At 44.3% G+C, this 143544-nt stretch overlaps 3 protein-coding genes, 1 non-coding gene and 1 pseudogene across 12 annotated transcripts in view; 1 reads left to right on the forward strand and 4 right to left on the reverse strand.

The window, feature by feature from the left end:
* The first annotated feature begins 10084 nt into the window (after nt 1-10084).
* Abl2 (ABL proto-oncogene 2, non-receptor tyrosine kinase) lies at nt 10085-90313 on the forward strand. Of its 9 annotated transcripts, none has more exons than XM_032914942.1 (13): nt 10085-10544; nt 67623-67685; nt 69186-69356; nt 72597-72892; nt 76597-76869; nt 78245-78329; nt 79928-80105; nt 80636-80820; nt 81816-81968; nt 83696-83785; nt 87063-87236; nt 87653-87889; nt 88202-90313. In XM_032914942.1, exons 1-13 carry the CDS (start codon nt 10388-10390, stop codon nt 89374-89376), a joined length of 3237 nt encoding a protein of 1078 aa, XP_032770833.1. In that variant the 5' UTR covers nt 10085-10387; the 3' UTR covers nt 89377-90313. The 9 variants fall into 9 exon arrangements, with proteins under 9 accessions (XP_032770833.1, XP_032770828.1, XP_032770829.1 ...); XM_032914943.1 differs by having other exon boundaries at nt 10086-10544; nt 87656-87889; XM_032914946.1 differs by lacking the exon at nt 10085-10544 and adding an exon at nt 61991-63030 and having other exon boundaries at nt 87656-87889.
* Nucleotides 24447-24553, reverse strand: LOC116911876. The gene has a single exon (XR_004389390.1). It is a non-coding gene; the product is annotated as a U6 spliceosomal RNA (small nuclear RNA).
* LOC116911528 lies at nt 54418-55490 on the reverse strand (annotated as a pseudogene).
* Nucleotides 90314-100441: 10128 nt separating the features above from the next.
* Tor3a (torsin family 3 member A) lies at nt 100442-126229 on the reverse strand. Its single transcript, XM_032914948.1, has 6 exons — nt 125482-126229; nt 124935-125048; nt 119231-119496; nt 116952-117130; nt 101789-101913; nt 100442-101297 (listed from the first exon to the last, which is right to left on the reverse strand). Exons 1-6 carry the CDS (start codon nt 125732-125734, stop codon nt 101047-101049), a joined length of 1188 nt encoding a protein of 395 aa, XP_032770839.1. The 5' UTR covers nt 125735-126229; the 3' UTR covers nt 100442-101046.
* Nucleotides 126230-132007: 5778 nt separating this feature from the next.
* The window catches only part of Fam20b (FAM20B glycosaminoglycan xylosylkinase), a 23467-nt gene continuing 11930 nt past the window's right edge, over nt 132008-143544 (reverse strand). Inside the window, exons 4-7 of the mRNA XM_032914947.1 lie at nt 140804-140975; nt 137446-137637; nt 136265-136324; nt 132008-132615 (exon numbers count right to left, since the gene is read on the reverse strand). Coding sequence (XP_032770838.1) covers nt 132384-132615; nt 136265-136324; nt 137446-137637; nt 140804-140975 — 656 coding nt within the window. The 3' untranslated portion in view covers nt 132008-132383. The remainder of the gene's footprint in view (nt 132616-136264; nt 136325-137445; nt 137638-140803; nt 140976-143544) is intronic.

A 143544-nucleotide genomic window follows, 5' to 3' on the forward strand; every position in this document is an offset into this window, starting at 1 on the left:
CATTGGTTATCAGACGTGAATGAGGCCATCGTGTCCCTTCCTGCTCAGCTGACCCTTCAGTAAAATTGTCCAGAAATAACCAAGGTTAGATTACCAGAGTTGTCTAGTCAATGTATAGGACAACACAAAGCAGTAAGTCAGTGGTCCGTCTGTTGTTTGTTTATTTGCAGGATTTTATGTATTTTTGGCTGGCTTTGAACTTTCTGGCTGACTCCTGGTCCTCCTATCTCTACTTCCCAAGTGCTGGATTTTGTATGTGGGACCATTCCCAGAGAATCGTGGTTGTAAGCCGTTCTTCACGGATGGCTTGCTATGTAACGACAGGTTACTGAAACAACCTCACTTCCCATAATTTCCAGTTCAGGCCTGAGCCTATTACCCTGCACTTGATGATGGGTTACATGTAAAATGGATCGGTTAGTCAGCTCTTTCATTATTACCATGGAAAGGAAAGGAAGTACTAATTTATTAATTTAAAATGAATAGACAGTGCTACTGGTAACATCTATGTAGCACATTGCCAATTGTTTGAAACAGTCTCTTAATAATTTATAGGGTTTTTTAATCAAAGAAATATTGAATGCTGGACTCCTGGGGCTAAAAGGAACAACAGGAGGTCACTTACACCATCTCTTCACCCTCAAAGAGAATGACTTATTTTATCTCAGCCAGATAAAATCCCTCATCTCTTCCCCTCTCTGCTTCCCCCTTGTTTCTGTCAAAACAACTTTTAAAGTATTGATCCTTAAGCAGAACTGCATTTGGCAGTCTATAGGCCTTTAAAGATTTAATACAACAACGCAGAGACGAAGCAGTTCAAATCCAAAGTACCGCATGCTCAGACCGCTTCAGAGAAACGTTATTCTTATGACAGCAGCGTTTTCCCCCTTCCATTTGTCTACACAAACGTTTCCAGAGCAGGTAGATGAATAAGCAGAGGCTGTAGAGATGGCTCAGCAGTTAAAAGTGCAAACTACTGTTCCAGGGGATGGGTGTTCACTTCCCAGCACCCACATCAGGCGGCTCACTCTGCCTGTAATTCCATCTTCTGGGGATCTGAAGCTCTCTTCTGGCTTCTCCAGGAACCTATTCTAATGTACAGGTACCCACACAGATACACAACTACACATAAACAAATGCAAAAAAGACAATGTTACTTTTTTAAAGAAGAAACACACAGAGAACATATAACAGACACCTAAACATACTCGCATATGCATATATGCAATGAAAAAGCTATTTGGAGATTCAGGATGGCTTCCCAGTGTTTCAAGGACTGTCGTGTGGAAGAAAGACCAAGATTTGCTCTGTGGGTAAGAACCAGGATCGGGAATGAACAGGTAGAAGCTGCAAGTGGGCTCTCCTCTCCTCTCTTCTCATGTAGCAGCCCATGCTGTTTTTGAACTCATTATGCAAACTCCGTATTCTTCTTCCTCTACTTCCTTAGTGCTGGGGTTACAGGTGCACACAACTACACTTGGTTTATGTGATACGAGGGATCGAACCCAGGGCCTTGTCTACACCAGGCAAGCACTCTACCAGCTGGGTTCCATCCGTAGACCTCGAGGGAGTACGCTTTATTTTATCTTTAGGATTGCATTAGATAACCATTGCCCTTTACAATAAGTGGGTCCCCTCACTGGAATTACTACAGGAGAGTTTCCAGACTAACCTAAATGACCTCCAACACTCTCTCCAATTCTATGACACTGAACTGTACACTAAAGATTAAACATATTGGGGGATCGATTTGACCAAAACACATAGTATACAGATATGGAAAAATAATGAATCATATTTGGAAGATGTAGATGAAAGCAAGTTAATTTTATAGGCAAAGGATCCTTGTAGTTATATTTCCCAGGAGACCTCTGGGAGGTGCCTATTGAAGTCCGAGGTGCTCTCATGGTGGAGAAAGGATCTGAGTATTCTCCTGAGTTCTGTAAGGGGGAGGGACATGCAGGAGCACACTGGGGAGAACACAAGTATTACAAAGTCAGTACAGAGGAGACGTGCCAGAATTAGGTTTGTATGTGCTTGGCCCAGGGAGTAGCACTATTAAGGGGTATGCCCTTGGGGCTGGAGAGATGGCTCAGCAGTTAAGAGCACTGACTGCTCTTCCAGAGGTCCTGAGTTCAAGTCCCAGCAACCACATGGTGGCTCACAACCATCTGTAATGGGGTCTGGTGCCCTCTTCTGGTGCATCTGAAGACAGCTACAGTGTACTGATATATAATAAAGGGAAAAAAAAAAAGAGGTGTGGCCTTGTTGGAGTAGGTGTGTCACTGTGGGTGAGGGCTGTAAGACCCTCACCCTAGCTGCCTGGAAGCCAGTCTTCCACTAGCAGCCTTCAGATGAAGATGGAGAACTCTCACCTCCTCCTGCACCACGCCTGCCTGGACACTGCCATGCTCCCACCTTGATGATACTGGATTGAACCTCTGAACCTGTAAGCCAGCCCCAATCAAATGTTGTCCTTAGAAGAGTTGTCTTGGTCATGGTGTTTGTTCACAGCAGTAAAACCCTAACTAAGACACTTGCTAAAGCATGTGTGCTTACTGTAGGTAGGAGGACTAGGACCTGAAGGCCATTAGGAGACTATAACCCAAAGGTATCTTTGAAAAACAACTTCCAACCAGTATATACAATTTTAGCTTTTCTATATAACAAAGGAGAAGAGTAGTATAGGCTAAAGAGTGAGAAATGAAGTTTATTTAAAGCTTTTTGTATTTATTTGTGCGTGTGTAAGAATGTGTGTGTATATGAGCGATCAAGCCATGTGTGACAATCAGAGGTTAACTTTTATTTTTTTTTTCTGGAGCTGGGAACCGAACCCAGGGCCTTGCACTTGCTAGGCAAGCGCTCTACCACTGAGCTAAATCCCCAACCCCAGAGGATAACTTTTTGAGAGTTGGTTCTCTTCTACCACGTGAGTCCTGGGATCAAATTCAGCAAGTGCTTTTGCACACTGAGCCCTCCTGCTGGCCAGTAAATAGTTTCAGTTTAGTGAACTGGGTAGTGCTAAAGCTTGGGCATGGGTGGGCAGGGCAGGAAGAGGCTAAGTAGTAGCAAAATTAAACAGAGAGATCACCTGAGCCTAAATAGCAGTGTCCCACATAACAATGTGAATTAAAATTCCCAGAAAATGGACACTTCTACATTAAAGGTTTTGCAAGGCTGATTGGCTGCCTGGAACTAAATGACTATAGAAGGTTGGAACGTCATAGATCCCCAGCCGGGTTACCTTGTGCTAATTTTACTCAATAGCCATTCATTGCCCACCTGTGTGTCTGACCTTACATCTTTTTTTAAAACAACATTTTCAATGTGTATGAGTATTTTGTGTGCATGTATACTGTGCATTGCTTGGGTGCTTGGAGCCCAAAAAAGTAAGAAGAGGGTATTGGATACCCTGGGTCTGGAGTTACAGAAGGTTGTGAGCCACTCTGTGGGTGCTGGGAATTGAACTCAGGACCTCTGGAAGAGCAGTCGATGCTCTTAACCGCTGAGTTCTCTCTGCAGTCCTGCGGGCCTACATCTTTGTGACTATCAGGAAAAACCTTTCGGAATGGACTAACTTAGCTGACTAGTCCTGTGTCACAACTCTCCTCGCCCCATGTGGTGCGATACTCTGCTTCCCTTACAGCTAGGAATGTCATCTGTAGCAGAGATTTTCCCACTTCGCTATTACCTGCCTACATAATGTTCTGTCAATATACTCTAATGCCTTGAACTATTGTTTTCTGCATTTGGGAACTACTAAAACTTCGCAAAACCACTTACACATCAAACATGTTATTTGGGGGCAACCTGAATCTGTTACTGGACCACAGCCACTCACCACTGGCTTCCTCTTGGTGTGGAGCTGTGATTTGCAACACTGTCTGTCTGTCTGTCCATCTAGATGTAGAGAAAGAGGGAGATGTGGGAGTTCCTGTGAAAGCTGTAAATATGACAAGAGCTTGGACTGTAGACCACCCAGGCAAGGGGTCAGGGAGGTGTTGCTCAGCAGTTCCCTTCTTTTGCTAAGGTGGTAAGGCTTTGTGATGCAGATGGCAAGGGTTTTAGGCAGCAAGTCTCTCAGTTAAGGCTGTTCTGGGCCTCCGGGTACCATGTCTGCCTCCCTCTCCTCTTCTATTTTCTCGTTTTTTTTTTTTTTTTTTTTTTTTTTTTTTCTATTTTTTTGGAGCTGGGGACCGAACCTAGGGCCTTGTGCTTGCTAGGGCAAGCGCTCTACCACTGAGCCAAATCCCCAACCCCTCTCGCTTCTCTTTTCTTCTCCTCTTCTTGCCCCCTGCACCTCTCCTGCGAGTATATCCAAGGCGAACATGTAATAGGCCAGCACCCTACCACTGGACAATAGGCTATGTGCACCTCCACTCTCCATTACTTTCTTTACCTGGTTACAGCCTAAAGCTGCCAGCCACTTTCACCTTCAGTTCAGGTAGAGATGGTACTAGGAATTGTTTTAAATGTGGGACGCTGCTGTATCCACTGATTAGTACAATGAACGGGGTGAGATTTTAATATATATATATATATGTATATATATGTATATGTATATTATATATTTGTACATATGTATGCATATAAGTATGCTTAATATATATGAAACATATATGTCATATCTATGTATATCTGAAACCAGTCCCTCCCTAGTCTATTCTCTGCTTTCTATTGTGAATTCTCAAAGCTCTCCCTTCTGAAAACAGAAGTGTAGAAAACGCTGCAAGATCATGGACGTGTCCTAAGTCTCCACTTACGGAGTATTCGCATTGGTCCCAATCGGTTCTTAGAGATCAATGGAGGCAGGCATGGCAGCACCCATCTATGAATCCCGGCACCTGGGAGGGGAGGCAGGCCAGAGGACGGAGAGAGCCAAGACAACCAGAGTTTCATACAGGGCAGTAGTAACCTAGGACTGCAGTCATAGCACTTAGCACTGAGGCATGAGGAGTGCTGTGAGTCTGAGGCCAGCCTGGGTTACAGAAAGAGACGTGTCTCAAACAGGAAGCCAGGAAGAGCCCACGAGAGAGGAGAGAGGAAGCAGCCTTGATAGGGGAGGGTGGGAAAGAACACAGGATATGAAAGAAGTGCGTGTGTGGGGGACTCCTGGAAAGTAAAGGGGTGAGGGTGCAGGGGAGAAGAGGAAGAGGAGGTGGGTTAAAAAGCTGAAGATGGATGAGAAACCCTTACGGGAACCCACTGCTTTGTGAGCCAATTAGCGAACAAAATAAAGCTGGGTGTAGGCTGCATGCCCTTAATCTCAGCACTTAGGAGGCAGAGGCCAAACTCTGTTTGGGTCCAGCCTGTCCTAGCAAATCCCAGGACAGTCAAGGCTACATTGTGAAAGCATGTCCCAAGTAAATAAAAGGAAAATGAAATAAGAGTTTGAACAAGATAATGGGTGGACATCCCTCCCCCCATAAGACATGGCCTAGTAGATAAAAATCTCAGTACCAGGTATTGACACACTTCCTTACAAGTTATTGGTCTTGAAGCCCCCTTGAAAGTCCCCAGAGGGGTTGGGGATTTAGCTCAGTGGTAGAGCGCTTGCCTAGCAAGCGCAAGGCCCTGGGTTCGGCCCCCAGCTCTGAAAAAAAAAAGTCCCCAGACAACAGGTGAGGGCTACTTATTTTTGGTCTTGTCTTAATTAGCTTTCTTGAGCAGGAATTTTTTTTTGATATTTATTTATTTACTGAGTGTGTGTGATCATGGCATGGGCAAATTTGAGGCATGGGCAGAGGACAATTTGAGGGTGTTGTCTCTTTTCCCATGTGAGTCCCATTTGATCATGTGATCAAATTTAGATTATCAGGCTTGTTGGCAACGGCCTTTACCTCATGGGCCATTTCACCAAGTCCTGCTATTGCTCTTAATTACCCACCATAACTAGACAGTATAATCCCATTGCTGTGCACTGTGCCCTGTGGTTGTAGGACATTCAGAATTCAATCTGGAATTGGCTGGGAAACTTCCTCCCTGCAGTCTAGCTTTCATAATACTAAAAAGTGCTATGTAGGCCATCGGGTAAGGCGTCAATGGTCCAGTACTGGGTAAAACATCAACCGTGAAAGTCATAACACTGACTTGTCAGGCGGGGTGTGCCCACAGGTGCAGTAGTGGCATAACCGTTAGGGGTTATCCACATGATCTTTTAAAAACTAAATCTTGTTCCTCGGGAGGGAATTCATGCCTGGCTCTGTTAATCTTGTCAAAAGCCCATGGTTGAGAAGTTCACAGGCCCTGGTGGGAACTTACTATTGCTTTGCTTAACTTTGTCAAATCACCTTCTAAATATTTATACTTATACCCACAGATTCAGGCTGCTCCTAACTTTGGTCACATCTGGATGTGACATGGCCATTACACTGAGGAACTCATAGAAACTTTACTTATCACCAAAAGTCCTGCAGAGGATCAAGCCAGTCCCATCGTGAGACTCATCCTATGGAGAGAACCGACACCTGACACTCTTAAATGATACTGTGCTATGCTTGCAGACAGGAGCCTGGTGTAACTGTCTCCTGAGAGGTTTCATCCAGTAGCTGATGGAGGCAGATGCAGAGACCTACAGCCAAACATCAGGCAGAACCCGGGGAGTCTTGTGGAAGAGTGAGGGAAAAGGACTGAGTGAACAGGAGGGGTCAAGAACACCACAAGAAGACCCACATAGTCAAATACCCTCGGCTCCTGGGGGCTCAACAGAGACTGAACCACCAATCAAAGAGCACACGGGGCTGGACCTAGGTCTTCTACACATTTGTAGCAGATGGCAGCTTGGTCTTCATGCGGGGCCCCTAACAACTAAGAGGCTGCCTCTGACTCTGTTGCCTGCCATTGGTTCCCTTTATCCTAACAGGACTGCCTGGTTGGTTGTCTCTGAGGAGAAGGGGCTGGGTAATGGACAGAGGGATTTATAAGGGTTAGACTGGGAGGAGAAGAGGGGGGAGATTGGGATGTAAAGCGAATAAATTACACACACACACACACACACACACACACACACACACACACACACACACCAAAAAAATCAAGGAAGTGAAAATACCAACATGGATCAAGGAGGTGCTTATGAGGCCCACTTCTAGTTGAGAAGTTATTAATAATTGGTAGCTGCTGGGGAGGGAGAGTACTTTCTCTCTGGGTATGTGCCCTTCCGTAGGTTGGTTGTCTACACTCAGGGACAAGGGCAGAGGAAGGGCTGAGAAGTGGGAGGATATATCAAAATACATGTGTACACATATGAAATTCTTGGTAATAAAAACCTCTATTAAAATGTAACCAGAAAGGAGAAAACAGAATTGAAGAATCTAATGTCATTAGAGAATCTATATGTAAACAGACTTTGTTGTTGCTTTTGCATTATTGATTTTTGTTTATGTGAGACAAGGTTGGCTTCTCCTGAATCTTCTTCCTCTGCTTCTTTTTTTTTTTTTTTTTTTTTTTTTTGGTAAACCAATAGCATATATTTACAGGAGACTTTTTTTGTTTTGTTTTGTTTTGTTTTGTTTTTAAGACAAGATCTTTCGGGCTAGAGAGATGGCTCAGTTGTTAAGAGCACTGACTGTTTTTCCAGAGGTTCTGAGTTGAAATCCCAGGAACCACATGGTGGCTCACAACCATCTGTAATGAGATCTGACGCCCTCTTCTGGTGTGTTTGAAGACAGTGTACTTATATATAATAAATAAATCTTTAAGAAAAAAAAAAAGACAGGATCTTTCTATATATCTCTGACTATCTCAGAACTCACTATGTAGACCAGGCTGGCCTTGAACTCACAGTGCTCTGCCACAGATTTTTTTTTTTTACACCAAATACTCTTTTCCTCCAGTCCTCTCTCTCTCACTCCCTCTTTGTTTTCTTTTTACTTTCATGCTTGGTTTTACAAAAGGTTTTGCTATCTAGCCTGGGATGGCTTGATTTCTGGTCTCAGTCTTAGAGTTTCTGGGGTTACAGGCATATAACTATCCCTGTTTTGCCAGAGCTAAATTTTGAGTCTAAGCCTTCTAATTTCAGAGTCCCTGCCCTTAACCACAGCACTGTTCTACATGGCAATTACTGTCCATCTTTACGAATTAGCAGAGAAACCAAACTGTTGTCACCAAATTGAAATTCCACGGGTAAATAAAAACCAAACAATAAAAACAAATTCTACTTCTATGATCATCTTTATGCTTTGTGAATTAATCTTTTCAGTAGCTGCAACCACTTTGTGAATGAAAAGAAAATAAATAGTATTTTGAGGCAGCATCTTGCTATGTCGCACAGGCTGGTCTCACTCAGATTCTTGACCTCAAGCGGTCTCCTTGTTTCAGCTTTCTTAGCAGTTGGGAATACAAATATATACCACAACTCAGAGGTATGTGGTCATTTTTTGTTTGTTAATTTTCAGACATGGTCTTACTATGCAGTCAGTCTAGCCTTGAACTTGTGATCCGACTGCCTCTGGATCTATAATTTAGTACAATATGACACCCAGGAACAAGAGGTATTTTAAATCCAGGCAAACTTTGATATAAATGAAAATTCATATTCTATCCAGTGCTAAAGTGAAGTGCTTCTTTTCTGTGGGAACTAAACTCAGTTGCATTTGGCTGTACCCTGGGTGGCAATGGAATAACAGAGTGTTCTTTGTGTGGGCGCATGCATGTGCATGTGTATGTGTGTGGGTCACAGGACAACTTTTACTGTCAGTTCTAGCCTTGTTTAAGACAGGGTTCCTTAGCCGTTGCACATGTAAGCCAGGCCTGCTGGCTTTTGGAGACTCTCCCATCTCTGCCTTCCCCTTTCTTGTAGACCAGCTAGGATCATAGAGCTTGGGTTAGTGCTTCTGGCTTTTCAATGTGACTAGTATCTTGTGTGGGCCCTGGAACTCCAAGTTCAGGTGGTCAGGCTTGCAGTGCAAGTATTTTTTTTTTTGTCATTAACCCATCTTTCCCCAGCCCCTAAGGCTCTTTAATAGTGAATATCTGTATCAAAATCAGCTGGAATTTGGGCAGTAGCAAGTGGTAGAGCATTTGCCCGGAACTCAAGGTCCTGAGTTCGAATCTCACCAACACACGCTTGTGATCTTACACGGTTCTACAAAACACACGTAAAGGGAACTACATCGATTTTTGCTAACTCTTCTCTTCCTTAGGGCTGTTTCCCTCTATTTAAGCAATGGCTCCAGTCCTCATTCGAAAGCAAAAGTTCAAGTGCCAAGTCTAGTAACTGATCCTTTTAAAGAACAAAACAAACAAGGAAGAAAAAGGAATAGCGAGAAATAAGCGTCATCGAGTCTTTGAGAATTGAAAAAACTGGCTAAACATTAAGTTAATAGAACTCGTAGTGGGTTGGGATGGGGAGACAACTGCACACAGGGTGCACGCCTATAAAAAAAACTTCTCTTCTGCCCGTTTCTCTATTTAGATACTAGAAGGTAAAGATGAGTAAGTTCTGACTCAGGTCAAAGTGATTACGTTTTCCTGGTCAACAAAGGAGTGCCTGACATCCTGCACGGCACGTCTGTGGGAAGATTAGCTTTACTGTTAGGCGTTTTAAAGTAAACAGAAACACATGCGGTTAGGGAGATGTTGGAAGAGTTCAAGAGAAATCTAAGGTAGTATGAGGAATTGGGCTACAACGGCTTTGCCAAGAAGTCTGCAAAGTGCACATCAAGAAATAATTCACCAAATTAAGTTAACCCCGCACTTTACCATCTCCCCGTGAATTTTGTACTATTTCAAACTTCACCCTAGACCTGATGCTGAGTGTGTGTGAAGGGCTTCTCAGTTGAATGGCAGCTAAGCACAGGGATTCACGAGCCTCAGCTGCCTGCTGCTGAGCTGCGCACGTGGTGGGTTCAGAACCTCCTCTGACTTGACAGGTGGGGGTGGGACAAGAAAGGCTGGGCGCCCACACCCCTCCAAGTGAGGCAGTATGTGGAGCCGAATGTAGATAAAGGTGGCGGTGAAGCCTTGGAGGGCCCTCGAAAGCTTCGGTGGAACGGTGGGCCTCGACTTCCACCCAGCGGGGCGCGGGGCGGGGCGGGGCCACGCGGAGCTCCGCCCACCGAGTAGCGGAGGTGCCTGGGCGAGAGGGGGGCGGGAGACGCTCTGTCCCACGCTCGCCCTGTGCTCGGTGGTTTAAAGATGGCGGCGGCGGCTGGGGCGAGGAGCCGCCGGAGGGGGAGGGAGAAGGGTAGTCTGTGAGTCGCTGGGAGGCAGCACGGCGCGCGGCAGCGGCTCTGAGGAGTCTGCGTGAGGAGCCGCCGGCAACTCCAGCCCAGAGGGCCTGGGTTTGGGCCGGAGAGGCGGGAGCGGTGCCGGGAGCTCCGAGGCCGGAGCAGAGGAGGAATGTGAGCAGGGGTCGGCGGGGGCGCGGGAGTACGCGAGCGGCGGGATGGGGCAGCAGGTGGGCCGCGTCGGGGAGGCTCCGGGGCTCCAGCAGCCACAGCCGCGCGGGATCCGGGGCAGCAGCGCAGCCAGGCCCTCGGGCCGCAGGCGGGACCCGGTGGGGCGTACCGCAGATGCCGGCTTCAACGTCTTCACCCAGCACGGTGAGTGTGTCCTAAGCCGCCTGAGGGCGTGAGGGAGGCCAGGGGTGGGGTGGGGTCGGGACGAGGTGCGAGGCGGACGGGCAGCCTTCGGGGGGCGAGGGCTGGAGGGGTGCCCGAGAGTGGGGGCGGAATCGGCTGCCATCTGGGCCAGTCACGGGAGGCGAGGCACACCCCTCCCCCCGCCCGGCTAGGCTCTCCAGCCTGGCTGGCAGTGTCTGGGGGCGGCGGCGGCGGCGGCGAGAAGGAATAGGGGTCTTAGGGACCCAGGCTTGACTGTCTTGCTGTCCTGGGACAGGACAGGGCGAATGTGGAACAGTGGATGGTATCCCCAGGAAGGGAAGGATGAAGGCAGGTATGAGCTCAGGTTCAGGTGGTGGGAGGATAAACCGGTTGTTAACGACGGGAACGAGTCGTGCCCCGAGGAATTGGGAAATAGGAACTGAATCTTTAAGAGATTGTGGCATATTCGGTATGTGTTTTATTAATCAGGCGGTGAGCAGTGTCAGAATGGTGAACAGTGAAACCCTTTTCAGTATCTCTTTACTTTCAACAGAGTATTTTCTCCAAACTAAAAATGAAGGGCTTTGCCAAACCACCCTGTTCTGCCTATCAGAGTAGGACACAGGATTCTGAGATGGCTGGCGGAGCTCTAGATGGGTGGGCATGGTTAGGGCTTCCATGTGGATATGAACATGAGTTTTTCTTTGAGCCCCATTGGTGTATACATATATGCATACGTGCTCCATGTAATTTGGGACTTACTCGGCCTCATATTCTTCAGAAAAGCTGTTTCTAAACTATTTAAAATTATATTTATTTTTCATATGTATGTCTGTGTGTGCGCACACACACCCATGTATGTAGAGGTCAGGAGTCAACTTGGGAATCATTTCTTTCCTACCATGTGGATCCCAGGTATTAAACTCTTCATCAGGCTTGGGGGCAAGTGCCTAAACTCTTAAAAAAAGACAAACTTTGAGCACATATTAATTAATTTATATGTCTTTATTAATATACACAAGCTAATAAAAATGAACAAATAATGTAATTGGCGGTCAGAAATAGAGTACTAGAAAGGGTGCAATGAGGAAAATTAAGAATACAGCACTGTAAAGTAGTGACAATGTACACAGCCTGTCTGAGGCCTGAGTTCAAGCCCCAGCAGCCAGGGGAGAGAGAGAGAGAGAGAGAGAGAGAGAGAGAGAGAGAGAGAGAGAGAGAGAGAGAGAAGAAGAAGAAGGAGGAGGAGGAGGAGGAAGAAGAGGAAGAGGAAGAAGAGAAGAGAGAATGAATGAGAATGAATGAGAATGAATGAATATTATATTATAAGAGCATTGTTCTAGGAGCAGAATACCAGAAGCCATCCAAGACCTGAGAGGCTGGTGATGGAGATGTGCTATCCGTAGACAGGACCGGCTAGTAGACTGGACGGGAGGTAGCAAGCTAGCTTCAGTGATAATACATACAGGAGCAAAGTGAAGGAGAAACTGTCCCACTGCACGTAGCTTGGGGAATGGGAAGGAGGAGAAGTGTAGACTAGTCATGGGAAAGGGGAGGAAGTGACGATAGCATGCAAAGAGATGATTCCAGGACTTGTAGCTTGGGTGTCCAGGTTCTGCATCTGGACTTCTGAATAACCAGAGGGCCTGGGTTTGGGTTGTTTTTCCTTTTTTTTTTTTCTTTTTTTCGGAGCTGGGGACCGAACGCAGGGCCTTGCGCTTGCTAGGCAAATGCTCTACCACTGAGCTAAATCCCCAACCCCTTCCTTTTTTAATTTAATATGTATGTGCATTTAATTTAATTTTATGTGTATGTGTGTTTTGCTGCCTGTACGTCTGTGTACCATATGCCTACCTGACCCACAGAGGCAAGAAGGAGGGCATCAGGTCTCTTCCTGTAACTTGAAGGTTGTGAGGTGCTGTGTGGCTGCTGGTGACTGAACCCAGGCTCTGAGGAAGAACACTAGTTAAGAGTACTCTTGCATATATGAGTTCAGTTTGGGCCAAGTATACTTTACACAACTTTAATATCAGTACCTGGGAGCCAGAGACAGAAGGATCTCTTTGAGTTCAGGGCCAACCTGGTCTTACCTGTTTTCACCAGTCTTATTCTTATATAAAATGAGGATGTGTTAAAGGTAACATGAAGGTTTTCAACCTGGGTAACTGGGATAATAACAATTTTATTGACAAAGTTGAAAGTTAAAAGATGATGGATAGAATGTGAATATGGCAGCCAAGGACTGGTATAAAATGGATTAATAAATACTGAAAGAAATAAATCCTTTTTACTTTGAGGGGCTGGGTGGTCCAAGGGATTAAACTGAGGGCCTCATATAAGCTAGTCAGGTACTGTCCCACTGAGCCAAGGTATCTAGCACAAGGAGGAACTTTTGAATTTAGTTAATATATCCATTCAATTCAAAATCCACCACGCTTCTAGCAGTAGTAACCCACAAAGGATGACCTGGCTTTCCTGGGGAGGCTGGGGCTAGTCATGTGAAGACATTTTTGCTTGTTCCTAAGGAGACAAACTAGTGGGCAGGGGAGGTGGCTCCATGGTCAGTGGGTGCCTGCCACATCTAAAGCCCTGCCTTTAGCCTCCTGTACTGTTTTCAAAATGCTCTCTGAGTTTGAGGCCAGCCTGGTCTACATAGGAAGTACACACTTGCCAGGATTGTGAAAAATAGTCTACCTCATGGAGCTAGCACATAAATCACTATCCTTTTCCGGCTGCATCCTGTAATCCCAGCCTGGGAAAGCTGAGGCAGATGGATTACTGTGTGTATTTGAGATTAGCCTAGGGGTATGTAGTGAGTAACTGACCAACAAGGCCTGTGTAGCAAGGCCCTGTCTCAAAAACGGGGAAAAAGTGTATTGAATTATTAGCTAGCATATACGTTCATTACTAAAAGGTGTGGTGTGGAACTGGGGAGTTGACTGAGTAGTTGAGAACTTGCTGCTCTTGTAGAGGACCTGAGTTTGGTTACTAAAACCCATTCTTGGTGTCTCATGAGTGCTTGTTAATTCCAGCTCCAGGGCATCTGATGCCTTCTGACTTTCTCCAGTGTCTTCTAACACAGACCTGCGCAAACACACACACACACTAAATAAAAATACATCTTAAAAGTGTGATAGGTTCTTGAGTGAGTTTATGTGTAGATTTATATTTTAAATTTTATTATTATTGTGTATATATATATTTACATTTGTGGGGGCAGTGTATGTGTGAGCACATGTGTTTGAGTAGTGCAGGTGTGCATGGAGATCAGGGAACAGTTTTGGGGAGCTCTCTCTTTTGTCATGGGTTCCTGGAGTTGAACTCATGTCTCCAGGCTTGCATAGCCGTTGCTTTTGCTCGTTGAATTGTCTTATTGGCTCTACATATAGATTTTAATGTAAGTTACATATTTTATGTATCTTAGAAAGTTTATCAGAGTTCATGATTTTTTCTTTAGCCAAGAATGACAATTTTTCATTGTTAATATGAGTAAGCAGTGACAATAATTTGCTTTGCCAGAAATGTAATTAGAAGGAATGAAATAGACCTTTTTTTAGGTACGAAGGAATGAGGTGCTGTATGTTTTGCTAGTTTTTTAGTTGATGCTTTACTGGTGAGCCGATGTTTTGTGCTAGTAATGTAGTGTTGAATGTATACTTGTCTTTTTGTTGTTGGTTTTGAGACAGAGTATTGTTGTGTGTCCTTGGCTGGCCTTGACCTTCTGGTAGTCTTAGAGGTGTGTGCCACGCCTAACTGCTTCATCTGCCATTGGCATCCAGCTTACTTTTCAACAGTTAAAACGAATTTCAAGTCCGGGTTGCTTTTCTATCTTTTTTTTTTTTTTGAAAATTATATTAAAAATTAATTGACAGGGGTTGGGATTGCTCAGTGGAGCGCTTGCCAGGAAGGCAAGGCCCTGGGTTCGGTCCCCAGCTCTGAAAAAGAACAAAAAAAAAAAAAAAAAAATTAACCACAAATCATGAAGTTCTTTCTTTTTCTTTCTTTCTTTTTTTTTTTCTTTTTTTTTTCGGAGCTGGGGACCGAACCCAGGGCCTTTCGCTTGCTAGGCAAGCGCCCTACCACTGGGCTAAATCCCCAACCCCAATAAAATCTTTCTTTAAACTCACTATTTGAAATAATTGGAATTTTTCTCTCCTGTGTCTGTAGTGCATTTTTAAGTCTTTACCGAGTAAGTTGTGGATACTGCCAAGTGAAGTGATATTCCAGAAAGATACTGTGATCTGATAAAGCCACCACTTACGGTTCTTTGTTCATTGAAACAGTTTCTGTGTAGCTCAGGCTGGTATTATTTATTTAAGATCGAGTCTTGTAGCCCAGGGTGGTCTGAAACGGTAACTGAAGAGAGCTTCGAGTTCCCAGTTTCCCTGCCTTCATTTCCCAAATACTGAGATTATAGATGTGCACCACACATGGGACTTGTAGGCTGGTCTTGAACTCTATAGTGTACCTCCACTTCTAAATTGTAGGTGCTGTCATGTCTGGTAGTGGTCACTAATTGTTATTAGAATCAAACTTCTGTTATTTTTAGATAAATCCTCACTCTATATCACTAGCAGGCCGGCCATGTAGGCCAGAAAAAATTTTTCTTATTTCTATCTCTACATCTACATATATGTTTTGCTGACCACAGTAGAATGTGCCTGTAATCCAGCACTTAGGTGGTTCATTGAAAGCTATGAGTGTAGAGGAGTGTGAAATACTCACTATTCAGACCCTCCATTAGCAGTAGACCATATTGGGTAAATGGTTCAGAACGACTGAGCAGAAGAGACAGCTGAGAGCTCACATCGCCATCCACAACCATCACGCAGAGAGAGACATTGGAAATGGCTCTAGTTGCTTCCAGTGACATACCTTCTTAAAGAAGACCACACCTCTTCTAATCCTTCCCAGTTTCACCAACTGGGACCAAAGATTCAAATATATGAGTGCATAGGGGCCATTCTCATTCAGACCACCACACTTTGCATTCCTTATTAGAACCTGAACTGGGTAGGTGTTCTTGGGTGGCTACAGTGTTCATTTAAATCACATACATATTCTTCCTTTTATATATTTCTATAATAGTTTAAAAGATTTTAAAATGAAAGTAACAAGTTTACTTGATACAAGTAAAAGTAGGGGAGGGCTGGGGAAATGGCTAGTATAGTTGAATCTCACTGACTGGAACGGTAAGCTTCTAGTTCATTGAAAGACACTGTCTCAGAAAATAAGGTGGAAGAAGATTGAAAAAGGCACCCTCATGTCAATCTCTGACCTCCACGCGCATACACACACACACACACAAAAGAAAACCAGAGCAAATATAAGAAGACCGTAGGTAGTTATTTTTTCCTTGATAACAGAATATCCAGATACTGAAGGTCATTTTTTCTTGAACATAAATGTAAATAGGTGGAGAGGGGTATCATCTTATAACATTTGAATATATAATTGAAGTACTCCAATGATCTTGCATTAGAATTTATAATATCTGCCTAAGGTATTCCATCTAGTTTATTACTAGATGGAATTATTATGTGTAATTTATAGGAACCTTTTTATTTCTAGATAGCCTATCAGGCCTGTGCTGCAAGAACTTTCAGCCGTGGAGCCATCCCGACAGCCCAGAGCATTTCCTCTCTCCATAGAAGGATGGACGAGACTTACTAGTTGACATGTTAATGGCTCAAGTTGTTAGTGAGCAGCTTCATTTCAGAAGTTATCCTGCCCTGGCCTGGCCTCCACCTGAGAGGATCCTCTTGTCCCTGTCTCTGAGTGTTGGAGTTAGAGGAAGGTGCCACCATGCCCAGCGAGAAGATTTATGTCTATCGTTTTTAATTGTGTGTTGCATATGAATGTGCATGGTAGTACAGGTGTCTGTAGAGGTCAGGGGCTTTGGACCCCTTGGAGTTGGAGCTACAGGTAACACAGGCCGTCAGGTGGAAGCCAAACTCAGGTGTTCTTCAGAGCAGCACCTGTTCTTGGCCACCTATTTTGTCATCTCTCTAGCCCCAACCACCAATCTTTACATTGTTTTAATTTTTAAATGTTAAAAACTTTTGTGTGCAAAAGTAAGATATTTTGTGCAACAATTCCTTTTTAGCAACCACTGCCTTTTGGGGTTATATGCATACTCTGAGACTACCATACAAATTAGAACACTGCTTTCAGTCAAACATCCAATCACATAAAAGCATGGATGAGTACACACTCAATAGAATAGTATCTCAGATTTAGTCTGGATTCCTTGAAGAAGCAGTAACTACACTGGGCTGTCATTCATGGTGCTTCTGTAAGTGTGCTGAGTGAGTGGTGACGCTCTGGCTTTCCACAGTGAGCGCTGCCAGTGCTGGGTTTTGATGAGCACAGAGCCCGCTCAGCAGGCTCAGGCCATTTGTATTCTCTGGTTTGCTGTCTAGGAGAGGACTGGCTCAGAAATCTTTGAATTGATGTGGACAAGTCAGAGGTATCACTCTTTTTTTTTTTTTTCCTTTCCTTTTCTTTTTTTTGGAGCTGGGGACCGAACCCAGGGCCTTGCGCTTGCTAGGCAAGCGCTCTACCACTGAGCTAAATCCCCAACCCCGAGAGGTATCACTCTTAATAAATAGTGCATACACATATTTTCATAATCTGCACTTTGTTTGTGTTAATTATAGCAAACTGAAAAGATATACTGAGTTAAAACCCAAGATTGTCACTTAGTATTGTGTAATTCCAGGTAATTACTAAGAAAATATTCTATGAAAACTAACAATATATTGCTAGTGTCCTCCGTGTGTTCTTTATTTGTAAAAAGGCTGATGCCTGAAGCTTTTTGTTATAGTAGCTCCTTGATTGATTTAAAGATTGCATTTACTGTGCAAAGACACCTCAATGCAGAAAACAAATGTACCATGGAGGAGAGCTTATATAGTAGTAAATAGTTGGGCCTGGTGGCAACATCTTTAATCTCAATACCAGGGAGGCAGAGGCCTGCTTGGTCTACATAGGGAGTTCCAGGACAGCCAGAGCTATATAGAGAGACCCCATTAAAAAAAGTTTTAAGGTTTATTTGAATCTTTTAAAAAAGATTTAATTAGTTTTATGTGTATGGGTATTTTGCTGCATGTATGTCTGTACCACATATGTGCAGTGCCCACAGTGGCCAAAAGAGGGCACTGGAGGGGTTGGGGATTTGGCTCAGTGGTAGAGTGCTTGCCAAAGGGTCCCCACAAAAAAAGAAAAAAAAAAAAAAAAAAAAAAAAAAAAAAAAAAGAGGGCACTGGAGTAGCAGACAGGTGTGAGCCATCAGGGTATTGAACTAAGTCTTCTGGATGGTCCTCTTAACCTCTCCAGCCCAGTTTGTGGGCACACAACAGAAACCACTTTTGTTCCTCTAGTGTTTTAGTTAGCATACAAATAAATGGTTTGCATTCTGACATTTTTGTATGTATGTATGTACTTTCGTTGTACAGATAGTTGAATGAAAAAAAAAAAAGAAATAAAAAGGAGAGGCCATGACTGCTTCTAGATATAGTGAAGGAGGTTTATTATAGGTATGTGGGAGAGCACAGCCAGAGGCAGAGGCGAGAGTCCAGAGTGGACATTACCCTGAGCTGGGCCATGTGGGGAAAGGGGGACCAAGTGCAGCAGCCCAAAGGGCAAAGGTACAAAAAGGGTGGGTATTCAAAATCTGTATTATATAGGGGAGAGCCTCTGGGGGAAGAGTAGTAGCCCAGCTCCTGGGATGGAAAGTTCAGGGTAGAAACCCTCTAACAGGTAGGGACTGGGGTGCTGGGAGAACCTAGAGGCCAGGTCTGCTTTGATGTGTTAAACAGGCACCTCAGCCATTTGCCTGGGATTCTATGATATCTGTCATATTATAGTACATAATTTATAGTCAGTGGAGGTGCTTTGAACAAACCTGAGTGTTCTTTGTAGTTGTTGGTGGGTTTAAAAAAGTTTAAATCTGCCTTTATTTTCTTACTATGCTCTCCCCCGATTGGCCTATTTTTAGCTTAACTGTATTTTACCACCTATATTTGAGACAGTCCTACCTTGTAGCCCTCACTGGCCTGGAACTCATTATGTAGTCCAGGGTGGCCTTGAACTCCAGCCAACCCTCCTACCTTGGCTTTCAGAGCAAGCAACCATGCTTGCCTTTTAAGTCTTCAAGAAAAACTTCACAAAAGTCTATCTTTATCATCTGTTTCATTAAAGTTTTTATTATGTTCTATAATTAGCCTTGTTATTTAGAAAAGTTCTAATGCTTTTATAAGTTCTTTGACCTAATTATTTCAAGGCTTTTCTTGAAATTGTTAACTGTGTTCGAAAGAAGTGTCATCTTAGTGAGGGCTGTGGTTGCCAAGGTGTTTTCAGCTCCGAGCGAGTCTCAGGAGGTCACACACTCAGTTTACTTTAGCGTAGTTTGGCTTTGTTTGGTTGGTTGCCTTGTTTTTGTTTTTGTTTTGTTTCTTGAGACAAGGTCTCACTGAGTAGCCCAGGCTGGTGGTGAACTTGGAGCAATCCTCCTGCTTCTGTCCTGGGACTGTAGGCATGAGCCAACATCCCCTGCGTCGTTCTTGTTCCTTTTGGCAGTGTGTGGAATTCACTTGGTTCTGGAAGTGAACCCAGTGCCTCATGCATGCTAGGCAGTGCACTACCACTCACTTGGAATTTTGTCCCATCTTTTCATTTTTATTTTTTCAAGTTCTTTGTCTTAAATTGTAAAGGTTTGATAACGGTCGGTGTGGGAAGAGTTTGTCGTAAGAAGGAACCTTTACACATACCAGTTTTGGAGTTCATTGTCTTTCAAGTTTAGGACATTTTGATCATTTCTCTGCTTTCCACAACACTTGCTTTTTCTCTTCTTATGACTTTATAGTATAAATTTATTCGCGTTGATGTCTTCACGATTGGTTTTTCAATTAGTAAATGTTCTCGAATTCTTTGCCGATTTGCTTGCACTTGTTTCTTCCGTACTCCGTGTACTTGAGCAGTTGCTGGTGGTGTGTGTCGGCAGGACTCAGGTATAGAAACAGAGTGGGCTTAAGCAGTCCATAGAGAGCTCACTGGCCAGATAGAGAAAGAACTCAAGGACAGGAATGCAGCAAGGCCTGTCCAGGAACAGGAAGTGGAGGGCTGCTAAACGCTCACCAGTATGTATGTATGTATGTATGTATGTATGTATGTATGTATTTATTTTGTTTCCTGTTTTGGGTTCTGTTTGCTCGTTTTATTCTCCTTTCTAATTCAGTCCATATTACACTTAACTAATTTTTAACTTTCTGCTCTGATGAATAGGACAGGCCATATAATGTTAATATCTTGGTCTCAGTTTTTAAGTTTCCGGGACTGTCACTGTGATGACTGTAGCTGTTAAGAGTCTTTCACCATCTATAATATCTTGAGCTAAAGGATAGATTGTAATGGAGACTGAAGTGATATATAGGATGTATAGCCTCCTTTTCTCTACTAAATGTCAGTAGCACTCTGCTTACAATTGTGGCATTTGAAATGTGTCTAGATATTGCTGGATGTCTCTGGATATGCAGTCTTCTGTTGCTGAGAACCACTAACCAAAAATGTCTTTGGCTGCTGTCAGCCTACCACTGTGAGCATATCAGGATGCCTTTGCAAGTTGGGGAGGTCTTTGCCACCTTTTGTAGCAACTTTCAAATTGTTTTTTTTCAAACTTATTGTCCCCTACCCCCAACCCCCGTCCCCCAATTCCCCCAACAGGGTTCTCTTTGTAGTTCCAGCTATGCTGGAGCTCCCCTCTGTAAACCAAACTCTGTCCTCAAACCTACAGATTCACCTGCTTTTGCCTCCTGAGTTCTAGGATTAAAGGTGTGTGGCACCACGCCTTTTTAAAATTTGGGATACCAGTAGTCAGCCAACATTTATTATTCTTATGCTGATTTGTTTATGTTGGGGTTAGCATATGCTGCACGATTCCTGTGTGTAGGTCAGAGGACTACTGCTCTTTGATCCCAGGCACTGAAGCAGGTTGTGAGACTTGGTAGCAAGCACCTTCACCTACTGAGCTGTCTTACCAGCCCTAACATGCTTTCTTAAACGCTTTGATTAGAGTTAGAGAGCTTGTCATTTGGATCATTGTTTTACATCTCTGGATTTCTCCACATTTCCCTCTGGTTTGTTTTTCTTTTTCCTATGAGCAAGTATATATATGAAGGTTATTGGTTGTTTTTAAGAAAAAAAATTGTGATTTGGGTTCTTAGAGGTGTAATGATTTAGAAGTGGAAGAAACCTTAAGAATTGTGATTTTGATAAAGTTGATTTACAGACAGGCAGACTGATGCCTGGAGAGCTGACAGCCTGTAACTGGATGCAGAGGACTGGAGGAAGGAAGTCCCTCTTCTTACTCTTTATCATTGTAACAAAAGGCAGACCCATAAGAGAAACTCTGGGAGGTGTACATCCTCTGGTTTTACACAGGGATGTTTCACTTAGAGATTGTTTCCGGCCATTGGCTTGACTCCCCACCCCACATCCCCTCTTTAGACAGACTTTCCGGTAGCCCAGGCCAGCCTAGAACTCAGTGTATTGCTGAGTGGCCTTGAACTCCTCCTCCTCGCAGTGTCCAAGCACACCTGGCTTTGTGAGGTCGGTGCAGGAGAGCTCCTAGCAGCTGCACGTGCTCTGTCAGCTGAGCTGCATTCCCAGCCCCCAGCAGCCATCCTACATTTTTCTCTGTGTTCCAAAGCCTTTATCATAATACAGAAGGGGGTGTGTGGCATACCATTTATTAAAGGTAAATGGATTAGTTAATTTGATACTAGATAGTTTGTAGAAATTGTGTTTAATGATTTTAGTCTCATGTTTTTAGACTTAAAATAACTTAATAAAACAAGCATATATAATTACTATCAGGAGATAATGTTTCTTTTAAATAGTTTGGGATAAAAATAGGTGGTAGAGACCTGTAATCCCCTCAGCTCTGGAGGCTTAGGCAGAAGAAGCCAGAGTTTAAGGCCTGTCTGGACTAGAGTGAGTTTCTAAGCAGCGTGGGCACTGAGGCCTTTGGACTGATGGCAGAGCTCTTGCTTAGCAGTGCCACATTCAGTCCCCAGTGGTGGCAAGCGACAGGCTTAACAACGTGGCTTTTCTAACTTTAAACAGATTTTTTTTTTTTTAAGTTTTCTTCATTGTTGTCTGCTTTTGCATGCATTTATCTAGTTTTTGGTGTGTGTGTGTGTGTGTGTGTGTGTGTGTGTGTGTGTGTGTGTTCCCATGCCCACATGCATATGTGTGCTTTCTAGGCAAGTGTTGTAGCATTGGGCCAAACCCCCACTCCTCATTATTTTTTGAGACAAAGTTTCTTACTAAACCTGGAGTTGACTAGACTTGCAGGACAGCAAATCCCAGAAATCTTTCTGTTTCTGCCTTTCTGGTGCTTGATTGCTGGTATGTGTTACCTGGTCTGACATTTTATATGGATGCTGGAGTCAGAACTCATATCTCTCTGCTTGCTTAGCAAGCTCTCGGTTGACTTAAGATCTTCCCAGGCCTCACTGTTCACCCAGAGCTGGCCTTGAACTCCTAAGCCACCTCCTATGCCTCTTGAGTGCAGCACTCTGTCCAGTTCATACTTGTGCTCCTGAGGCTTTGGGTTGTCTTGGTGGATCCTTGCAGTTATACCATAAAGCTGTAAGTGTTTGTTTGTTTGTTTTTTAAGACAGAGTCTCACTGTGTTGTTCTGGCTGGCCTGGAGCTTGCTATATAGCTCAGGCTAGTCTCAAACTCAGAGACATGCCTTTACCGCCTCCCAAGTGTCAGTCTTAAAGGCATGCGCCACCACACCTGGCTGTGCCATTTGTAAAACGTGCTGTTAATAGCACAGGCTTTGTGTTAGACCAGGTGAGTTTAAGATCCTCAAATTAATGATTTTGGTAGCTTGATTAAGTATAAACAGATTTAGAACTAGACACCTTAGAAGTCATTTGTTTGTAGGCAATTTTTCTTTTTTGATTACTTTCCAATGATTTTTTTATTGGATATTTTTAATTTACATTTCAAATGTTATTCCCTTTCCTGGTTTTCTGTCCCTAAGTCCCCTATCCCATCTCCCTCCCCTTCTATAAGGGTGTTCCACCTCCCAAACCACCCTTATTTTTCTCTATGTGTTTTTTTTCCCCTCATCAATAAAATGATAGTGTTGGGAGTACCTACCTGACAGAGTTGTAAGAAATAAATCATTGTTATGTGTAAAATTCCTGGAGCGCGTGGTACATAAGTACTCAGAAGACAGTAGTTGCTAGTACTTAAAACTTTTTTTTTCCTTTTTCTTTTTTTCGGAGCTGGGGACTGAACCCAGGGCCTTGCGTTTGCTAGGCAAGCGCTCTACCACTGAGCTAAATCCCCAACCCCCCAGTACTTAAAACTTTTAACAAATTACAGTTAATTTTATTTGTGGGCATGTAGCACTGGGATCGAATCGAGGGCCTCTCACATACCAGGCAAGTGTTCTACCTGAGTTGTATATAATTCTGCTTTTCCTGTTTCTTTTCTATTGTTTTATGTTTGTTTGGTTTTGGTTTTTTGGTTGAAGCACTTCAGATAGCTCCAAATGCATTTTTAAAAAGTCTGAAAAATGTTAAAACCAAGATGATTTTGAGATATTAACATATGGTATCATATTTAGGTATTCTATGCTTTGGCTTAATTTCCATGTTTCTGAATGTATACATAAGCGCATGCGCACACACACCCCAACTTTCTGATTGGATGTCTTTGTTCAGCACTTAGGGGAATCACTTATTCCTCTCTTAGAAGGAATTGGGTACCACACTTTTGAGGTAGAGGCAGGATGATCAAGAGTTTAAGGTTATCCTTAGATATGTAGTGAATGCAAGGCCATCCTTGGCTATAGGAGACCCTTCCTCCCTCCTCACTCCCTCCCTAAAGGGACAAAGCATATTTTAAAATGATCCTAAAAATACTTCTCTCAAGTAGCTCTGCTAGAAAAGGAACGGAGAGCTAGTGGAGCTCAGTTCAGAGGTGCTGGTGAGTCATGGCACGTAGAGGGCGGGATCACCACAGCGGAGCATGGTGGAGCCCCTGGAGCTGACATGCTATGAGAAACCAAGTCTGCGCGCTGGCCTTTCCATTGTGTGTTGCAGGGTTCTGGTGTCTTTGCTCTGTGCATCTGTCTGGTGTACTTTTCTTCCAGCTGGCTTCTCAGTTTTGGCTTGTCTGTGGGGTGTAATGGCTGCTTGGCTCTTCTTTATCATAGCTCTTAAAATATTCTTTGGCATTTATTCCTACTGCTGAAGGGCTTGGTTTTTCTTTTAAGCTGTAAATGATTTATTTATTGAAAGGCTAGTGATTTCAACCATTTGAACTCAGAAGGTGTGGCAGGTCTTGGTGTCTGAGTTCTTGCAGCCATGTTACTGTGGCAGCACAGTATATTCACACCCACACATCTATTCATTTATAGTCACACACACACACCTCTTTATGCATATGTAGCACCTACCCTTCTCTGTTCTATTAGTTATTTGTAGGAGCTTTTTTCTTTTTTTAAAAAAAAATTTTATTAGATATATTTCTTTATTTACATTTCAAATGTTATTCCCTTTTCTGGTTTCCTGTCCATAAGCCCCCACATCCTTCCCCCTCCCCCATATGGGTGTTTCCCCACCCCACCCCCCCTTTTTACCATCACCCCCCCCCACACACACACACACACATTCCCTGCATTAGGGGTCCAACTTTGGCAGGACCAAGGGCTTCCCTTTCACTGGTGCCCAACAAGACTATTCTCTGCTACATATGCAGTTGGAGCCCAGGGTCAGTCCATGTATAGTCTTTGGGTAGTGGCTTAGTCCCTGGAAGCTCTGGTTGGTTGGCATTGTTGTTCTTATGGGGTTGCAAACCCCTTCAGTTCTTTCAATCCTTAAAAATAGGGACCGCTTCACGAATTTGCATGTCATCCTTGTGCAGGGGCCATGCTAGTCTTCTCTGTATTGTTCCAGTTTTAGTATAGGTGCTGCTGAAAGGAGCACAGGACTTTTCTATTTATTTACTTGTTGTGTAAGTAAATATATAAATGTGCCGGTATGTGTGTTCCATGGTGGAGGTCAGAGTCTTAATAACTTGAGGGGGTGGGTTCTCCCCGTCTAAGAGGATTCCAGAGCTCAAACACAGATTATCAGGCTTCGTAGCAAGTGCCTTCCTGCAGAGAGATCTCACTTGTGTTGTGTCCCTTCCCCTCCCACTTTACACTATCGGGAGCATATACACTGGTTTTCAATTTGTCTCTTACACACTGCCCTTCATTTGTATTGGCTGATTCTTCCACATCAGCAGTTTATTATTCGTGTGTGCGTGATGCGTTTGTCAGTGAGTGTGGAGTTCGCTGTCTTCTTCCTTTATGTGGTGTTCTAGTTTTCTTTCTGTTGTGATGAAACACTAACCAAAGACAACTTGGGGAGGGAAAGGATGTTTGCCTTAGAGGCTTCTGCCATTATCAGGGAAGCCAGGGCAGAACTTGAGACAGGAACTGGAACAGAGACCATGGAGGGATGCTGTTTACTTACTGGCTTGCTTCCTAATTTCATTCAGCTCCCTTCTTATACAGTACCGACCCACCTGCCTAGGGATGGTACCACCCACAGTGGGCTGGAACCTGTTTCATCAATTAGTAATCAAGAAAATGCCTCACGGACATGCCTACAGGCCAATCCCAGGGAAGCAGTTCCTCAGTAGGGTGTGCTGAATTGACAGCTAAAGCTAACTGTTGACTCAAGTTGCCAGGCCTGTGGCAGCAAACACTTTCTTGCTTTTTCTTTTCTGAGACAGGATCTCTCACTGTATCCTAATCTGACCTCAAACCTGTGATGATACTCTACCTCAGCCTCTCAATTGACTCCTTTTATGTGTGGAGCTTGAAGTCAGCCTTGGTGGTGGTCTTCAGGAAACAGGTCTCATTGGGACCTGAGGCTTGTCTGTTAGGTTGGGCTGACTAGCCACTGACACCCCCCCCCAATCTGCTTTTACCAACTGAACTATTTCCTAAGTAACACCTCCTTTTTAAGGGATTTGTGTCATCTCATTGTATGGGTGAATTTCATTATTTACTAGGTTGTATATACAGTGCTACAGTGAAAAATGTGAACTATCAGTTTAGACAATGATACTACCACTGTCGAATACTTTTTATCTGCCATTTTGTGAATACAGTGAACATCCTTATCCCACAACATACCTGGCGTTATTAGAAGTGTTTCAGATTTGGGAGCTTTTAGACTCTGCATAGAGTCTGTAGATTCTGCAGGTTGAGTACCCCTAACTTAAAATTCTGAAGTCTGAGATGGTCCCAAATCTAAAACTTGTTTTTTGTTTTGTTTTGTTTTGTTTTTTTTTTTAATTTTTTTAATTTTTTTTTTTTAATTTTTTTTCGGAGCTGGGGACCTAACCCAGGCCTTGCGCCTCCTAGGCAAGCACTCTACCACTGAGCCAAATCCCCAACCCCTTGTTTTTTTTTTTTTTTAAAGAAGCATTTGGGATATTGAGTCATTTCGAATTTAGGAACATTTGTTTTGGAGTAAGCATGCACAACCTGTACAACATTCTTTGTGCTTTGAGTCTATTTCTGGTCTTTCTGTTCTTGTTATGTTGATTTGCCTGTTTAACTGTGTACCAGGATCTCACTGTTTTATTGTACTTTTGCAATATGTAGCATAACATGATGGTCAGGATCTAGATGAGCTAAATTGCACAGCTAAATTGAGACAGGGTTCTCTAGGTAGCCCTGGCTGTCATGGAACTCCTCTTTATAGACCAGGCTGACCTTGAATTTAGAGGGTCACCTGCCTCTTGAGTGCTGGGATTAAAGGCATGTGCTACCACTGCCTGGCCATTTGTATTTATTTCTAATTACTGAATTTAAAGGGATAGAGTTAACAGAAGAATGAAAACATTTTCTTGGATTTTTCAAAAATAAAATTCAGGTATTTTGGGGTTAGGGGTTTAGTTCAATAGTAGAACTTGCTAAGCCTTGGGTTTGGTCCTCAGCTCTGAAGGTAGGAAGAGCAGAGAGATCTTGCTTTGTCTCCAAACTTGGGAAAAACCCCACAGGCGTTTGCTACCCTTTCTCTAGTAAAGTGCATTTCAGTACATCAGAGAGAGAATGTAAACAAAAACTGAAGCAAGCCCCTTAGCACAAAGAGTAAGTTTAATTTCTGGATAAATGTTTTATTCATTTCGTTAATTCTGAACCTTCTAAACTAGAGTTCTTAAGTGAAGGAGAAAGAGTTCATTGACCTGTTTTGAGACAGCCTCTTAATGTCGTCAGGCTGGCCTTGTACTTGAGCCTGCATTCTCTTTGTTCTGTTTCAGGTTCAGAACTGTTGGGGTCACAGGCTTGAGCCAACATAGTCATCTTAGAACCCCTCCACACTTACCATCCTCACACTAGCATTAATACTTTACATTTTTTTATTTTTTCTGTTTCCCCTTAGGTTGCATATTTCTTGAAGGCTGCGTCCTCTGTTCTGCTGAGTGCAGTTTATTAAGGAGCAGAGAACAGTAACAGAAGTGATTACAAAGCACTGAACATTTCAGCAGTCATTTCAGAATACAGCTCAGTGACTGACGTACTGGGAGTCAGCCACTTGATTTGATAGAATAACCAAAGCTGCCTGCTTGCTGGTTATTGTTGTTACATCATCATCATCATCATTATTATCATCATCATCATCATCATCATCATTATTATTATTGAGACAGAGTCTCATGGAAACCAGGCTGGCTTTGATTTTGAACTTGCTATGTAGCCAAAAGTGACCTTGAAGTTCTGATGGTCCAGCTTCCATCTCCCAGGTCCAGCTCTCTTCTCACCCTGTAGCTTAGGCTGGGCTGAAAGTAACTGTAACTCAGGTTGGCCTGGAATTTGTGGGGATCTTTCTTCCTCACTTTCCCAAGTGCTGGGATTATAAACTTTGCACTCAGATCTTGTAGCTCAGCTCTGCTCCCCTTTTAGATTCATCTGTGCGTGTGCCTGCCTGCCTGCCTGTGTATATGCTGTGTGTGCCCTTAGAGGTCTGGAGAATGTATCGGATCCCCTGGAACTGGACTTACAAGCAATTGTAAGCCACCCATCCAAGTGCTGGGAACTGAACTCAGGCCGTCAAGTGCTGTTAACTGCTAGGTCATCTTCCACAGTCCCCTCAGATCTTTTTATTCAAATGAAGAATCTTGTGACTCTTCAAATAGAACATACTTAGTCCAAGTAAGGCATTAGTAACTATTAAAAACAATGTAGAGGAAGACTGCAAGGTAATATTCTATTCCTTAAAAATGTCATAAGTTTAATTTCCATTCCTTGAAAATGTCATGATTTTAATTTTCTTCAAGAAGGAAGCGTGGGCTTTCTGTCTCGTTCTTAGGTGATGATTTATAAAGGACTAGCACTCCCACAATGTTAGTCTGTAGTTTATAATGTACACGTCAACTGGCAAGAAGTAGAAATCTGGAAATAAGGCACACTTTTTTATTCTTTAAGAAGTACAATCAGGGGGTTGGGGATTTAGCTCAGTGGTAGAGCACTTGCCTAGCGAGCGCAAGGCCCTGGGTTTGGTCCCCAGCTCCGAAAAAAAGAAAAAAGAAAAAAAAAAAAGTACAATCAGTAACCTTTACTTTTTTGATGTAGATATTTACTAAATTGTATCAAATGATGTCTCTCCTAATAAGTGAAGATTAAATTATTAAAGATTTCCTGCTTTGTTATAATTTCATATTGTATCTAGTACATTTGTAGTTTGTAAGTTGTACGACCATTAATAGATATTATGAAAATCTCAGTAAAGGAAATTGTAGTTTAAAATGTCGATAGTGATAAGTTTTGCATTTTGTTTTGTGGTGGTGCTGGGGATTGAACTCAGGACCTCATGTACACTAAGCAAGCATTCTATCACTGTGCTTGTTAATTCTTTTTGGGCAGAAAATAAAGATCACTAAAACCAGGAAGACCTCAGTTGGACCAAAAATAAGAGTCACATAGACAAACAACCTTAGAAAAAGCTGCTTGCAAGGTTGGCACTTGGGGCTCTCTGGGAACTTGGGTTTTTGGAAGTTTCCCTCCTTTCTCAGGTCTGAAAAGAATTAATCACTCTATTACAGTCTACAAAGTGGTTGATAGTGGACATCTGCATTCTTCCTGGGAGTCTGAATTTTTGATAGAGAATAGGAAGAGAGTGTGTATGGTCCTACCCCCAGAAGAAATACAGAAGCGGTGGTGGTGGTGTGGGTGGTGTGGGTGGTGTGTTTAGAATCCCTGTGAGTAAGAAGACACACCTGGACCAGCTTCGGGGAGGCAGATAACTGTACTTGGGGTAATTCAAGCCTTATACAATTTTGGAAGGTGAGGGTGGTAGAAACAACCAGGATGGGCAAAGACCATTGGCTGAAGGCTTAGGGTACCAAAATGCCTCATTAAGCATGAGGAAGCATTTTAGAAATCTCAAGTGCTAGCTGAACAGGTTCTTATCAGAAGAAAGTTAGTTGAACCTGATAATCTGTAAGTAGAGGTTTTTAACCCCTGACAAGGTCAGAGAAGCACTGCCAGTGAAGGGAGTCCTCCATATTGCGCCAGCCCAGAAAGCTGTCTGGACAATGATAGACTTCCACTTCAATTAGCAGTTTTCCTACACTAGCTCTCCATAGTAGAGCTAGTCATGAAACCAGGAGGTGGTATTGGGGACGCTGACACAACAGTGGGTGGGTACATTTATAACTGGAGCCTAAAGTGATTCTATGAAGCCTGGTGGTGGCAGCATCCAAAGAATAGTTGTCATTTGTTTTCATTTATCCCCAAATGTGGTTACCTGTAGGTAAGTAAGTAAGCTAAAAGTTAGTTCAGGGCAGAGAGATTGAGGGGACAAAAACAAGCAAAACCCCCACAGATACTCCCTTTGATTTGTGGATATGAAATTTCTTTTAAAGGGCCAACATTTGCTTTTCCTTTTTGAAATAGGATCCTCTCTAGTCCAGGTCTCTTTAGAACTCACATGTAAGCTGGGCTTGAGAGGCAGAGGCAGGTGAATCTCTGGGTTCGAGGCCAGGCTGGTTTATGTGCTGAGTTCAGGAGCCAGAGCCGCACAGTGAGACTCTACCTCCTTAGAGACTCAAGCTCTCCTTAGAGGACAAGCTAGCCTCACACTCAAGCGGTCCTCGTGCTTCAGCCCGAGTATTGAGGTTACAGGAGTGAGTAAAGGGTCTCAGAATCGTGGTGTCTGCCAAGGTTCTGTGATTCATAGAAATATAAAGCTGTAGAAGGAGAACTGGGAGCCGCTGAGTGACTCTAGCATGGGTTGATGGGTGTTAGCGAATCTCAGTGACTGAAGAGTATAGAAAACCTATAAGAACAGCCCAGACTCCCAGTTGTTGCTCTTTTGTTTTATATTCCTTCTCTGCTTTCTTTCCTTCTTTAATTAGAATGTATCAAAGTCACCTAGAAAACACTTTTTAAAAAGAATTGAAAAAACAGGTGTACTCTTGATGAAAAATACTTCTCCCTGGTGATTTAGGTATAACATGCCCAGTTAAGACTTCATCATAGGAAGCTGGGCATTAATGTGCACACCTTTAATCCTAGTACTTGGGAGGCAGAGGCAGGTGGAGCTTTGTGAGTTTGAGGCCAGCCTGGGCTACACAGTGAGACTCAATCGAAGTCAGATAATGAGGACTGAAGTCCAGTCTGCTGCAAGAGCACCAAGTGGTCTTAATCACTTGAGTCTCTCCAGCCCTGTGCAAATGTTTTAAGAAGGCTTCTTGCTATATTGCCCAGACTGCTCTTGAGTTCCCACGCTTAGGTAATTTTCTCTCCGTTGTCTCCAGAGTGCCAGGGTTACAGGAGTGCACCACCATATCCAGCGAGTTTATATTTTGATGGGGATGAGAGACTCTCAAAATTGTAGTGGACTTAGTTGACTGACCTAGAAGTATATTTAGTTTTGTCTTTAGCTGAATGTTTTACTATCTCCTGGGTCCTATTGTTGCTGTAGAGAAAGAAACTGTCAGTTTAATTGACTTGCTGAATACAAATGTCATATTTTTGTTGTGGTAAAATTCTGTACAGATCACATAAAATGCATTTTTAACAACTTTTAAGTGTACAGATCAATGGTGTTGAGTAATTTTAGTTGTATGGCAATCACTACCATTTTTTTCTGAACTCTTTTGTTTTATTTTGTTTTGTTTTTCAAGACAGGGTTTCTCTGTGTAGCCCTGGCTATCTGGCAACTCACTCTGTAGACCAGGCTGGCCTCAACTCAGAGGGACGTCTACCTCTGCTTCCTGAGTGCTGGGATTAAAGCCATGGGTCACCACCTAGGCATCTCCAGATCCCTTTATCTTCCCAGACCCAAACTTGACTCTATTAAACATTAACTCCTTATTGCCCCAGCAACCACTTTTTTTTCTTCCTGTCTCTATGAATTAGACTATTCCAGGTATCATTTCAGATTTTTTAAACTACATTTTATTTATTTTGTGTGTATGTAGGTGCCTGCTCATAGCATGGCAAACACGTGGAGGTAAGAGGACACCTGGAGGAGTTGGTTCTCTTTTTACCCTGTCAGTCCCAGGGGTTGAGTTTGGGTTGTTAGGCTTGGTGGCAGTCACCTTTACCCACTGAGCATCTTGCTGACCCTGCAAGGGTCTTACATTTAAGCTGAGCATTTCATTGTAAGTTGTTGATATACTACACTCTGTCCAGCCCTCTATCTGTGGACCACTTGAGTTGCCGTCACCTTTTGAGTATTCTTTTTTCTCTTTCTCCTGAGATAGTGTCTCTTCTAGCTCAGTCCTGCTTGAACTCACTAAGTAGCTGAGAACGACCTTGAGTTTCTTCTTCTCCTGTCTGTCTCTCAGTGCATCCATATACCCAGCCACAGGTGCCTCTAAACCTTTAGTTTATTGTTTATGTTATGTCATGGTAATTCTGTATTTGAAGAACCTCTAAGTACCTTTAGTTTATTGGGCTTGTGTCCAGATGTGAGATGTTACATCATGGTAATTCTGTATTTGAAGAACCTCCATAGTGGTTACACCTTTTTACATTCGCAGTGTGGGGTGCAGTGAATGAGAATGTGCCTCATAGATTGGGTGTTTGAGCCCCAGGTGGTGGTGCTGTTTGGAGAATTGGTACAGCCTTGTTGAAGGAAGTATGTTACTAGAAGGAAGTATGTACAAGAGTTTAGAGACTGCCTTCTTCCAGCTCTCTCTGTGTTTGTGGTTCAAGATGTGAGTTCTCATGTAACCATGCCTTCTGCTTCCTTGTTATGCCATGACGGTCTCTTATCGCTCTGGAAATGTAAGCACAAGTAAATCCTTCCATCTAGAAGTTGCCTGGTCATGGTGTTTATCATAGTAACCGAAAACTAAAAGGAACTGTAAGCCAGAATAAACCCTTTCCTCTCCAGATTGCTTTGGGGCAGACTGCTTTACCAGAATAGAAAGGAAATTAACACGCTGTCTTAATTACTGTTGTGTGACTGCAATTAGGGCACCATGACCAGAAGGCTTATGGAAGACAGTTTCTTCTAACTTCTAGTCCCAGGGAGATAAGAGTCTGCCGTGGCAGGGAGGTCTGGCTGCAGGTGGCAGGGTCAGAGAGCTGAGCAGTCACATTCTCAGCCACCAGCATGAGAAGAAAAAGTGCAAGTAGGGTAAGGGTATGAACATCATGACTTTCTCCAGCAGGGCTGCATGACCCCCTCTCCCCCAAACAATAGCACCATGAGCTGGGGACCAGGTGTTCAAATACACGATTCTCTGGAGGACATTTCTTGTTTAAATCACTACCCCTTCAGCTGTCCGCACACAAAGATTTTAATTTCTTCATGAATTCTTTTATTACGCTTATAATTAAAAAAAAAAAAAAAAGTAACCGCGGCTCATGGCAGAGAGTCTCAGTGTGTTGTGATGTTCTTTTCCCTAATGACCAGTGATGTGGACTATTTGCCTGCTTTCTTGGGGAGGTTTCCAAGTCCTTTGCTTGTTTGGGTTACGCTGTTCACTTTTGTTGTTGGGTCGTCGCACCCGGCTGCTGGTGTCTTTGGTTTACTTCACCAACATTCTTTTCCCCTTGAGCACATTAAATATAATGTGCTATGTTCATTTTTGACTATCCAATTGCCCCAAATGTATCTGCCTGTTAAAACAACCAACAGTAATTATTCAGAGTGTCAGAGATGTGAGAGCAACTTAGCTTGGCTGTTTTGCTGTTACACTGCTAGCTGGAGCGCCAGTCATCTGAAGGCTTGTCTGGGATTGCAGCATCTATTCTAAGATGTCTCACACGTCACCACCAGTGGGAAGCTGGCTCTTGTTGCATGGGTTTCTCTGGTTGTCCTTACACTGATGGCAGCTTTCTCCAGTATTCCCCTTACTCTGTGGGTTAGGAACAAATCTAATTCTACCCAGAGAGGGAACTAACCGTCCCTTCTTGAAAGAAGTATCAAAGAGTTTGACTGGGGTGGGGGTTGGATGTAGTTCTGTGGTAAGTGCCTGCTCATCTGATGTGTGTGAAGCCACAGGTTAGATGGTCAGTACTGAAAAGAAACAAACAAACAAACAAACAAACAACCCACGTATTTCTTTTTGAGTTAAAAATCTTAAGTAATCCAGTCTGGTTTCAAACTTACTGAGTAGCTGAGGGTGACCTTTTCTCAGGAGCTGGGATTGATGGGTGAGTCCACCACCATACCCTGCTAAGGTGCTTCTTTATCTAAAACAAAACAGAACCAAAAAACAGGACACAGAAGCACACTTTATGATTTGATAGACTTGGTGGAGCTAATACTAATAATGTGTCTGACATTACTCTAGACCAGATGGCTTACACAGTCCATTTTACCTTTATCATAACATGGAAGATAATGGAGCCATCTTCAGTAGTCCAGTAACATACAAGTAAGAGAAGACAAGAGGCTGCATAGCAGCGTGAACCACAGTAGCACGGGGCTTTCACTGTTGATTTTAGTTAAGATCTGAAGGCAACTTAGTTAGACTGCAGGGAGAGAGTGGAAGTGCTTCAGACGGAAGGAGCAGAATGTGGATGTGGAAAGGCAACGTTTCCCATCTCCTGAGTGGAAAGCTTGGTACTCTGTGTGTTTAGCACACTGTTTATCTTCATTTTCTAGGGAAACAGAACTGGTAGAATAAATCTATATGTACATAACGCAGATTTGTTAGAGTGGCTTACAGGCTGAGGTCTAGCTAGTCAACAATGGCTATCTTCCAGTGGGAATCCCATATTCCAGTAGTGTTTCAGTCCACGAGGCTGAACGTCTCAGCTGGTCTTCAGTATGTGTTGGGATCAAGAAGAAGTAGGCTCTGATGCTTGTGAAGCAGGGTTTAGTACTGCAGTGGCAGGACAGACGAACTGGCCAGTGAGAGTGAAGGTGAGCAGGCAAAAAGCAAAAGCTTCTCTCTTCCATGTCTTTTATGTTGACTGCCACGAGAAGGCATGGCCCAGAGTGAGGATGGGTCTTCTCACCTCAAATAATCAGATTAAGAGAAACCCCTTAGATATGCCAGCCGCTTTGGTTTTTACTTAATTCCAGATGTAGTCAAGACTACCTATCATAAGTAGGTTTTGTTTTTCAGTAAAGACATTAACAATACATTAAAACTGTTTTCCTCCATGGTCATGGTGGTTGGTGTGGACTTGCAATCCTAGGATTGAAGGGGCAGAGAGAGGAGGGAGGGTCATCGTAAATTTGAAGCAGCATAGGGAGACCTTGTCTCAGCAAAAACAGTTTTTCAGTTATTTCTTTTTATTCTCCATTAGCAGAACCAATACGGTGTGTGAACAATTTCTAAGCTCTTTACAGGTAGTTTTGTCAAATACTGGCTTTTTGAAAATATCCTGTTAGGTTGTTGACTGTTAGAACAATGAAGTATTTTAACTTTCATAATAAATTCCCTTGTTTAAATTGTGTTACTAAGAAAATAATAAGTAAAATTAGTTTTAATTTTAAAATTTATTTTTATATAAAAGTCCTTTGGCCTGGTGGTGATGGCACATATCTTTAATCCCAGCACTCAAGATTAATAAACACACAGGCAGATAACTAATTTTGAGGCCAGCCTTGTCTACAGAGATAGGTCTAGGACATCCTAGGCTACTCAGAGAAATCGTGTCTTGGAAAAAAAAAAAATAGGACCTTTGAAGGGATTTTATTAGAAACAATATTTTAGGAATAAACAGGTTTCTGTTTCATAGGAATTTTATTGATCTCAAAATTATGTCATTTACAAAAACCAGCTAGTGTTAGTACTGTTTTCACTGTGTAAAGGGGATAGTGTCTTGTAAGTGAATTTATTATCAATTTACTAAATTAAAACATTGTTCCTTTCCAGGCCACTAGGGGCTACTCCTGTATTTAGGCAGAAGATACAGTTACCATCACAGCTTAAAACTCATCTCCCTTTTAGTGTAATTAGCACTATCCCATTTGTGTGCATGAACAAAGTGGACTTTTAAGGCTGGTTTGAGCTATTAGTTTTGATAATAATATGACTTTTGGTAAGGATTTGCTGTAATTTTACTATTTACACTTACTCACTGATTTGATGTATGTGAGGAGTTCAGAAGACAACCTGTAGGAGTCTGTTTTCTTTCTACCATGTAGGTTCCAGTACTGGAACTTAGGTCATCAGACTTGGCAGAAGGCCCCTTATTCACCGACCCATCTTGCTGGCCCTGCTTTGTGTTTAAAATGTAAAAATTCATTGGCCACTTTTTCTAATGGTATTGCCTCAAACTGACTACTTTGATCACTTGGGGAAAAGTTACAGTTTTCATTTTTGGTTCAGAACATGTTTCTTACTTGTTTTGTTTACATTATACAAGTCTTTATAAACTCAGAAAAGCTGGTATCTGGTTACCATATTTTTCCAAAATCATGTGCGCTTTAGAGACAGGATATTCATGTTACTTTGAAGAGTATTTAACAAGTGGAACGGTGGTGCGTGTGCCTGTGGTCCCAGCATTGCTACCCTGGAGGGAGACAAGTAGGAGGCTCCTCATTGCAGGACTAGCTGGGGCTATGTGATAAGGCCCTGTTACCAAAACCAAGCACATGGACAGCTAGTCAAGGTATTTAACAGTTGTTTATTGTCCACATTTCTTTCTGGTTACATAGGAAAATATAATGCAGTGTAGTTTATAGAAAAGTATGATTTAAAGAAAAATGTATGAAGCAGAGTGAGAGAGTGCCCTTGCTCTTTTTCTGTTTCTACTCCTCCGGTGTGTCATGTCATCCAGGTTGGTCTTAAATTTAGTATATAGCTGAGAATGGCCTTGAACTTAGTTCCATATTTAATATGGCAAATTTGCAAGAGAATAATTTAGGCATATATGCATTAAGAAAAGTGTGTGTGTGTGTGTGTGTGTGTGTGTGTGTGTTCATCCATGTGTCTGTCCTGGCTTCTACACCTTTTTCCATGCCACTAGGGTTCAATCACGGAAGCCCCATCTCTTATTTAATCCTACTTAGTTTCTAAAGTACTCGCCTCTAGACATCATAGAGTGAATTCCTGACTTCATCATGGAGATTAAGTATCAGTGCATGAACCATTGGGGTATACACCCAAATCCCATCTGGATCACAGCATGTACCTTACAGTTAATGCAGCCCGTACTTTCCCACTTGAAACAAACTTCACGTTTTGTGACACCCCCACCCCCAAAGACTTAATGTTTCAGAAAATATTTTGCTCAGCCAAATTGTATTTATTGAGACATTCCTTCCAAAAGACTAGTTTTGTTATGTTGCACAGGCTGGTCCCCAAATACTGTGGCCTAAGCTGTCCTCTTTCCTTAGACTTCTTGGTACTTGGGACTACATCTAGTTTAAACTTTTCTTTATTCGTATGTAGTGCTGGGGATTGAAGTCAAGTCTCTACACATGCTTGACTCTACCACTAAGCTACATCCTTAACCTATTAAAGAATCTTCCTTTTTTTTTTTTTTTTTTTTTTTTTTTTTTTTCGAGCTGGGGACCAAACCCAGGGCCTTGTGCTTGCTAGGCAAGCGCTCTACCACTGAGCTAAATCCCCAACCCCAGTATCTTACTTTTTATGTGCCTTTTAAAAAGAGTTTTAGTGTGTATGCAACCTTTGGAAGTCCGTTCTCTCCTTTTCCCGTTTGAGTCCTAGGATAGAACTCAGGTCATCAGGCTTGGTGGCAGGCACCTTGACCCAGCTGAGCTTTCTTGATTATTTGTAGTAAAGTGTATTTTTCTCAGACTACTACAGCAAGGAAAAAAAAAGCAGTTTTACAGCTTGTGTTTAGAGTAGTTTGTGTTCTCATCTTCATGGGATCACACACCAGCATTGCATGTTAGGCAGAGGGTTTACCATTGGGCGATAGCCTCAGACCCAAACTTTTAATTTCTGTGGCCATTTCCAGTCGATGTTCAAATTTTTAAATTTTAGTTTTGTTTTTTTTTAATTTCCTTCCTTTTTTTTTAAAGATTTATTTATTTATTTTGTATATGAGTACACTGTCACTGACTTCAGACACACCAGAAGAGGGCATCAGATCCCATTACAGATGGCTGTGAGCCACCATGTGGTTGCTGGGATTTGAACTCAGGACCTCTGGAAGAGCAGTCAGTACTCAACCACTGAGTCATCTCTCCAGCCCTAAATTTTAGTTTTGTATGTTTTTTCATATATCACTGTATAGATTATTGGTTACTAGTGGGGGGAAGTCTTGACTTTAAAAATCTGAACTTGGGGAGAGGACTAAAGGGGGCATCTCCTATAACCAGGTCAAACTTCCAGTGGAGGGGCCGGGACACCAACCTAGACATAAAACCTCCTACCTACAATTTGTCCTCCTACAAGATGTGCCGGAGTAAACGTGGAACGGAGATGAGGGACGGCCAGCCAGGGACTAGGCAAGCTTGAGATCCATGCCATGCCAGGGAGTCTGCCCCTGACACTATTGATATCCTGCCATACTTGGAGATAGGAACCTAGTATAATTGCCATCAGAAAGGTTTACCCAGCAACTGATGGAAACAGATGCAGAGACCCACAGCCAAACATTAGATGGAGCTTGGAAGAGGGGAATAAGGGATTGTAGGAGCCAGAGGGGTGGACACCACAAGAAAACCTATAGAATCCACTAACCTGGGCTCGTAGAGGTTCATAGAACCCGAACTGTCAACCAAGGAGCACACATGGGACTGACGAGGCTCTTTGTACCTGTGTAACAGTTACACAGCTTGATCTTCCTGTGGGACTCAGTGGGAGCAGGGGCTGTCTCTAACTCTGTTACCTGCTCTTGGGACCCGTATTCCTCTACTGGGCTGCTCTTCTAGCCTCAATAGGAGAAGGTGCATCTAGTCCTACTACAGTTTGATATGCCAAGGCTGGTTGAGATCTATAAGAGGCCTCCCTTTCTCTGAAAAGAAAGTGGGAGGAGGGCTGGGAGGAGAGGAGGGAGGGGAAGCTACTGTCCAATGTAAAGTAAATTAATTAAAAAATCTGAATTGAGTATAGGTTAGTGGCAATCTTCAACCTAAATTAGAACAATACAGAATATGTGATAAGAGAATATTTATGTATAAAATAATTTCATAAAGGGAGAATACTATAGTTACTATAGAGTATCATACCATAGTTAATTATTTAATTTTGAAGAAATGGACAGGTATATAACATCAGCGTTTAAATTTAAGGCTTTAGGTCTTTTTTTTTCTTTTTTCTTTTTTTTCGGAGCTGGGGCCCAAACCCAGGGCCTTGCGCTTGCTAGGCAAGCGCTCTACCACTGAGCTAAATCCCCAACCCCAAGGCTTTAGGTCTTAAATTCAGTATCTTATAGCCTGTTGCCCCTTAGTAATCCCCACCACTCAAATAAAAGGAAGAAAGAAAAGAAAAAAGAAAATTAAGTACAATAGTCTTTTTTGTTGAAATTGGCAGAATCGGTACTTGCTTTTTAAATTATGATTTATAGGGGTTGGGGATTTAGCTCAGTGGTAGAGCGCTTGCCTAGCAAGTGCAAGGCCCTGGAGTCGGTCCCCAACTCCAAAAAAAAGAAAATAGAAAAAAAAAATTATGATTTATAATTTTCACCTATCGTCATTTGAGGGTCTCCTCTTCTGATAGTGTCATCTACACTGTGGCTTTCATGTCAGCTGACAGACGTGTTGTTCACAAGAAAGTTGAGTACCTTTAATAATCTATATTAACATAGTCACGGAAAAGTGGATTTCTACTTGCTTTCCTTTTTCAACTCCTTTCCTGCCCTGTTCAGGTCATTACCAGACCTATAACTTTAACGTTTGCATAGTCTACATGTATTCTGGAATATTCTTTGTTGTATGCCTTTGGCAATGTAGTTTCTGATAACAGTGCTACCTTTTATAAATGAGTTTTTAAATTTGAGCTCTATCCCAATCTTTGGGGAGGGAAGAAGAGGTGAAGGATGAGTCTATGGTCAGTAGCTAATATCAATGACCTACATAACGTACCCTCCATGAGCCCACAGGACTGCGTTCCTGCAGATTTCTGATAGCTGAGTGTAGAAAGGGAGTGGGTCCTGCAGGACTGGAGGTTTTATGTCCTTTGTCTCATCCTTCATTTGTTGATGTATATTCCTGTGATAGTCTGTATTTTAAAAACAGGACACATAGACACAAAATGTTTCTCTAGATAGTCTTAGCAAGTTAGACAAACACCAGAGGAAATGTTACAAGAACCCTGATGTACCAGCATCAGAAGTGGGCAATAGTTACATGGAACTGAGCCCTCACCAGTAGGCTCCGATGCCATCTGTGGATTAAAGTGTCAGAACTGATTTGATTTAGAGGATGGATGCCCCGTGTGTCACAGCTGTTTGCTCCTGTTGTCAGGCTTTATAACCAGTGGAACTGTTTGGATGACTGCTTTCCTCTCCCTGGATGAGCTAATGAGTGGAACTTCCTAGTGACAGTGTAGTTGCTAGTTAAGATAGGACACAAGGGAGTAAGAATGACATCCTAAAATGTTACTATGCTCCGAGAATTTGTTTAAAACCATAACCGAACACCTTAGAATAAGAAATATGTAATGTTTTTGTCGTTAGTGTTGTACAACCTTTAAATTCTTTACTCTTCCCTTGCTGAGGCGCTTACCTGGAGCCTTCCCTGTGGAGTCAGTGAGCTGCGTCCCCAGAACATGTTCTGCATCTTAAGAATGCAGAGTGAACTGGAAAATTTAATTTAATTCAGGCATTGTTACTACTGTTCAAATTTTAAATTTCATTTAGTTTTGAAAAGTTAACATATTACTAATTGAAGATTTCAGAAGTATACATTTAGTCCTGTCACTTCTTTCTGTTCCCTAAGAAGCAATTGATACTCTTAGATTAAATACAACATTTATGTTTAAAGGATGCCTTCATATGATAAGTAGTTAGAGCTGACAGCATGGGTCTGAAGTCAGATGCCTTAAGCTTGTCTACTCAGCACTTGCTGAGCATCTAACAGGACATAATGGTGCTGGGAATAAGCAGTGATGTTTTCACAGCCCTGCCTTGGTGGCACTTGCATTGGTGGTGGTCTGGAGACGCACTCTTAATTTATTTGCTGTATCATGTGGTAGTGAGTTCTGAAGAGAATAAAGTTGAGTAAGAAGACAGGGTAATGGTGACACTGTTTTGGATAGGCTACTGATAGGGTGACATTTGAGTAGAGAATTATGTTGTAAAGGACTTTGACTAGTGTTTTGGCAGAGAAAGGCATTGCAGGGAAAGGACTAGGACAAGATTCTGGAGGGAATGTTTAAAGCAGAGAGGCATCCTGTTTGAAAATGGCAAAGGAAACTAGAACTGACTGTGTGGAAAATGTAAGGAGTCATACATAAACAGAAAAAATGAGGCACTTAAAGATGGGTAATCTGAATTGCTGATAACTTGGTCATATGAGACTTACAGACCTTTGTGCGAAATCAGAAGAGGAATCTTTTGGAGGGTTTAGGATGAAAAAGTTCAATCGAGCTGCTTTGTAAAAACTAAATTCTTGGGATAAAGATAAGAACAGAGAGGCGGTTATGAGGCCAAAATAATGGTAGACTAGACAATACTGATCATTACAAGAAATGTTTTTAAATTTAGCTACATTCTAGTTTTTCTCAAGCTCTACATTTGAAGAATGGGAATAAAAATAATAAACTCATAATAATATTTTTATAATATATTTTGATTCTATGTACCTTCCTATCTTAAACTTTCCCAGGATGCCCTAACATGTCTCTTTCAGTATCCTGAACCCAGTTAGTACTGCCCGTATATGTACTGAAGGTGGGGTCATTTTTAAAGTATGAACAACCTACAGTGACTACACCCCTAAGGAAGAATGCCTCGCTCTCCAGCAGCCACCAACTGTCTGTAGCTCTGGAGTAGCTCAGGCCTTGGGAGCCCCTGCCCCACTAATGCTGTAGTTTTGGCTGGAGTAACTTTGTACAAGTAACATGGCTGCCTTATTCACAACAGAAGAAAATAAAGAAGCCAAACATCCACGAAAATGTAGTGCATATAGACAATGAAATTTTATTTAATCATAGAGAAAAATTAAATTATGAGATTTGCAGGCAAGTGAATGGAACTGGAAAAAATTATACTGAGGTAACCCCAGGCTCAGGAAGACAAATGCCAAAAATTCTCTTACATATGGATCCTATCCCTGAGTGTTTAGTTTGGTATATTTAATTTGGAGTGCCTATGAAAGCCAGGAAACCAGAAGAAGCCATGGCAGCACAACCAGTGGGATAGTAAAGAGTAGAGCATAGGTAAAAGAAAAAGATATTTTAGGTACATTAAAAAAAAAAATTAGGGGGTTGGGGACTTAGCGGTCCCCAGCTCCGAAAAAAAGAAAAAAGAAAAAAAAGAAAAAAAAATTAAGGTACATTTAAAAGTGTATGTTTGTATATGTGTGTGCTTGCATTTGTGTTTTTGTATAGTTATGTACATGTGTGTGCAGCGGGTGCCCCTAAGAGCCAGAAGGAAAAATAGGTTCTGGAGTTGTAGTTTGTGATCCACCCAAGTGCTTTGCCATCTTTCCAGCCCCACATAGAGTTGTTTGTTTGGTTTGGTTTTTTAAGACAGTGTATTTCTGGCTACCCTGAAAGCCTATGGAGATCAGGCTGGCCTTAAACACACAGAGATCCTCCTGCCTCTGCCTCTACATGTATATAAACACATGCACATGCACATGTGTGAAATAAATTTTTTTTAAAAAAACCCTGAAGAGGAAAGTTATTTTGCTCCTGACTATTTTTCAGTCTGGCTTGGGGGTTGCAACTCAGAGACACAGCACTTGTGTAGTTTGTACAAAGCCTGGGTTCAGTCCCTAGTGTGTGCGCTGCCACACCCAGCTCTGGTTTCTTCTTTCAGATTTATTTACTTTTATGTGTATGGGTATTTTTTTTTTTCTTTTTTTCGGAGCTGGGGACCGAACCCAGGGCCTTGTGCTTGCTAGGCAAGCGCTCTACCACTGAGCTAAATCCCCAACCCTGTGTATGGGTATTTTATCTGCATGTATGTAAGTCCAGTGGGTATTTGACCACAGATGTCAGAGGAGGGTGCTAGATCCCTTGGAACTAGAGTTGGAAATGGTTGTAAACCACCAGATGAGTGCTTGAAACTAAACCCAGGTCCTCTGTAAAACAAGAGCTCTGAATCCCTGAGCCGCTTCTTAGCCCCACAGAAAGGGTCTTGATTGTCGCAGCAGTCTTCAAATGCCATAAGAGAGAGAGAGAGTGTGTGTGTGTGTGTGTGTGTGTGTGTGTGTGTGTGTGTGTGTGTGTGTGAGAGAGAGAGAGAGAGAGAGAGAGAGAGAGAGAGAGAGAGAGAGAGAGAGAGAGAATGAATGAATATATGTGTATATGCATGCGTATAGTTTCGAAGGCAGATTGAGGGATTTTCGTCTTCCATGTGGGTCTAGGATTGAGCCTGTCAGCCTTGACAGCACAGCAGGCACCTTTACCTGCTGAGCCCAGTTGCCAGCCCAGCTTCTTGGCTTCGAAGGGTGATGGAGGGGTTGACTACAAGTGCTGACCTAGCTTGACCTTCTTGTGAATCTACACATGCCAGAGGCTCACATAGGACTATTTTCTTTAATCTCCCTTTTAGGCTGGTGGAAGACAGACCAAGTAAGAATGTAGTAGTCTTTGAGCAGCATGCCTGGGCAGGCAGCTGTACTGTTAGAATGTGTCTGACAAATGCATGTGCATTCTTTGTGCTGTCAGCTTGCACCATTACAAGTTGCAAAGATGGTTAGGTATTGAATTGTCTATTTGATGCATGATTTTCCCCCATTGCCAAATGAGATAATACCATACTTTTTAATTGTGTTTTTATACTTTTGTTGTTGTAGAGAGAAGACCTAGAAGAGTTTTGTAACTTTGAAAGAAGAATAAGAGATTGTTAAATATAATGTGAACCGACATTTATCATTTTAAATGTTTGCTGAAATAGAAAATTAGTATTCCTACATTTCAGATAATTTTTATTTATATTAAATTTTACATTTTTATTTTAAAATACATTTTAAGTTATAGTAAGATATGTGTGATGTACAAGTTACCATCTTACCAGATGTTTTACTAGGCTCTGGTTTTATCTTTATGGTGTTGTTACAGCCCCTGAAAATAATGTACCACCACCCCCCACGGTGGCACTTAGAGAATAGGAGCTCCTCTTTCTTTCCTCTGGCCCCCGTCTCCCACCTGCTGCTGGTCCCGAGACTACAGTTCTCCTAGAATAGTCCTGTGAGGGGACAGAGGGGAAGAGAGATGGCAGGCTGTAGACACTGCCTCTGTAGCGCTGAAGCTGTGAAGCATTAGGCGGCAGCTCTGCTTTCCTTCCTTCAGTCTTCCTGACAGCTCCTCCGAGCTGGGTGTGGTAAAGTGGGAATGTATCGCTTTCCTTTTTCTTTTCCCTATTTCTTCTTACCTAGTAGCTTTCATTGACTCAAGCCAGGAGTGCTCGTGTGCACGTTTGTGTGCGTGTGTGTGTGTGTGTAGGCCAGAGTTTGGGGATTTAAGGGGCTGTCTTTCTTGGTATTTATCTACCTTATTTTTTGTGTCAAGGTCTCTCTCTGTGACTCAGCTAGCCTGGCTGGTTGGTATGCCCCAGGGATCCTTCTGTCTTTGCTTTTCTGGTCAGAAGTTACAGGAGTAGGGTGCCTCGTCTGCCTGATTTTTGCATGGTCCTTCAGCTTCTCACTCCTCATGTTCATGCATCAAGCATTAGACCAGTTGAACCCTCTCCCCAGCTTTAAGAGTTCTCTCAAGAGCCCTTTGCTTTTGTCTGTACTAGTAGACATACTTCTTTTTTCTTTATTTTTTGGTTTTTGTTTTGTGATAGCATATCATTTCATCCAGACTGACCCCAACTTGATGTACAGTTGATACTGGGCTTGAATTCCTGCCCTTTGCGTCTCCATTTCCCAAGTGCTAGGACCATATTCACAGGCTATCACATCTGGCTTAACTGCAGTTATTCTTGCTCTGTGATCCCAAAAGTATTTGGTTATATTATAATGGCTGGTTTGTTTTTGTGTTTCTCCTATTAGTATGTAAGGGTTTTTAAAATCTTTTAAAAACATTTATTTCATATGTGTGTGTGTACTCTAGTGTGCATGTTGCCTGTGCCAGAGTATGTGTATGTCCAGCATGTGCAAGAACTCACTGAGGTCAGAAGAGGGTACTGAATCCGCTAGAACTGGAGTTTGCTTGAACTGTGCTTGCTCCTCTGCGGAGAGCAGTAAGTTCTCATAACTACTGAGCATTCTCCTTAGCCTCATGAGGCTATTTAAAAAAGTTTAAAACTACATTTTTTTTTTTTTCGGGGCTGGGGATCGAACCCAGGACCTTGCACTTCCTAGGCAAGCGCTCTACCACTGAGCCAAATCCCCAACCCCTAAAACTACATTTTTAAAATTTATTTGTATGTGTATATGTGTATGGGCACTAGGATGGCACAGTACATGTATGTGGGTTGGAGGGTAACTTGTGGGAGTTGGATCTCTCCTTATTTTAGATATGGGCCCCAGGGGTCAAACTCGGTATCAATACCTGCTGGACCAATGGCAGTGGCTTATTATTACCTTAGTCTCCCCTAGCTCTGTCCCACACTTTTATTTATTTGTCTTTGTGTGAATGTGTGTGTGGCATTTTCACATCAGAGTGTGGAGGTCGGAGGACAGCTTGAGAAGTTGGTTCTCTCCTTCTGCCATGCATGTCCTGAGGATTGAACTCAGGCTGTCAGGCTTGGGGGCAACTTCCTTTACTCACAGAGTCATCTTGACAGTCAGATGCTTTGCTTTAAAAAAAAAAAACATTTAACTGAAACTGTTTCTTGAATTATCTAGTATTTATAACATGTGCTGTGATAGAATATCCTGGAAATTAAAAACTTATTCCCTTGGCCCTTTTGTCTTCTGTGGTGCTAGAGATTGACCTGCTGAGGCATTGGCCTGCGAGGCAGTGCTCTACCTTGGAACTAGCCCCTCCTTGCCCTTTCAAGGTGAAAATTGCTTAGACACGTGACTTGTGAAATAATCAGTTATAAATAATTCCAATGAGTAGTTATTGTAACAGTCATAATTAGTGTAATGTGGTTGCTTATTACAGGATTGGGATTTGAGATAGGAAGCTCAGAATTACAGACTTGGCCTTCGTGTGGAGGAGTTATCTGTGTACTCTAAATAATTGTACTGAGTGATGTAAGCCATAGCTTCTAGATAAGTATAGCTGAGCTCTGTGCATTCACCCTGGTGACTCACTGAGGTGTCCTCCTGCCTAGATGTGATTGTGAACTGCAGTTGTTTCCCAGTTTCCCCTTCCCATCAGCGCTGCTTTTCTTCTGTATCCTGACGTCAGTTGGCACCATGTATTTTCCTTAGAATTATGACTCAATAAGTTGTTCCCACGGAAAGCTTTTAAAAGCTGTTCTTCCATTTGGAAGTACGTAATCTTAATCATTTTACCATACAGTTTTATGCTTCCTATGTGCTCCCTAATTGTGAGAGCAGTTAGGTAAGACAGTAGTCAAGGAACTTGCAAGCATGTTAAAAATTGCTTTTTTCCCCCCTTTTGGCTTGAATTTTTTTTTTTTTTCGGAGCTGGAGACCGAACCCAGGGCCTTGCACTTGCTAGGCAAGCGCTCTACCACTGAGCTAAATCCCCAACCCCTTGAATTTTTTTTAATACAGAATCAAGGATTTAACCTGGTGGTGGAGGGCTTGCTGAACATGTATGGACCCTGAGTGTGAATGGAGGGGGAAGAGGAAAGTGTAACATGCAAATAATAGTTTGAAAAGTCAAATGTATTTGTTTATTTAGCTAAACATTTCAAGTGAACAGATTAAGCCAGATATGGTGCACACTCCTTTAGTCCTAGAACTCAGGAGGACCCAGAGCAGGCAGATCTCTTGAGTTCGAAGTCAGCTTGGTCTGGAGAGTGAGTTCCAGGACAGGCAGAACTACACAGAGAAACCCTGTCAAACAAACAAGCAAAACAAAAGCCAAAAACATGACTACTTTTTTCCTTGGTCCCTTGGGCCAATTCTTTTGTGCTAGTTATTTGCCTGTAGAAGATTGACTTTGTATTTTTTAATTATTTTGTTTTTTTGAGACTGGGTTTCTCTGCGTAGCTTTGGAATTCACTCTGTAGAGCAGACTGGCCTTAAACTCATGGAGATCCAGCTGTGTCTGCCTCCTGAGTGCTGGGAGTAAAGGCATGGACCAGTACTCCCTGTGATTGATTCTTTTTAGAATCAGTTTTAAAATTTTTAGAAAATTATTGTAAAATGTATATACTATTGTTTTCCATCTCACATATTTTATGTATACAGTTTGTCTTAGGGTTTTTTTATTTTTGTTTTCTGTAAAGAGGCACCATGACCACAGCAGCTTCTGCAAAGGAAAACATTTAATTGGGGCTGGTTTATAGTTTCAAAGGGTTTATTGTCATGGTAGGAAGCATGGCAGCATGCAGGCAGACGTGGTGCTGGAGGACCTGAGAGCTCTACGTCTGGATTGCAGGCAGCAGAAGAGACTGTCCCACTGAATGTGGCTTGAGCATCTGAGACCTCAAAGCCTGCCCTGAATGTCACACCTACTTTTACAAGGTCCCATCTCCTAACTTGTGTCTCTCTCTGTGGTCCTATGGGGCCATTTCCTTTAAAACCACTACATAGTTCCATGCCATTAATTAAATTTATAGTGTGTATATGACCATTATTGTTGTCTATTTATACATTTTTTTCACCAACCACTGTGGAGAGTCTTGTGTCCAGCAAAGAATGCCTTCTCATTCTTCCTCACTATAGATATTTTGTGTAAGTGTAATATTTGTTGTTCAGAGTTTAGTGCATGTTAGTGTATTGTCAAGGTCTAACACATTGCAGCATGTTTCAGAACCTTGTTCATTTTTCCTGTTTATCTATTTTTGTGTACCACATTTTGTCTATTAATCTGTCGGTGGACACTTAGGTTCTTTCCACTTTCTGCCTATTATTAAGCATGCTTTCTGAGCATCAGCACCTGGCAGTATCTGTCTAGTCCTTGGTTTCAGTTTTTAAAAGTGTATACCTAGGAAAGGAATATGCTAATTCTGTGTTCATGTAGTGGTCACTCCATTTTTATATTCCTACCTACAATTTGCAGGGATTCATTCTACAGAAATAATTTTACTTACATGTTCCTAATTCAAGGACCTTAAATGACTCTCAGTCTATTATTTATCACTTTACCTTTAAAAAACAGAGGGTGAGCTGACTCTGTGGATAAAGCACTTGCTGGGCAGGCCTGACAACCTGAGTTCATCTCTGGAACCCACATAAAGTTGGAAGGAAATAATAGAATCTACAGTTTACCTCCACACATACACCATGGCAGCCATGCCTCCCTACATACAGTAATGATGATATGATGATGATGATGATGATGATGATGATGACGACGACGACGACGACGACGACGACGACGACAACAACAACAACACAGTAATAATAGTAATGACAACAGCAACAACAATAATAGGCACAAAGCTTTGATTACCTGTCAGTGTTCTGTCTCTAAAGTTCCGGCTGGCGTTTCACTTGATGGTAGCTACAAGGCTGAACTGTGATGACTGGCACCACAGCGGATTGGCACGAAGTTCATATTTGCAGTATATTTATCCCTCTCTTCCTTTTATTTTGTTTTATTCACTTTTGCTGTTTTAAGACAAGTTTTCATGTATTCCAGGCTAGCCTTGAACTTCTGATCCTCCTGTTTGCATATTGTTCTGTATGTAATGCTATCCCTACAGATGCAGTAGGATACTTGTTTAGGGGCAAGTACATGCAGAACATAGTACATCTGTAATAAGTAGGGTCCCTGGTTCATGGGTCCATAGCATGGACATTGTATGAGAAAGCTGTTTTACCCTAGTATACCTTTTTCTTCTTGTTTTTTTTTCCCTTTCTTTCTTTTTTTTAGAATTATTTATTTATTTTATTTATATGAATACACTGTAGCAGTCTTCAGACACCAGAAGAGGGCATCAGATCCCATTACAGATGGTTGTGAGCCACCTGTGGTTGCTGGGATTTGAACTCAGGACCTCTGGAAAGAGCAGTCTGTGCTCTTAACCACTGAGCCATCCCTCCAGACCTTGTTTTTTTTTTTTTTTTTTTCTTTACCATTAATTTATTTATTCACTTTACATCTGTTCTCCGCTCATTCAAACTCCATCACCCGTCTCTCCTCCATTTCTCTTCTGAGAAGGGGGAGAACCCCCCTCTGGGTACCAACCCACCCTGGTATATCAAGTTCTGCAGGACTAGGCACATCTTCTATTGAGCCAGACAAGGCAGCCAATTAGTACTCCAGTATTCCTTTAAGTACTTAGGAAAAAAAATTTTTTTTTCTTTTTTTCGGAGCTGGGGACTGAACCCAGGGCCTTGCGCTTGCTAGGCAAGCGCTCTACCACTGAGCTAAATCCCCAACCCCAGGAAAAATATTTTTAGTAGCAGTTTTTCCTTGACTATTGATGTCTGAGAGGACTGTGACCAGTTGTTATAAAATGCATGACCAAAATGCTACTTTTCAACTTGTTACATAATCTTTTAATGTGTGTCAGTTTTCAGGGGAAAGGTTTCCATTTTTAAAATCAAAACTTCAAAAGTTCCCTAGGAGCTACCAAGATGGCTTAACTGGTAAAAGTATTTGCTACCAAGCATGGTGATGACCTGTATTCATTCAGTCCTAACGTGGTTGAAGGAGAGAATTGAAATTTGACTCTTGCAAATTGTCCTTTGACCTGCATTCAGAAAACACACACGCACACACACACACACACACACACACACACACACACACACAGAGAGAGAGAGAGAGAGAGAGAGAGAGAGAGAGAGAGAGAGAATGAGAGAATGAGAATATAAAGGTTTCTTTCAATACTTGATTTTTTTAATATGACTTGAGTGAGATAACGAAGTGACCTTAGCTCTTCTCCACAATTAAATGAAGTCAAGTCATTGCTTAAGTCCCACATTCTTTACCTAATGTTTATTGGGATCTTTGTGCATATAGTGGAAAATGGCAGCAATGCCTGACTACTGTTGTGACCTGGAGCAGGGTACTCTTTCGCATCCTGTTTAAGGATCCTGTAGTTGGGAAGGGTCTTCCAGTACTATTCTTGGAGCTTGACTTGTGCCATTTTGGCAGAAGCCTCAAGGGTTGGGCTAGATCTCACTGGATCTTTGAAATAATTGGGATGTTTAGTGTAGCAACCAGGGCTCAGGGCTCCAAGAGTAATTTTTATTTGTGTGGTTTTGTTTACCTTTTATAGAGGTTTTTATTTAGTGATTTTCTTCAAGTGTGTGTGTGTGTGTGTGTGTGTGTGTGTGCGCGCGTGCGTGCATGCATGCATGCATGCATGTGTTCCATGGTATAAGCGTGACCACGTTCTCCCCCTTCTCAGAAGAGAAACGGAGGAGGGGATGGTATAAGAAGACAACTGTACCCATGACACATTTGTATGGGTTCTGGTGATTGAACTCAAGTCACCAGATATGGCAAGTACTTTATTCATTTTTGGGTTTGTGATGGAGTCAGGGTGTCATTTATCTCAGGCTGGCCCTCCAACTTGCTGTGTAACCAAGGATGACCTTGAACTTAATGATTTTCTCCTGCCTCTCCCTCCATCACACTCAGTGTTTTTATTCTTTGCTTGCTCACTAGAAATAGGGACTCTTTTTTCTTATTTGTCTCCAACATGTCTAGTGCATGCCAAGATCCCTGAAGCCTGGTGTTCAGTCCCTGGCTCTACATAAAAGGAGATGTGTATGCCAAGCAACCAGAGCTTCCAGGGACTAAGCCACTACCTAAAGACTATACATGGACTGACCCTGGACTCTGACCTCATAGGTAGCAATGAATATCCTAGTAAGAGCACCAGTGGAAGGGGAAGCCCTGGGTCCTGCTAAGACTGAACCCCCAGTGAACTAGACTGTGGGGGGGAGGGCGGCAATGGGGGGAGGGTGGGGAGGGGAACACCCATAAGGAAGTGGGGGAGGGAAGGGGATGTTTGCCCAGATACCGGGAAAGGGAATAACACTCGAAATGTATATAAGAAATATTCAAGTTAATAAAGAAAAAAAAAAAAAAAAAAAAAAAAAAAAGGAGATGTGTAGAGCATGACTGATCCCAGCACTGATGAGGTCGTAGCAGAAGACTCACAGTTCAAGGTCACCCTCATCTACATAGTAAATTCAGGTTGGCCTAGGCTGGTTTAAAGCAAAAATAAAACTATTGATTCATTCCCTCCTAAGGTCTGTACATCAAAAGTAGAATTTTGTTCCTAAGTGAACTAAACTACTTGAATTTTCTTAAGCTAGGTGTGTTGGGTATTCTTGGTTGTCAACTTGACTACAGCTGGAATTAACTAAAACCCAAGTGGTGGGTACACCAGTGAGGGAAGGAATGTCTGTCTGTCTTCCTTCTTTTCTTTTCTCTTCCTTCCTTCCTTCCTTCCTTCCTTCCTTCCTTCCTTCCTTCCTTCCTTCCTTCCTTCCTTTCTTTCTTTCTTTCTTTCTTTCTTTCTTTCTTTCTTTCTTTCTTTCTTTCTTTCTTTCTTTCTTTCTTTCTTTCTTTCTTTCATGTGAGTATGCTGTCTTCAGACACACCAGAAGAGGGCATCAGATTCCATTACAGATGGTTGTGAGCCACCATGTGGTTGCTGGGAATTGAACTCAGGACCTCTGGAAGAGCAGTTGGTGCTCTTAACCTCTGAGCCATCTCTCCAGCCCAAGGGAATGTTTTTAATTAAATAATTTGAAGTGTGAAAACCCACCTTCAATCTAGATGTTTGGAGATGGGAAGGTCCACCTCTAATCTGGGCCACACCTTCTGGTGGCAGGCTATATCAAAGAAGGAAAACACACACACACACACACACACACACACACACACACACACACAATGTATAAAATATCCATTTTATCAGTTCTGTTTTTCAAGAGAATCCTGACTAGGCTCAGGGAAAATATAGCAACACTAAAAACTAAAATGATTGCTGCCAGTGAAAGCCTTTTATTTGTGTTTTCTTATGCTACCTTAATATGCTAGACCTTTGCCTTCATCTCCCAAAGTGAGATAACAAATGGAACATTTAGGAAAATTTTAACTGCTTAAAATTTATATGTTAAGAATGGATGATAATTGATTTTCATCAAGTTTTTAAGTCTTCCTTTCAACTCTAGAGGCTATGGCAAGAATTTATTTTGTATGCATTCTAGTTTTCTGTCACTGTTCCTTTTTGTTAGCCTGGTGGCCTAGGGCCTGAGTTCGTGTTCTCATCATTTATTAGACTCACGAAGCACCACATGGCAAGCGCAGAGCTTCCCGGGAGGTTTGCCAGGCCACACTAGACCAGTACAAGTGTGTGTGTAGCCTTCCTGATGTGGGCAAGACAGGGACAGAAAGCCTGCACAGTGGAGGGTGGGAGGGGCTAGGAGTCAAGGTGGAACTCGCTGGGTATCATCTGTCTGTCTGCAGCCTTGGCAGCCTATTGCTACTGTGCCATGTATGCCTCTGCTTTACCAGTGACTAAGAATAAATTCCAAACAACAATTTGGAGACAAAAAAGCCTCCCCAAAAATCTCTCTGTTTTTTTGTTTGTTTGTTTGGTTGGTTGGTTTTTGTTTTGGTTTTTTTTTTTTTTGGTTTTTTTTCTTTTTCCCTGAAAAAAAATTCCAGGGCTGGAGAGATGGCTCATAAGTTAAGAGTATTGGCTGCGGGGGTTGGAGAGATGGCTCAGTGGTTAAGAGCACTGACTGGGGGTTGGGGATTTAGCTGGGGTTGGGGATTTAGCTCAGTGGTAGAGCGCTTGCGCAAGCCCTGGGTTCAAGGCCCTGGGTTTGGTCCCCAGCTCCAAAAAACAAAAAAAAACAAAAAAAAAAACACTGACTGCTCTTCTAGAGGTCCTGAGTTCAATTCCTAACAACCACATGGTGGCTCACAACCATCTATAATGTGATCTGATACCCTCTTCTGGTGTGTCTGAAGACAGCAATAGTGTACTCATACAAATAAAATAAATCTTTAAAAAAAAAAAAAAAAGTACTGGCTGCTCCTCCAGAGGTCCTGAGTTCAATTCCCAGCAACCATATGGTGGCTCACAACCATCTGTAATGGGATCTGATGCCCTCTTCTAGTGTGTCTGAAGTCAGTGACAGTGTACTAGCATACACAAAATAAATACAATCTTAAAAACAAAAAACAAAACCAAAAAACTCCTCTAAGAGATTTCACAGAAAAGCAAGGGGAAAAACATTGCAAGAGGAATAAACCCCTCTCACCACATTCTGTTTTCTGCTTAGAGCCAATAGGAAAATTGCGACTATTAAAAAGATATAGAAACTATGGATAATATGAGTGGGCTGATTAATTTTAGGTATATAGATAGGTACAGGGGATATTAGTGGAGAGCACCAAATAGTATCAGGAACAGTTTATCTACACAATGAAGGTAGGGGAATGTTCTTAGTTCCTTGATCCTAAAGACAAAGAGGCAGGCATTGGAAGTTTAGTTAGCCCAGGGCACCCAGACTGTGTATCCACTTTGAACAAGGGTCAGAAAAATTTGGGGTTTAAACAACGACATCTATGCCAAACATGATTCCCCCTGTCATTTCATAGTCATTACAGTAGATTTACATATTATTGAGCATTGTAATATGGGCAGAAAGATTGCCCAGTTTTAGGGCAGCCTGGGCTACATGTGACCTTGTCTCAAAAACAAAAAAAAGTACACGGGAGAAAATGATTAGCCTTGCGTCGTCAAGGCTTGCTTCACAGTCTTCCTTGGTAGGAGATTTGATAAAAAGTCTTCATTTTATTTTACTTAAACAATTTTAAATTATTTTAATTTTACCTTATGTGTGAGTGTTGTGCCTGTCTGTCTCTATGTGTACCACGAGAATGCTTGGTGTCCACAGAAGGCAGAAGATAGATCAGATCCCAGGACTGGAGTCACAGTTGGTTTTAAGCCGTCATGTGGGTAGCAGTCATTAAACCTCTTACTCTGGAAGAGAGGCAGAGCTCTTAGCCGCAGAGCTCTTTCTCCAGCCCCTGTGGCTTTCATTTTCTTGTTTGTTTTTGACACAGGGTCTTCCTATGTTGCCCTGCCTGGCCTGAAATATGTTTTCTAAACCAGGGCCTTCAACTCAACACATTTATCAGTCTCTGCAGACATTTAAGGCATGAGCCATGATGTGTGGTCTTTCTATAAACTTTTAATTGTAGTCTTTGCTTTTTAAAAATATTAATAATCTATTATGGTTTTGTGTAGTTTTTTTTTTTTTAAAGAAAGCCGATTTGTAACTTATTTCAGAATTGTTTTAGACATTAATTCAATTAATTGTAGTAGATTAAACTTGTTTATTAGTGTATTAGAGTTTTGGCCCCTCCTGTTTTTCCCCCTCTGAATTGTTTTTCTTTTTTTTCTTCCCTTTTTTTTTTTTGATTCAGACTCTATTTTTTTCCACTCAAACAAAAAAATAAACAAAGAAACCAAAATAAACGTGTGGCATGTTGATAAAAGTTGGAGAAAAACTGGATTAAACCAAGTTGAACTTCTAAGAACTTTTCATGTGTTTATGAACACTGAATCGTTTATAATGAAAATTGTTTCTTAAGTATAATAAAACTTACATAAACAATACAATGTGCTATAGAACTAAGGGTTTCGTAGGCACCAGGACTTGATAAAAAGCTTCAGGAGAGCTGCTCAGGGTGAGCCACAGGCTTCTGTGAAGGAAGACACCGAGCCAGCTCTTGCCATCGCCCACTGCGTTCATAACCGCAGGACTGTGACCTGCGTTCATAACCGCAGGACTGTTACACTGCGTTCATAACCGCAGGACTGTGACACTGCGTTCATAACCGCAGGACTGTGACACTGCGTTCATAACCGCAGGACTGTTACACTGTGTTCATAACCGCAGAACTGTTACACTGCGTTCATAACCACAGGACTGTTACACTGCGTTCATAACTGCAGGACTGTTACACTGCGTTCATAACTGCAGGACTGTTACACTGTGTTCATAACTGCAGGACTGTTACACTGTTCATAACCGCAGGACTGTTACACTGTTCATAACCGCAGGACTGTTACACTGCGTTCATAACTGCAGGACTGTTACACTGTGTTCATAACTGCAGGACTGTTACACTGCGTTCATAACTGCAGGACTGTTACACTGCACTCTCTGGTGTTTTCCATTGCTGCTCACAGTTCCTGGAGGGGAACCCTGTGTGGAGGAAATCCACTGGAGTAAGAAGGTATTTTAAGCCAGGCCCCCAGACTCAGGAGTTAGATGAGTGGTTCTGCTAATGTGAGCTGGGGAGAACAATAGCCTATACCATTGCTTTGGTTCCCTCTCGCTGGTGAGCCACTGCCTCCCCTTGACAGCAGTGGGGACCCTAAACCAATTTCCTCCCTGGTTTCTGGAAAGAGAAACTCATCTCCAGGTTGTAACTGCACTGAAAATTCCAATGGGGCAGTCAACACAGTCGCCATCTTGTTGGAGTCACAGAAAAGAACTGGCTCATCACATTCTTTCCTGCAGAAGTCTGGGAACAACTGCTTCCTAGCCTTCGAGGATGGAGGCAAAGCCTCGCAAGGCACCCAGCCCAGGGAGAGAGGCTTTCTTTTTTGTGTTTCTTTGAGTCTCTGTCAACTTTAACCTGATCAGCTTTCTCCTCAGGGGATTCAAACACAACACCCTGGGTTCTTGGCCTGTTTAGCCCCCTTTCTAACTGCCAAAGCACATTTGTTTTCCTCAAGGAGGAACTTGTGTATTGCTGCACAGAGTGTGGAATCAGAGGCATAGAGAGCTAGGACTCAAGCTGTCCTGAAAGAACTTTTCACAAGGCTGTTGACGGACTATGAGCAGCACTGGTAAGGCCTCAGAGCCGCAATGAAAGCTGGAAGCCGCAATGAAAACTTATCAGAGTAGGATGAGTGGTCAGAGTAAGGGATGCTTCCACTGAAGCATGGCAGGATGACAGATCTCCACATGGTCCACAGTGTGGATGCGCCCAGCCTCTTCCTCACTGTGAACATATCTGCCAGGCCCAGCAGCTGGACCATCTCCAGGCCTTAGACTCAGTAACTACCCAGGTCGGCAACTCAAGGGCTGGTTGCTCCCGCAGTGACTCTTTTCCTAGACTATAGAGTTCAGTCCAATCTTTATGTTAAATTGTGGGAACTGATGCATTAGCTGGACACTCCTTCTGAGTAGTTTCTTGTCAGGAAGGAAGAACCATGGCTGGATTGCAATTGGTGTTGTGTAGATATAAAGTATGAATCTGTTTCCTCGGTATCAGAGCGGACTCCTTCAGCATGAATGGTGTTTATCGAAAATCACCTGTGTAGAGAATTGTTCCAAATTAGTTCTTGACGTATGTTTGATTCTCCTCTTATGCTTCTGATAATTCTCAGGTCTTAACTGCTATTAGGTTTTGGTACTTAGTGGTGTGGTATGGCAGGTGTTCGAGAAAGACAGACTGGTTGAAGCTAAGCTGTGCGATCAGCCTAAGCATCATATAATACATGTTTTCTCCTATAGAGTCTAGAGTTCATGTATGTAGGCAGACAGACACATACACTGTGAAAGTAGAAGTGCCAGTAAGGGATGAATGCATGTTGAATACAATCAAAGGATAAGGTGACACTTGAATAAAAGAAAGCCTGAGAACCCCTCACTGTATATAGACAAAGAATATATATGAATACAAGCTAGAAATGTGATTTTTTAGTGTTTCTTAATACCCCCCTGTCCCCGCCACCCCCAATACACACACCAGGTTTCTCTTTATAACCATGGATGTCTTGGACCAGGCTCTGTAGATCAGACTGGCTTCAAAACTCAAGAGATCTGCTTGCCTCTGTCTCCTGAGTCCTGGAATTAAAGGCCTGCGCCACTGTTGCCCAGCAAGATTTTCTGTTTTCAAAAAGAAATTTTACTGCTACATAACTGTTATATAATAAGTTATCTCAGAGTATTGGTGCTTAAAACTCCCCCATCCTCCACGAGTCTCTGGGACAACTGGGACATAGCTGGCTGCAGTGCCTTGGCAGCTTCTGTTTATTCCTTGTCTTCTCACAGAGTGACAGAAGCATGAGGTGTCTTTTCTAGTGTCTGTGGATATTATTTAGGGATGAGACATCAAGCAGCAAAGTTAGGGCTAAAGAGCTGATGAGAAGCAAATATTGGGGATGATTTAGGAGCTACAGAGTTCAGTAAGTCCAAAGCATGGAGTGAGCCATTAGGTGTTTGCCAAAAAGAAAATGGTAGAGAAATGCAGTAGAACACCTTGCAAAAGAGCCTTGTGTGCCGTGTGAAAGTTGAGACTTGAATGCAAGTGAGGGAGCCTTGCAAAGTTACATGGTCAGACTTGTTTGTGTCTAAACAAAATAAATAATGAATGAATAAAATCAGTCTCGGCTATTTATGCATATCCCATTGATACTAGAGAAGAACAGTGTGCAGACAATCATGAGAAATTAACAGAGTCTAAACTGAAGTCATGGAATCAGGTCCAGAGAAAATTAATTGGAACAGTGTCTTATGGTCTTGTTGCTGTGAAGAGACATCATGACCACAACAACTTCTTATAAGGAAAACATTTAGTTGGGACTGGCTTACCGTTTCCAAGGCTCAGTTTTAGTTCTTTATCGTTATAGCAGGAAACGTGGCAGCAGGCAGGCAGATATGGTGGTGGAACTGAGAGTTCTGTTTCTCGATCTGTAGGCAACAGAAGTGAATGCCACACTAGGCCTCAAAGCTCACTTCCACAGCAACACACTCCAAGGTCACACCTACTCCAAGGCCACATCTTCTCTAATAGTGCCACTCCCTATGGGCAAAGCATTCAAACACACCAGTCTTGGGGGCCCGTCCTATTCAAACCACCACAAATTGTATTTATCACATAGTAAATTTGTCACACTCTTGTTCTTGGTATCTATGTCTTAGATTAAGAACAGTTTCCCATTTCACCCATGTTCTCAGTCTTTAACAAGAGTAAATGCTTGAGAAGCTAGGAATGATTTGAAAAGTGCAAAGCCATTACTCAATACAACCATTACACTTTAGTACTTTGGGAGAGTTGAGTGAATGGTTGGTATATTGAACTTAACTGATCCATATTTAACTACTAGTGACCTTTTGTTTTATATTTTCTTAGTGTACATATGTGAACACATCTCCCTAATCCAGGCATTTACAAATACATACTTACTTAAAACAGAAACTTAAAAGAATTAGTAATGCTCTTTATAGCTTACCTGACTTGCAGAAAGCTCTGGGTTAATCCCTAGGACCATATAAACTGACTATGGTAATGCACAGTCCTGCTACTCAAAACATAATACAAGCAAAGCAAAAACAAAACCTTCCGAAACTCTTCTTTGTTGTCTAGCTCCTTGCCCTTTCTTCTCCACTTGTTTTAACTTGGGCTGGTTATATAGCTGAGGTTGATCTTGAACTTCTGGTCCTCCTGCTCCTACCCTTTCAGGAGCTAAGAGTTCATCTGTGTTGTCACCATACTGGGTTTCTCATGGCTCTTTAACATTTTCTAGTTGCCAGTAAAATAAATCTGGAGTTCTTGGTGTGGCTGCAGGACTTCTCAATTGAGTCGTCTTTACCTCCCTCCTATTTTTGCTATCTTAGCTCTTTATTGACTGCACACATATTTTCTGCACTCAAAACAAACAAATCTTGAGGCCGTAGTACATATTTTTTCATCGGCATGTCTTACGGTGCTACATTGTCAGTCATCCCTGACCTAGAATGCCTTTGTCCTTCACTTTAAAGCAGCAGTTCTCAACCTTCTCGACACTGTGACCCTTTAATACAGCTTTTCATGTTATGGTGGCCCTCACCCATAACATTTTTATTGCTAATTCATAATTGTAATCTTGCTACTGTTATGAATTATACATATCTAATATGCAGCATTTCTGGTAGAAATCTGACCCCTCTGAAAGGAGTCAAAGAGGTCATGACCCACACTTGTTGAGGTGGTTGTTAGAACCATGATCTGTTAGGGAATATTCCTGGACATAAATCTCAACTTTCTAGTCTACTCACATATCTCTTATTATAGTGTGTGGCAAAAGTAGATGCTAATGGATACAGTAAAATTATTGGTAGGCACACATTTTAGAACTTCACATATGTGATGGTTAGTATTGTTAACTTGACACATAAAAGGCAAGAGAAATTGTCTGCATTAAAGTTAGCGACTCTGAGAATATCCATGAGGGATTGTATTGGTATTGGTAATTGATATGAGAAGATTCATCAGTTTTAATTTGTTGAGAATTGTATAAATGAATTCTTTACCCCATTACCACCTCTTCCCAGTTCCTTCCATGTTCCTCTATTCTGTCTCAAATTCATGACCTTTTCTTTAGTTGTTGTTATTACATATACATATACATACACACACACACACACACACACACACACACACACACACACACACACAGCCCACTGAGTCCATTTAGTGTTGCTCTTAAGTACATGTATTTAGAACTGACCACTAGATGTTGGGAGAAAACAGATTCTCCCCTTCTCAGCATCCACTGATTGCCTATAGCTCTTCACCTAGGAGTGGGCTTTGTGAGCTTTCCCCTGTGCAAGTTATCAGATCAGTTCGTGTTGTCAGGAGCACTAGTAACCATGCTTTTATGCATTATCTCTGTTCCACAGTTACGGATGTGATGGAAGGACCAGCTCCTCAGGCTCCTGCTGCTGTAGTTTGTTTCTCCTATGTGGTGTACTAAGCCCTTTCTCCCTTAAGTTGCTTTTGTCAGGGTATTTTATCACAGCAGCAGGAAAAGAAACTAAGACACTGGGTTGACTTGGTTTTTGTATTCACATAGACATGTGCATTTTATATACAGAAGCTGTGGTATGGTGTGGGGCTGCGAGAGCGAGAGAGCGAGAGCGAGAGCGAGAGAGAGAGAGAGAGAGAACACAGTTGTTGCATGCTTCCACAGTTTTAGTGAAACAGCTGACTGCTTATGTTACACAGGAGTGTATTCTAGATCTTTGGGAATGATCTAGGTTTATTGTGAGTCCCTCCCTAGGAATGTCAGCTTCAAGCTTGCATTGAAGTCACTGTACCAGGTGCTGGCTGCATTGACTTTGGGAATTCCGTGGGGGAAAGAGGATTGGCGCATTCCTCTCATCCCTTAGATAGCTCATTGTCTTTGCCTGTACTACAGCAGTGATGCACTTCCGCTAAGATGAAAAGATCCTGGAATGCTGAATTCCACATATATTTTGTGTGGAATTCTCTCTCTCTCTCTCTGACACATAGGCACACACCCCATACCACAGTAAGGCCCCCACTAAAAAGCTTTACAATTATGAACAAAAGTTATTTATATCTAAAATAAATGGAGTTTAAACCCCGGGGTGGGCTGTACATTTCTGACTGTAGATAATTGTAAAGTTTGTGTTTTGTGATGTGCTGGCTAAAGTATTTTCAATTTTCATAGAACTGACATGAAAACCATTCAGTAACTTTTAACACTTTGTCTTCTATTTTCTTCATTTAAAATTTTTGATGTAGAATTTTTTATATAATTCTATGAAATTATTTATTTGCTTTCTTAGTTTTTTGAGACGTCTTAATATATATATATATACACATACATATATATGTGATATATATATATATATATATATATATATATATTATATCTCCTTTGCTGATCTTAAACTCTCAATTCTCCTGCATCAGTCCTAAGTACCGGGATTACAGGCATGTGCTACCATACCTAGCATGTACTATGGACTCTAATGTTTGCAGATTCATGTTTCACAAGTAATAGAACCATTCTGACCCTAGAAGACATTGTTGTTAAAACTCTGGAGAATTGGACTCTCCTTCAGACTGAATAGTCATCAAGTAATAATCCTTTGTAGTTACATTTCCTGTCTTGAAGCCCTGGCAACCATTGATTTATTCTTGCCACCACAGTCTTCCCTTTTCAAAGATGTCACATAAATGGAAGCTGTATAGTATATAGCCTTTTGGGGATGGTGCTTTGAGAATAGGCAGCTTCAGTGTGCTGGTGGTGTGTTCCTCTAATTGTTCGGTTGCTTTCCATCAGATGAGCATGTAGTCTTTGATCCATTAATGACATTCAGATTTTTCCAGTTTGAAGTTTAAAATTTTTTTATTTTGTGTATGTGTGTATGTGTGTTTGCATGTTGCATGTATGCAGGTGCCTGGGGAGGCCAGAAGAGAAAGAACCTGGGATCTTCTGTAGCTGGAGGTACAGGTAGTTCCTCATAGTTAACTCCTGTGCCATCTCTCCAGCTCCAGTTTGAGGAAGTTTGGAAAAGAACTTTTTAAAAAAAATGTATGAAGGTTTTGTATGAATTGAAAATGTTCATTTCTCTAATGTGGGAATACTCCAGTAGTGGCTCCCACTGCAGTGGCTGGTGGCCTTCTGGGTGACCTCTGTCTGAACTACAGGGTGTAGCAGCAAACCGGTCTCTAGATGTCTACAGTCAGCTTGAGTGGCGTGGCAGCATGGCAGCGCGGCAGCGCGTAGGTCTATGGAGATCTTCCTCTCTCCCTCCACTGCATGGCATGAGGGCAGGTGGGCGTTTGTGTGTCTGTCCCACCTGGACTGGGGTGGAGGAGGACATGACTCTGGGCATCTTTTCCAGACCAGACCCCATGGCATGGTGGGCAACAGGTCTCTGGCTATCTTCCTCCTCTTGCAGGGCAGTTATGTGGTGGCAGGTGTCTGTGATCTTTTTTTAAAATTTATTTATTATATGTACACACTGTTGATGTCTTGAGACACACCAGAAGGTGGCATCGGGATCCCATTACAGATGGTTGTGAGCCACCATGTGGTTGCTGGGAATTGAACTCAGGACCTCTGGAAGAGCAGTCAGTGCTCTTAATCACTGAGCCATTTCTCCAGCCCTGTGATCTATTTTTTAAAGATGTATTTTTTTTTTTTTTGGTTCTTTTTTTCGGAGCTGGGGACCAAACCCAGGGCCTTGCACTTCCTAGGCAAGCGCTCTACCACTGAGCTAAATCCCCAACCCCTAAAGATGTATTTTTAGTTAGGTGTTTATGTACATTGGAATGTGCCTGCACACATTTAAGTGCAGGTGCCTTTAGAGGCCAGAGGTGCCAGATCACCTGTAGCTGGAGTTACAAGTGATTTTGAGCCACTTAACCTGAGTATTGGGAACTGAACTCTGCCCTTTGCAAGAGAAGTTTATGCCCCTAACCTCTGAGCCAGGTCTTCAGTCCCAGTTTATGACTTTATAACCCCATTGCTTAAGGATGGTCTAGGCATTGGTTTGAAAGTTTGGAACTACCCTGGAACAGTACTAGAAATATATTTAGGGCTGGTATTTGAAATTGAGTCATTATTTGAAGTAGCCTTTAGTCATTTAATTCTCACTTCCCCACGATATGGATATAGTAGCCATGTAAAGATTGGTTTTGTTGAAAACCTGGGCACTGTTGTTGATTATACATATCAGAGTCAGCTCTTCCCTTGCAATGGTAAATACAATTTGTATTTTCCTTTTCTTTTCCTTTTTTTCGGAGCTGGGGACCGAACCCAGGGCCTTGCGCTTCCTAGGCAAGCACTCTACCACTGAGCTAAATCCCCAACCCCTTCCTTTTTTTTTTTTATTGGATATTTTTTATTTACATTTCAAATGCTATTCCCTTTCCCGGTTTTCCAGCCATAAGCTCCTATCTCATCCCCCTCTCTGTATTTTTATTTTAATGTAGGTATTTAGGTCATAGTTTCCTATAATTTTTAGTGTTTCTTTCTTTCTTTTTTTTCTTCTTTTTTTAGTGTTTCTTTTATTGACCTAAATAGATGGTATATAGTTAGTACTTAATAATCAATGCTGTGGACATTCCTGCAGTACGGTAATAGTGTTATTACTTGTAATACTTTATTATAAGTGTTATTACTATGGTGCTGTGGTTGAGGTTTTTTGAGACAGGTTCTGTAGCACAGGCTGACTTTGAATTTTCAGTCCTCCTGCTTTCACCTAGCCAAGCAAGGGTGTTAAAAATGTGTGCCCCCATATATTCTCTGAATTATTTTCATCGACTGTACTGTTTAGTTACTCATTACTTACTTTACTAGTTTGTCTCATAAATCATTCTGATTTTAAGGTCTTAAATTTTATGTAACTTTCCGTTCTATACTCACAGTTAGGCTTTTGCCTTTCCAAGTGTCAGCATTCACAATTCAGCACTGTGCCAGGCCCTTTACCTGTATTGAGCCACACAGGCCATTTGTTAGGGAAGGCAGTTGGTTGCTCTCTGCTTCTGCCTGTGTTTATGAATCACCCTGTAGCTATTTCTTTGACTTCAGATTTGTGGTTTCTTGAGCTAACTGGAGTGATGTAAAAGATGAGTCTCTTTAGGCGTTTCCTGTCTTCCCAAGTGTTGGTGGTGTACTATCAACAGGCTTCTCCTAGGAAGAAGCACTGACCAGTCTCAACCTTATCTCCTTGGGATTGCAGTTTCTAGACTTACTGACTTTAGCTGATTGTATTGTTGAATGGTTACTGTTGTGTGACTGAAATAGCCTGTGTACCACCCAACCCGGATCCCTGAGGTTTTGGAGTGACTCCACCCTTACTCAGGTCTCCACCCCTGTGGGTGAACTTGCCCTTTGTTCCTGCTGGCTGCCGAATGTGTGAGTAATGTCCCACGTGTATGGATTGCTGGCCACTGTGGAATTTTACAGCTCCTCTATTCAGAGCAGTGTAACTTTCAGGCTGCTTGGCCAAAGGCATGGTCCTGGGACCTGTTCAGCTACCATCAAGCAGTCACTGTAGAGACCAGGACACCTTGCTTCCCTGCCCAGGCAGGGATGTGTCTGAGTTGCCTGTGGCCCACGTGACAGGTGTGTAGAGATGAGGCTGGGATGGGGGGAGACAACACAGTAATGAAATGTGGGTTATCTGCTCCTGTAGTCTCCACTGTGGTCAGTGAAGATTACACGGCTCATTAGTGTGCTTGTTTATCTTTTCGGTTTTGGTGGAAGGGTTGCAGGGTCTCACAGTGTAACCTCTGCTGTTCTGGAGCTCAGAGATCTGCCTGCCACTGCCAGCAGCATCAGGAGTTCAGGTGTGTGCCACAGCGCTCAGTCTTGTTTTATTTGAGATTGAATCTCCCTGTCTCACTGGCTTTCCTAGAATTTGCTGTATAGACCAGGCTGGCCTCAAACTCAGGGGCTAGCCTGCTTTTGCCTCCTGAGAACTGAGAGGAAAGGCATGAACCAGTACACGCAGCATACTAGACCTTTAATAAATGCTTAATGAATGGAAGAACATGAATAATACATAAAATGATGTTATATGTACATCTTGATTGAAAAACTTAAGCTAAATTGAAAACTACCAAATATATTCCCAAATAAAACAGTTTTTGAAAGAGGTATTAAAAATTATTAGCCTCTTAGAGAATATACAAAAATAATGTTAAGTAATATAAAATAATGAAAACACTTTGAGGAAATGATTACTGCCTGACAAATCTATAATGAGAATGATAAAAAAGTGACTGATTAAACATTGAAAATGTGCTTTATAAGCTAAACATTAAATATTCAAATTTGAATTTGTATTTCAGTTGTATTGTTACAGGTTGTTATAGGTTATATGTTGCTGTTGTGTGTGTGTGTGTGTGCGTGCGTGCGTGTGCGTGTGTGTGTGTGTGTGTGTGTGTGTGTTGTCCTACAAATGTATCAATAGAAAAGATAACAAATTATTTTTTTTTGGCTCTCAAAATATTTTGTGTCTGTGTGTGTGTGTGTGTGTGTGTGTGTGTGTGTGTGTGTGTGTCTCAAATGTATCAATAGAAAAGATAACAAATTACTTCTTTTTGGCTCTCAAAATATGTCTGTGTGTCTGTGTCTGTGTGTGTGTGTGTGTGTGTGTGTGTGTGTGTGTGTTGTCATCCTACGAATGTATCAATAGAAAAGATAACAAACTACTTTTTGTTTCTCATCTTTTGCACAATTCAGTAGAGTGTGGGGCCCTTTGCTGCCTTCTTTCTGCATCCTCACAATGCACTGCTGTTGCTGTGGGATCCTCAGAGTCCACTGCTGTTGCTGTGGTTAATTGAAAGATTGCGTTAACTTGCGTTGTTCAGAAGTTAACATTCTAGCCCACACACTGACACTGAATTGGGCTCAGTACATCTGACTCATGGGGCTTGCCTGTCTTAACTGGTGGCGAACGGGACATAGACGGAGGCTCCAGGGTTCCCTTTGCTTGTGCTTTGTTCTTTAGTTTACCTTTTCTTGTTTCTTTTGCTCATCGCCCCCCTGCCTTGCAGCTAAGATCATTCATTAACTTAGTCTTGGCCTCAGCTGGAATTGGGACATTTTTACTTGAAGATATTTTCCTTTTGTTTGGTGCTAGAGGGTAGGACGATGTTTTCTGTGGATATCCTGTGCAGACAGTTTGGACAGGAACTTGTTGTACAGAACAAAAGAGTGAGTGGGAAGAAGGAAGGAAGGAAGGAAAGAAGGAAGCTATGTAACAGCCGGAGACAGGAGTGACGGCCAAGCCAAGGAACGGAAAGACGGTCGGTCTCCTTGGCTTGGGTTCTTCTGGGCCTTTTCTCTTGGTTACTACATTAACCTTGTGCCTTGTACTTCATCTAAGGGGTACTACTGATTGGTTTTTATTAAATTTATTAAAAATTTAAGAAGAGTTTTTTGTGTATCTGTTGATTATATAATTGAATATATTACTTAACTCTCCTGGGTGAAATGTTTTGAGGACAGGAATTCCCCCAACTCTTCCCATAGCTTTAAAATTTACACAAAATTGTTCTGTGAACTCTATTTTTTTTTATGTTTTGAAGGTAATAACCTGATTTTGGTCCAGGTTCTTTTGGAGCTGAAGTTCCTCCCCAGAGCAGATGAAACACGTTTAGATATTTCTTTGTGCACTGAGAGTTGGCAGTGCAGAACTTTTGTTCATTACATTTAAAGGGGCATCCAGTGTAAATTGAGCTATGCAAGGCTCTCAAGGGCTTTGCTACCCTCTCCAGTAGCACCTGAGTGAGTTATCAAGCCACACATCGATCCTTCAGCAAACCTTTTGTTATGTGTTGGTTGGTTGGTTTGGAGATGGGGTCTTGCTATATTGTGCAATCTTATCTGGTGTGGGATTTAAGATCTTCCTCTCTTAGCCTCTAGAATACTGTTATTGCAGCCATGTGCCACATGCCTGGTTTTAAAAAAAAAAATCTTTGTAAAAAAAATCCTCTTGTATGTGAGCTCTTGGGGAAGAGGGGCTGTTGTTGCTGTTCACTATTCCAGTGAAGAGATTAGAAACTCCTGTCCTCAAAACATCACACGCAGGAGAGTTAGGTAATACATGTGCATAGAGGAACGTATGCACTTTTGAATAGGTCATCAGAAAATATGATCCCCAGAGGTTACATTTGAGTGAAGTGTCTTTGGACAAGTATTTTAGCTAGAGGAAAAGGCAAGTGGAAAAAAAAAGGCAGGGTGTGTACCTGCCCTATTTAAGCAGTAGTGTGTGTATCGGTAGTGGTCGTAAAAGCCAGGGTACGGGAGAAAATTCACTAGGGCTGGAGAGAGGGCTCATTGGTTAAGAGCACTCCCTACTCTACTGGAGCTCAGATCCTAGCACCAGGTAGCTACAGACACCTATAACTCCACCTCCAGTGGATCTGATGCCCTCCCCCCACCACATGGGCACCTATATATGAGTGCAGACAGACTGATACAGACAAACTATTTTAAAAATCTTAAACAACAAAATAAACCGGTGTGTGATGGTGCACACCTCAGCACAAACAGTAGGGGAAAGCAAAGGGGAGTGGACCTCTGTGAGTTCAAGACCAGCAAGGTCGACATAGTGAGACCCTGTCTTAAATAGAAAGGAAGGAAGGATTGGGCAAAGTAACCTGTAAGGGACCTGAAAAGCCCTTTAAAGATTTGATTTTTACTGTAAATTTGGGACCAATGAAGAATTTTAAACATAGTTACAAAAGCTGACCTTTTTTGTTTTCATGCTTTAAAAGCAATAAGTATAGATAGGTGCCTAGTGAAAGTGTTGGTGGGCGGTGTGAAAAGGATGACTAAGAAATGGATAGATTTCAGGCGTTTAAAAAAATTTTTTTAAGATTTATTTATCTTATGTATATTATCACACTGTCCTTGACACACTAAAAGAGGGCATCTGATCCCACTATAGATGGTTGTGAGCCACCATGTGGTCAGAATGGAATCAGTCATAAATGGTCACAAAGGTTGTGACCACAGCACCTGAAGAGACTGAATGAGATGGAGAATCCTCGCATGAGGAACAGATTGGAAGTAAGGTGTGGACAGGAAAGCAGCTTTGCTTGGTGAATTCCAACAACGTCATTGGTGATTTCTGGCCTTCTTGCTCTGAATCCTTGCACTATTGTGTGTTTATGTAAATTAGTTTTGTGATCTTAACTTTGGAGATGCTGGGTTTCACAGAATAACATAGATGTGCTATTTGTTTCTTTTTGCCTTTTTTGGGATTATGTTGGTGTCAGTGTCTTCTGAATTCCACAGAAAACTAAGTTCTAAACATTAGTTAATGGGTAGTTTGCTTTTTTATTTGTTGTTGTTTTGTTAAGGGGGTCTCACCAATTACTCATTATAGCTCTGACTACCCCGGAACCTGGAACTCACAGAAATCTGCCTGCATATGCTTCCTCAGTACTGAGATGATTTCCTGTTGTTTACATTTTTTTTTAATGAGTTGAGTATCATGCAACTTATAGCTCTTGAGTACAGAGTATGGAACCTTTGGGAAAAAATGGTTGTTATCTATAAGGAATTCATTTTGTGGTTGGTAAAGAATTTCAGAGAGAAGGGATTAATGCAGTACTCTTTGGAGAGCACACAAAGGAAAATTCACGGGGAACTTAGTGCTGAAAAGTGAGGGGTCAGCCAGTCAGGAGAAGACTGAGGGAGGGGTGCTGGAGAAAGGCTTTTCAGTGAAGTGCTTGCCCTCAGGCACAGGGGCCTGAGTTGGAGCTCCAGAACCATGATTTTAAAAGCTGAGTATGGTGGCACACTTGAATTCCAGTGTTGGGGAGGTGGCCTGAATATACCCACTTGAGTCCTAGGCCAGTGACACACTTGTTTTAAAAAGGAGGGTAGCTCCTGAGGAATAACACAGAGGGTAATTCTCCAGCTTACACACACACACACAGATGTGTGCCTACATGCTCATATACACAGAAGAAGAGCAGGAGAAGCCACTACAGATGTAATGGATTTCTCGAACAAGGCCCAGATGTGGGAGGCAGCCCCAGTAAAGTGAGTGTAAGGTATGTGGGAAGAGGGGAAGCAGAGAAGTAGGTCTGCCTTACTCACGAAAGGACTTGAAAGCCAGAAACAAGGAGACTGGGAGTTTGATGAATAACTCTTAAAGGGGCTCAAGAGTGATGTGGTCCAATTTTTGTCTTAAATAGATCACTTTGCCAGCTGTGTGGAGGATGGATTTGAGGGAGACAAGACTGGAGGCAGTAGTCCAGGTGAGATCTGTGGGAATTGAACAAAGCACTGAAGGAAAGACGGAGAAGAGGGAATGACTTGAAACAAAAGGGAACCATAGGTGCAAACCTTTTCCCCTTCAAATGTGGCAAAAATCTATTTTGAATAAACTAGGAAAGAGACATAAGAGAAAAATGTTACATGACATAGATGGGTCATTTGCCTCGGCAAGGAGCCATTTAATACAGCAAGAACGTTGCCACTGAGAGAACAGTGGGTCTTTTTGGTTTTGATTTGTTTGTTTTGCATAACAAAACTAGGGTATGAGAATCAGGTAATTTTGAACAAATGTGGTACAGGATTAGATTTGGAACTTGAAAAGGCCTTAAGAAAGAAACAGATCTCACAAGGTTTTAGCTGATGCGCATAATTAAAACTCAAAAGTACATGGATGGTATTTTCTAGAACCTTGATTAAGTTACTAATAGTTTACAGAAATCTACTGTTCAGGAAAAGAGATTAGAGTTTTTAAAAAAAAAATTAAAGAAATGAGCAATTGTAAGCTGTCATAACATAAAAAGATATTTTGGATGCATGCTCACAGTATTTTGTATTAAATTAAAATGTATTTCTTTTTCTTTCATTACTATTTTTGAGATAAAGTAAGTCTCACTCTGTAGTCTAGGCTGGCCTCAAACTCCTGCCTCAGTCTCCTGCGTGGTGCATTAGAGGTGTGAGCTGCCATGAGTGACTCAGATGTGTTTCTGTTAGGTGCAGAGCTCAGGATTAATCTTGCCAGAAGCACCGTGTCTGTATTTGTTATTTGTAAATACATGACATTGATATATAAGATATTTATCTCTTCAGGAATTTACTTCCCCTGCTTTGTTTTGTATGAAGGCATAAAGCAAGCACCTAGCTTAGAAGGATTTCTTAACTTTACCATCCATATTTCAGGTCATTACCATGTTAGCCGGGTGTGAAGGACACTCCTGTCATCCTAGCACTGCCTGGGAGTGAATGCCACCCTCCATTTCATAGCAAGCTTGAGACTGAGGCCAGTGTGGGCCATCTGAGACTAACTCAACCCACCTCCATAAAGCTGCAAGTCATTACCCCAGCAGTGTGCCCATGCGCCTTATGAAGCCAGTGAGCACTTGTCTGTAAGGTCGTTCCTCATTGTTAGAGAACCGCACCTTTGTTGTCATTTAGGTCTGATTAGGTGAGTGCATAGAAGCCAGAGCTAGCTTCTCTGGTTATGGTCTTTCCTTTGACTTCAGTTGCTGCCATAAGCCCAGGAAATAACCGCACCTGTGCCCAATCTTTGTGTGTGGTGTTTTTGCAGTAGAGTCGTATGTAGCTCAGGCTAGCCTTGAATTCACTGTACAGTCAGTAGAGGATGACCTAACTCCTGGCTTCTTCGTGGTAACTCTGTGAGACAGGCTAAGTGTAAGCCAGCACTTCACTTGCAGCCCTCACCCTGAACTCTGAATTCTTAGCTGTTTGACTCACTGGACGCCTCGCTCTCTTGTGTCTTTCAGAAGTTTTGCACCGCCCCTTTGGCTGTGACGCTGAATCTCAGGCACTGAATGAAGCTATCCGGTGGAGCTCCAAGGAGAACTTGCTGGGCGCCACTGAGAGCGACCCTAATCTCTTTGTTGCACTTTATGACTTTGTGGCAAGTGGCGATAACACACTCAGCATCACCAAAGGTGAGACGTACTCTGCTTTATCGTTTTCTTGGCGACAGAGAATGAGAGCCTTCTTGTGCTGACTTCTGCCGCTGACATTGACCGGGTGATTTCTTCCCAGGCACCTTTGGTTCATTCATTTTTACCTGTTTCTGGGCTGATGCTTTAAAAACAAATCAGCTCTATTCTCAGGATTTGCTAAAAATAAGATGATTTAAAACACCTCAGGAAAAAGTCCATATTGTTAGAAGTTTGTGCTCTAATGCAGGCTAACATCCATTTGTTTCCATTGAACCGTGACTGAAAGATGTAGTGCAGATCCCACTGGCACTCAGGACTCAGCACCTGCCCCCAGTGGATCAGGACCTTGGACCAAAGTGTGGGCTGCCTGGCTCACGTAAGGGCACTACCCCCTAGCTTAGCACCATTCTCACACTTTGGAGCAGTAGACAGAGAGTTGCCCAGTGTTTACGTTAGGTAAGTGGCTCCTATTTCCTTGTTGTCCGGCTCTCAGCTGCACTGGCTGAGACAGGCAGTGTTTCTACAGCCTAGTGAAAGGGATGGTTAGGAGGGGCTGTCCTGCCGCAATATCTTTAAGAGAGAGAGGATAAATAGGATTATTTTCACTGGCTAAGAAACATTAAGAACATGACTTGATAAAATCACCAGTGAAAACAGTTAAGACTGTTATGAGAGAGAAAAATGGCAGGCTCTTGCTCGGTGAGGCTGCTGCACTAATTTTTGTTTGTCTTCCGAACCTGTAAAGCCTCCCACTATGAGAAAATTATTTCAAAATATTTAACTAAATGAAAGTATAACAAATGGCCACTTGTTAAACAGACCCTTTGATTCCTAAGGGTCAGAATGAAGTAGTTAGTGGAAATGACAATACCAAGTCAACAGGCCTTCCCTGACCTCAAGAAAATGTTTCTGTGTAAAAATTTTATAAACAGCTATTTTTTCCAGTACTGGAGATCAAACTTTGGAACCCCATGTAAGCTATGCAGGTACTGAGGAACTGCAGCCCAGTCCAGGGTATCAATGTTTAAATGCCATCAAATATACTAAAAATAAAACAACTTAAAACAGAGTTTCTTTACATTTATTTTACATTTATTTAATCTATATGGATGAGCCTTTTGCCTGCCTTTATACAGGTATACCATATATGTGCTTTGGGTCCCCCTTGAAGGTCACAAGAATCTCATGGAATTGAGTTTCTTTAAAAAATAACTTTAGTTACTTTTCTGAAGGTGATAAAGAAAAGTGGAGGGAGGGGGTTGGAGAGATGCCTCAGTGGTGAGAGCACTTGCTGTCCCTACAGAGGACCCTGGCTCAGTCTCCAGCACCCAGTGGTACCCTGCACCATTTGATACACTCTTGTAGCCTCTTTAGGTACCACACATACACATGCATATAGCCAAAACATTTGTACATGTAAAATAAAAGTAAGTAATTTTTAAAAAGTTTTGCATTGACCACATGTGTGAAACATGAGGCTTTCGTCTGCAGTCCCAGGATTTGAAATACTTGAAGTATTTCAAGCATTGTTGGCCAGAGAGGGGCTAAAGACAGGCTCAGTGTCTGTCTCCTTGTCCATTTCAGTAGCCATCAACAAACAGGTCCAGAGCGGATAATTCTAACTATAAGGTGGAGGGGTGTTGTCAAACCTCCAGGGTTTTGGCTCTGTCCTGATTATGGTGGCCTGTATTGAGCAGTTCTGTTTAAGTGCTTAAGGAAAGCAGAAGTGTAGATAAACACATATGCAGGCACATACATACACATGTCTTGAGTTTCTAGCAGGTTCTTTTGGACACATAGTTAGCTACTGTGCACCTGCACATTTGTGTAGCTGCACCACCATACCATACACTCATGTCTTAGTATGTATGTACAGTGTGTAAAATATACATATATGAGTTCCTACACACACTTCTGGGTGTTTCCATATTTAGGTGTCTCAGGTGAAATAATGGTAGGGCAGAGAAAGCCACGTCATAATATTTCTATAGGCCACAGGAGACAGGTAGATGGCTACCACAGGAGGGCTGAGCTTTTCCTCACCTGCCTTGGCCTGGTATTTCCTGTGTCCTGTACTATCGATTGGTGTGACTTCCTTTTGTTCTCTAGCATTAATAGCAGGAGTAAATTCTATAGAAAAGCTTGTATCTCTTGGAATAAGAGCATCATGCACTACAGAGTCCTTGGATGAACACTTGTGGCAGGTATAGGGCAGAGTGTATATTGAAGTCTGTACCAGATGTTTCCAGCTGTCTGGAATCAAGAGATTCACCAAGTGATTGGAATTTTGGGTTCCAACTTTAGAGTTATTTTCTGTTTCCATAGACTAATTTTAGAGGAATGGCAAAGAGTGAGTCATTCTTTATGGGAAACAGGAAGAAACTGAGAAAATGGAACTTTTAAACCTTGTGTCCTGGAAACACTTGTGCTTTAAGAGTCCTGGCCAGCCCCTTCTGCTCCTCTAAATGGTTTTCTTGCTGAAAACTCTTTGTTGAGTCTAGGGTCTTGGGAGGAGTTTGCTTACATGGACAGCTTTGGTGTCTTAGTATCATCTGAAAATTTAAGTAACTTTGTATTTCACATGTCTTGTTAATTAACAGTGAATAATTATGTGTGTATATCTATTTTAAGTGACAGTAACATTTATTGTACTTTTTAAGGAGTAAGTACTATTCAAGTGTTTGTACGCATCTATAATCCAGCATTCAGGAAACTAAATTAGGATCATGAATCTGAGGCCAGCCAGTCTAGACTAAATGAGACTCATGTAAAAGGAAAAGGGTAAGCAAGAAGGTGGGCTGGGTTGATAGCTCAATAAAGAATGTTTAGTGCTCTTTCAGAGGCCTGGAGTTCAGTTTTCAGTCCCCATATTGGGTACCTCACAACTTCCTGTTACTCTAGTTCCAGTGGACCCAACCCCTCTTTTGGGGGGACAGACACACATATAGACACAAGCATTGCCATTTTCTATGTATTTGAGTAAATTCTATTCTAATTTAATACAATTCATAGTTTTTGGAAAACTTTGTAAGTGATATATAATCCAAAAACCCATACTAGCTGTCAGAGACCATTTTTGTTACGCCGCTGTGATTTAAGGTATGAAGTCGAGATCAGTCAGGATGTTAGTAACCGAGAACCAAAGTTCTTGGTTCATTGTCCAGTGAATTTGAAGTCTGACCCTACCCTGCTTCAGCCCGACAGTCCTAACATGTTTTCCTTTCGTTCTATGATGGCTAGGTGAAAAGCTACGAGTCCTTGGTTACAACCAAAATGGTGAATGGAGTGAAGTTCGCTCCAAGAATGGGCAGGGTTGGGTGCCCAGCAACTACATCACTCCAGTCAACAGCCTGGAGAAACATTCCTGGTACCATGGGCCTGTGTCCCGCAGTGCAGCGGAGTATCTCCTCAGCAGCCTTATCAATGGCAGTTTCCTGGTGCGAGAGAGTGAGAGCAGCCCTGGGCAGCTGTCCATCTCTCTCAGATATGAGGGACGTGTGTATCACTACAGGATCAATACCACCACAGACAGCAAGGTAAGACCTGTTCGTGTGGACTGGCTCTTCAGTAGAAGTGTATTGAACAGGGGAAAACAGAAAATCTTTTTTTTTTTTTAAGAAAATCATTTTTATATCTGATATAAAGTATTGCCTAACTTTGTGAGTTTGGGCTATTTGGCATATTAGAGCTTGCTTATTTTAAAACAACTCAACAAATAGGGGTTAAAAATTGTAGATAGTAAGGGTAAGCCATATTTGAAGTTGAGGAATGCAGGGATTATACAGGTTAGCTGTTTTAATTGTCAGCACAAACACCTACCAACTACGTAGAGAAGTTAAAAGCCTTGGTAAGCAGACTGCTGTCCAGTAGAACATCCGTGGGGTGCGGGGGGTGGAGGCTGCTGTTCCTCATCAGCGTGTGCTAATGGGATAGATTAATTACCCAGCCTCTTGGAAGCGTGTCTTTTGGAAAGCTCAGTCTGAGTAGAGTGAATGTGTTAAGTGGATTGTTTAGGGCTGGGGAGATGGAACACCGGCTGCTCCTGCAGAAAGCCTGGGTTTGATTTACAGTGCCCACACGGTGACTTCCAACCATCTGCAAACCCAATCCTGAGAGGTCCAGTGCTCTCTTCTGGCCTCTGTGGGCATCAGGTATATGTGTGGTGCACAAACGTGGGCAAAACACCCATCACATAAAATAGTAATAGTAATTAAATTTTAAAACAAAATCAAACAAATGATTAGGCCTGAATGTAAACCAGTTGTTCTTTTGAATGGTCCAGGAAGTTGAGCTCCCTTTTGTCCCTCAGTATGACGTGAGGGACACATAGACCTCAGAGCAGGCAGAACTGCTGTGCTTGTACCATACCATTTTTAACTTTAAGACTTTTACCTAAGTCTCAGTTTGCGTGGTGGTGGTGGTGGTGGTGGTGGTGGTGGTGGTGGTGGTGGTGGTGGTGGTGGTGGTGGTGGTGGTGGTGGTGGTGGTGGTGGTGGTGGTGGTGGTGGTGGTTTAAACTGGGTTTCTTGTGAACCCATGTGTACTGGAACTTGCCATATAGACCATTCATGTAATCACAAGCTTGTAGTGACCATCCTGCCTGTCTTGAGAGCACTGTGATCACAGTGTGCACCACCATACCTCCGTCCCTTCCCCTCTACTATTACCTTTTCATTTACTTTTGATTTTTATTAATGATGCACATAGAATGAGTATGGGCGAGTTTGTGCATAGTGAGTGCTTACACGGGCCAGAAGAGGGAGGGCTTCAGATGCCCTAGAACTGGAGCTGTGAGTTCCTGGCATGGGTGCCGGAGACTGAACTCTCTTCAAGAGAATTGAACCACTGAGCCATCGCCTCGGTCTCCTCCCTTTCTGCTATTAAGTCCATTTTGTGAGACTATTTTAAGGATTAGATGAAGCAATTTTTGTGAAGTATATGAGAGCTGATTCAGCACAGGAAATATTTTATTAGTTCTCTCTCGCTCTCTCTCAGTCTCTCTCTCTCCTTTAACCATTCTGCAAGCGTACTGTGCTGTCTGTGGTCCAAGCGGATGGGGTCAGAGTTTGTAATGTAAGAAGAGATGCAGCCGTTATTAGTTGTTTTGCTTTGTTTGTCTCTGTGACAAATATCACAGAGACACAGTAAAGAAACATGTATTTCCACTCCTGGTCTCATAGAGTTGAGTCTCCTACCAACTGTTCTCTTACCTGTAGGCTGTGCTCAGGCAGGCAGACTCGTGGCGGGCTCATGTGGTAGAGCAGAACTGCTCACGTCACAGCACAGAAAGGGAGCAGCAGAAGAAGCTGAGTGATTGAACCTGGTCTTCAGCTGAACCAGCTCTTCAGCATGAGTCTTTGGGGGACACTTTACATCTACTCCCTAGCATACACACAACAAAAATGAGCACACTTATGTGTCAGACTGGGCAAGAACATTGATTCCCAGCAACAGTATTTATGGTAGCCTCAAGTAGAAGCCATAAGTGGCATAATTGACTAATAAATTTTGGTATATTGTTAAAATAGACTCTCCTACAACGACAGAAATAATCATGATGCCCTACACACAAGTCCATAGGAAGCTGTGGTCTACTAACTGTCTATTCATTTCTGAATTTTCTGAAGCTACTTTGTATTTCTAAGCAGACCTGAGCAGTTGCTACAAAAACCCTATATAGCCCCAAGCCTAAGATACCTATTTTCCGTCCCTGTTCAGAGAATTTTTCTGCCCACTCCTATAGATGAGTTTCGTACACATAAAGTTGACTGACAGATTAGTATTTGCCAGAGAATTGTGTGGAGAGGAGTGTGGGAGTGATCGCTAACAGCTAAAAGTATCTTTGCTAGAGTTAGATAGTGGTGGTTGGTTAGTGAGCCTTGTTAATGTCCTGAAAGCTACTGAATTTATACCTTAAAATACTGAATTTGATAGCATGAAGATTATAGATTAATAAAGAGAACTGACAGAAAGCAGACAGTAGACCGCACACACCGAATGTTTCCTTTACCCGCAGTTTAGAGAGAACTAACCTTCGAAGCAGTAAACAGCTGGCAAGGGCTCTGGGCGCTGGCGATGCTGCCATTCTTGGTGTGGGCGATGTTTGCTGGGGGAGTTTATTTTGTGGAGACAGCATCCTCTACTTACAGGTTCTGCTCATTTAATAGGTAAAAGACAGCTTTTCATGTGTGTGCTTTATTTACACTGTTATTTTGTTCAGTTACACAGCCGAGGCGCTAGGGCACACACCCTAGAACCTAGCAGTCATGAAACTAAGGCAAGAAGAGCACAAGTCTGACACCACACTGGGTTATGTAGAGGGACTCTGTAAGCTAATTAGTCAGCTAATTAAAAATAAGCCATGCTCCCTTAGACGATAAAGCCAAAGACTGCCGTCTTATTTTACACTTCTAATAATTATCACAAATTAGCAAGCATCTTGTTAATAACTCCGAAATCCAATTATGCCTCTTTTTAACGGCCTAGACATTTAAAGGTATGTTATAAAAATAAATAAAATTTATAATTAATTATGTGATATTAAATTAAAATTAAACCTATATTGACCTTGCAATATCTAAATTAGTGGCTGTCAGTTTATGTTGTGAATGGATTGTGACATCATACTTTATTAGCTTAGAAGGCGGATCCAGATTGCTTGTTTGTGGTAGCTTTAACCCAGGCTGACCTGGAACCCCTGGTGTTCCTGCTCCAGAGTCTTTGGAGTGCTGGCTACACATCTATAGGTCTGATGCTTAAAAACGGTTTGAGGACTAGTGTGCCTGATGTCCCTGCAGCTATGTTGGACGCTCTCATTCACAGCTAATTCAGAAAGAACGGGAAGCATGATTAAAATGAGATGAAGCCATTTCCCTTGCCCTAAGTACTGACACTCACCCTGCCTTAATTCTGATAACCTCCTGGGTGCTGGCAGCACTAGCGCAACCTGGAATCCTTGTGCATTGGAGGTGGAGGCAGAAGCCAGCCAGAGCTACATAATGGAGATTTCCCACCTCGAAAACAAACAGAAAAGCCAGGCCAGGAAATGTCTGTGCACACATTTAATTTGTGCTCTCTGAAGGCTCTCTATAGGAGTTCAAGGATACCCAGAGCTACATAGTTAAGACCCTGTCTGAAAAAGAGAAATCCCCTTCCTTCTGACTTCTCACTTCATGGCAGTGAGACACTTGCTTTGGAAAATGACTGTCTTCTCCAGTCCTGGATTGTTCTTCTCTCACAGGTGTACGTGACTGCCGAGAGCCGCTTCAGCACCTTAGCAGAGCTTGTTCACCACCACTCCACAGTCGCTGATGGGCTAGTGACCACGCTACACTACCCAGCACCCAAGTGCAACAAGCCAACGGTCTACGGTGTGTCTCCTATCCATGACAAGTGGGAGATGGAGCGCACAGATATCACCATGAAGCACAAGCTTGGGGGCGGCCAGTATGGAGAGGTTTATGTTGGCGTCTGGAAGAAATACAGCCTTACAGTTGCTGTGAAAACACTGAAGGTAGGTTGCTGAGAGCTAAGTTTCCAGGCATCTTTGTGTGTGTGCTGAATCACTTGGAAAGATCAGTGTGCCCTTCTTCAACTTTGGAACATTTTCTACCCACTGGTGCCAAACACTTCAGCAAATGGTGGTGATTAACTTAGTGCCTTTGCTGACAGTGCAGGGGCAGATTATTCACTGCAGCACAGCCCACGTGTGGGAAAGGGAGCTCAGTGAGGAGTTAGAAGCAAATTACAAGTTCTGTTGAGAACAGCCCCTGCTAGACAGAATTCTTCCTGACAGTCTATAGCGTCTCTATCCTCCTGCCTTTTGTTTTTCCCTTCCTCCTTACAATTAGAGGCACCCTTTTTAGCTAAGGTAGAAATGACAGGGTCTCACTGAGTAGTCTATATTGGTCTTCAAGTCATAGTTCTCCTGCCTCAGCCTCCAAATGCTGGACTTACAGGTGACACTGCACACCCAGCTAGATCACATCTTGTTTTTAAACTCACAGAAGCCCTTTTCCTGATCTTACTGTCTCTTTTTTTAAGTGTCCTGCTATAAAGTGTGGCATTCCTGTGATCTGTCGTGGCAGTAGTCAGGCCTGTTTACTAAGCATACTCTGAAAGTGAAGGAAGCAGAAGGCTTTGCAGATGTGCTCTGTTCTTTCAGAGCCGTGTGTTCTAGTCAGACAACCAAACTGACCTGCCAGAAACTGCTCAGTCCCCTGCTGCGGTAGTTGTAAGATGAGGTTGCTGAATTTTTCTTACTTGTTTATTTTCACTCCAGGGTCTGACACTGGATAAATTTAAAGACATTATCCTTAGTTGTTCTTCTGTAGGGCATATTAGATTGTAGCAACATTTCTTAAGGTAATATGCTAAAAATACTCAAAGATCTTTTGCTTTAAAAAAATTATTTTATGGGCAGAGAGATGGCTCAGTAGTTAAGAGCACTGACTGCTCTTCCAGAGGTCCTGAGTTCAAATCCCAGCAACCACATGGTGGCTCAACCATCTGTAAGTGAGATCTGATGCCCTCTTCTGGTGTCTGAAGACAGCTACTGTGTACTCATTTACATAAAATAAATAAATCTTAAAACAAAAAAAAGTATTTAAAAAATATTTTATGTATATGGGTGTTTGCCTGCATTTAAGCTCACCATGTGAGTCCAGTACCCAGGGAGGCCAGAAGAGGGCATCAGAGTCCTGGAACTGCATATGGGTGCTGGGGACCAAACTTAGGCCCTGTACAAGAGCAGCAGTGCTCTTAACTACTGAGCCATCTCTCTGGCCACCTTTTACTTTGATAGCTGAAGTAGACTTGTGAGTTGACTGAAATGAAAGCTTTGACCTCCCTTCTGTCTTTCTTACCCTACCTTCTCTTCCCTTTAACAGGAAGATACCATGGAGGTAGAGGAGTTCCTGAAGGAAGCTGCAGTGATGAAGGAAATCAAGCATCCTAATTTAGTACAGCTGTTAGGTGAGAACCCTGCCATAGATTGCATAAGTCTGCACTCCTGTCCCCACTCCTGGTTCTCTTCAGATCAAGGTTTCGCAGACTGTCTTGTTCTATTTTGCTTTACCACTGTGGTAGAAATGCTAAATGTAAATTGACTACAGTAAATGTTATTTTGAGCTAGGGGTAGCCCAGTGATAGACTGCTTTGCTACTAGTAAGCATAAAGTCTTAGTTAGACTTGGTCCTTCAAACACACACACACACACACACACACACACACACACACACACACACACACACACCCCTCATTTTAATAAGACTTTAAAACAAAAGACAGTGGCCCAAGTTGATTTATTTTTTTTATTTATTTTATATATATCACGTTTTTATCTGGAAATATATGCTTGTGTAGTGTCCCAGGAAACCAGAAGAGGACATTGGATCACCTTGAACTGGAGTTATAGATGGTTATAAGCCACCCTGTGGGTACTGGGAATCGAATGTGGGTCCTCTGGAAGAGCAGCTAGTGTTCCTAACCACAGAGCCATCTCTCCAACCCCTTAAATTGTTGGTTTTTTGTTTGTTTGGTTGGTTTTTTTTTTTTTACTTACTTTATGTGTATGAGTGTTTTGCCTACACGTGTTTCTATAGACCACGTGTATGCCTAGTTCCCTTGGAGCGCAGAGGAGGGCATCGGATCTCCTGGAACTAAAGTTACAGATGAGTGATAGCTGCCATGTGGATGCTGGGGCTCAAACCCAGGTCGATCTTCCAGAAAAGAGCAGCCATTGCTGTTAGAAGCATTCAAGATGGTATCCAAAAAGCCATGAAATATTTGTATAAAATAGAGACATTAAGCAAACTTGAAAAAGAGAATTAAAACTGTGGCTGTCGGGGTTGGGGATTTAGCTCAGTGGAAGAGCGCTTGCCTAGGAAGCGAAAGGCCCTGGGATCGATCCCCAGCTCCGAAAAAAAGAAACCAAAAAAAAAAAAAAACAAAAAAAACTGTGGCTGTCAGTTTATCCAGGCAGGAAATGGCTGTGCTGCAGTAGGTCAGTTTCTTTCCTGTTCGGGCTACACAGGAGCCTGATTAAACCTTTTCCCCTTTTAAAATTGGGCCTCTTAGTTTGTTTCAGGACAGGGTTTTGTTGTGCAGCCCTGGCTGTTCTAGAACTCGTGCTGGCCTCAAACTCAAGCGGTCTGCCTGTATTATTGCCTTGCAAAGGCATGCACCACTACTGCCATTTTCTATGAATGCTCAAATTAAGCTAAGCTGTCCCAAAAGAAAAAAGTTACTTGCTACTGCCATATATTAGTGAAGTCTTTGACTATGAACATAGTTTTTACAGAGCAGAGGTAGAGGCAGGTGGTCTACTTCGCCGTGAGTGAAGTGGTGTCACTCTGTATGCTGCACACAGTGCGGGGGAGTGTGGGCACACACAGCTCACGGCGTTTTGGTCTTATTCCTTGTAAGTTAGTGTACAAACTACTTAGCTTCACAGGAGGTCTGCTTCGGAGGACAGGACAGCGGAAACAGGCACCCTGACCAACCTGTTTCTGAGCTTTTGTTGTATTTATTTCATAGAATGTGGTGAAGATTGTCACATTGTTCTTGGTCAGGTGTGTGCACCCTGGAGCCGCCATTCTACATTGTGACTGAGTACATGCCGTACGGCAATCTGCTCGATTACCTCCGGGAGTGCAGCCGTGAGGAGGTGACTGCAGTGGTGCTGCTTTACATGGCCACTCAGATCTCCTCTGCCATGGAGTACTTGGAGAAGAAGAACTTCATCCACAGGTGAGTAAGCAAGGAGTGGGGAGGGACCCTGGCAGCTGTCGAGAGAACTGCTCCAACCTGAAAGCCGCTCTAACGTGGCATCCAAGGGCCTTTCGCTCCACCTAGTGGCCAAACTTTTAAAGTAACATTTGTCTTAAGTGTGTGTGTGTGTGTGTGTGTGTGTGTGTGTGTGTGTGTGTGTGTGTGTGTGTGTGTGTGTGTGTGTGTGTGTGTGTGTGTGTGTGTTGGGGGACTTATTTTTGTTTTTGTTATTTTAAGCTTTTAGGGAGGATTCTGTTGCTAATTTATGAAATCTAGCCCATCGATCTTAAAAAAATAGGAGTTCATTTTGTCTAGCATCTTTATTCTGCCTTCTTGTATTCAGTGCATGGTACAAATTAGTAAGTTTCTACCATGTTGTTGATTATCATAAAGTGCTCCAGTGTGAGTTAGCGTCTCCTTACCAACTGTGCCTGCAGCAGAGAACCGAGACGTCAGTTCACACCCATCTTACTATCAGTGCGAATAATGCAGGCTTCTCTTTCCCATAGAGATCTTGCTGCACGGAACTGCCTGGTGGGGGAGAACCATGTGGTGAAAGTGGCTGACTTTGGTCTAAGTAGACTGATGACTGGAGACACCTACACCGCTCATGCTGGAGCCAAATTTCCTATTAAATGGACAGCGCCTGAGAGTCTGGCCTACAATACCTTTTCAATTAAATCTGACGTTTGGGGTAAGGTTAACATAATTTCCTACATGTATTGTTTTATTTTCTTTGTACATGGTCTTAATTTTTTTTTTCCTCTTTTTAAACATTAGCTGTGGCTGGCCTGGTATTCACCAGATTATCTAGGGTAAAACTTGGGAAGGTCTTCAGACTCCGCCTCCTCAGTGCTAGGAGCTCAGATAATTTTCTTAGTTCTTCAGAGCTTTCAGGATGCTGTAATAATAACAGTAACAACAATAACAACAACAACAACAATAACAATAATAATAATTTGAGACTGAGATAAGACTTGGGAGTTTGAAGTGAGGCCAGCCTGGGCTACTTAGCAAGTCGAAGGCCAGCTGGAGCCACCTAGGGTTGGGATACAGTTTAGTGGTAAGGTACTTGTCTGAGGTACAAGGCCCTGTGTCAATCCCTTGTGAATAGGTACACGGGGAAACTGTAATTGCTACAGTTGGGGTCTGGTAGTGGATGCCTGGATTGCAGCATGCTGGATGCTCAGATCCTTTGAGTCCATGAGTTTGAGACCTACCTGGACAGAATGGTGAGACTGTGAGGACAACTAAGGAGCTTAGTTGGCGAGGTGGCGCAGGCCTCTGATCTCAGCGCGAAAAGACTGAAGGTGTAGGAGTACAAGTGCAGAGGACTTCCTGGGCTGTATAGGAAGTTCTAGGTCAGCCTGGACTGTGTGAGAGCCTGGCTTTAGCTGGGGTTCGGGAGGGGAAATCCAGGCCAGACCTTGTGCTGCCCTGGGTCATAGCAGTCTTCCCCTTTAAAGCTCCCTGCTTTTCATGTGAGCTTTGCTTATTTCCAGACTTCTGTAATAGTGAATGTTCCCTATAAGGTCAGATAACATTTCATTTAGAATTGTCTTGGCCCTGGATCCAGTTTCTGCTGCCCTGAGAAGTAGAGGCTAATTAGAGAGACTCAATAGACCAAATTAGTATAGAAATTTGGACTTGGGGCCAAGTAGAAATACATGTTTTAATTCCTTTACACAGCTTTTGGAGTACTGTTGTGGGAAATTGCTACGTATGGAATGTCACCATATCCAGGTATTGACCTATCTCAAGTCTATGACCTACTGGAAAAAGGATATCGAATGGAGCAGCCTGAGGGATGCCCCCCTAAAGTGTATGAACTTATGAGAGCATGTAAGTGTTTTGCATGATTGAGCTTTCAAAAAGGACCAGCAACAGGATGGTTAATGAGATGGGCACCATTTCTGCTCTCAGCCTTGTCAGACGGATCTAGTCTTGTTAACAGTTAAGGAGCTTGCCATGGCAGGGCAGTTGGCACAGTGTGTGATACACCACTGAGTCTTCCTGCAGTCCTAAGAATAGATGTCTGCGGCCAAATATAGTGCCAATTTCTCAAAAAACATTGGTATTGTATATTCAGTAAGACAATAAGAAGTTGTTTGTATATATGTTTGAAGGCTGTCTGCTTTCAGCTAGATAAGAATGGTTACTAAAGACTGGTTGTTAAGTAACCTCTATTGGGCTGGAAGACCTGCCTGAGCTCAAATCCCTAGTAACTACATGAGACGCCTGTCTCAATGGCCTGTAGCCCCAGTACTGGGATCTCAAGAGATCCCAGGAACTCACCGGACAGCCAGCAGCACACTCAGCTGAAGTGGCCAGCTTCTGGTTCAGAAGAGACCCTAGGTCAGGGGACTAAAGCGTGGAACAGTAGAGAAAGATGTCCTCTCTTGTCCTCTGGCTTACACATGCCTTACACATGGGCATCATCCATCTCTCTACTACACAAATAAAAACCAGCCGTTATCTCTTATGACTATGAGCAGCACCATGGCCAGGCTGCTTAGAGATACACTGTAGGAAGGAGAGTAGGAAGCAGAAGTATGCTCATGTTGACGCCATGCTCGACCATTACTGTGTTCTACTGTACTCTTACTTCTCATGCTGCCCTTTATCAAGGGAACTCTGGAATCCCCTGATAGCTTGTTAAACTTCTCAATTCATAACTCAATTTTTAGGAACTTGGGCTTTGGGGGAGGGAGGTTCTCATCATGAAACTGCCTGGAACGCACTGTGTCCAGCAAACTTGCCTTGATGTCAGTGATCCGTCTGCCTCTGTCTGCCCAGTGCTGGGTTTAGGGATGTGTGCAACCATGCCTAGCCGGTTTGTTTTTAAAATTATATTGTTTATTTAGTTATGGGGAAGTGTGTGTGTGAGAGTGCACACACACACACACACACACACACACACACACAACGCAGTATTAGTGTAGAAATCAAGAGAAATTTTTCATAAGTAATTTTATTTCACCGTGTGAAACCCACTTGGGTTGGGTTGTCAGGCTTGGTGGTGAATGCTTCTGCCCACTGACCCACCGCTTGCCTGCCTGTGGTTCATTTTTTCTTCCCTCCCCTCTCCTCCTCTCCACCCTCTCCTCCCCTCTCCTCTCCTTTTCCCTTCCTTCCTTCCTTTTTTTTTTTTTTTTTGAGACAGGGTCTCTCTGTGTAGCCCTGGCTGTCCTGGAATTCACTCTGTAGACCAGGCTGGCCTCAAACTCAGAGATCCACTGCCTCTGCCTCCTGAGTGCTGGGATTAAAACCATGCACCATCACCACTCTGGTTAGTTCACTTTTCATAGAGTAAAACTTGCTATTTTCTAAATTTTTCTCTCCATCTTTTCCTCGTTTTTGTAGTAGTAGGAATGGGAACCAAGGGTAAACAGGACCAGCACTAACAGTGGGCCCTTACACCTCCCAAGGCTGGAGAGGTAGCTACTCATCCCACAGTTCATGTACATGCTATAACCCCGCTAGGCACACGCCACGGCTGTGTACCCATTGCTTGGTATGCCACTGGGGATGAATCCCTCAAAGAGGCTGTAAGTTCTCTTCCGCTGCAGGCTGGAAGTGGAGCCCTGCGGACAGGCCCTCTTTTGCTGAAACCCATCAAGCTTTTGAAACCATGTTCCATGACTCCAGCATCTCTGAAGGTGAGTCTTGGGGCAGAGGATTGACTACTAGTGGCCAGGTGCAGGTTGATGGCTGTAGTTTCAAATACAGGAAGCTCGAACAGTCGTTAACTGCTGAAAGATACTGAGTTGACTTTTGGCCTTTCTTATTCTCACCTTTCTGCTTTCTTATACCTTTTTAGTTCTAGGTTTCCCTATATCATATTTCATACTGAAATGACATTTTGATTTGACATTTACTCAGTTTCTACGAAGAAAATCAATAACTTGAATAATTCTTAAAGAAGATTAAAGAACAAGTGTGAAAACACAGTGGAGAGATGGCTCAGCACTTGCAGAGGGTCAGACAGAATTCAGTTCTCAGCACTCATTCTGGGCAAGTCACAGATACCTGGGACTCTGGCTCTAGAGCATCAGGTCTCAACCTGTGGGTCACATCGCCTTTGAGAGTCAAATAACCTTTTCACAGGGGTCAAGTATCAGATATTTAAATTCCAGTTCATAACAGTAGCAAAGTTACAGTTAAAGCAGCAATGAAATTATTTTGTGGTTGGGGTCACCACAACATGAGGAACTGTATTAGTCACAGTTTTAGAAAGGTTAAAACTCCAGTCTAGGGTTCCAGTGCCCTCTTCTGGCCTCAGTGGGCACCTACACTCATATATATTCATTCTTAGATATACACATATACACTAATTTAAACCACATCTAAGGTAAGACCAACACACACACACACACACACACACACACACACACACATACACGGTATCACAAAAATTCCATTTCTAGAAATATAGAATATAACTAAGATTTATGTAGACGGGTGTGATGTCTGAGTATAGCTTATAAGACTGAAAAAAGTAGGAACAACTTAAGCATCTAACAAATGCTTTAATTATGTAGACATAATTGAATACTTATATGTTTAGACAGGTTATCAGTAGAGATAAACCTGTCCTTACTGAAGAAATGGGTATATGGACACACACAGGAAGTGTATGGGCACACACAGGAAGTCTATGGACACACACAGGAAGTGTATGGGCACATGCAGGAAGTCTATGGATACATACAGGAAGTGTATGGGCACACACAGGAAGTCTATGGACACACAGGAAGTGTATGGGCACACGCAGGAAGAGTGTGGGCACACGCAGGAAGAGTGTGGGCACACAGGAAGAGTGTGGGCACACACAGGAAGAGTGTGGGCACACACAGGAAGAGTGTGAGCACACACAGGAAGTCTATGGGCACACGCAGGAAGCTGCTTGATTTTGTATGTAGAGTTCTAGAGATACCTGCGGAAGTCAGGCAGGTGGTAGAGGCACCCCGGTTTTCTCAGCACTCAGTGGGTCAGGAAGAGCCCAGGTTCAAGGCTATCCTGAGGTATATTATGAGACTAAGAAAGCTAGTTATCTGCCTTTTTACGGTAAGGAGTGAGACTCTGATCTTGGAGAGTGAAGAATATAGAATTCTTCGTTTCATCTGCCTATTAGATGCTGTGATACAGTTCTGAAGGTTTTTTTTTTTTAACAGATTTTTCCTTCCCTTCATAATTAAGTAGAATTGATCGTTCAATTTCAAGTTTTAAAATGTTAGAAGAAATCAAGAGAGTTGAATTTTGTCTTCCTCTAGTGATTTATCACAAGATAAGAAGAAGGGGGAAATGGAAGTACAATATTGATATTTCTATAAAAATATATCCATCCTTCCCTCAAGTTGTCCCCCATACACAGACATACATATTACATAAATGAAAACATACACATAGACACACATAAATGTAATTAAAATTCATCAAGTGGTAACAAATTTGTACAATTTAATTGACTATTTCACTTGTTTGGGAAGAAAGAGTAGAAAGTATATTTTTGCCTCAGTAAAAGCCACAAAATTCGTGACTTAGTTAGATCAGCCAAGGGGAACCAATTGAATGAGTGTTGTTTTTGTAATTAGGTTTTGGTTGGTTGGTTTTTGTTTTGTTGAGTTTAGAGTTTTGTTTTAACTTTGGTTCTTGAGCATGAACCTACGGCCTCTTGAGAGTTAGGTAAGCACCCCAGCCCCTGAGGGACATCCCAGTCAACAGTCAGGCTTCTGTTTCTCCTGTTGTCGTTGGTTAGTTGGTGTATGTGTGTGGGGTGGGGGTGAGGGGGGGAGAACACTGATTTTTTTTTTTTACTTGAATGAAATGGAATAAATTTATCTTACTCTCCTTTTTAGTAAATACTGCTTCCCCAAAGTAGAAATCTCTACAGACCCGAGTCCCTTTTATTTAGCACCTGAGGTTATCCAAATGCTCAGTGAGCACATAAAGCCATGAGCAACATCACTTGCCAGCAGGAAGTACAGATCAAACCATGAGGTTCCCACGACATGCCTGCATTCATTCCCATGAATGAGCAAAAGTAAAGTTAGGTGCACCATAGAGTAACAGCCTCCAACTTTGACAAGCCAAATAAGTAACATTTACACACCGGTCCTGTGGGCGCCACTTGTTATGGCTGTTATATTGGTCAGAGCCTGGTGAAGATCAATGTGCACCCCATGACCTATCCATTTATATCAACTAGATGTGCACAGAAGTCCCCGAGTCACAGAACAAGTATCATTTATAATAGCTCAAACTGGGAACATCCTACGTAAACACCGAGAGGAGGACAAATGAATTTTGGTAGTCTCACACATCAGAATATTTCATGGCAACGAGAAAGGGATCCTGCCACACGCAATGAAAAGTAAATCTGCAGGAATAATAGTGAGCACAAGAAGGTGTCCATGAGAGTATACGTGGGGCTGGAAGGTAGGTGAGTTAGTGACGTGTTTGAATTCAGATCCCCAGCCACCAAGTGTGAAGCTAGGCGTGGCAGCACATACCTGTGTATGGGAGCTGGAAGTAGGAGCTCTCTGCTGAAGCTGAGCTCCAGGCTGGCGAGGGACCCTTTTCTAAAGGGTAAGGTGAAGAGCAGTTGGGGAAGAGGCCCGGCATCAGCCTCTCCCTCCATGGGTGAGGTCACACATACGACTTCATACGCTCATTTCATTTTTATGCTTTGTGTAATTTTGTTGTAATTTTCAAGATGACATTTTGCTGAGGTCTCCTATTTCTGCACTGAAGAGATCCCCCAGCCTCAGCCTTCTGAGCAGCTGGGACTATATATAGCACAGCCTGTGCAGCCTGTGCACCCATCTGCTTTTACGAACTTCAGTGTTCAGCTCTCTGCTTTTCTTTTTTCAATTATATGCCTTGGTCTCTGTCTTAGAATTCTTTTCTTTTTACCAGACTTTGTCTTTTTTACAGAGGTAGCTGAGGAGCTTGGGAGAACTGCCTCCTCCTCATCTGTAGTTCCATACCTGCCTCGATTGCCACTACTTCCTTCCAAGACAAGGACCCTGAAGAAGCAGGGGGAGAACAAAGAGAACCTAGATGGGGGCCTTGATGCCTCCGAGATCCTGGCCTCCAGCTCAGCACCAGGTAGGAGGGGGCAGAGCAGAAAGGGTAACCCTTGAAGAACAAGGGACCATGATGCTACTTGGCCTTGGGTCTGCATTGCCAGTGTGGGCAGTTTTATCCAGTCCTATCCAGCCCTATGCAGTCTGCTACCAGATCTGTTTGTTTAGTTCCTGGCTCCTAGGTAGCTACCCAGATGGGTGATGGTGTACACCAATCTTCTAGAGAAGGGACAAGTACAGAAGAGACCAGCAGGTACTACTGAGGCACTAATGTACAAATCACGGCTGGAACACTAGTCACTGAGTCGGTGACTTATTTGTGAACTTCCTGAGTAGTGCGACATCTGACATTCAAGAAATGCAGACGGAACTTTCTAATGTAGTCACACTAACTAGCTCACCTCTTGTCTTTTCTGTTACTAATTGGCCATTTCTCAGCAGGGTTCATTAGAAGCACCCAGGCCTCCAGTGGGTCCCCAGCTCTGCCTCGAAAGCAAAGAGATAAGTCACCCAGCAGCCTCTTAGAAGATGCCAAAGAGACATGCTTCACCAGGGACAGGAAGGGAGGCTTCTTCAGCTCCTTCATGAAAAAAAGAAACGCCCCCATGCCCCCTAAGCGCAGCAGCTCTTTTCGAGAAATGGAGAATCAGCCCCACAAGAAATATGAACTCACGGGTAACTTCTCACCTGTTGCTTCTCTACAGCATGCTGATGGGTTCTCTTTCACTCCCGGCCAGCAAGAGTCGAATCTGGTGCCAGCCAAGTGCTATGGGGGGAGCTTTGCACAGAGGAACCTCTGTGGTGATGATGACAGTGGTGGGGGTGGGGGCAGTGGCACTGCTGGGGGTGGGTGGTCTGGTATCACAGGCTTCTTTACTCCTCGCTTAATCAAAAAGACACTGGGCTTGCGAGCAGGTAAACCGACAGCCAGTGATGACACTTCCAAGCCTTTTCCAAGGTCAAACTCTACATCTTCCATGTCCTCAGGGCTTCCCGAGCAGGATAGGATGGCAATGACCCTTCCCAGGAACTGCCAGAGGTCCAAACTCCAGCTGGAAAGGACAGTGTCCACCTCTTCTCAACCAGAAGAGAATGTGGACAGGGCTAATGACATGCTTCCAAAAAAATCAGAGGAAGGTGCTGCTCCAGCCAGGGAGAGACCAAAAGCCAAACTATTGCCCAGAGGAGCCACGGCTCTTGCCCTGAGAGCCCCTGATCCAGCCATCACTGAGAGTGACTCTCCAGGGGTAGGGGTGGCTGGAGTGGCAGCTGCCCCCAAAGGCAAGGAGAGGAATGGTGGGACGCGGCTTGGAGTCGCTGGAGTCCCAGAGGATGGAGAGCAGCCAGGCTGGTCTTCTCCAGCCAAGGCTGTAGCTGTCCTCCCAACCACTCACAACCACAAAGTGCCAGTCCTTATCTCACCCACTCTGAAACACACTCCAGCTGATGTGCAGCTCATTGGCACGGACTCTCAGGGGAACAAATTCAAGCTCTTATCTGAGCATCAGGTCACATCCTCTGGAGACAAGGACCGACCCCGACGGGTAAAACCAAAGTGTGCCCCACCCCCGCCACCAGTGATGAGACTACTGCAGCATCCGTCCACATGCTCAGACCCCGAGGAAGAGCCAACTGCCCCCCCTGCAGGACAGCACACTCCAGACACCCAGGAAGGAGGAAAAAAGGCAGCTCCAGGGCCAGTGCCCAGTAGTGGGAAACCTGGGAGGCCAGTGATGCCTCCACCTCAAGTGCCTTTGCCCACATCTTCCATCTCGCCAGCCAAAATGGCCAATGGCACAGCAGGTACTAAGGTGGCCCTGAGGAAAACCAAACAGGCAGCTGAGAAAATCTCAGCTGACAAAATCAGCAAAGCGGCCCTGCTGGAGTGTGCCGGCCTACTGTCCAGTGCAATCACAGAACCTGTGCCCCATAGCCAGCTGGTGGACACTGGGCACCAGCTACTCCACTACTGCTCAGGGTATGTGGACTGCATCCCCCACACTCGCAACAAATTTGCCTTCCGAGAGGCTGTGAGCAAACTGGAACTTAGCTTACAGGAGCTGCAGGTGTCTTCCACAGCTGCTGGTGTGCCTGGGACAAACCCTGTCCTTAATAACTTATTGTCATGTGTACAGGAAATTAGTGATGTGGTGCAGAGGTAGCCATTGTCAGCCTAGTGGGGAAATGCACATTCTGAGGGGAGAGGGGAAGGGACTTGTTTTCCTGTGTTCTCGTTCTCAAACAGTGAAAGACTGATACTTGAGTGTGTTTATGTGAAGTACCTCAGACCCCTGAGTTCTCACGTTTACAGGTTCATCTCAACAGCAAAAAGGAAATCACATAAATAGATAAAGTGAATGTGGTGGGGCAGGGCAGTGTGGACAGAGTTGGAAACTGCACTGGAAAATAAGCGAGCATCATGCATACATCATAAAAGTGCAGCCCTCCCTCTCTGGAATGGCCTGTGGCCTCCATTGGGCTGCTCTCAGTTGTGCTGCATCATGAAACAGGCCTTGACCTGGCAGGTCCTGGGGGTTATCACGTTTCAGTTCACCCTGCAAATCCGGGGAACAGGAGAGAGCAAGTGAGGGATGTAGCAGGCGCTGTTTTATTCAAGGCTAAAGAAGTGTCTGTTGGTCTTGCCTCCGCGGACATTGCTGTTATAGCAAGAACTGCAAATTAGATTACCAGAGTACTCAACTGGGAAACATGGCCCTATCCGTCTGCTCTGTCCTGTTTACCGTGGGTGTGTGAGTGGGTGCAGAGAGTACAGATGAGGGTGAGTGTAGTCAGATGGACACCTCCAGACTCTCCCTCATCAGCCGTCACGTCCCCCACTCTTCTGGCATATTACTTGCTAGTGGGCCAGTATCCACCTGCTGCTTATTGTCAGCTGTCTGTAAGCCGTGGGCAGAGGGCGTGGTCTTGGTTCTCTGCCCTTTGCTGGGCTGTCTGTCCTCCTTCATTCCTGACAGCATACATACTGGGCATTACCCAGCATCCATGTTGAAAATAGTGCTCACTACAGGTTCTCATAGGAGACCTTCTAAGCCCCTGAACACTGACATAATGGCCACTTAGGCAGCTATACATATCCTTTTGTTAACTTAAATACCAAGCACATACAGTATCTTTTTGAAACTGTGGCTGGCCTGGGGACCTGGGGACCTGGGACTGAGGAGCTCACTCCATGTGGCTGCTTGTACCTTTGCCCTCCTTAATACCTTAAACCTGTCTGGGTGGACGTAGGGAAGCCATCTTCACTGAGGGCTTGCCTCCACTGTTTCTCAGCGTTCTCTCTCTTTGCTCACATAACATCCCCAACCCCTTGTTGCACTTGGAGTTTGTGTTGGGAATATACTTCATTTATTTTCTCCTTTTATTTCTATGTTAAGAGTGCATAATAGGAGTGGGTTATTTTCAGGGAGCACCAGTTAGGCCCATAAAACTAAGGGTTTAACCTGAGAATCAGTTTTGCCCTTCAAAAATGGGCATTTTCCTTCCCTAATACAGTTATGGAAGCTAAGAGAGTAACATGGAATAGGACAGTAGCAGGTTATGTATTACTGGTGGTTTGGGTGTTGAGTCTAATTCCACATACTGATTTTCTTTAACTTTGTGAACACCCTTTTCATTCTTCAAAGAGAGCCAATACAAAGTATAGTGATTTTCTTCTTCCAAAGGAATGTTAATGTAGGAAGATGGGGCTTGAGCACTAAGCAGTGTTTTCTTCCTGACTCATTGATCTGCTGTCAAGTCGCTGCCCTGTCTTCTGGTCTATTAATTGAAGGCCACAGCCCACATTCTCAAGAGTGTTTGGCAGACTAATACACTACTCCCACTGAGAGGCTCTCTGGGAAGCTCTGGACTTAATGCTGTTATGTTGGGTCGCTTTTCATTCTCTTCGCTGAATCATAAATCAGAAACTTCTAAACTGCTGTGCTTACAGAGTCCTAAGGGGAAACTATTTCAAGTTGCATTTGGCATCCCTGACCAAGGAAGAAACTTAGTTTTCAATTAGAAAAAGGAAATTTGGGTGCCCGTCACTGCTGCTCCAGAGACAGCTCAGGGTAAGAGGAGGCTTGGGATAAAGGAGACAGCCCTGCGTGTTAAGTGTGTTCCCACAACTGCAGCCTGACAGCTGGGTTTCAGGTTAATGCCCTGTAGTCACTGAAGAGAATCCCCCCACCTTGTTTGCCACTCTTCTCCACATTGGATGCACCCATAAACTTGAATCTGTTCTAGCAGTTAGCTCTGTACACGTGGGGAGGAGGCGGAAGTGAAAACTTGAGGGCATTGTTAATGCTGCTTTAACATAAATCCCTGCTGTAGTGGGATGTGCTAAGGGATGGTTGCTGTTTTGGGTTTGGGTCTCGTTTTTGTTTGTTTGTTTGTTGTTGGTTTTCCTTTCAGAGTTCTGAAAACAGGCTTGGAGAAACACTACTGAGTCTCTTGGCTGTCTGCTTTTCTTATTGTGAGGTGCTGAGTCAAGGCCCTGTCTCGCTCATAGCGGGTCATCACTAAATCCATGAGTTGAACTGACTTTTTCTCAACACTGTCATGTGTAACATTACATGTCGTAGCACATTCTCCACATGATGCATGAACTGTGTACTTATCAGGGAATGAGGCCTCAGGCCACACAGGCACTGGCAACTTGCTGTGGAAGAATTATTTAGGTTTGTCTTGTATAATCTACCTGCGAGGGACCAGCTTAGAAAGGGGGTGGGGAATAGTAAATTAAAAGGTTTGAATCTAAAGCAGACGGGAGAGAAAGGGCTCTTGTTGATGGTGTCTGGCAACTCCTAAAGCCATTCGACCTCTGCATATCTTGGCATGGCCGTGGCTTGTTACTTCCCTGTACAAGTCTTGTGGTTTCAGTTGGGTTCCCACCTTTAAATGCAGTGTTTTGTGTCGAACATACCCTAATTATGCTTTACAGGAAGCTCTTTTTAAAGCTTTGGGTACGGTTATATTTCACATTTTCAGGTGATTCCCATCATGATGTTCAGAGAAGAGACCCTAAAATTGGCCTTCTGTATAAGATGCATTTTGCAGTGAGATGGACTGAATTGAACATGATACACCAAGCTGGGATCTGGCATGTAAGAAATTGATTTGGTCATTTTCAAGATGACCTTTGTAAAAGGTCATCGTAGTGGACTGGAGACTATCCAAGTTTCTGGCCTTATTTTAAGGTTTCATTTATAAATGTTCGTACTTAAAATCCTCCTTAGTTGACAATTGGCTGGTAAAATCATTTGCTGTTAATGAAGACTGGTTTTTGAGCCTAGGGGTATAGCATTACCGCTGGCGTGAGGCAGTGTTCATGGATCTAGCTCAGGTGCGTGGTGCAGTGACCACGCTGTGGATGTTGACTGCTAGTATTAACCCTAACCCAGGAGCACACAAAATCCTCTACAGGTTTTAAAGGAAAACTGATGAGTTAGCCCCACCTTGTTGGAATTCCCAGTGGGATGAGAGACTAGTGTGCTTCCCAAAATCTTCTCCAGGTTTCACACTCTCACTGCTGTCCGAACACTTTGTGTACAGAGAGGAGACCGGAGAGGACGGTTGTCACTAGTCCTTATATCTGGGAGCAGTTAATGGCAGAGCTGAGACTAGAATTCAGGAGTCCTGACATTTTGGCATCTCTCCACAACCTGCTTGCCTTGTGAGATGCTCAGCTAGACAATCAGTATACATGGTGCTGCACTCTTCTAAAGCACAGGTTCTGTCTGGCAGGCCCTGGTCGGGAAGGGTTTAGATGTTTGGTAATTGCAGTGTAGCTGGACAAGCCTGTAGTAAAACTCCACTCTGAAGAGAGCTTAGCACTGTTCTAGACCTCAGGCACATAGAGATCTGCACTTTGTAGTTGAAGAACACCAGCGTGAGTTGTTTAAAAACAAAAACGATTGAAAAATAACCTAGCCCTACACTCTTTTTCTCTTTTGTTCAAAAAGAACTGTTGTTCAGTGCCATCTTGATGCATGTGAGGCGGTGCGTCCGAAAGCACCTTGAGAGATCAAACGCACTCAGCCGTGAAGCTGAGTTCTGAATGTCTGTCGAGGAGGAGCTGACCTGGATCTGCAGCTAGAAACTCACCCACCCACCTCTGTAGTTTTTACAGGTTTATGAATGAACGTGCTACGTGAGCACATGAAGACACAGCCGGTTTGCTGATAGTTGAGAGCTGAACAGCTTCGGCGACTAGGGCCGGTTTTAAGAAGTAGTCAAGTGGTGGCATGTGATCCGGCAGTAAAGGGGCTAAGGCGAGAGAATCTCAGGTTCTAGACCAACCGACTATAGAATGAGACGCAAAGGAGGAGCGGATCGCTCGCTTGGGAGCCTGTAGCTCTTCCAGGCCCTTGATTGGAAGATGAAGGCCCTCTTTCTCTTGGGCAGTCATCTACATGCTCATCTCTTGGTGTCCTTGCTGTGGGAGGAGCAGACTCATTCCTGTTCATGTTGACTCTTTTCAAAGCTAATGTCTTGGGGGTAAAGACTGACTGACTTGGAGAATTTCTAGAATTTTCTACCAGTTACAAATGACGTTTATCACCTCTCCTTTAAAAAGAAAAGGTGGCTGAGCTTAACTCACCTGTTAGATTATCATATACTCAAGTAAGCCATGTGGAGGCGTACATATAGCCGCACCTATTCTGTCTCTCCCCACCCCCACATTTTTCTACCTTTTCTAGTGATGCCCTTTGCATTAGACTGTCTCTTCAGGGGAGTCATCTTTACTTCTGTTCTCGTTGCTGTGCCATCACCTTGCATGCATGAACTTGCTTTATCTGTATCTGGAGTACATCTTTACGCCCTCAGCACCTCCTATGGCCAGGACTGTCTATATTTCTTGTCAGCTGCTTTAGCTTTGCCAAGCTGGTAGCCTAATTCTTTAAAAATACCTGTTTCTGTTTGGATTTTGTAGGCATGCAGGGACCTAGAGCAAGGCAGTCCAAGGGAACTTATGCATAGACTGGCTGAGGCAGCCTAAGGGTTCCTGTGCTCCAGTGCTGCCATTGCCTCTGAGGCAGAGAGGTGAGACCTTGGGATGGCCCTAAAATTTGGTCTACTCCTAAGTCTTGTGCATAGAGTTCCAGTTTTCCAGCTTAGGGCTCAGTAGTGCTTGTAGTAGCGGTTCCTGTCACCTGTGCTGATCAGCACAGCACAAGGACCCAACTTGAGTGCTGTTGCCTGTGATCGTGTACTGAGGAGGCTGGCTCAGCTCACCCTGCTCCATTGCCGTGAGTTTGTGCTCCATTGTAACTGTGTGGTGATAGCTTTCTTTTTGGACTAGTTCCTCGGGTGCCTCAAGAGGACCCTGGGTGAGGTCTGGGCAGTTTATCTTGATTAGAAGCTAACAGAAGTCACCCTCAGAGATTTGTACTGTCAAAGATGAGTTCCTGAGTATTGCTGGAAGAAATACTTGCCTGCTGGGCTGGTATGCACAACTGTTGAACTAAAGCTCAAAGTCCCTATTGTTTCAGACTCCCCACTGACCTCCTCCCCGCATACTGGCAGATTGCTGCTGCACCTTTCTTGATCCTATGTGGTAGGCTGAGAGGAGGAGGCCCTTCAGGACCAGCACCCACCTCCACACACACTTCCTTTGATCCCTGTACACCTATAAATCTGAGACTGTTTACCCCTCCTAGATTATAATATTCTTTATTTCCCTGGTGCTGACAAACAAGAACACAGTAGCAGAACCCTGTTAGCCAGGGAGGACAGAAGAGAGGCACACTTGAGTGGGTCTACAAAGCTACCATCATCTAAGGATAAAGTATGTCCACTTGTCCTTGGACCATAGCATCTTGAGAAGAATAGGGCTGTTGTGGGGTCCTGAGCTACTCAACTGCTTTGAAAGATTGGACCCTAACCCTTTAGGACATGGAGGAGGCATTGTCAAAAGCTAACAAGGTAGTGAAAGGAAACACGGAGAGTTCTGTGGGTAGAGCTTGCTTTCTTAGGTTTGTTTCTGAGCTCCTGAATCAAGCAGTTTAAAATCTTGTTTTTTTGTAACCATACAATTTAGGACTAGTGGAACTTCATAAAAATTTCACATACCTAGGTTCCTAATTTTCAGCAGACAGAAAGTGATGTCTCTTGTTGAGTCAGCACACTGCAGGGGCTGCAGTGCTCCAGGACCATTAATTCCCGCATTATCTTTGGTATTCTTAAGACCCATGCTGTGTTGTGAATGAGAATGCTGGTGGTCAGGGCCACATGAGTGTGTTCTTGGTCTCCATGGCCAGCTTCCACTGTGCCTCTTGAACTACAACAAGAGAAGCGTTTGCTAAGACCTTGAGAAATGACCTTCAGGAAAATGAGGATTCAGAAACCAAGGGAAGGTGAGGTGCTCCCTGCAGCTCCTTATCACCTCTCTCTGAGGGCAGAGGCAGTGCCTGGTGAGCGCACTGCACACACAAACTCCTTCCTTGTAGACCCTGCACTTCCTCTCCTTTGCAATCTGATTCTGTAATGACTATCAGTGGAGCTGCCCCAACTTTGTGTTTGCTTGATAAAAGTAAATTTGAACATTTTGTGGTGGTTGATAGAACTTTTGTCCTAAAACTTGCTAATTCAGACTCTTTAAAACTCTAATGTTTATACCAAAGGTTACACTGCAGGCGTAGGTAGTACACAGAGGGTGACGCCCACAGTGGGCACTCTGTGCATTGCTAAGGGGACACAGTGCCCAGTGAGACCATATGGGATTTTACTAAAACACATCAGTCATGGGTCACACTACCACTGTTGTCAAGTATTTGTTCTTAATTGTTATTGTAATATATTTTCAATTGTTCTTCTAATTTAATTTTCTCACTCTGTTGTCTGACTGTGAACTGCTAACAGTGTTAAAAACTTGATGTAAATAAATGATGCCCCTGGCAGGGACTGCTTCCTGCCATGTCTCACAAGGTTTGCAAGTTGTGTTTTGTTTTAAATAAAAGTTGAAATATTTTATAGGCAAAGTGGGTTTGAATTGGAGTATTTCTCCCAGGATTTTAATTGACAGGGAAACTAAGCAGATCTTTACCAGCATATAGTAGATAACCGTAAAGTCCAGAAGATGACCATTAAGCCTCCTCTGACACATTCCTCTGGAGTGTGCTGTGGTTTGAATCCTCACCCTACTGTACAGATGGTACTTTCTGGAGCCTGGGCTGGCAGACATCAGGTACTGTACGAGTGTGTGTCTAATGTGAAGGACTGCACGCAGATACTTAACTGTCTGAACAGCCATTCTGAACACAAGTGCAAATGTTCTTAAAGTGTCTTGAGACAGGAATTTAAATAAATGTAGACCCTCCAAGAGAACATTCTTTTTATTCAAATTACCTTTTTTCTTCATGCTTTAGAGATAGTGTCTCATGTATCCTTCCCAAGGTGGCCTCAAACTTGCCATGCAATGAAAGATGACCTGCACCGTAGGCGCCCCCTGCTGGGGTTACTGTTGTATGCCACACTGTTTATATGAGTGCTGGCAGTTGAACCCAGGGCTTCAGACAGAATAAGAAAGCACTCTTAACTGAACCACATTCCCAGGTCCCAGTACGTTTTTGACATGTCTGTGCTCATCAACTGAGTAAATAGTGAGGTGTTTTTATATATGTGCACATTGCAATAACCAAATAACCACGACCTGGCGTCACTGTGGCGAGAACATTCAGAATCTTCTGTGTTCGCTCTTTTGAAATGTTCTGTGCTGTATGGTGAACATTCACTGCAGTAAAACCCCACAACCGAGTTCTCTTAACCTGCCTGTAACTGTCACGGTAGCCACCGACCAGTGTTTTCACTGTTGTCCCTTCTCTGTCCCCCAACCCCAGGCATCAGTACACTCTCCTACTCCCTCCACGAGATCAGCTTCTTGGCATTCGTGAGTGGGGTCATACAGTCTCTCTGTGTGGCTGGTTCGTTTCGAGTGGCAGGTTGTCTGTGTTCAGACTGGATTCCATAGTCTCCTATGCTCCGATGCTCTTCCCATTGTGCGTCTCCAGATACCCCATCATTGGCTGACGAAATCTCAGGCCGCTTCCGTCTTCCTCCACCGTGCACAGTGCTGCACTGAACACGAGTGCAGGTGTCTGTCTGATACGATTCCATTCTCTTTGCTCCCTTTGCGTTTGTTTTTCAGTTTTCCTAAAATGCTGTGTACACTGGAATATTATACATTGTAGCATATTTAAAGCAGTCCTGTTGAAAATATATTATTAAATTTTTTAAGTATATAAAATTATATATATTTATGGGGCATTATGTGATGTTTAAATCATTGTAAATACTGCATAATGTTGAAACTATGTTAAACGTATCCACTTCCTCAGATATACATGATATTCATGTCTAATCATTTTTTATTTTAAAAGACTCACTATGTTGTCTGACTGGCCTCATCCTTGCTATGTAGACCATGCTGGCCTCGAACTCTGATCATCCCCCTCTCCTTCGTGAATGCTGGGATTAGAGGGGTGTGCCACCACTCAGCCTCAGACCCTTCTAGCTGCTTTACATCTTTAAAAAAAAAAAAAACTTGTAATTTTCCACGTGTTTGTGTGCCCGTGTGTGCATGCTGGTACACTCAGTGGCCAGAGAAGGGGGTTGGATCCTTGGAGCTGGGAACCAAATTCAGCTCCTGCAAGAGCAGCAAACACTCTTTACTTCTGAGCCACATCTATCTTACTACGCAAAACAGAGTTTCTGACTCTGGTGCCCACTAATGGCCTCTCCTTGTCCCCCTTTCACTTTCTTTCACTTTCTCCACCTTCTGCTGTCCTAAAGGAGTCACTGTTTTGTTACAGTAATTCCATAGGTTCAGATCTTAACCTTTACATATTTAACTCAAACTCGGTTGTTCCAGCTGAGATCATTCTTTCCAGTTCCTTAAATGTTTTCCCTCTGTAGGGAAGAGAGAAGTTCATGCAGCTTAGAAAGATTCACAAGCCCCTTCCTGTAGGCTACCTAAGCACTGAGAGTAGCTGTAGGAGACACTTCCGGCAGAGAGCTCCAGCGGTGTAGAATTCTGAGGGATCACCTGTGCTGAGAGGCTTTTCACGGAGGTAGCACTTAAAAGTCTCCGAGTTCTGTACATAACCCCAGTAAATTCATTGATTCACCAGGGTAGACTTGGATGGAATCATTTCTGGTCTGGCACTGGTGCCCTGTCTGGTGGACAGAAGTTTGTTGATGTCTTTTTAATCAGGAAAAGCTGTGTAGTGCTCTCAACAGCTTCATTGACATCGCCACTTTTTAGGCCAAGCACATTTACTGTTGCTTTTGTCTTTCCTAGGACTTTTTAAAACGTTAGGTGTATGAGTGTTTTGTCTGCATGTATGTGTTATGTGCGTGCCTAGTGCCCACAGACCAAGAAGAGGGTGCTGGATCCCCATAAGCCACCAAGTGTGTTTTGCTATCAAGGTAACGTCTCGTGGAATGAGTTTGGAAGTATTCCTTCTTCAATTTTGGAGGCAGTTTCAACAGAATTGGTATTTACTGCTTGTTTGTCTAATAAAATCTTAAAAGTCCTTAGCCCTTTTCCTCAGCCTGCTTGGTGTTGGGATTACTAATGTTCCACCACGCCCAGATTTTAACTATTTACTTACTTAGAAACAGGGTTTCTTCATGTAGCCCTGGCTGTCCTGGTATTCACTTTGCAGACCAGGCTGACCTTGAACTTGAGAGATCCGGCTTCCTCTGGATTAAAAGGCCTGCGTCACCATGCTCATCTCAGACTTTTAACTCTTTAGATTTCAGTATGAAGCCATCAGGTCCTTGATGTGAGACTTTTAAAAATTTACTGATCATAACAATTACTTGTTTTAAAATCTATTCAGGTCTGTTTCCTGATGCTTTAATCTAGTTGGCATCTAATCATAATGGGTTTTTTAATCTTTTGTTTCTGTGTTACTACTATTAATATCTCCTTTTCTATTTGGTTATTTGAGTCTCCTTTCCCACCAATCCCTTCACTTTTCCTTAGCTGGTAATGGTCACCTTTACCTTACAAAAACAAAGGGAAAACTGTTAGCACCTTCACTGACCCTTGTTTTCATTGTCCAATCCAGTGTCACTATTTAGAACAGGGTCTCTTGGAGCTGTGGATCAGCAAAGTCCTTGCCTAGCAGGAAGCCCTGGGTCTGAGCCCAGCACAAAATCAATCCAGGTGTGCTGGCACATGCCTGGAGTTATAGTACTGAGAAGGTGAAGACAAAAAGTCATTTCGGGATTATATACCAAGTTCAAGACCAGTTTTGGCAATATGACAGTCTCAAAGACAGGACCTTCAGGACAAGGTCTTGCTGTCTTGCCCTAGCCAGTGTCAAATTCACTAGAGAGCTTAGGTTTTCTTAAGCTTGACAGCCTCCTGCCTCAGCCTTCCGAGTGCTGGTTGTTCTGGAGAGGTAAGTTTCTGAAACTCACTTTTCTACCTATAATACTTGTGACCACGAGGTGTTTCTAGGCTGCCAGTCCTGTTAGATCGGGTAAGACCTGTTCAGCACTCCAACATCCCCTGTCCAGAAGGAGAAAAGTTTGTCTGGCTCTTGGATGAGATGGGATCTACTAGCATTCTTGTTGCAGTTCCCTTGGTTCTCACTATGGCCCACTCTGTCCCATCCCTGTCTGTCCTGAATATGTGAGGACAGCATCACAGCACCCAGCTTGAACAGGACTCTAAGTCTCATAGGGCATTGTGTGTTAATAACTACTGTGTGGTTTTGCTTTATAAGAAACCTGAATGGTTAGGTCTCCATCCCTGGGTTTGTGACTGCCTTTGCTAATGGCGATCCCACTTCCCAACTGCATTCCTCCTTTCCATCAGGCAGGTGAGTACTCATGTACAACCAACTGTTAAGTGGGGGTGCAGAAATGGCCCATTTTACAAGGGCCAAAGGTGAGAGTGCTGAGGGGGCTTTAGTAGGAAGGGGAATTATGAGAAAGCACAAAGACCTGTTTTCAAAAGTGTGAAGAAGGGACCAGAAAAGAGCGGAACACGCACATCATAACGACAGATGGCACGTGATCTGCCTCGTCAGTCTCAGGACCACAGCTTTCCTTGTCAGAGCTGGAGTGGAGAACGGGTCTTCGTAAGATCTTAGTAAGAAGCTCCAAAGTAGACTGAAACCAGCCCCCAGGGTCTGCATGTGCTGTGCCAGCAGCCTACCCTGTCTCCACCAGTTCCCATCGGTGCACAGTGCAAGTACTCGGTCTCAGTAGAAAGGATGTTAGAAAAATACTTTAATCACACATGACAAGGCCTCTTAAAGTTTTCAGTCTGCAGAACAGAACATGCCTTAGCTACGCACCTATGGGGTTTTGTTTGTCAAGCCTGCCTGGCAGCTCAGGTTTCTTCAGCTCTCTCTCCTGTATTAGCCTGCCAAGTGCTAGGGTCACAGGTGTGCCACACCCATCATGTTTTGAAAGGTGTTCTCTTTAGACTAAGGCCCTTTGCTGGTCCGCTCACATGCAGAAGCTGCCCCTCTCCCTAGCCCGGAGAGCCAGCCAAACCTGCAGACCAGAGCCACACTCCTGCTGGTCCACACATCTTTCATCTTCCTTGTTCTGTAGCCTCAGGCTCATACTCCATTCCATCGGCCTTCCAGGAAGAACTATGGTGCCAAGAGACTGTAGGGAGTGTTCTGAGGACTCTGGTGCCTGGACCTTCCACTGGCTTCCTGACCTCAGTCTAGAATGTGGGTTTTTAAGGCACCAAGTGGTTTTTAGGAGCTGCCCTTCTGCACACTAGCTGGAAGCAGTGGTTGCTGGACACTGGGGCACCTGGCTGATGGAAGAGGAAGACTGTTCCGGGAGCAAAGGAGTCACTCTCAAGGCAAGACAAGGTTGATTCTCTGGGAAATGGATTTGCAACCCTGAGAGGAGAAAAGCTGCTCTTCCTCGGGGACGTATGTCATCATCTTGGCAATTTCATCCAGGGCCTCTTCTGTGTATGGGAGATCCTGGCCCAGGAAGGCATCTCGGACACACAGCCTCACATGGCGGTACTCCAGTGGCAGGAAGGGGATAAAGAGATCAATAAGGTGTTTCTTCAGGAGACGGCTGGAGCCAAAGCTGCTGTCTGAAATCAAAACCCAAAGTTACATGGAGCCTGCCTTGGGACTGAACCCTGCTAGAGACTTGAGGTGCCCCCCAAATTGAGACCTGGGCAAGACCTGGTCTCCCAGAAAGCCCTTGGAGTGCTGTGTGTAGTTGCCAAGGGCTGTGCAACTGTGGCTACTCTAAGCACAGTGATTGTGGCTGTAGCAGGAGGTGACAGGGCAGGAGCACCAGGACTGTGGCTTGCTTTGGTGTAGCAAAAGGAGCTGCCCCACCTGCACTGTTCTCTCAGGAAGATCTGCTAGCCTATGGGCAGAGACCACAGCTGTGTCTGGGCCAGTGACCTCTCCAGAGGGCATTTCCAGGAAAGGAGTGTAGGCTTAACTTACTGTACTTGTGCCACCAGAAGCTGACAATGTGAGACTGTTTAGACACCCTCACTGTCCCACGTTTGAGACCAATCGTCAACAGTTGTGCTCTTGGCAAGACTATGAATCTGAATTGATCACTGACCTGCAGACTTTATGATCTCAGCCTGAAGGGGCATCTCCAAGTGCTGCATCGTAATTTCCTCCCTGGACCATCCAGCCTTGAGCAAACCTAGGACCACCTCATTGATGACACTGCCCCCAAGGTTACTGAAAGAAACAAGCACTTGTTAACAACTGGTTCCCACACTCACTTCCCATGTGTTCCCTGACCACTGATACCAGTTCCGGAAGGCGGGAAGCTGCTCAGGTGCACAGCAGAAAAGCACTGCCCCACTGTGCCCCCATCCTGATTTCCTGGACCTTTTTTGGTAAATACTGGTCAGTCTGTACACAGCGCAGGAAACACTCAAATTGTGCGTGATCTGCAGGTTAGATGCGAACAAGATTCTGGGACCATGGGCCATGTGACACTAATGGAGAAACAAGGCTCCCATCAGGACAGGCTGAGCAGTGACAGACTCAAGGGGGGCTGGGCGTGGGGCACTGTGGGTACAAGGATGCCTCAGAGGGCTGCAGGCTTCAAGGCTCAGAAGGGGGAAAGCTAGACCATGGCTAGAGGGAAGGTGTCATGTATCCACTGAAGAATTTAGGTAGGGCCAGAGTGTAGGGTAGTGATCCCGTCTACATTATGTCCTAAGAAACTCGTTTAGGCTACAATGTCAGGGTTGTAGGGGATGGAATAGAGGTAGAGAGGAAAAGATCTGGAGAATTAGTTTAGAAAACACTACTGGCAGGACCTTGCAGTTGGTGAACATAGGAGGTGTCTATCTGGGTGCACTTATCCCTTTCACTGAGTGTGGAGCAAAAGCTTATATTGCACTGCCTTCGTCTCTCTCAGGCTGAGCACAGGAAGATAGATGACTGTACCTGTGTTATGGCAGGAGTGACAGGTAAGGATGGAGGACAAGGCTAGAGAGCCACCACAAGGCCAGGCCGGGAGCAAGTGCTGGGGACCTGCAGCCAGGACAATTCATCCCTGTCTCAAGTTGCCACCCAGCTGAGCCTTGTCTGTCTCCACAGCTGTGCCTTCACTTCCCCTGCTTCCTAAGGCCCACAGGATGAGTGCAGTAAGTGAAGGCTCGGGGAGGCAGCAAATTAAACTGTGGGTCCAGCATTTCCTGTCCTCTCAACTCACAAGGATCAGAGGCGCTCACTCAGACTTAGCACGCTGGCTTCAAACTCAAAAGATCTGCTTGCCTCTGCCTCTCTGGTGCTGGGATTTAAAGGTCTGCACCACCATCACCTGGCTTGCTAATGTTGCATTTCAGTCTCTTATACAGATGAGACTCCGGAGTCACTGTGTGCCCCTCTCCCTAGCTGGGTGGGAAGAGACTGGAGCAGGCGTCCCTCCCCAGCAAACAGGTGAAGACCAGGAAGGTGAAGACCAGTGTGTCCATCATAGCCACAGATTTATAAGGGACCTTGAGCCCCCAGCTGGAAGAATCCAGTAGAACAAGGGCATTCCCCACTCCTTGCTCAAGCCCAGCTGCTCTGCCACATGTGCTGTCCTGCAGAAGCTGCTTACATCACTCATCTGATTTGTGCACCAGCGGGACAGCCTGTCAGGAGGTTTTCTGTGTACATAACTGCATCAGCAGAGATTGCCCCATATGTATTTGCCACAGTAGCCCCAACTTCACGATTTGGACTAGGCGGCAAGCCAGGGAGGTGAATCAATCAAGCCCCAAGGACACAGACCCTAGTGCAGTACCATCTCAGCCCCAGTCTCCTTGCCTGCTCCGTGTGCACGGGCCCCCATGGTTTCTGCATATTCATCAGCTCTGTGTAGCCTCCTGAACTGTTTGCACTGTTGCCTACAGTCGGTGTCGTCCTCCCACCACATTGCAGGTTGTACCTCTCACAGGACAACCTGGGAGGCCTTCACTGCCTGCCCAGGGCTGCACTCTGGCACCTGCATGCCAAGGTAGATAGAGCCTAAATTCCTCACCCTCCCAGGCCTCTGCTGACTGCACCAATGTCACAAGCTCCCATCACCAACTGTGAACGGTTCCCTAACAACAGAGCTAGACTCTAATGAACCTATTTGGGCCTCAATTTCCGCATTGGTAAAATGAGAAATTGGGCCCAGATAATATAGGAGCTCATCAGTCTGGAGGTGGTCAGCAAATACCCACTGTGCACCCCACATGCCCCATTCACCGATAACTCACATCCAAAGTCCGTTCTGTTCACACCCTGACCACAGCTCAAAGAAAACAGACATTAGCAACCGTCTTCTGGGTGCATGGTAAGAGGACAGCAGCTCCAGTCCTGTGAGTCTGGGGCTTTCTACTGACAGGCATAGGCAGGAATCAATATTAGTGTAACCATATAACAAGTGCCTGAATTCTTCCAGCCAGGAAAGGGATGGGCTCTGGTTCCCTGACTGCTTCAACTGCAATTTCTGAAACCAAGCCATAAACCGTACTACCCTGTCCTTGCTACTGAAAAACTCTGTACCGTTCCTCAGGATTTGCATTTGGAGCTCTAGGACAGACCTAAAATATCCTCCAGAACCTACTGGCAGCAAAAGTCTCCAATAAGCATTACCTGAAGAATGAGACCCTAGATGAGACCAGAGGTCCATCAACAGGAGGGACCAGGGCCGGGATCATGTCCAGGTTCCACCTGGACTGGGCATCAACTCAGCTAGGCTGCTGACTCATCACACCTAGTCAGCCCTCTCTACTCTGTCCTATCCCAGGCCTGGCTGCCTCCTATCCTACTGTCAGCTTCACAGATAAAGCTTACTCTTGCAAAATCTTGGCACTAAAATGGCTTTTGTCAATGTTGGGCAAGCAAGCCTTCCTTGGCTTCACCTACTTTGTCTGAGGTGCCACAGAGAGCTGGCAGAAAAGTCACCAGTACCTCATTTCACAGCAGGTCTCGGGTGTATTTCAGGATTGAACTTCAGATTCAATTGGCTGTGTCGGCTGGAAGGGCTAAGTGGGTAAACTACTGCCTGAGTGTGAAGACCTGAGTTCAGGTCCCCAGCAGCCCTGTGACGAGCTGGGCATTGCTGTGTGCCCTTATTTATAACTTCAGTTCTGGGGGCTGGCTGGTCAGCCAGACTGTCCAGATTCAGGCCCTGTCTCAAAATACCAGGCAGACCCAAGACTGGCGGCACACACCTTCAGTTACCTCATTAAAGACGGATGCATGGATCTCTGCGAGTTCCAGGCCAGGCTGCCTGGGGCTACACAGTGAGCTCCTGCCTTTAAATTCAACAAGGCAGAGTATGATACAGGACACCCAGTGTAGACTTCCACATAGACTAGCACACACATGCACGACACACATGCCAGAATCCTTACCACAAAGGGAAGAGAAATCAAGTCTAGAGACTTGGATCTCAAACACATTGCTCTCTCATAACTAGAACACCAGGGAACCTAGGGGCAGGGGTTGGAGGTAGCTAATTTTGGGGTACCCTCTGGAGGGGTGGTTGTGGTTCTGCATGACTGGAAAGGGACTGTAACAGACTGGCTCATGGCCTCTCCTTGATGGAAGGCCTTGGTGCAAGCCTGCAGCAGGTTGCTGGAAACCACTGCCCTGTTTAAGAGCCCTGGGTAAGTGAATTCCCTGGATGGCAGCTTGGCTGCTGTTAGGTGGCATTGCCCTGGCTCTGGCGTCACCCATGTGCACTATTGTGTGTGCAGAGCTACGTGGCCTCCGTCAGTCCACGGAGGTCGGGTCTCTAGGGGAAAGGGCAGAGCTATTGCCAGCTGGTCAGTAACCAAAATGCTTCCCTTGAGATAAGAGGGTCACTGGGTCACACTGGGCAATGCAGCACCTGAGAGAGTTTGCCAAGTTGTAAAGTAGCTAGGGTAGGAGAGTTAGAGCCTTGGGGAACCATTCAGCTGCCTCTGCTTGTGGGACTGTTATGGACAGATGAGGCCACTGACACAGAAAGGGGTGAATACTGTGGGAGCTGGGATCAGTCCTTATTCTGGCATTCCAGGTGTGTTAACAAATGCCTCCTTTTCTCTTAAAACCACTCTTGAAACCCTCAGCCCTGTTCCAGCTTTGCCATCCATAGGCAGAAACTCAAGTAGCTTAAATCTGTTCCACCTTGTCTTAGGGAACCACCCCAAACCTCCCCAGTTCAGCTGGGGAAAAGTCACTCCTTCCTCCTCCCCAACCCCCAGGGTACTGTGGAAACCCCATGAGCAAGCTCCAGCCTGTGGAAAATCAGAGTGGCTTTGCCAGTGAATAAGCAACAGGCTTTGTAACAGTCTGCAACTGAGTCTGTGTCTTAGTTAGGGTCTTATTGCTGCGAGCAGACACCAAGACCAATGTAGCATGACCAGACAGCTAGGAGGAGGGTCTCCAAGCCCACTCCCACAGTGACACACTTCCTCCAACAAGGCCACACCTCCTAATAGTGCCACTCGCTGGGCCAAGCATATGCAAACCATTACATTCCACTTCCTGGCCTCCATAGGCTTGTTTAAACACATGAGTCTATGGAGGCCATACCTAAACATAGCATAATAAAAAAGTACATTTAGTCCAACTTCCAAACTCCCCAAAGTCTATAGCAGTATCAACAAGGTTAAAAGTCCAAAGTCTCTCCCAAGATCCATCTAATCATCTAGTCACTTAACTGTAATCCCCCGCCAACCCCCCCCATATTAAGACAGGCGACCAGCTGGGCAAACTTCACACTCTGCCATCTCCATGTCCGATGTCAAAGTGGTCTTCAGATCTTCAACTCCTTTTTCATCTTCATTGACTACAACAAATTTCTTTCTCCTGAGCTGGTTCCACTCCCTGTTAGCAGCTTTCCTCAGCAAATAGCCCATGACTCTGGCATCTTTAGCATCTTTGGGTCTCCAAGGCAGCTTCAATGTTAGTTTGTTTCCACATGATCCAACAAAGGGCTGACTTCACTTCTACAGCTCTGCTCTCTGAAGCAGTTTAACTTCAGGTTGATCCACACCACTGCTGCTGCTGTTCTTGGTGATCATCCCATGGTACTGGCATCCCCGATACGCTGGGGTCTTCCACTGCAACTAGGCTTCACCAATAGCCTCTCCTAGGCTCTCTTCATGGTGCCAACCCTCAACACATTTGCCCAACCCCATCAGTTCTGGGCCATCAACTGCCAACTCAGGCTGCACCTTCACCAATGGCCTTCCATGGCCTCTCACAGTTCCCAGCCTCAGCTGCTCATCATGACCCTTTCATGCCTTCAAAACCACTACCACCTTGGTGACTCTTACACACTACCAAGTCCAGCCACAGCATGAGGTACAACCTTGGCATCTCTGGAACACAGCTCTCAGAAAACACTTCCCAGAAGATTTCACCTCAGTGATGCTGACCTTTCTTAGCTCCAGCTGACCAGCATCGATTGTCCCAGTAGCCTCTTCTCAGAGACGCATGGCTGAAGCTGCTGAGTTCTGCTGCTGCAGGAGCTGGAGCATGGCCCCCTTGTTCTATTACATTATCATTAGCTTCCTCTTTTCTAACTCCTTCACAGCCTAAACTTGGCTGTCCTGGATCTTGCACTGCAGATTAACCTTGAATTTAGAGATCTGTATGCCTGTCTCCTGAGATTAAAGTTTGTACTTAGTTGCCTGGGTGGGATCATTACTTCCTTAATTCAATTTAATATCTTGAACACAGGATTCAGCTCCATTCACTGTGGGTGTCCCTTTAATATTCGAACCATATATTTTGTATTTTTCCTTTTTCAACTTCTCTTTTTTTCATTAAAATGCTCTTCATGAGACAACCAGAGAACAAAATCTATGGTGGGAGTTTCTGAGATTTCCTTTGCAACTTAATTAATCTGAGTCTTTTCACCTTAGCCTCGGACTGACTCTTCAGACAACGGCAAAAAGCAGCCACATTCTTCACCAAAAAAAAAAAAAAAAAACCACAAAAGCAGTCTTTACAGCACAAACCGAAATTCTTCTCCCCTGAAACCTCTTCGGCCAGGCCTGCTCAATTCAAATCACTCTCAGTAACAAAGACTTCCGAATTCCTACTGAGATAGCCCATTAAGCCTCATTTAAAGCATTCCACTGCTTTCCAAATCAAAAATCCCAAAATCTACATATTCTTCCAAACAAAAACATGGTCAGGCCTATCAGAGCCAATACCCCAACGCCTGGTACCAACTTCTGTCTTAGTTAAGGTCTTATTGCTGTGAATGGACACCATGACCAATGCAAGTTTTATAAAGGACAGCATTTAATTGGGGCTGGCTTACAGGTTCAGAGGTTCAGTCCATTATCATCAAGGCGGGAGCATGGCAGCATCCAGGCAGGCACAGTGCAGGAGGAGCTGAGTTCTAAATCTTCACCTGAAGGAAGCCAGGAACAGACGGAGCATCCTCAGGCAGCTAGGAGGAGGGTCTCCAAGCCCACCCCCACAGTGACACACTTCCTCCAAGGTCACACCTTCTAATAGAGCCACTCCCTGGGCCAAGCATATGCAAACCACTACAGTCTGCAAGGGGCTTTGGTAAAGCATTCCTAATGGTTAAGTTTCTTGTGCACAGAGCCCTTTTGGGGATCTGAGTAAATGGAGCACAGCACAGTGATCCTGGAGTGGATACCCCAGCTGAGCATCCAGTACATTCCCCAGCAAATTCCCCTTCACTCTCCATTTTCTAAGATTTTTCTAAGAGACTGCCTTCCAGGGTGGGACTCCAGAGGAGTGGTTTCCTACTTGATTTTAGAACAAATAGCTGACTTAAAATCCAGGGCTGTCAGACTCTTGACATCAACTCCTAGCTGACTCCATCTCTGCAGGGAGTATGGCCTGCGGATGCTAACTCTATCCAGCCCTGCTTACCCCACCCATCCTGGTGACCCAAGGACCGCCCCACTCCACTCTAAGAAAGGACACTAGCCCTACAGTGGCAACTCCACCCACCTCTACCATCTGCCTGTGGACCACGCATCTTGTTAACTGCATCCCTCCTCACCACCTTCAGTAGGGATTCTAGATGTGGATCATGAACTCCACCGGTACCTGTTGCTTAAGGAAAAGTCCTGAACATCTCCCCAAGACTCCTGGAGGTTGGCTATGAGAATCTTCTAACTCAGCAGAAGTTCTGCTCCTGGTCTTAGAAATGCCACTTAGCCCAGACTGAGTGGGGACTACTTCTCATACCCAATTGGAACCTCAATACTGAATTACCCAAAGACTCAAAACTAAGCCTCAACTGGTCAAGTGCCTGACAAGTTGGGTAACAAGAAACAGCTTCAAACTCACACTCAACAAAACAGACACAAGAGTTCCACAGCCAGAACTATTACCGTCAACTATAGATGCCAAGGTCCCATGGCAAGGACACAGGAAATGGAAACAAGTGTCTACAAAACCTAGTGCTCCCTAGTGCTGTCTGAGGAAACCAGCTTAGATGACATATCAACAACGACTTCAAAATAGCGATAATAAACATAAAATCAAAGATGATAGAAATAAAGGCTAGAATGAAGACCTTGAAACACGAACAATTGAACACAATTCAAGTTATAAAAACAAAATGAGGGGTTGGGGATTTAGCTCAGTGGTAGAGCACTTGCCTAGCAAGCGCAAGGCCCTGGGTTCGGTCCTCAGCTCCAAAAAAATAAAATAAAATAAATAAAACATGAAAAATTCATGAATCCAAACAAAAAGCTCAGAGGGAAGCCTCAGTATGATTAAAAAAAAAGAACATCAGGTGGAGGGGCACACATTTAATCTCAGCACTTGAGAGGCAGAGGCAGGTTAATCTCATAGAGAGGTCCAAGACAAGAAGAAAGCCAGGGTTACAAAGAGAGATCCTGTCTCAAACAAAACATAACAAGCAAAAAGGGGGGGGGACAAGATGCCTACGTAAGGAATTGAATTACTAAGAATTGTCAATTAAAAAAAAAAACAACTAAGAACAGAAGGTGCAGGAACTAAAAGACTTTAAAGAAAAATCAAATCTGCAAATAACAGAGAAAGAGAAAGGGGCCTAGATTAAGACACAGAAAATATATTCAGCAAAATCGGGTAAAGAGATGAAAGACCCCCGGAGTGGGGAGACCCTCACTCAAGTCTCGGAATGACGTAACCCCCCAAGAACTCACACAAGACCGTCCTTGTTGTAATTACATGAGGTTTATCGATAGCAACCAGTGCACTGGGGTCGAGACTCGACTCGTATCCCACGCAGGGGCAGTGGAGTTCGACCCCGAGAGGCTGGGAGAAGAGGTATTTAAAGGGAGAAACCACAACCTGAGGGGGCAGGGATGGCGTCATAGAATAACAGTGAAAAATCACAAGGAAGAAAGTCTCTGTCTCCCAAGATTGTTTCCTAGGAGAAGCTGTCTCTTACTTCTCAGATTGTTTAACTTCATGGTCCGCTAGTTCCTAGGAGAAGTTGTTTCCTGCTTCTCAAGAGTGTTCTCTAAGATTTATGGTCAGCTAGTTTCTGGGAGAAAGCTGTTGAGCTGGCCAATGTAATTATCCATTCTATAGCCCTAGGAGAGGCTTCTTGGAACATACAATTCTGGGGCCTAACCTGTTTTCTTTTTTTTTTTTTTTTTTTTTTTCTGCTCTAAACTTTGTGTCTAGGGGGGCAACTTTAAAACTTTTATCTTTCAGAGAGAAAGAGAGGGAGAGGTGAGAGGGGGGAGGGAGAGAGAGAGAAGAGGAAGAGAGAGAGAGAGAGAGAGAGAGAGAGAGAGAGAGAGAGAGAGCGAGCGCACCAGACTACACAGGGGATGGAAGGAGGGCTCAATGGCTAAAAGCACACACTACATTTACAGAGGACCTGAGTTTAATTTCTAGCACCCACATCAGGTGGCTCACAGCTTCCCTTAACTCCAGCTCCAGGGGATCTGACACTTCTGGCCTTGGCAGATACTGAATTCACATGCACATATCCACACAAAAGCACATACATAAAATTTTAAAAATAATTTAAAAAATTGAGATCTCAATCTAATAACTTAATGATATACCTGAAGGCTTTAGAAAAACAAGATCAACACCACTACAAAAAAGAGGGAATAGGTGGGAAGAGAGAAAATCAGAGCTAATACCCATAAAAAAAAAAAAAAAAAAATATTTTTCAAAAAAAAAAAAAAATCAATGAAAAGATTAACAAAATTGACAAACCTTTAGCCAAATATTAACCAAAAGAGAGATGAAGGGGATCTAAATATCCAAATTATTAAAGTTAGGGATGGAAAGGAAGCATTACAATGGATCTGAGGAGATTCACAGAACTGTAAGGTCATATATTAAAAATCTATGGATGAAAAAATTAAAATAAATGGGCAAATTTCTAGATATATAAATCCTACAAAAAAAATCTTTTCAGAGCTGAGGACCCTGTGCTTGCTAGGCAAGTACTCTACCACTGAGCTAAATCCCCAACCCCAAGTCCTACCAAAATTAAATCAAGATAAAGTAAATAATCTGAATAGACCCATAGGATCTGGTGAGACAGAAGCAGTAATTAAAAATCTCCCACCTATCACATAGATGCAGGCAATATACACATAAAAATAATAAATTAATTTTTTTAAAAAGTAAGACCCACCCAACTATAAAAATCCCAGGGTCAGATAGATTCAGTGCAGAATTTTTCAAAGAACTAACATAAAAACTCCTCTACCTACTCCACAAAATAGAAAAAAACATTTTCAAATTCCTTTTATGAAGCCAATTTTATCTGAACACCAAAACCAGCCCCACAACCACCACCACCACCACTACCCCCCAAAAAAAGGGAGAAAAAATATAGAACAATCTCCCCGATGAAAATAGATTTCGAGATTCTCAATAAAATATTTGAAAATCTAATTGAAAAGCACATAAAGAATACCCACCACGATCAAGTCAGCTTTGTCCCAGAGCAGCAGGGATGGAGAGGCTGTGTAAATCAACGGAATCCAGCACATAGGCAGGTGGACCGTGGCTACATGCAGTGCGGGAGCTGGCCAGGGTAAGACTGAGATGGAGTCTCATCCAGAGACTGGCAGCAACTCGACTGCTCTCTCCCCTCTCAGCCTACATGCACATGACCTAGACCTCCCCCACCTCTAAGTGCACATGATGACCTAGACCTCCCCCACCTCTAAGTGCACATGACCTAGACCTCCCCCACCTCTAAGTGCACATGACCTAGACCTCCCCCACCTCTAAGTGCACATGACCTTCACCTCCCCCACCTCTAAGTGCACATGACCTAGACCTCCCCCACCTCTAAGGACAGTCTATGGCCAGATTACAGGTTCCGCTTCCTATCTATTAATTTGAACCTGCCCAACAGGTTCTTAGAATTCTTCATGTAAATGAAGCGTTCCCAGCACCTCAGCCTTAGCCAATAACGTACACCCACCCTGGAAACCCTACCCACTCCCCAGAGCTATACATAGTCCTTGTTCAACCCAATAAAGTGGAGCTGGGAGCTGTCTCACTGAAGCTGGCCCCAGAAATCAGTCAGGACTCATGGCCCACAGTGGATCATCTCATTGGACATAGAAAAGGTCTTTGACAAAAGTCTCAACATCCATTCATGGTAAGAGTCCTAGAAGAATAGGGATACAGGGAACTATTTCAACATAAATAGCTGCTTGTATTACAAATGCTAATTATGTTTCCCCCAAAACTGTTTACATGAGAAACCTGAAAACCTGCCCCCAGTTGGTTCTGATTGGTAAATAAAGATGCCCACAGCCAATAGCTGGGGAGGACAGACAGTGGTGGGATTTTAGGATCTCCCAGCTTGGGACCTGGAGGAAAGACCCACCATGTTGTAGAAGAGAGACAGAGTTTACCAAGGGGTAGAAAAGCTAGGAGCACCTGGGCTCTGGGTCAAGAAGGCATGGACCAGACAGCTAATTGGAGTTAAGAGCAGCCAAGACAGAATATAGAATTAGCAGTAACTCAGGATTAACAGCATGGAGGCTAGGCTATTGTACTGTTTAAGGCACAATAAAATATAAAGGCTGTGTGTGTGTCTTTCATTTGGGGGGGTAGCAACTCTGCACCAGAATTTATTAATTAAATAATTAATACAACATAAATGCAATACACAGGAAGCCAGAAACACCACCAGCCTAAACAAGAAAACTCAAGCATTTTTACTAAAATCAGGAACAGGACAAGAATATCTACTCTTCACCCTGTTTCACATGATGCTTGAAATCTTAGCTACAGCAGCAAGACAAGTGAAGGAAAGCCAGAGTATACAAATGGGAAAGAAAGAAATGAGAATATCTTTATTGGCAGATAATGTGATTCTATATATATAAGGACCCTAAGAGTCCAGAAAATTACAGGTGATACTGTCAGCTAAGGAGCAAAATACAAAACAGTCAAAAATTAGTAGTTTTTCTTTTTTTTTTTTTTTTTTTTAAAGATTTATTCATTTATTATCTATAAGTACACTGTAGCTGTCTTCAGACACACCAGAAGAGGGCATCAGATCTCATTACAGATGGTTGTGAGCCAGGCCCCATGTGGTTGCTGGGATTTGAACTCAGGACCTCTGGAAGAGCAGTCGGTCTTTTAATGAGCCACCTCTCCAGCCCGTAGTTTTTCTATATACAAATATCAAACATACAAGATAGAGATGGAAACAACCCCATTCATAATGACCTCCAAAATTACCTTGGAATAAATCTGAGGAAGGAAAGCTTTAAAAGGCTAAAAAAAAAAAAAAAAATTGAATAAGATACCAGAGGATTTAAGACCTCCTATGTTAATAGATTAATACTGTGAAATGGGGTTGGGGATTTAGCTCAGTGGTAGAGCGCTTGTCTAGGAAGCGCAAGGCCCTGGGTTCGGTCTCCAGCTCCGAAAAAAAGAAAAAAAAAAAACAAAAAAAAAACTGTGAAATGACCACTCTACCAAAAGCAATCTACAGATTCAACACAATCCCCATTAAAATTCCATTGCAGTCCTTCACAAAAACTGAAAAGTGAATCTTAAATTTCATATAGAAACACAAAAATTCAGGGCAGCCAGCAGAGACAATACTAAACACTAAAAAACCTTCTGGAGGTACCACCATCCCAGATTTCAAGTTACACTACTGAGCCATGATAAAAAAAAAAAACAAAAAACAAAACAAAACAAAACAAAATACCCCAGCATGGTACTGGAATAAAAACAGACTAATTGATCAGAGGGATAGAATCTAACCTATAGATCCACAGGTTTTTTTTTACAAAGATGCCAACAATACACATGGGAGAAAAGACAGCATCTTCAAAAAATGGGGCCAGTCAAACTCGATAGCTACTTGTAGAATAAGACTTCATCCTTAGTTCTGGCCCTGCACAAAACTCAATTCCAGGATGATAAAGGGCTTAAACAAGACCTGAATCTGATAGCATAGGATGTACATGTGAACTCATATGCACATGGAAGGACTTAAAGAATATAGTAGATCAAGCCTTGAGATCCAGGATTAATAAATGAGACCTCATGAAACTACACCATGGCTTGAGTGAAGAGGCATCCTATAAAATGGGGGAAGAATAATCACCAGGTACACATTTGAGGTTTGGAGTCTAGGATATACAAAGAACTCAAAACAATTAAATGTGAAAAACAATTTAAAAATAAGGTATGCGGAGGCTGGAGAGATGGCTCAGGGGTTCTGAGCACCAACTGCTCTTCCAGAGGTCCTCAGTTCAATTCCCAGCAACCACATGGTGGCTCACAACCATCTGTAATGGGATGGAATGCCCTCCTTTGTTGTGTCTAAAGTCAGCTACAGTGTACTCATATACGTAAAATAACTATTTTTTAAAGTGAGGTATGAAAGAGTTCTCAAAGAACAAAATGAAAATGACTGAGAAACATTTTTTTTTCTTAAATTCAACATCCTTAACCATCAGGAAAATGCAAAGTAAAGCTACTTTGAGATTCCATCTTACCCAGTCAGAATGGCTAAGATTAAAAAATTAAAAATAGGGCTGGAGAGATGGCTCAGTGGTTAAGAGCACTGACTGCTCTTCCAGAGGTCCTGAGTTCAAATCCCAGCAACCACATGGTGGCTCACAACCATCTGATGCCCTCTTCTGGCCTGTCTGAAGACATCTACAGTGTACTTATATATAGTAAATAAATATTTTAAAAAAAATTCATTTAAAAAAATTAAAAATAAAACAAAACGAAACAAAAAGACAACCAATGATAGACGTGGGTGCAGATGTGGGGAAAAGGAAACAGTGTTGACATGAGTATAAATTGGTGAAGTCACAATGGAAATCAGTGTGGAGACTCCTTAAAAAAACAAACATGGGGGTGGGGTGGGGCTGGAGAGATGGCTCAGTGGTTAAGAGCACTGACCACTCTTCCAAAGGTCCTGAGTTCAATTCCCAGCAACCACATGATGGCTCACAACCATCTGTAATGGGATCTGATGCCCTCTTCTGGTGTGTCTGAAGACAGTGACAGTGTACTCACATACATAAAATAATAAATAAATAAATCTTTAAAAAGAAAAAACTTCTTAAAAAAACAAAAGAAACATCGACCCCACAATCCAACTATACCACTCGAGCATATACCCGCTCGTCCACAGTTTTGGCTGCTCTACTCACAATAGCTAAGAAATAAAAGCCTGAATATCCATCCACTGATGAACAGATAAAGATGATGAAGTTTATTTACACAGTGGATTATCATTCAGCTGTTAAGTAAAAGGAAATGAGATCCGCAGGTAAGTGGATGGAGCTAGAAACAACCATTCAGAGGTAACCAGACACAGAAAGACAACGCCAAGCTTCCGTGTGTTTCGTTTGGAATTACTCATGGAGGTCAGGAAATTACCACAGGGCCGCAGAGAGAGATTTCCAAAGGAGGGAGATAGGGCATTGTAGTCTAAAAGGCTAATGGGGGAAAATGGAATAGGAATGTTAAACTGGGGTGGGGGAAGTGAGGGCAGAGTAAAGGAGGGACTGTAGGACATTAAAAGATGTTGGGGGTTGGGGATTTAGCTCAGTGGTAGAGCGCTTGCCTAGGGAAGCGCAAGGCCCTGGGTTCGGTCCCCAGCTCAAAAAAAAATTAAAAAAAAAAAAAAAAAAAAAAAGATGTTGGGGACAGGGAGGCATGGGAGGGACTTCCTCACTTTCTAAGTCTCACTCCACCTGTACCATTATAGGGCAGAGAACCAGTGCTTAAGCCTTACAGGAAAATCGCCACTATTATTCCCCTAAACAGACGTAGTATTAAACGGACTTCTAATGACGTGCCACTATACCCATAGATTAATGTGCTCCCCCAGCCCTCAGAAGCTTCTATTTGCAGTAGACAGTGATTAACACAGAGACCCATACAAGGTGCCCAGCACAAAGTGGAACATAAATACCTCACCCTCCTCTCCCAGGATGCAGGGATCATTTCTGAAGTGGAAGTAGGAAAAACATAAGAGCCAGGGCTGGTGGACGACCACAGGAAACAGAGTCTCCTGGTCACAGTGGGGCAGCTGGGAACTCACAGCTGTTGTCACATCATGCTCAAGATCTGCAAGCTCCAAATCCCACCAAAGGAGAGGGGAGCCGGGCACCAAGTAAGTCCCATCCTAGCTAAGGAGCTATTGGCAATTATTAGCTAATGGGAGAGGGAAAAATCTGTTTTTCCTTCATGTAGCCCTTGGTAAGTTGACCGCACTCCAGTGGAAGAGCACACATCCAAGAATATCTGGGATTCACAAATCGGTCTTGATGAGTTTTTGTTGTTGTTTTTTTTGTTTCTGTTTTTGGTTCTTTTTTTTCGGAGCTGGGGACCGAACCCAGGGCCTTGCGCTTCCTAGGCAAGCGCTCTACCACTGAGCTAAATTCCCATCCCGTTGTTTTGTTTTTTTAAAGGGCACAAAGTTGGATGGGTAGGAAGGTGAGGAATGGGTCTAGGGTTGGGATGTGTGTGAATATGATCAAAATACACTGCAGGAAAAACTTAAAAAAACAAAAACAAAAAACAAAAAGCGAACCAAGCACAACGTCTCTCCCCACCCCTCCCCAACCCCCATGCTTCCGATGCTCCTCTGAGGTGGCTGCGCAGACAGGCAGTCAGCCTTTTCTGGCTCCTGACAGAGTCCCAGGGAGAATTCGGAGGGGGTCGGGGTGGGGAGCGTGCCAATGTCCCTTGCCTGCTTCCAAGCTGGGGACTTTGGCTTCTGGAAGGCCTCTGCTACCATTCAGTACCCCATCCACCACCTCCTGCTCAGACCTCACCTGAGAAAGAGGAAGATGGCTCTGGGCAGCTCAGCTCCATGGGTCTCGGGGCTCCTTGGTTCCAGGTAGGGTTCAAGCAGCTCCAGTAGCCCCGGGTGCAGCTTCTCCGTTTCGTCAAAGATGAACGTGCTCTGTTGACAGCGCCGCTGCGTCTCCTGCATCTGCTTCTGCAAGTCCTCCTGCACGGAAGAACCCGGGGAGCCCTCTAAGGAGAGCAGTCTCCTGTTTCCTCAGCCCCGTGCTGTGGAACACGGGAGTCCGGGCTCCACCCACCACGATCACCAAACCCCGGGCGTGGGCCCCCATAGGCTGCCATGCTTCCCAGGTGATGCTCCTTGTTCTTGGGCTCAGCGTCCTACCTGGGATGAAGACCAGCGCTGGGAAGTTCTTGAGAGAAGCCCATCTGCCCAGGGAACAAGCACCAGCCAGGTGCCTTCCCCAGGACTAAATAAACCCCAAACTGGAGCTAAGGACCTCCTCGCTCTCTCCAGGGACATGGGCTCAACCACCCGGGAGACAGAGAAACGGCTGCCAGCCACATTCCCTTGGCCTCTCAGAAGCAGAGCACCCACACTGGGCGGGATCTCGAGACAGCCAGCCTGCTCTCTCTTGGAGCACAGGCTATACGGAACCTGAGGGTCACCACATGGGGCACCCACCACAAGAAGACAATGAGTTCTCCCCCGAACATGCGCTCTGTGGCGCTCTCAGAGCTGGGCACTGCTGCTTCTCAGGGGCAGCTCCGCAAGTCTACGCTACCTGTCCACCTCAGCCTCCACGGCATCTGTGTCCCTTCACTCAAGCGTGTGTGAGTGTGCGTGTATTTCGGTTTCTAGTGGGGAAACTGACATCCTCAAGTGGATTTGCTGCAGCCAAGACCTGAGAATTCTTCCTGGGACGCCCAGCCCTTGCCCTTCAAGGCCACGGTAAAACTACCAGGTGACTCAGGCTGATTCAATCTTCCCAGTTTAATACACTCTCCAGTACTACAGTCGAGAGCCACCATGGGTGCGGTCACGGCTGTTTGCTCATTTCCAGGCTAATTTTACTACCTGTGTAAGTGAGAAAAAGCTCCAAATAGTAAAACAACAACGGAGCGTTCAATCCATCGGCTTGCTGGCGTGTGACAAGCTGCTGTGAGAACTGGGGACTCACAGGCAACAAGCCGCGATGCTATGACACGCCTTTTACAAATGGCTGACAGCGCAGCTGAGCTGCAGACTGCTCGCCTAGTGTGCCGGGGGCCTTCAGTTCCATTTCAAGCGCCACATATTTAAAAGTTGGCCACAGTGTATGCCCACGATCCCAAGACTTGGGAGGCTAAGGCAGAAAGATTAAAAGATCATTTAAGAAACCCTCAGGGTTGGGATTTAGCTCACTGCTCTTGGTGAGTTCAATTCCCAGCAACCACATGGTGGCTCACAACCATCTGTAAAGAGATCCGGGCCTCTTCTGGGTCCCCAGCTCCTGGGGGTCCCCAGCTCCGGGGAAAAAAAAAAAAAAACAAAAAAACAAAAAAACAAAAAAAAACCCTCAGAGCCAGGCGGTGGTAGGAGAGACAGAGGCAGTCAGGTCTCAGAATTCAAGGCCAGCCTGGTCTATTGAGTTTTAGGACAGCCAGAGCTACTTGGAGAAACCTTGTCTTGAAAACCAAAAAAGGAAAAGAGACCACCAAAGAAGCCATTTATAAACAACCATCTCGGCCCTGCAGTGTGGCTGTCATCTCTGCCTGTAAGGCATAGGCTGGTATGAGTGTTAACTCAAAGTTTCCCGTTTGATTCCAGGCAGTAGTTGCGCAGAGGTACAGAAGGCCAGCTGTGTGGAGCTAAGGAGGCTGTGGCCTTTTGGGAGGGCATGGGAGAGTGTCTGCTTCCCTCCATTTCACATTTCATTAGACACAGACAGGATCTCTCTGTGCAGCCCAGGCTGGTCTTGAACTCAAGATCTCCTTGCCTTAGCCAATGAGTGCTGGGATTGTAGGCATGCACCACCACACCCAGCCACATTTTTTTACTCTTAACACACTTGACACCTCCCGTTCCCCATTCCCTGCTGTTTGATTCTGGTGGTGCTGTGCCTGACCTCCAGGGTGCAGCACTGGGCTGCCTCTGCGAAAGGGAAGGGAATGGCTCTCTGTCACAGCTTCTGTCCCTGAAGCTGCCTGCCCCCCTCCTGTACTAGGCTGTTCCAGAGTCCACCTCCTTCAGTCAGGATTTCCTCTGCCACAGGGGCCTCACTCCTGCCAGGCCAGTGAGGCTACCCCCATACTGTAGCCTCACCTTATAGAAGTCCACATACTTGGGGTGTGGAAAATGGAAGGTAGAGATAAACATCTTGACACAGTCACTCCTCATTCCATCCCGATACAGGTTGTCCACCAGCATCCGTGCCACGAAGTTCTTGCCTGTGCCAGACCAGCCGTGGAATGACAGAGCCAGAGCTTTGCCAACGTGGGGCATCTCTAAGTAGCCCTTCACTGCTTCCAGGACCAGCTTGCTAGCGAGATGCTGGCCATGCAGTCGCACACGAAGGTCTGATTCCAAGCCTAGGAGAAAAGAGGTCCCAGTGAGAGGCACAGGGGCATGTGTGCACCACCTCCCCTCCACACCCCAGGATTAGGATTTCTGTCTGATCCTTGTGACCTCAGAGCAAGAAGCAAGAAGGCAAACCTCACAGTAGATGATAATCTGTTGGGATGGACCTACACTCACTCACTCACTGTATCAAATGGCTAGGTAGGTGTGCCCCAGTATCTTCAACTGTTAATTCACTGCCAAGTGCTGGCAGGATACTTGGTGATGTCATTTCTATGGCCCATTATCTGCTTTCTATATGCATTTGTCACTCCCTCACTTGGCCAAAAAGGGGAAAAAGCAAGCTGTTATGGGAGAGGTTATGGAAGGTCATGCTGCCTTCTAGACTGAGCATAGTCCTGCTATGCCATGACCTTCCTGGCATCTACAGGGTTTCCAGATCTGGAAGGCAGTGAAAGGGGGAGCAGATGGGGCCCAATACAGTGATAAGCACTTTATGGGGTCAGCACTAATGACAGAACAATCCTTAATTATCTGGGGCTGGTAAGAATGCCCAGTGAGAAACTCTAGACTCTTAATTCTTAAGTGTACATACTTGTAGACAGACAGACAGACAGACACACACACACACACACACACACACACACACACACACACACAGAGGCCAGACCCAGCCACCTGTCTCAATCAACTCCATAAGTGTTCATGCATGATTACATACATACACACATACCTAAACATGTACATATATGTCGGACCCTCTTGGGCCCTGTCAGTGTTTGCCTCCTGCTGAGCCTTGGCTGATGCATATGGAAGCCTTCTGTTCCTAACAAAATAACAACATCCTGACCTTTCTGTTTGGCCTGGGTGGAGGCCTGGGTGGACACCTGGGTGGTAACACTGTTAAGTCGGTTCCTGTTTTTTGTTCCTGTTTTGTTGTTCCTGAGGGCATAAGCCTGTTTTCCCACTGTGCTTCCTGGAATTCTCCACCTGGTGAACTTGGGGTATATATTTTGTGAACCTCAGTAAAAGCTTTAGCATTCTCATACCACACACAAATGACCCAGGTGTATTTTTTTTTTTTTTAAACCTCTCAGGCCAATGTCCAGTTTTCGGTACCATGGTGGCAGCACGGATACTGTCACATATAAACAGACAGACATATATTTTTGGATGGATGGATGGATGGATGGATGGGGCAGAGGCCCCCAAGCTACTCCATCCTCTTTATTTCTTTTCTCTGGCCTTTTTATAGACCAAAGTTCTTAAGAATTACCTTATAGATAAAATGTTACACAAAATGGAAGTTACAAAAGGATACTGATATTAAGTTCAAAGTGGTGTTTCATTCTGCAAGCTCATTATAAGGTCAAAGCAACAGTTTCACATGGCCTTGTCTTATAGTAGTGCACACCTGTGGCTTCACCCTGGGATCTGACCTAGAATGAATGCTTTCCCTTGAACACAAATTTGTCCCAAGCCTATATCTCTTCTAGTGCAATTATGAAAGCTCATTGTATTTCTTACTATGCAGCCTTTACTTACTATTACGAGGAGTGGGCATATTCTATTCTTGATTCTAACTTTACTACATCTTCATTGCACAACAACTAAAACCATCTCTTAAAACTTTTCCCTAAGATCAAATCAGGAATTCTATAAAATCATTAATTCATCTAAATAGCATTAATTCATGAAAGTTCATCTTTATATGGATCTGCAGGAAATCTAACCAATAGAGTGGGAAGATTTAATATAATGCCCAGGGATTATTATATTGATTTAATAATGACAGGAGAGGCATATCAATAGCAGAGTCCTGGAATGAAGTCTCTCAGGGTCTTGTCTTCAAGAGCTCATCCATCGAAGACCATGCAAAAGTCAGTGGGCCATCTCAGGAAGGTCGTGCGCTAGCTTTAGCCTCTCCTGGATGGCTTCTGACACTGCTGCTGATGAGGAATGAGGAAGCTGTGGAATCTTTCCACTAGGCCAATGGCTTTTTTTGTATGAGAAGGGAATGTGGGTTTCGTTAAGTAAAGAGCTGGCAGAACAACTGGGCAGAGACAGATGGGCAAGAATAGAGCAGGGAGGTGAAGCAGTGAAAGCCACGTGGAGGAATGAAATGACAGAGAAGATGGGTTTAGTTAGAAGGTAGCTGAGGACTCCCCCAGCAAAAACACCAACATCCTTAAAACTACATAGATGGCAATGCAACTGTACTATTAAACAGCAAGTAATATACTCCCGGCGGTGATATTAAACGAGCGTTTTGGGAGACTTTGGGAAATCAAGATTGAATTCTGGGAGAACAGGATTACCCCTTCTGAATCCCCTGCAATGGATGGACAGAACGGTGTGGAAGGACGCTGCCAGGCTTCAAGGTGCTCCCACCTCTGCTACAGGAGTCTATGTTCTCTGCCTGTCATCCCATCCCAGCCTGACACATACTTGAGAGCAGCTTCCCAAAGCCGGGCCTGCTTTCCTGTCCCCACTGAAGAAGCAGTTTGGAAGCAGGGAGGCTGTGCTGCCGCCATTACCCTGTTATCAACACAACTGGCCAGGTACCTTGGGCCAAGCCAGAGGGCGTGCTGGAATAGTGGCAGACCACAGACTACTTTGAAACACTGCCATCACTTTGCTTCCTAACAAAACCAATGGTGCTACAAAACTGCCACTTGCAGCTGTCCCCCTGTTGTCAGAACCAGGCTGCTTCAGATTTGGATATCCAGGTCTGAAGAACAGTGGGTAGTCTAAGGAGAGATCAGCGCTAACCGGGTGCTCGTGGTGCACGCCTTTAATCCCAGCATTTGGGAGGCAGAGGCAGGCAGGTTCGAGTCCAGCCTGGTTTACAGAGTGAGTTCCAGTAGAGCCAAGGCTACAGAGAAACCCTGTCTCAAAAACAAAACATAACAAAAAACAAACAAACAAACAAACAAAAACCAAAGAAAGGAAAAGGAGAGAGGGAGGGAGAGAGGACTTGCTGTAAATCTTCATTCAGACTTCCTGACCTGTATGTGGCCTGAGATTCCACTCTGCTAGACCCTCCCTGATGCTCTGACCATCTTTCCTTCCTTCCTTCTCTTTCTCTTTGTGGGTGTGTACGTGTTCCTGTATGTGTATAGGGGGATCGCACATGCATTGTGCACACTAATGTGGAGACCACAGGTTCACATCAGGTAATCACCACCTTGGTTTTTTTAAGCCAAGGTCTCTTATCGAACCCAGAGCTCCGGTTTAGCTGGACTGACTTTCAAGGCCGAGGGACCCTGCTATCACAGCTCTGTGTCCCATGGGTGTGCATGGGTGTGCATGGGTGTGCCACTGCACCTGGCTTTGGCATGGGTACTGGGGATTGAATTCAGGTCCCTATGCTTGAATGGCTGGGCCACCTCCTCAGCCCCACTGGACTTTCTGTACCTGTAACCTGATGTCCAGTGACAGAGATGCAAGCGCATCGGGAGAACTCCAACAAACTCCAGGTGAGAAATCACTTCTGGGGAAATTGGTAAATTTCACACAGGACTAAACCACCAGGCCTTTGTCAGAACAGGTTTTCTGACTCATACTAAATACCACAGTGGGAGTTAAAACACAAACCATGGGGTTGGGGATTTAGCTCAGTGGTAGAGTGCTTGCCTAGCAAGCGCAAGGCCCTGGGTTCGGTCCCCAGCCCCAGAAAAAAAGAAGGGAAAAAAAAAAAAAAACAAAAACCACAAACCACCTGCAACATGCACTAGGCTACCTGACGGAATAAAAACACAGAGGGGGAAGGGAGACGTGATTCAGCTATGCCTGCCAGGAGGAGAGCAGGCTCTCCCGAAGGGCGATTTTTATGCATGGAATGGTATGAATTGATTTACAATGGAAAACAACTTCCTGTTTCTCTCAGAATGCAGAGCTCCCCCCACCCCACCATAGCCTTAGTCTTTTAAGATATATAAGCCAAGAAGCCCAGGTTATACCCCACAGACCTTTGCTGGTTAAACCTCGAGACCGATGCTTCTTTATTGAGACTGGGTCTTTCTGTGTAGCCTAGGCTGAACTCGAATGCACTGTCTTCCCACCTCAATTTCCCAAGTGCTACACTACAGGACACCAAACCCAACTAGAAAGGAGCACTGTGTGTTGTATGTGGGCGTTAATGTGTGTGTACATGTGTGCATGCACATGGGGTAAACATTAATCGTGCATTTTGGTTTTTTGAGATATGGTCTGCCCCTGGACCTGTTGCTAATCAATTTGGCTGTGACTAACAGGCTTGAGGGAGCCGCCGTTCTCTGACAACATGGCAGTGGGTGACAGGTGTGCAGGGCTGTGCCCAACTTCTCTGTGGGTCTGAGGATCGGAACTCAGACTCTCATGTTTGCCCTGCAGGGACTTTGCCAAGTGATCTATCACCCAACCCCTAGAACATACCATTCTAAAATTCTTTTTAATTATGTATAGAAATATATGTATGTAGTCATGGGTTTCTGTAGCTGAGTGCAGCTGCCCACGGAAGTCTGAAGGTGTCAGATCCCCTGGAAGCGTTGTAGCCAGCGGTGAGGGGCCTAATGTACACTGTGGGAATTGAACTTAGGCCCTCTGTACCATGCTGGTTCCTAACTGCTGAGCCATCTCTCCAGCCCGAAGGGACATTTTAACCACAGTTATTGATCAGCTTTCTGGCTTTATAATCTCGCCTACCCTCAGAGAGGCTGCTTACTATTCCTGTTCTGATTCTAACAGTCCCGAGAGGAGGCAGGCTGTGGCAGAATCTGACTCAGTCGCTGCAGAACTCTTAGCACCGGGCCTGATACATAGTGGAGCCAACAAGATGAGCAATTCTTCTTCCTCAGAAGATGTCCTGTAGGCATGAGTGTAGGGACATCTTCAGGCTAGACTGAGAACGGATGGTAACACATAGCCTGCATCTTAGAGTGTCCCCTGTCAGCTGTCTTAGCTCGGTGTGACATGTTCATGGTTCCCATAGATCCCAATAAGGTCTGCACCCTTAAACTAAAGATAAAAATGTCCCCAGCACTGGGGCACCACGATTGGTGTTGGGGGTAAAGTAAAGCCTCTTGTGCTTGAGCTAAGTGTCCCCATACTATAAAAAAAAACTACAAAAACAACCAATGAACCAAACAACAACAAAACCTAGGAGGGCTGGGGATCGAGTACTTCCCAGCTCTCCTGAGGACTGGTGTTATAAAAACGGCCACATAGCAAGTGTAATGTAACGTCTGTTAAGGACACTATTAGTGCTGGTGTTCTGTCCTTCCTATTGTTGGAGGGTGTCCTTTCTGGAAATCATGGCGTTCACAGTCTTGTCAGAGAGATTCTCAAATAATTGCAAACCCGACTTTCCTTTTATTGGAGGAGGGGGAGGTTTCTCAGCCGTCACTTCTCCATAGTCACCAACCCCTCCCCCCAGATACCTGAACCCTGAAATCACGTCAGCACCAACCTGTGAAGTTGTTGGAGATCCTGCAGTTTCCCGCGCTGCAGCAGTCCTGAAAGCGGCAGAACCATGAAGTGAGCACATCCAGCGACCGCCGGCCCCACAGAGGAAGGCTCCAGCCTGGAAAAGAAATGCTATGAGATGGCAAGATAGTGATGAGAGAGACAATCCGGGGGTTTCTCAGTGCCAGCGTCCAAACCAGAGTTCAGGTCTCAACTCACAGCCAGGCTCCCTCACAGGCTCTAGCGCTTCCTCTCTAAGCCATGGAAGCCAAAGTATCTGGGGTTGGGACAAACACCAACTGTGTCTACGAAGAACTTTCTCCAAACCATCATCAATAAGGCGGGCAAGAATGGGGAGGCTTGCGTCTTAGAGAAATCAGGGCAGGTGAAGGGCGGCAGAGCAGCCAGAACTTTAGTTGTCCCTAGGGGCTGCACCAGGAGACACGCGGTGCTGGGGTGCGGTGACCAGGCCTCTGACCGTACGCAGGATGCCGTGCTTAAGAGTGAGACTGGCAGGTGAGCGAGGGGGCGGCGGTGGGGACCGCTCTTACCCAGAGGCGGCACGGGGGTCTCCTGATCTTCACAGTGATCCGGCCACAAGGTGCAGCTGAAGAGCGCCCAGTACCGTTTGGACAGGGTCCCGGCCGTCCTCAGCTGCTCCCGCAGGCGTTGGATGCTTGGCCAAGGGGTGGGCTCGTCGGCCTCCTGCTCCGGGCTCTTGGCACCGCGGTGGCCCTGCGCTCCCGGGGGGCGCAGCGGCGGCAGCAGCAGCAGCAGCAACAACCAGAAAGCGCCAAAAAACATGACTGGAGCGAGCGCTTCCGCCTCGAAGAGTCCGGGGACCCAGGACTCATCACCACCCACCAGCCGGCGCGGCCTAGGATTGGCGTCGTCCTGGTGACCGCCCCGCCCTCGCGGAGGCTGACTCAGCTGCCCATCGGACTAGAAGAACCGAGTTTCAATTCAGACCAGAGACCAATCCGAACCGAAACTCAAGTTGGTGTCCCGGACTGCAGGCATCCCGAGACCGACTTGAGCCCCCCTGTCCAACCCAATGGGATGCAGGCTATTCTGGGGCATGCCACAAAATGGCCACTGCCAACCATTCAGCTGTGCCTCCCACATAAGGATTCTCTTTGGTGCCCTGCCCTCGTAGGAGGTCAGCTTTCTGCCAACCCGACAGGAGGACGGTGATGAAACCGTCTAAGCAGGGAGCGTTGTGTTGGCAGGGGAGTCAGCTGGGTGCAGAAGCAGTCGCAAGAAGAGTGTGAGCGGTGGAGAGCTGGGTGGCCAAGGTCGCTCCTGGTCCTCTGAAGAGGAAAATGAAACAGTAGCGAGCAGTCAGCAGCAGCAGGCTTTCCTGGACGCCAGTTAAAGCAGAAGCAAGAAGTAGGCATCTGAGTTCTGGAAATCCCCGCGTTAAGACGAACTTGTACCATGTGAGAATTGCAGGAGTTAGGCTAAGTACTTGACCACTTATAGCTAGGTTTACAAAGCTGATCACGTACGCATGGCGACGCAGGCCTTTAATCCTAGCTTCCAGGGGGCAGAGCCAGGCACAGTTCTCTGAGTTCAAAGCTAGCCTGGTCTACGTACTGAGTGTCAAGCCAGCTACAGCTACATAGTGGGATCCTGTCAATATTTAGAAACCCCCAGGGCTGGAGAGATGGCTCAGAGGTTAAGAGCACTGACTGCTCTTCCAGAGGTCCTGAGTTCAAATCCCAGCAACCACATGGTGGCTCCCAACCATCTGTAATGGGTCTGATGCCCTCTTCTGGTGTGTCTGAAGACAGCTACAGCGTACTCATATAAACAAGATAAATAAATCTTAAACGTAAAATAAAATAAATTGTAATGTAAATACTTAGAAACCCCCATGCTTGGTCCCCCGCTTGGCATGGGGGAGGGGGGAGGGTGATGTGGTGGCGGTGGAAATTCCAAGTGAGCCCTAGTGGGGGAGGTCTTTGGGTTACTTGGGGTGGGGGCGGTTCTTGAAAGAGAATTGTGGTTGAGCAGTTTTCTTCTACCAGTCGCCCCTGCCATGACGCACGGTCCACCTTTCCCGGGGGTCTGTAAGTAGCGAACCAGACCATCAAGGTTATGAATCAAATGAACTGTTCCTTTGATGACTTTCTGATGTTGTGCCGCGGTGTCAGGAAACGGACACGTCTTTGTGTTTATTTATAAACAATAACTATCTGAGCATGCGTGACCGTCTAACGCACTGATTGTGGGCTTTTGTTGATTGGCTTTTTTGTTTGCCTGTTTGGTTTTTGAGACAGGGTTTCTCTGGGTAGCCCTGGCTGTCCTAGAACTCAGTTTGTACACCAGGCTTGGCCTCTGCGACCTGAGCGCTGGGATTAAAGTCGTGTGCCGCCACTTCCAGGCCATATTATCAGAAGGAGCCCTACCATTTTCTATTTATAGAACTTGGGGTTCTGACTGCCTCACCCACACTTCACGTCCTAGGGAGCCTGTGAAGAGGAGTTGAAAGTTTCCTGCTCAGTCGTGGTTCCTTTTACTTCCTCGGGTAGCAAGTGTGTGCATTTACATGGAGTACGTAAAGCAGCAGCCTACTGGGGACGCCTGCGTGGCTTCAGTCACCAGTGTTTACTGGTGAGTTATGGTGTAAATGAAGGCTCCTGTGCTAACTTCAACTAAAATGAAAAAAGAAAAAATCTAAAAAGTTTCTCAAAACAACCCGAGTTTTAAGACAGTGGGGTGATCATCTCAGCTGTGCAACCTTTGGACAGTGCTAGCCATCTCCGAGATGGTTTGAATTATCATTCCACTGCAGATAAATTAACTGGGAAATCCTAAAGACTAACTTGATTTCAAGGCATTCCTTTTCAAAACAACAACAACAATAACAACAAGAATCTTGAGACAAGAGTTTCACCAAGAAGTCGGCCCTACATTGAAACAACAAATCCATACACCAGTGTTTGGATCGGTCTCCAAGTATTTCTGTAAATTTGTCAAATCCCATTCATCTGGGGCTACTGGATGTAAACGCCAAGAGCTCTTGGGTGATGGAGACATCTAGAGGCCATTGTTGGAACTACAGGAAGCTCTGAGAGCTCAAGCAGCCCGAAGAGCCAAGGCACTGGCATTACCTAAGAGCTTGTCATAAACGCAGAACCTCAAGTGTGGATCTCTAAGGTTGAGGTCAGCCTGGTCTACAGAGCGAGTTCCCAGCCAGGCTCACCCTGTCTCAAAACACAAAACAAAAACGTTTAAAAACTCATGCCATGTCGTTTGCTCGGCTTTGTGCTTGTGGTTGGAAATCTGAAGACACGGCTTCCACTCAGCCTCTGTATCTGCTGCCTCTACTCTACCATCAGGGATCCATCTGAACGGTAAACCCAAGTCAACTTCCTTTTATAAATCGCCTTGGTTATGACGTGTATCACAATAGAAACCTGATACAATCGGTCCGTGGTGCATCAGGGAGGAAGGGAAGCCAGAATCGGCTCCGGGTGTCGTGTTCACATACAAGGCAGGCACATTTACACAGCACAGCAAGGGGAAATCTAAACAAGGCTTGTCTGGCTGGGGGATTTAACACTAGATTTAATATAGATTTTCATTTAAAAATGGAAATTCTGGATATCCTAAGAATTCTACTCAGGGAAACTGGCCTTTCTCCGTGTCTGTGGTGGCGTGTGCTGCCGGGCCCTATTTAGGATTTGTAATGCTTCATCTCCAAGAAGCTGCAGGAAAGAAGGTAAGTACTAAGTCACTGAAGACTGGCTGTGCGGGCCTTTCAAAAGCTTGTGAGGAGGTCTAAGGCTCTCAGCCACAGGAAGCAGTCCTTGTGGAAGGTTAAGCAGAGATGAAGGATGGAACCTTCTCTCCCTTGACACAGCAGTAGGAATAGAAATGGCATAGACAGCACGGGGGTGTGGGTGAGGGAGGGATAGCCAGAAAACATGATACAATAATATATTAAAATCTTTTATTTTTTTTCAGAACTGAAACCCATAGAACACATTAGAAATCTGTTTGGTGTCTTACCAAGTACAACCCCTATCTGCACAACAGCTCCAAGAGGAAACCCTAGGCAGATCAAAGGGCGGTGATCCCTCCACCACCCTTCAGACAAATAAATTAGCTTCCCAGTAAGTTACTCCCAGCTTCCCCCAAGAGTTTATGAGGATCGCCTTAGGTCCTAAAAACTGTGACAGTAGAGTGACAGCCCCCACTCACCACCCAGACTAGAGAGATAAGGGGAGAAGAGCCAGCCCCCCACGGAGCACGCAGTCACCTGGCTTAGCAGGCCGCCCAGGAAAGGCTGAGTGTGCATGCCAACCCTAAGTAGCCGAGTCCTTCCTCAGTGCCAGTGAGTCAGTACTCCCTTGTGTCAACGTAAGAACATTTTCCTTGGTAGAATGCATACACGGCCATATTAACCCAAACCTCCACCTCCTATCCCAAAACCCTGCTCTCAGGGCTCAGGAGAGTGTGACGACAGCAGGTGATCACAAGATAATCAGAGATATCAGGGAGGGAAGGGGAGGCTGAAGGAACAGGAAGCAGGGGGTGAGAAGACAGTGTGAGAGTTTTAAAGGAAATGTGTTTCTTTGGATGGAGATGCTGTCTCCAGCACTGGGGAAATCGAGAAAGCGTCAGGGTCCACTTCACTGAATAATCTGTAATGAGGTCCTGAATTTCTCTATTTTCTTCTAAAAGTTTAGTCTGACACTTTAACCCTGAGTGCAAACAGGGAGACAAACCTTAAAAAATACCAAACATCTACAGCAAATTAGAGACGACTGTTTTAAAGGTGCTTAGAGCTCTCCCAAAGTACAATGCAGCCTTAGATTAAGTAGAGTTTGAGAATAAAAATTCTATATTCAAATCTCCCCCATTTCCACCTCAGAATACATATATATTTAAGAAGTGGGAGGGAATAGCAATGGATTCGGATTTCTTGGCTTTGTATTGAGTGCATCCATCTATGCAGAGGTTCAGTTGGTTAAACTAATTTAGAGCTGACCAAAATCCCCCAGGGCCTTGATTGTAACAGTGCTAATCCAGTAAACGACCCAAAAAGAGACTGGAGTTACAATACTTTAAAAAATATATATCTCTTTTTCCCCGACAGAACTTTGTTTCTGTCTATAAATTTGGGGCTGGAAGCATACAGCCGACCTCCTCCTGCCACGCCAAAATTCACTCAAATGTACCTTTCCTAGCTTAGTCCAATCCCAGTTAGAACACAACTTTATACTCTAACTGCCGTGCCGCCCTGACTAACTCTGTCCACTGTGGAGCTGAGCACCTTCTAAGGCCATGAGTGGGAAAATGAAGTGTGAGAGGACTTTTCTCTAACTGCTCTGAAGGAACATGAGTGAGTGAGGCTGCTGGTCTGGGCGCACCTCTTCACTGAGGTGCCCGAGGGAACGCTAAGCTGCAGCTTCATCAGCAATGGGGGGAGGGCGCACTGCTGTCCACCCACCCTGCTGGCCCCCGGCAGAAAGTGCTAATAACCAGCTAATCTCAAAATTCAACTGTGAATTTTCTTGATGTACACAGCAAGCAGCCTGGAAACTTAATACCTCCTTTTGTTTTTTGGGTTTGGTCCTAGAACTCTGTAGACCAGGCTGGCCTTGAACTCAGAGATCTGCCTGTCTCTGCCTCCTGGATGCCAGGACTGAAGGTGTGTGCCACCACTGCCCGGCTCAATATCTCCCTTGTTAACACTATGTTAGTGTTTTGTGCTAATGTTTGTTTTCTTAAGTTCAATATCCACAATTTAGAAAAAGAAATATGCAGTATTTCTTAATCTACCTCAAAGTGTACATTAAATGTACAAATTTTCCTAATTTCATGCCATTTAAAAGTGGTTACTTGGGGATTTAGCTCAGTGGTAGAGCACTTGCCTAGCAAGCACAAGGCCCTGGGTTCGGTCCCCAGCTCCGTAAAAAAAGAAAAAAGAGAAAAAAAAAAAAGAAAAAAGAGAAAAGTGGTTACTTGCCACTAGGTTTTAATGTGAGAAACGGGAAGGGGTAGGGGGATAAACTCAAAAGGGAGTTGCCTCAAGCCAGGCTCTGTGGCTGGCATTAAATGTCAAGCCAGTGTGGAAAGGCTCCTCGTGACAGAAGTGCAGAACTGGACAAGATGTCAAGGGAACACAGTCTGAGTGCAGCTACTGTCCCAGACACATTCCCTAGCCATGTGGCAGCTGCTTACCTATCAAATGACAGAGCACAGAACTAACGCTGACCCTGACTCAGAGATGAAGAATTCTACTATACCATGGGCTCGGAACTCCGAATGAAAGTAAATTTGGATTTGGTATGAACCAAAATATTAAGGCTCTTTGTGATCTCCTCAGTTTCAAGGCTCAGAGGCTTAAAATCTTTCACTCTGTTACCTGCAGGGCACACATCACAAGCTTAGTCCAGCCACCAGGACACTTTCTCATAAGAAAGGCACAGACAAGGCCACCAACCTCCTAGGAACAGCACCATTGATCAGATGCCTTACGGGCCATTCACCTCACAGGGTGTGAGCGCACTTCAGACATGAGAGAGCTGGGCATGTAGTTCACGCCAGTTCAAAGTGAGCCTGGGTTATACAGCTAAGTTCCGGATCAGCACAGGCTACAGTAAGAGGCTATAGCCTACCTCAAAATAAACAATGCCATTGAAAGGGGGGAAAAGGTGTGTGTGGGGAGGGCAGAGGGCACAGTTTCAATTTGTTTTGCAACTTTGGGCAAAAGGTGGGCATGGGGTACATTAGTGTCCATGGAGGACCATGCTTGGGTTGTAATAGTATTTCCTCTAGAGATGACTGTGGTTAGTGTGAACACAGCTGGGGACGACTGTTTGCTTTGGACATATCTAAGAACCTAAGCCCTAGAGGAAGCTGTTTTCACTAAGTCAATTATCTTCCTGGTTCTATAGAGTGAGCCCCTCCCTCTTCTCTTCCCTGAGAGGTCAAATCCATGCTACTCAATATCCTAGAGTTCCAAGATCTTCCTGCCCTTCGCCATCCTCCAATCTACCCTAAAAACGGGTCTCCCGGAGCAGACTGCTATTCTGTCTGATGCCACTCTGGAGGAACAGTCTGTTTTTCAATCTGACTAGTTCTGGTTTTTGTTTTTTAAAGACACAGGGACTACAAAGTGTTTTCAGAGAATCCATGGCTGTGAGAAAGGAGAGCAAGGCTAGCCCCAGACACATCCTCTGGAACCCATTCCTCAGCCGGCGTGGGTGGGAACGAAGGCTGGGCAGAGCGGCTGGCTGAGTTTGAGCGCTGACCCCCGCACAGACGCCCCGCTGATCTGTGGCCTTTAGCTTGCACTGCAGAAAACACCGAGCACTCCCAGGGCCACGTCTTCTATCACCAGCACCTGCTGTGGCCACTTGCAGGCCATCACATGCCATTTGGAATTGATTGTGCTGTTTCTCTATCTTTGTAAAAATCAGTTCCACTTGTTTGAGAGTTACAAGTGGGAGAGAGGCATCCTGTCTTCCACCAGCACAGTATCCATCCCAAACTGGTCGGTACACTGCTTGATGGTGGCCAGGACATTCAGAAGCCGCTGGTCCACAGTGTCCAAGTGTGGATCGGAGAGCACAGGGGCGATGGGGTCATGGGCCATGGCAGATTTTAAGGCAGACTTTAGTACTCCATTCTTTAGATAATTCAGTCTATTCCAAGTTGAAACCCGAATGCTGGAAGAAAAAGTTTTAAAAGAAATTACATAACACCTTAATCTTCAATTCAGCTTGAAGCTTACATGGTAGAAAGGGTTTTGTGTGTCTGTTTCCGTGAATCATCTCTATTTTAGACTTGCCTCTCTCTGTATCAGGAGTAAGACATACAGCCATGGTGTAGATTTGGGTGGGGGTGGGGAGTGATTGGAGATATACATGAAGACATACATATTCATAACACTAAGAGGAAAACCCAACCAATCTAAATGGATACTGCGGATTATGGCTAAGCAAGCAGGAAATAGCCCACAGCCATTAAAAAGGTTTGAAACTGAGTGGCACAGGGAAATGCCTATGATACTATGTTAGTGTTGAGAAGTCAGAGAAAATCTTTTACTCCGTGTCTTGGGGACACCAGAGCGCTGAGACAGCGGGTGAGAGTGAGGTGCGCTGTGCTACGGTTATCCTCAGGTGCTCGGGGTGACGATAACGTCATGATTCAAATGTTTCTGAATTTTATAAATGCTACCATTAATAAAAGACAAACAGTTACTTTAAGAATATCTGGGTTTTTAGCTCAGTGGTAGAGTACTTGCCCAAGCCTTGAAGCCCTGGATTAGGTCCCCAGCTCCAAAAAAAAAAAAAAAGAATATCTGGGTTTTTTTGCTGAACAATGATAGCACTCAACTTTAATCCTAGTACTTGGGAGGCAGAGGCAGTCAGATCTTTTTTTTTTTTTTTTTTTTTCCGGAGCTGGGGACCGAACCCAGGGCCTTGCGCTTGCTAGGCAAGCACTCTACCACTGAGCTAAATCCCCAACCCGGCAGTCAGATCTTTGACTACCGAGTAAGTTCCAGTAAGTTCCAGGTCAGACAGGATTACATAGAGAAACCTTGTCCCAAAAACTACACACACACACACACACACACACACACACACACACACACACACACACACATCTTTAGAGAGATTATCTATCTTCCTAAGGTTAGGTATTCAATCCTGATGAAACTCACTGGGAATTCAGTTGCCATTGTAAGAGTATTACGAGCTGAAGCTCTAAAGGTGTGACCATTGATGAGGGCTCCTGCCATGTGATAACATAGTAAGAGAACTCTTACAGTATGCCGGTATGCTGGAAGCTGGAGCTTCTCAGCTTCTAGAGCTCTGAGGCAATGAATTTCTGTTCTGTATGGTGGTAAGATGGCTTAGCAGGTAAAGGCAGTTGTCCCCTACTAAGCCTGGTGACTGGAGTTTGATCCTGGAGCCCATGTAAAGGTGAAGAGAAAGAGTCAAGTGACTAAGCTGTCCTCTGACTCCACTCATGTTATGTGGCACACAAGCCCACACCTCCACAACATACAACATACAAATACTACTAATAATAAAGTAAATAAATGTAAGGGAAATATCTCCGTGTGTGACTTTCTGTTATAGCGGAATGAAATAGACTAAAGGACCAACCAGAGAGATTATCGTCTCGGTGGGTATAGTAGGGTGACCGAGCAGAACACGGATGTATTAGAGGTCACTGGGCAGGCAGAAGCGCCTGACTTTGTGAGAAGTCGACTGTTTTACAGCTACTAAAGTAAGGATCAGTGCCTGTGCAGAGCTGAACTGTACTATAAACACCAGAGCTTCTCCAGTGTAACAGAGCTGTCGGTTGGCGGATTCGACAGCAATTTCACTCTCCAGTCTATGCTTCTCCAAAATGGACAGAATTCCTTCAAGAATGACTCCTCATAAGCCTTCTCAGGAGAGGGACAGTGGAGCAGGAAGGCGCTCTGTCATACCTCTGGCTGCTGTGGTGCACGAGGGAGATCACCAAAGAAGCTCTGCCCCCAGCCACACTCTTGGAAGATGCAGCCCATGCAGCCACAGCCTCATGTGCTGATAATGTCTCTGAGGTGCCTTTCCACACAGGGTCTCAGGTAGCCCAGGACCACACCGAACTCCTCCACTTCCTACCACCTCCTAAGTGCTGAGGTCCCAGCACTCTGTTACTCTCTGGACACAGGGACCAGTATGGCATCTAACCACTCCAGCTCACTCTGCAGGCCCTCAAATGCCCTGCAGGCGGCCCAGCGGCTTCCCAGAGTCATACTTTCCTCTGCTGATGGCGACACCAGTTGCTGACTGCCTTAGCCCACCTGCCCTCAGTTTTCCAGTATCAGGAAGGAGAATTAGGGCTAAGCAGGTAAGTAAATACCACCTTCTAAAGACTCCTGCTTCCTACTGAGAAAGCTGAGTACCACAGCACAGCCATGTAAGCCCAGCACTTGGGAGACTGAGGCAAGAATACTGGGGTGCTGAGGTCAGCCTAGGCTGTATATGAGAGTCTGTGAGAGAAAGAAAGACGAGACAGAGAGACAGACACAGACAGACACACACATAGGGGAGTGGGGGAGAGAAGGAAGGAAGGGGTCAGGAGAAGAGCTAGGGAAGGAGGGAAGGAAGAGAAGGAAAGGGAGGAAGAAGGAGGGATGGATATGGATGGACTGAACAGATAGTAAAGGGTTTGCCCTGCAAGCACGACTTGAGTTTGATCCACACAACTCAGGTGAAAAGAATTTGGGTATAGTGGCCCATACTTGTAATCCCAGAGCTGTGCAGACAGAGACAGAGGAACCCCTGGGACTTAATGGCTAGCCAGCCAACCCACCTGTGAGTTCCGGGGCAATGAAAGGCCTTGTCTTAAAAGGGGAGGAGAAGTGGGCAGTTCCTGAGGGTGACTCCCAAGATGTCCTCCAGCCTGCACATGCACACCTGCACACGTACAGCAGAAGTGTGTGTGTGCGCGTGTGTGCGTGTGTGTGCGCGCAGAGGGGAGGGGCTACAGTGTGGATCAGCAATAAAGCACCTGCCTAGGAGCCACGAGGCCTTGAAGTCAGGCCCCGCACTGGAAAAACAAACAGACAAATGGGGGTGGAGCCACAGTGTCCTGTTTCCGGGCGAGGCAGCCCTAGAATGTTCCCAGACCTGTTTTCTGGAGCCAAATGACATGAATTTCACTGACTGTTGATGCGTAAACTTCAAAATCAGTCCAGGAGTAGGGGCCTGAAGCAGGAGCTCCTAGGGCCAGATTTTGGTTCATTTTCTTGACTTTTCTCAATTCCTTTATTCTCTAATATATTTAAATCAGTTATTAAATACTAAGTGAAAGGTATTTTTGGTTTAGATAATTTCAAGCTAAAACATTCAACTTGAAACCCTAAGGTAGACCAGATTAAACAAATTTTTTTTAAAAAATCATTATTTTATTTTTTATTTTTTATTTTTGAGATTGTCTCACTATGTAGTCCTGGCTGTCCCAGAACTCACTGTGTAGACCAGGGTGGCCTCAAACTCACAGAGATCTATTTGCTTTTGTCTCCTAGCTGCTGGCTTTGTTAGGGCCCAGCTAGACTGTTTTTAGTGGGTGGGAGAGATAATAAGTTAAACAAACACACATTACTCCAGAGACTACACACTTACTGATGCAGGATTCAAACAAATTCTGAGTTTTGGGCAACCTGAGTCTGGGCTTCCCTCACCCCTGTCAGGGTTCACAGGGGTTCTGGGCTAGAAGTAGGAAATGCAACGGGGATGTTTTAAGGCCAGGAGAACTGATGCTCGGGGACTGAACTGAAGGAGGAGTGCAGGCAGACACACACTGTACATAACTTACATGCAACACTGATAGAGAGGGGCAAGGATGCTTCTCTCATCCAGCAAGGGGTTCCCAAAGCTGAAAATTAAATTAAGACAGGAATTAGGTGCAAATACTTGCTCCCTTCTCAGCATCAAAGCAAGAGCACAATGGATAAAACACCAACTGTGAGCCTAGATAATTTCATGCTCCAACAGCTCAAATCATTTAAATTAAAAATAAGCTAGGCATGACTAATTAGACACAGCAGAATTAACAGCCTGAACTAACGCATCAAACAGCAATAAACTCCTGCTACAAGGACCCTTTTCCTGCCAAGATGCTGGAGCATAACTGTGGGGCCACGCCGTGAGTCCTCAGTCCAAAGGGAAGGCACAAATCCTAAGCCTGTAGAGCATTCTAAAGGTCTGGAAAGACATCCAGGCTCTCTCTGCTAGATTCCCCGAGAGGCAGGTGGCTAATACTTCCAGAGTCACTAAAACCTTATTCCAGCAAGCAAGCCTGCTGGCAGCTTCAAACAGAAAACTGCCCCGGGCTTTCAGAGGCCAGGACGACATAAAAATGGTATTCTGTTAGGGAAGGAATGGCCACTCTGGGAAGCCGCTTACCTTCTCACTCTTTCTGGAACTCCCCTCAATGACTGAAGAATCACTCTGTCCCAAGGACAGTGCAGAGAAAGCAGCTGCTGTCCTGACTATCTGTGCTGCTCACAAACCTTGTTGCTACTTAATCTCCAACACCAGGCTCGCAGAGCTGAGGCTCTGGAGGTCAGTTCCAGGATAGTTTGATCCCACATCTCCCACCCCAGCCCCAGGCTCATCCGCTAAGGCACTAGAGGCCAGCCTGGAGCACTACTGAGAGGTGAAGCAGCCTTCGGGAGGTGGGGGCCAGCAGAAAGAAGTCTGATAACTTCTGGCGTGCATTCTTGATGGGAATTTTGGGACCTGGCCTCTCCATTTCCCAGATGCCAGAAGATTAGCAGCTTTGCTCTTGATGTGTTCCTGGCCATGATGATCCTGTCTCACCACAGGCCCAAGAGCAATAAAGCCAACTTCTGAAACCATGAGCTGAAATGAGCACTTCACTACTACGGGCTGATTTATGTCAGTATTTGTGCCTGACAACTGACTAGCACAGTGTCCTAGAGAATGCCCTCTTTCACACAGACGCTGACAGAAGCCAGGCCTGCTGCTCTGTACCTTTTGGCATTATCCAGAAGAATAAGCATGCTAGCGCCTTCGTCATCTTGAAAGCTTTCATAGTGATGGCGGTCAGCGTTGCCAATCAAGTAATCAAAGACAGCCGTGTCAATGATGTCGAGGAGGCGTGGGCCTGAGTCATAGGGGGATGTTTTCTTCACAGCGTCGCAGTAGCTCTCGTCATATTCCCACCTGGAGGCAAGGGGCATCGTAGGGGTTACTGAATGCCAACCACACCTGACTGTAAGCTTCGCTCCTGAGAGCAAGGCCGTGTGTCAACAGTTTGCTTGCCAGACTATGAGTTGTGGGGAGCAACGGTAGGAGGATATGGTTGCCTTGGCCTTTCCTCTCTCATGGTTTGCTTCCTAGCCACCTTGAGGAGGTAACTTTGCTCCACAGCGTACATGTGTTGTCTTGATATTGTCTTACCATAACTCTCAAAGCAACAGAGCAGACTAAGCTGAGCTGAAACTTCAGAAGCTGGGAGTCAAAGAAGCCTTCATTTAAAACATTAGGTATTTGTTAGACAGAGAGCTGTGCAGAAGCTGGTATCAAACACTGCAGTGACCACCCCTGACAGTGAGGTTCAAGGGCCTTTGGGGTTGGTTTGCAAAATTAGGGAAGTCTAGAAAAGCAAGCTAAGGACAGTAGAGTGCGATGGAGCACAGACTGCTGGGAGGATCTGGTGGGGATCAGAGGCTGGCAGGAATACAGAGCAAAAGCTATGCTGAGAGGTTTGAGCTGGGAACAGGGACTACATTAGGAAACAGACAAGAAGCTAAACATGTTACACTCTGAAGAAAATCTATGTTCTGTACATGTCCTGAGACTTTGTGGACTAGCTTTTTTTTTTTTTTTTTTTTGGTTTTTTTTCGAGCTGGGGACCGAACAGGGCCTTGCGCTTCCTAGGCAAGTGCTCTACCACTGAGCTAAATCCCCAACCCCTGTGGACTAGCTTCTATGGTAGAGGTAATTTAAGGCAGCACTATGGGGATTACTGACTGCTTTCGGCCATATTTACTGTGAGAAGTGGAAGCGGAATGCAGAGCAGAAAGATCTGAAAAACTGGTAGTTGAACCAGGTAAGACGCACATATAAAGTGCAAGGCAAGAGGGGTACAGTTGCTGAAGAGACTAGCGCCATTAGAAAAGCCAAGTGCTTTACACTAAGGCGTAGGAAAGCCACCTTGAGGCATCTCAGGAACCTGCAAGATCCAGCCCATCCCAGACTAAACTTCTGTGCCCATCCATAACACACTGAAGAGGCCACTGTGGTCCAACAGGCCCTGGATAAGCTCTGAATAGCGCCAGACTTGGCGTCATCCGCCTGGTGCGAATGAAGCAGGCAAACGCAATGGAACTGTGAAGCCACTTCCCCTGAGATTCAGGGGTCTTGAGAGGGTACAGGCAGGGTTCCTGCCAACAGCCAGGAATGTGACGCATAGAGCTGTGAGAGTGCAGCTAAAGCTGCAATGGACAGTCCACAATCTTGAGACACCAGGAATGTGGAATACTTGTCCACTGAGGAAAGCAATGGGCGAACAAAACTATCTCCAGACAGAAGCTCTGTGGGCTTCACTACTGGGACAGGCTGATTGAGACTTTGCAGCTCACACTGCACCAATGCAAGTCCTTAATTCTGGACATGGAACTAGAAGATTTTTTTAAAAGAATTTACTTTTATTTTGTGGGCATTGGTGTTTTGCCTGCATGTATGTCTGTGTGAGGGTGTCGGATCCCTTGGAACCGGAGTTGCAGACAGTTGTGAGCCACCACATGGATGCTGGGATTGAATCCGGGACCTCTGGGAGAGCAATCAGTGCTCTTACCTGCTGAGCTACCCCCAGTCCCCTAGATTATTTTTATACATTATTATTATTATTGTGTGTACACATACATGGTATGTCAGGGGTGTGGGTGGCATGGCACTCAGGTGGGTGTCAGAGGACAATCTGTAGAGCTGGTCTGCTCTCCTGCTTATATAAGCTCTGGAGACTGACTGCTGGGGGCTGAGGCTTGGGTGGCAGGTACCTTTACCCAGTAACTCTCTCAACGGCCTGAGCTGGAGCACTAAATGTCTGTTCTTGCTTTTGTCCAGTCCTGGCCTTTTCTGTTCCTTGGAATGAGAGCGCTTCTCCAGTGCCATTGTATCTTGCAAGCATATAGCTTGGGTTTTGTTTTTCTGGTTTTTTGTTTTTGTTTAATTTTTGTAGGGCTCACAGCTTAAGATCTGCCGTATGTCTCAGAGACTTCAGATATTCTCCTCTCAGCAATACTGGTACTAATACAGTGGGCACTGACTGTATTAGGCTGACATGAGTCTAAGGGGCCAGCAGCAAATGTTATGGCTTATATTTAAAAAGCAACAAAAGATATTTATTCTTTTATTTGTGTGTATGTGTGTGTTAGTGCAGTGTGTGTATGTGTGTGTGTGTATATATATATATATATATATATACATACATACATACAATCAGTGTTCTTACCTGCTGTATATATATATACACATACTTACATACATACACACACACATACACACACACACACACACACACACACACAGTTGCTGGTGGAGGCCTGAAAAGGCTATTGGATTCCTGAAGCTGAAATCACAGGTAGTTGTTAGCCCCAAATGTGAGATCTGGAAATCCAACTCAGGCCTTTGCAAGATCAGCAGATGCTCTCGCCCCCTGAGCCATCTCCCCAGGCCCCTATGGCTTATTCCCTAAGTGTCTGCTAAAGGCCCAGTACCAAAGCCCTGGTTCGGCCTGTGGAACTTCCAGTAGCTATTGCACCTTTAGGGTGTGACAGAGGTTTAGTCACTGGGAATACGCCTGGAAGAGGAGAAAGGGGATATTCCGGGGCGTCCCTGCCTAGCCAGTTTGCTCCTGGTCCACTCTCCCTGCCTTTGCTTTCTGGCAGCAACAACATAAGCAGCCGCTGCCATCACAAGCTTCTGCAGTGATGTACTGGCCACAAAAAGCCCAAAGTGATGTGGACAAAGTTCATCTCTCCCCTTTTGTCTTTTAGTTTTCAAGACAGGGTTTCTCTGTGTATCTGTAGCTGTCCTGAAACTCACTCTGCAAACCAGGCTGGCCTCAAATCAGAGATCCACCTGCTTCTACTACCTGAGTGCTGGGATTAAAGGTGTGCACCACCACTGCCCCAGCTTAATCGCTCCTCTTTCTATGATAGCAAGATGGCTGACTAACGAGCACTGATGAAAACAGGGCCTTGCCTAGCAGGTGTGCCCCAACCCACAATTCCTCTTACTCTCGGACAGATGGCTGTCTCCTATTGAGGAAAGACAACCGGCTGGGTACAGCAAAGACGTAGTCCTGGCTCACAGGAGCATTTACCTGGCCAATTTGCCCTCTCGGTAAGTCCTGCCCCAGGGATGCCGATGCTTCTGCAGAGGCCACACATCTGGAAGCCAAAGTGTGATGGAGCCCTCCATCATGTCTCCATCAGCACATGCTGGCTCTGTTTCTCGGCAATAGTAGCACTTCCCATAGAAACAAGTATTGTTTCCTGCAGGAGAGAAATGAGCCAGATATACTTAAGAAAGAAAATTAAGAATCCAAATTCTCCCTCCAGCAAGACTGAACAGCTAAACAAGAAGGCACCATGAAAATCAGAATCCTGATGTGATTTCACACATGTATTTTCCTACGTGGGTGATAAAAGCAAACAGTGTAAAAAAAATCCCCAAGGAAAGGAAAGCTCTCTAATCTTCCTGTGTCTCCCTTTTACCCAGCCTCTCTCCCAGACAGAAGTCAACTATAATCACAGTCTTGCTCTCAACTCACAATAATTAAAAGAAAGCAATGTCTTCCTGTTCTTTATCGGAGCAGAGGCTTTGGCCAGAGTACTCAGAGGCGAGAGTGCAGACATATACTTAGCTTGTCACACTTTGGGGACAGGAGCAGGTAGGTGAACAGACTGAGGTAACGCGGTTTTCTCACTGATGGCAAAGGAACTTAACACAGAAAGTAAGACGGTCAGAGTAAAAAAAATCCTGCTAGGAATCACTCAGAGATAAAGACACAGATGTGTATGTGTGTGTATTTGTTCATGTACCCGTTTATACACACATGTATTTCCTACCCTGCTCTTCAAGAGAACCTAGAAACAATGAGAACCAGGACTTACTCAAACATCAGTTCCCCGTCCTTCCCCCTCTTTCTTCTCATGAAAATGGGGCCTCATACATGTGAGGCAAGTACATTACCACTGTGCTATATAAACAGACTTCTGTTTACTTTTTAAGAAGTAAACTTTGACTTACAATCCTCCTGCCTCAGCCTCCCAAATCACTGGAATAAATGCTCATACTACAGTGTATCTTCACATATCATTTTCTAAAGACCATTTTAATACTCCATTAAAAAAGAAAGAGGGCTCCTTGGACAAGCAGCTGCCTCCAGGGCTGAGTCAGGGAAGGTCCTGGCGAGCCTGGGCTACACTGACTCAGCCAGCAGGAAGGAAGTGCTTGGAGAACAGTGAGACCATTCCAAGAGGAATGGAGCTGCTTACCGAGTTCCCACTGGCCATGTCTGTGGAGTCAGAGTATCAACATAAAAAATAATAGTAAGAAATTGAGAAACCCAGTGAGTTCATCATGATATGAATAAAAAATGCATGGGAGGGGAGTTCTGATCCAAACAGAATGCCTACCGAGGAGTCTATAAATGATAGAATTATAAACTACTATCTCACAGCTATCAGAACAGCTGACTCGAGCACAAGCAATCAGTGTGGTAAACGTGGTTAAAGTTTGGTAAGGAGTGGAGCATCACAGAGCTCCGCCTGGGACGTGATGCCCAGTGGTAGGGCTTTTGCCTAGCATGCATGAGGCTCTAGAGCCAGTCCCCATACTTGGTGGGCAGGGTAGGAACGTGGATGTAATCAGATATTACTATAGTTGTAGGGTACCTGTCTCAAACACCACCACTAAAAGTGCACCATCATCACCATGCTTGAGAGGCTGAAGCAGTCAGTAAGTCCCCTCTCAGCAAGGCAGTGCACCCTCAGCCCCTTTTAAACTGTAGGAGTGCTGTCTGTGTGTACATCTGCATGCCAGAAAAGAGTATTCCTTTACAGATGGCTGTGAGCCACCATGTGGTTGCTGGGCGTTGAACTCAGGACCTCAGGAAGACCAGCCAGTGCTTTTTAACTGCTGAGCCATCTCCCCAGCACAGCTTTGATCCCAGCACGTGGGGTAAACAGAGGATCTTCTGAGAGTTCAAAGCCAGCTTGGTCTACATAGGGAATATCAAGACAGCCAGGGCTGTATAGAGAGGCCCTACCTCAAGACAAAAAAAAACAAAACAAACAAACAAAAAAACCCAAAAAACAAAGGCAAAACCAAAAAACCATACAAACAAAATGGCTCCCTTTTTCCTCTTATTTTAGATAATTTCACAGTTCTTTACTTTTTCCTATGATTTTTAAAATAGTCTAGTCTGTTTTCACTCTAAAAAGTTAGTATTTCAAATGTAATCAAGTTTAATTTATTTTTGTAATCATAAGCATTCTATATATGTTACTTTCAATTGGTCATAATGATTTTTAAAAGATCTTAAGGCTGCTGTACAGTGGTGGCCACACCTTTAACCAGCACTTGGAAGTCAGACACATGTGCAGCTATTAAGTTGGAGGCTAGCCTGGTCTACAGCTCCAGATCCAGAACAACCAAGGCTATACAGAAATACCCTATCTCAAAAACAAAACAGAGAGAGAGGAAGGGAGCGAGGGAGGGAGGGGAGGGGAGCGAGGGAGGGGGGCGGCGGCCGTGTGTCTGTGGGCATGCTGTAGTTGACGAGGTTCTGAGTAGTCCACACTGTCCCGGGCCTTGGAAGTACAGGCAGGTGGAGACAAGTAGATCTCTGAGACTTGTTGGGCAGCCCACCCAGTTGGGGAGCTTCAGGTCAGGGAAAGACTTTGTCTCAAAATAGCAACAACAAGCAAGATGTGACTGAGAAATAGTACCCAAGTTGCCCTCCAGCCTCCTCGAACCCATCCATGTACAAAAGTCAGTTAACTAACAGAAAATACAAATGGCTCTTCAGCAAACGAACAGATGCTACATATGAAACAA

The sequence above is a fragment of the Rattus rattus genome, chromosome 10 (assembly GCF_011064425.1).
Source record: "Rattus rattus isolate New Zealand chromosome 10, Rrattus_CSIRO_v1, whole genome shotgun sequence".
NCBI classification, from domain to species: Eukaryota; Metazoa; Chordata; class Mammalia; order Rodentia; family Muridae; genus Rattus; species Rattus rattus.

Bases quoted from the DNA above. Each gene is read 5' to 3' on its own strand.
- Abl2 (XM_032914937.1), top strand. From the start codon at position 10,388: ATGGGGCAGCAGGTGGGCCGCGTCGGGGAGGCTCCGGGGCTCCAGCAG. The intron at 76,870-78,244 runs GTAGGTTGCTGA...TCCCTTTAACAG, and splicing joins TTGCTGTGAAAACACTGAAG to GAAGATACCATGGAGGTAGA. The intron at 78,330-79,927 runs GTGAGAACCCTG...GTTCTTGGTCAG, and splicing joins TAATTTAGTACAGCTGTTAG to GTGTGTGCACCCTGGAGCCG.
- Tor3a (XM_032914948.1), bottom strand. From the start codon at position 125,734: ATGTTTTTTGGCGCTTTCTGGTTGTTGCTGCTGCTGCTGCTGCCGCCG. The intron at 125,049-125,481 runs GTAAGAGCGGTC...TTTCTTTTCCAG, and splicing joins GACCCCCGTGCCGCCTCTGG to GCTGGAGCCTTCCTCTGTGG. The intron at 117,131-119,230 runs GTGAGGCTACAG...TCTTCCGTGCAG, and splicing joins AGTATGTGGACTTCTATAAG to GAGGACTTGCAGAAGCAGAT.